The sequence below is a fragment of the Pteropus medius genome, unplaced genomic scaffold, assembly GCF_902729225.1.
Source record: "Pteropus medius unplaced genomic scaffold, Ma_sr-lr_union100, whole genome shotgun sequence".
NCBI classification, from domain to species: Eukaryota; Metazoa; Chordata; class Mammalia; order Chiroptera; family Pteropodidae; genus Pteropus; species Pteropus medius.
The window spans coordinates 7,851,847-7,996,025 of record NW_024342644.1 but is presented as its reverse complement, the minus strand read 5'-3'; the positions used below and the strand labels follow the sequence as shown (position 1 = coordinate 7,996,025).

The 144,179-nt window shown below is 34.9% G+C and overlaps 1 protein-coding gene and 1 pseudogene across 5 annotated transcripts; both read left to right on the top strand.

Annotated features, from left to right (window-relative positions):
- Positions 1 to 50,778: 50,778 nt before the first annotated feature.
- On the top strand, positions 50,779 to 139,677 carry KTN1 (kinectin 1). 5 transcript variants are annotated; one of them, XM_039866528.1, is made up of 44 exons: positions 50,779 to 50,914; positions 75,655 to 76,207; positions 79,775 to 79,912; positions 81,287 to 81,457; positions 82,437 to 82,567; positions 87,877 to 87,993; positions 88,656 to 88,796; positions 91,340 to 91,446; positions 92,230 to 92,362; positions 93,705 to 93,792; positions 97,208 to 97,374; positions 97,768 to 97,836; positions 99,269 to 99,306; positions 99,978 to 100,068; positions 100,423 to 100,491; positions 101,006 to 101,043; positions 101,194 to 101,275; positions 102,069 to 102,137; positions 106,368 to 106,402; positions 106,824 to 106,914; positions 107,648 to 107,716; positions 108,311 to 108,348; positions 109,033 to 109,123; positions 109,273 to 109,341; positions 110,440 to 110,477; positions 111,096 to 111,186; positions 111,263 to 111,331; positions 111,793 to 111,830; positions 113,978 to 114,068; positions 115,884 to 115,952; positions 117,020 to 117,057; positions 118,466 to 118,556; positions 120,566 to 120,652; positions 124,697 to 124,786; positions 126,354 to 126,434; positions 127,215 to 127,304; positions 127,437 to 127,529; positions 128,577 to 128,648; positions 128,893 to 128,976; positions 129,143 to 129,226; positions 131,653 to 131,736; positions 133,283 to 133,375; positions 134,176 to 134,296; positions 139,194 to 139,671. In XM_039866528.1, the coding sequence occupies exons 2-44, from the start codon at positions 75,682 to 75,684 to the stop codon at positions 139,196 to 139,198; spliced, it is 4,077 nt and encodes a 1,358-aa protein (XP_039722462.1). In that variant the 5' UTR covers positions 50,779 to 50,914; positions 75,655 to 75,681; the 3' UTR covers positions 139,199 to 139,671. The 5 variants fall into 5 exon arrangements, with proteins under 5 accessions (XP_039722462.1, XP_039722466.1, XP_039722464.1 ...); XM_039866527.1 differs by lacking the exon at positions 50,779 to 50,914 and adding an exon at positions 51,559 to 51,576 and having other exon boundaries at positions 139,194 to 139,677; XM_039866530.1 differs by lacking the exon at positions 120,566 to 120,652 and having other exon boundaries at positions 50,782 to 50,914; positions 139,194 to 139,677.
- Positions 121,548 to 121,661, top strand: LOC120605664 (uncharacterized; annotated as a pseudogene).
- Positions 139,678 to 144,179: the final 4,502 nt, after the last annotated feature.

The window sequence follows — 144,179 nt, the reverse complement described above, 5'->3', positions numbered from 1 at the left end:
AAATCCAAAAGCAACAAACGAACAGGACAAACATAGACTCATGGACATGGACAATAGTGGTTACTAGAGGGTAGGAGGATGGGGGAAGAGAGGGGAGATAGATGGGGTAAAGGGGGTCAAATATGTGGTGACAAATAAATCTAACTATGGGAGGTGAACACACAATGTAAATATATATATGCCTTACTGTTAAAATGTACAACTGAAACTTACCGGATTTCATTAATAAATGTCACCACAAAAAACAAACAAACAAACAAAATAAATAAATAAACAAAATGGCTAATCCTCTCAAAAAAATTCAAAATATTCAACTATAGCAATGCGTAGAGGGAAACTTACAGTCTTAAATGGTAATTTAGAAAATCTAAAAGATTAAAAATTAGTGCGCTAAGTATCTAATTAAAAAGTTATAAAAGTAACAACAGAATAAACCCAGGAGTAGTAGAAACATAGAAATAATAAAGTAGAAATTAATGAAATAGAAAACAAAGGTAAAAAAATTAAAAAAACAAAAAAGTTTCTTTTAAATAGCTAATAAAATTAACATACCTTTGGAAAATTAGTTAAAGGAAAAAAGAAAAAGCACAAAAACACTATATTGTGAATAACTGAGACATAACACAAAGAGCAGTAGAGATTAGAAAGAAATTAAGAGAAAAATTTCATGACAGTAAATTTTAAAATAAGTAAAAATAAACAAATGCCTAGAAAAACATGTAATTTACCAAAGTTAACTTAAAAAAAAAAAAACAAAAAAGCCCAACCTTGAGTATTCCTTTAAGCACATGGAATTGGTCATTTAAATGGATATGCATAAAGAAAACAACAGGTGCAGATAATTTTGAGGACACATTCTAAGAAACAATGTAAACTCTTCTAGAAAACGGAATAAATAAGAACATTTATTAATTATGTAGATTTATTATATGATTAATCTTGGAAGATTGTACTAACTGAATAAATCAGTAAAACATTTTGTGAACTCTTCTGATAAATATTTAGCCAGTTCAAGGTAACTGTTGGGTTTATTGTATGCTCTACCTGATTCAGCTGACATAAATGAACTTACCTCAAGTAATAAAAGTCCTATAGACTCCTGTTTTATTTTTTTTCATTTATTTTTTATTATTTTTATTTTTTTAAGCGAAGCAAACCTTGGTTGACCTCACAGATTGCAAGGACCTTGTCAGCATACAATCCCTTATATTTTTATTTTTCATGTTTTACGCCTACAGCACCTGGTCTTCCTAGGTGGTCTCTCATCCAAGTACTTAGTAACCAGGCCCGACCCTGCTTAGCTTCCAGGATCAGGCGGGATCAGGTTTGTTCAGGGTGGCATGCCGTAGACCATAATGACCTTTTGTTGTGGTGGTTTAGCACATTTCTGGACCAAAAATTTTAGGTGAAAATTTTTAAAAGACTATTCATTAATGAAAAATAATATTCAAAATTTATGATGAGCATTTCAGATTTGTGAGGGATGATGTTGTATGTAATTTTTGTCACTCCAACGTGATAATGGATAACTTGAGCTGCTGGTCACATTGGTTTCTTTTCTTAGTATGTATTTCTACTCAATTAGAAATCCCAAACTCACAATGATAAGTTGCTGAGGATAGCAGCAGGTGTTAGTTTTCTTTCAGATAATTCTAGTTATTATTTGCATTGATGTGGACCCCATATTTTCAAATGACAACATCCGGCATCCCACAGGCACTGCAATAAGCCTTTGCTATGCCTCTCATCAGGAGCCAAAGTCGATTCCATCCTGTCTCCTATGTACTAGTTTTCTCTTGCTGTGTAACAAATAACCACAAACTGCAGCTTAAAACAACACACAGGTGTTACCTCACAGTCTCTTTGTGTCAATAGTCCAGCATATTTTAGCTAGGTTCTCTGCTCAGGGTTTCACAAGGTGAAAATCAAGACATCAGCCAGCTGTGTCCTTACCTAGAGGTTCTTCAGGGAAAGATCCATTTCAAAGCTCCCTCGGGTTGTTGGCAGAATTCATGTCCTTTTGGTTGTAGAACTGAGGGTCCCATTGTCTTGCTAGATATTGTCCAGGGACCACTGTTAGCTCCTAGAGGTCACACTCAGATTCTTGCCATGTGTCTCCCCATTTCAGCATTTGAGAATATCCCTCTCATTGAATATCTCTTATACTTCAGTCTCTCTGACTTTTCCTTCTGCTATCAGCCAGAGAAAACTCTCTGTTTTTAAAGGGTTCGTGTAATTAGGTCAGGCCAACCTGGATAATATCTTTATCTTTAGGTCAGTTGATCAGTAATGTGAATTATTTGCAATCTTAATTAGTAAATCTTAATCAGTAATCTTAACCTATAAATCACTTTGCCATGTAATGAATTCTTTACCATGTAACCTCATTGCAGGAACAATCCCGGAGGCAGAGATCACGAACAGCATCTTGTAATCCTGCCTACCACACTCAGCCTGGTCTGGACAATCACTGGCTTTGTACAGAATAATGTGACCCTAGGCCTCAAGGAACCTTGCAGCTTCAGTTTTGCTCCCTTCGAAATGCTCCTTCTTTGGAATCCAGCCATCACGCTCTGAGAAAGTTCAAGCTGGCCATGTGGAGGAGAACCAAGATGTCCCAAGGACAGTCCCAGCTGTGTACCCAGCCAATAGCCAAAACCTACTGCCAGCCATGTGAATCAGGCCATTCTCAGATAGCCCAGCCCCTAGGTGAGCCATCCTAGCCAATGCCAGTGGCTCAGAGACAAGCTGTCTGAGCCGGGCCCTGTCCAAATTGCAGAATTGTAAATAAATAAATGATTGTTGTTGTTTTAAGCCGCTAAGTTTTGGGGCAGTCTGTTATGCAGGAATAGAAAACTATTTTTAGGGCTCTATCAAATGCCAAGACTGTAGCATATCACACTCTAACACTGAAGTGTGAACATTTTGGGTTAGGAGAGAGGGTAAATGGAATCTTAATTCATTCTTTGGTCACAGTAGAATCTGGAAGTAATTGGTTTTACTGTTGCAGCTTTTGAATATGGTATAAAATATGCTGAATAATATATTATTGATTTATCTTCCAGATGTCTGAAGAATCATTAAGAGTTAGTGAAAATTTAAGGTCTTAGTGATTGAGTTAATTGTACACAATTTAATCTGAGGAAATTCTGATATTTTTACATTAAAAATCTAGATAATTAATGCCTGAAGTTAGATTCAGGTTAGTTTCAGACACACCTTTTGCTCCTCTCGAGATTTCCTTGGATACCACATCCTCAACCCTTAGCTACTTATACTACCTTAGTCATAGCCAAAGCCACCGAACTCCACTGCAGCCCACATAGTCCAGCTCTCGGGGTCTGACTAGCCTCTCACTGGGAGTGCTGGGTCATTCCCCTTGCTGCCATCCTGCATCCAGACCAAGTACCCATGTGCCTGGGGATTTTAGCTCCTCCTGTCACTTTTGGACCTAGCAAATGCCAAACCATAGGGCATGGGATCTTCCTTAGCAGAGGTCTACCAAAGGAGCTTGCACTAGTCCGGGTTCTCCACAGAATCAGAACCAACAGGTGTGTGTGTATGTGTGTGTGTGTATACTGCCTACCGTTCTCTTCGAACAAAGAGATTGGCATTGGCATTTTGGTGCAGCTTCTTTAATTTGAATATCTTTTTTGTTATATACCTGTCTGGTGTTTTGTCAGTGCTGATCTCAGGACACTTTTTCCTATTAAGATTATGACTCACAGAATTGTGGGTAACTAAGTGAGTGATTAGCATGGATTTTCAGGCATAACGAAAACAAAAAGTCACCAGAACTTCTCATTCACATATTATATCACAATATGCCAAGAGCTGATTTGTGCCCTGATACTCATCAGTGATTTCCTCCTACTGCGAAGTACTAGTATGCACAACTGATAGTCACTGCTCTTCCACCTAGATTGCCATTATTATTAGGTTAAACAATAGAGTCATTCATTCAAGAACTTTGCCAATATCTTTTTATGTCTTTTATAAGAATAAACGATAGTCATTGTTTTGGTCTAACAGCAGGTTTAATCGCTTTCATATTGCAGAGCATTATTTTCTGTTTATTTGGGAAAAGAACAGATGATTGGTTCATCTATATGGTCATGATGTCTTGTTTGAATGTTACACAAAGGATTCATGCTACTATTTGACAACATTCTGAAGTAAATGACATGCTGAGAAATAGAGGATAGATTGCTGAATGAATAATATTTAATTTCAAAGATTCATCATAATTCCTGTTCATACTTTTCATCTTCGGTTACTTGTGGAAAATTAGTTTACTCATAGATTCACTTATTCCAGCATGAAGAGTTTCACATTCTACACTTGTTCTGGATTCCTGCTCACTTTTTACATTTGTGTTGTTCTCAATTATATTTACATTATTATTTTCTTTACTATATTTGTACTTCAGTGAACCACCTTTAAGTAACTATTTAATTTTTGTGAATTGGACATAAAATATAACAAAGAGTAATTTCAAAAAATGCAAACTCAACAAATATAAGCACCATTAAATGATATGAAAATATGCTCTCTGAGACAAATTATACCACATTAATTGAATGTAAGCTGAAGCAAACTGTCAGTTCTTGTAAAATACTTAAAACTTTAAGAATGTAATGTTTATTATGCATAAAATGAAATTAATGGAAAAATAATAGTAACATTAATACATCTCACATTTTTAAATGTATGGGTAATGGTTTATAAGATTTTGCTTGAGGCTTTAAGTTATAACAAGTTTCAGATACCAAAAGTTCTGAGAGAGACCACCATACAGAAACTTTAAAGTAGGTGTTCAAGGATCAATAGAACCTTCTACAATGATGGAAATGTTCTGTTTTTTGCTTTCCAATATGCTAGCCACTAAGCTACATGTGCTATTGAGCATTTGATATGTGGCTAGTATGATGGAATTTTAAATTTTACTTAATTTTGATTAAATTGACATAGTGCAGCACAGCACATTGTTAAATGGCTCTTAAACCCTTCACCCACACCAAGATCATAGACAGCTTAAGAGAGAAAGACCTGGAGAGAGCTATGATGAGGATTCCCCAACTGCCATCAAAGATTAGAGTTAGCGGGTGGATGCACCTTTTCCAAGCCTAGTGAAACAGGCTCTGTTCCAGAAATCTAAAGTATAAGAGTGGGGCTGGCCTGCTGCAAATAAAGTTTAGCAGGGACGAGACCGTTTAAATGTTTTTCCAGTGGGTACCTATCCCATATGCTGTCTGACAGGGCGTTCTGGAGGGGTGGTGAGCACCTAGCAGAGACTCTGAAGAAATCACCAGGTTTCCAGGGGCTGTAGAAGGAATGAGGGACCAGACAGATTAGAGATATGATTGCTCAGGTGAAGGAAGTTGAAAATAAAAGATATCTAATTTGGAAGTCTCTGAAGAAACCAGGTAAATGACTGATTCATGCTCTTCCTCTTGTTTTCAGAATCCCAATTTTGTCAGATATCTAGTAGCCAGGGGCTTCGGGTTAAATTAGGTTCCTCTGCTGTAGCAGGGGGTGAATGTTGATTAGTATAAGCCAACTATGTAATTACAACACTGCTGCCAATGATTTGTTTAGGAGTGAGCCTTGACTTAAGTTTCATCCTATTAGATACAATGCAAGAGTTCTGGGAATGGTGTTTCTTACTCTTAAAAAGAGAGATACATGAAGAAACAGTATTCTTTAGGGTAGTATCCAGGTTGTAGGGCTTGAAGCTTATACAATTTTGGAGTCCTCTTTAAGTAAAAGGGTATAAAATTGTCTTGCGTTTTCAGTTTACAAAAATATATGACCAGGTAAATGCATTGCTAGAGTTCTGTCTAGGGCCTTGGAAGGAGACTGTGAAATTAAAAGGTTCTAAAATTTAAGCTTCTCCAGTTTTAAGATAAACCACTATTGACATCTTTTCTTTTTTGAACATCATTGTCTTCATGGGACAAGTGGACTTGTGGCAGTCATCTTGGGACTGCAAGGAGGGCCAGCTTAAGGGATAAGCAAAAACACTTAGGAGGATACAGTGCGAAGATGAAAGGAATCTTGTTAGAATCACAGCACCTGAATTTCTCCACCTTGGAACCCTTTTATGTACTGGCTTCTTGTATGAAAAAATGATAAATATCTTTATTGTTTAAGCCACTCTTCAATAATTTGTAGACATATGTATCCAAACAAAAACAACTACCGCCTATTCTCTCAATGGTTTCTCTCTATCTCTCTCTCACACACACTCCCCTAAAAGTATAGAAAAGAGATAATCTCAGAATATAGGACGGCCTTTACATCAAATTAAATTAGCTTGATGGAAAGCTCAATTCATGATCCTAGAATTTCCCTCATTGGTTGTATACTCAATGGAGACTTCAACATGGTACTTGTGAAGAACTCATCTAGACCACTGCCACTCAAAGTGTGGTGTGTGGCTGGTGCCCATCCATGAATTGTTCCTTACCAGTCTGTAATGAGGTAAAGATGAAAATTGAGAGTAAGAATTTAGAAAAAATATTATAGCTTTCGGAGATTTTATAATTTTATGTCTGTTGAATATACTAATTTTAAATTTGGGGGCTTGTACTTTCTATATCTTTGATTTTTAAAAAATTGAAATACATCTTATATTTTAGAACAGATTTACAAAAAAATTATGGAGTAGTACAGAGTGTTCCCATATGCCCTATACCAGTTTTCTCTATTATTAACATTTTACATTAGTATGGCACATTTGTTACAATTAATGAACCCATATCGATAGTAATTATTGATAAAGTCCATACTTTATTCAGATTTCCTTAGTTTTTTCCTGATGTCCTTTTTCTATTTCAGAATCCTGTCTAGGACACAATATTACATTTAGTTTTTGTCTCCTTAGCTGCTACTGGCTGTGACAATTTTTCAGACTTTGCTCATTTTTCATAAGCACTGGTCAGATATTTCACAGAATATGCTTCAATTGAGAATTGTCTACTGTTTATCTCATGATTAGTATGTCTTTGATTTCATTTTTCTAGTACAGTAATTCATTTTTATTGCATTTTACATAAGTATCGGTCTGCAACAGAATAAAAAAAAACCACCTGGTCCCTTAGCACAGATAGTTTGAGAAGTCCTAGTCTAAACACCTAAGGTTCCAGCCTTAGCATTGAAAATTCTCAAGCAGTTTTTTCTAATGAAACCATTGGTTTACCTTTGGATTCTGTTCCGTTTTCTGAATCAAAGTATTAGGAATCAGGCTTCTAAGTCCAAATCTTAAGAAAAGGTAAACTACCTTTGCAAAAGATTATCTTTTTGGCAATCTAAGGTGTGTCAGTGAATGCCTGATGGCTTACAAAGCATTTAAAAGAATACATATAATCTCTCAACTATGAACTAAATGTCATGTTTCTGAAGTAGCTCTTTATTCAAGGGGGTTTCATAAAATTTAAGGCAGAAGCACTAGAGGTATCATACAAACCAGAATATAGCCATGATATCTATTCATCTACATTCTGCTTTTTTGCCTTGTCCCCAGCTGTTTTGTTTTTGTTTTTCTTTCTCTTTTCTCAGTTTCATAATATCAAGTACCTTGAACACTGAGAGCCAAACTTTTCCCACTACATCACCTTTCCCAGTAGATTATCTTCTGTCATCTTCATCTTCCTCCCATCCCCCACGTCTTCTCTGATATATTTATTTTGATGATATAAGGAGTCCCCTACACTTTGCTTCTTTGGGGATTCTCTCATTGATCCTCCTGTTTAGAAACCTTGCCAAATGAGCCTGCTTTGGGCTTTGATGATAAAAGCTTCACTTGGTATGAGTTTCCTCTCTGAAGTTGATCCTTCCAGTTGCAAAATGTGTGTTAAAACCATTGTATACCACTTCCTTTTGTTTATTTTTGAAACTCATGAAAGTATAGTCTTTTTTTTTCCTTTGTTTAATGTCACAGCTTTTAATTTTTGCTTTAGATCACCTTTTTGGTTTTGAAGCTTTTGACTTCATTTTGAAAAGCTAGTTCTCATTTCTCGCCTCATTAATTATGATAAATACAGATACGAACTTGAATTCATTTTTGTCGGTTGTCCAATAAGTCAATTGAGTGGCTAGGGAGGCTTTTCAACAAAAGTTTGCCTTAAGGCTTTTCAATCTCATTTTTAAATTGTGATAAGACTGTCCTTGCTCACCTTGATCTTTACAGAGCAATTGCCAATGCAGAAGGATGAAGAAAAGCACACATAAGACTATCTTTTCATTCACTCAGTGACGTTTGTGTGCAAGATACTACTGCTGCCCCAGCATTGTTGGGCTTGCTTGAAAGGTAAATTGTTCTTGTTTATTGTGGGAAATGCTGGTATATTTTTGTTTTACTTTTTAAATAATTTTTAAAGTAATTTTTAAATTTTTCAATTATAGTCAACATACAATATTATATTAGTTTCAGGTGCACAACATAGTGATTAGTCATTTATATAACTTACAAAGTGGCCACCCTGATAAGTCTAGTACCCACCTGACACAGTACATAGTTACTATATTATTGACAATTGTTATATTTTTTAGCGTTCTGCCAGAGCCAGGTTTTCTCAAGTATTTATTTTTCTTTACAATGATTTTATTTCCCTGCTACAACTTTGTCTGTATCTGCCTGTGATCTGGAACTCTGAATTTTAGATGTCTGCCATCATTGGTTTATTTCCTTTCTTATCTCATTTAAATAACTCAAGGTAGGACAAATTGTATACTCTCCTGTAGGTCTGTCTAGCAAAATGTGATTTTGTCACAGGATCATTGTCTTGTTAATGTGTTCATTCACTTATTCATTTACTCTCATGTTCAGCAAATGTTTATAGAGAACTTTCTATGGGGTAATGCTAGTGCTAGGTATTAGAGATACAGTGGTGAAGACAGACACAGCCCTTGATGAGAATCTTTTGATTTATTGGGAAAGGTATACATTGAATACATATATATAATTAAAGATGAAATTCTGATCGAGGCTGTGAAGAATAAGTACAACTACAATTACCCTAGTTCTGTGATTGGAGATTGGAGAAGGCAAAGGATTTTTTAGGAAAATGACATTTAAACTGAGATTTGAGATAAGGGGTTTGGCCGGGCGAGATGGAGAGAAAACTTTCCACAGTGAATCCACGTGCTAGGAGAATTTGGTTCTCTTCGCTTTTTTTCTTTAGCCTGGAAGAATTTGCTCATTCAAATAATATTGAGACTCTCCTATGTGCCAGGCAGAAATAAAAACTCATACGTGGAAAGAGTGCTGTATTAAATACTCTAATGATATAGGGAAATAGTTTTATTTAGGATTCTGAGATTATTTTGCCTCTAGTATTCATTTCTCTTCTTCTTTATTTCAGTAATTGATTAAGAAAATACTTAAATAAAACCACTAAGGATAGAGGGAGGAATTATAAGAGTAGGCAAAAAAATTAACAATAATCTTGAACTCATTAATCATCCTCTCTGAGTTTCAATTTCTTCATCTTTAATCTGATGAGCTGGACTAGATATTGTGCAAGACTTCTCCCAGCTTCAAGTTTTGGTTAAGAGCCACTAACTTTCAGTATTTGCCTAAGAGAAATAATTCTGGCAGCATTATTACTTGGAGTGTTTTGCATGAAATATACAAAAGAATTACTTCTGTGAATATAGTTTTGAATTATACGAACATGTTTGCAAATTCTTAATTTAGCTGTCAGTAAATTTCTTATCATTATTTATTCCTATTTCAATTTACCAAATGTACGATTGCTTAGAAACTTGTACTCAAGGAACACTATCTAATCAAGTGCATATTCAGGCAAGTGTAATCAGTTATGTAGTTAATTATGTATATAAATTTCTTTTTGAATCTGTTGCTGTTTAAGTCCTAAGATTTAAAACTTATTTGGAATTGGAAAGCAAAATTTAGTGCCAGGCATTAGGCTTTTTTCCTGTCCTGCTCAGTTGCAGAAAATTATAAGATACTAAATCTTGTCCTAGTAGTACAGTTATAAAATGTTATGTTTTCCATATAATCTTTTGTGTGCATACACATATATACACATATATTATTTGAAGAAATATACAAATACTGTTAAATATATTACAATTTCGGCCAGAAACAAAGCCCTTGCAAAAGACTGAGAAAGTGCTGCAGCATTTTGCCAATTTTAAATCTGCTTCTCTTCCTCTTCTTATTTCTAGCTGAAGCACAAGTCACTTTTATCATTCTACATAGATAGCATCAGTCCAGCTGTTCTCATCAAATTAATTAATAAAGATTCCAAATGGGTCATAATTTCATCTCAGGGGTAATTTTGGCAAGAGGATGACTTGGCTGAACTCTCTTGCTTCTCTTTCTCTAAAGAGAAAATTAGTCTTAGAGTCTGGGCCACATTTCTGTAATGCATCGCTATGGACCACAACTTGCCATTAGATAGAGCGGGAGGTTTTGCTACCCACTCTAAAGATGACGACACAGAGAATAAATCCTCTGCTATTCTCACAGTAGAAAAATAAACCTATTAAATGTTTAGGTGCAAAATGGACTTGGGGTCTGATAAGTCAAGATTGCAATACTGTTTTCTCAGTTATTTGCTGTATAACTTTAGTATCCCTGTCTAAAAATGGAGTAATAATTCTGTAATTCACATGCAAGTATTCCTTATTGATTGTTCCATGCTTTTTAAAGATCCAGTTTAATATGTTGACATTTCAAAGGAAAAATAAGCCAAAATGCACATTGAAAAGTAATGAAGACCTTAACTGTAGGTTACTGAGGAGGGAAATAAGGGGATTATACTGTACAACACACAGCAAGGCTCTCTAAAACTCCTTTTAAATATTTTCAGTTTCTCCTAAATTTCAGCACCTACATCAATTTTCATATGCATTAGAGAGAGTAACGTCAAGATACTACAACAAATGCAGTGGTCTAAAGAAAAAAGTTCTTCCTCTCTGTTTCTCTCTTAACAGCTATGACGTAAGTAATGCTGGTCAGCCGGACAGCTCTTCTTTGTTATTCAGGAACCCAGGTTCTTTGTTGCTCTGCATTGACATAATCAGCATAATAAAATCCAATGGATTCCAGATGCTGGGAAGGGAGAAGAGAGTGTGGAGGAGGCACAGCTCTGTGTCTGAAGATCCAAGCTCATAAATGCACACTTCACTTCTGCTAACATTTTATCGTTCACTTGTTAACGACTTAATCACTTGACTGCACCTAATGTGGCAGTTTGCAAATTGGCCATCATCCTTCACCCTGCCCTGTATCCAAGCCCTTTGCAATGCGACTTGACAGCTCTTCTGATCAAGAGGTAGAGTTTCTCTTTCTCTTGAATCTGACCTGGTCTTGTGATTTATTTTTGCTAGTAGATTGTGGCAAAAGTAATGTGATAGTTTAGAGTCTAGACTCTAAGGGAGCTTCTACTTTCTCTCTTGGAATCTTTTTCAGCTGCCACATGAGCAAGTGGTCAAGTCCATGTGAACGAGTCCAGCTAGCCTGCTGGAGGATGAGGGACCATATGAAGCAGAGGTGAGCCACCCCAGCTGAGCCCAGCCCAAATTGATGACCCATAGATTAATGAACTAAATAAATGGTTGTTTGGTGCAAGTTGGGTTCTTTGGGAAGCAGATGCTGAAGTGGACTCAGGAGTACAAAAACCTGTGAAAGGAAAAAGGAAGGAAATCGAAGCATGATGTTCCTGACAAATCTCTGTCAGCCCAGCAGGAGTTCCAAAGACTTCTCATTAGAGGAGAACTGCATTGAGCAAAAATGGCTAAGCTTTTGTACCACAGCCTTTTCCAGTTATTGACTAGGTAGACCCTGGGGTGAGAATGACTTCAGTTTGAAAGTTATCAGTTAACTCTACTTCTTCTTTTTATGTTTACATTTTACTTTATTTATTTATTTATATTTTAATTAATTAATTTTTTTTATGGTGACATTGGTTAACGAAATCCAATACATTTCAGCCATATACTTTAACAGTAAGGCATATATATATTTACACTGTGTGTTCACTTCTCATAGTTAGGTTTATTTTTGTCACCACATATTTGACTCCTTTTACTCCATCTACCTCCTCCCTCCCCCCACCCCCTACTCTCTGGTAACCACTAGTCTATTGTCCATGTTCATGAGTCTCTGTTTGTCCTGTTTGTTTGTTGCTTTTAGGTTTCTATCTCACATATAAGTGATATCATGTGGTTTTCAACTTTTTCTCTCTGGATTATTTCACTTAGCGTGATTATCTTGAGGTCCATCCATGTTGTTGCAAATGGCAGTATTTCATCTCTTCTTATGGCTGAGAAATATTCCATTGTATATATGTACCACAGCTTCTTTATCCAATCACCTATCATAGGACACTTCGGTTGCTTCCATGTCCTGGCCACTGTGAATAATGCTGCTATGAACATCAGTGTGCAAATATCTTTTTGAATATGAGTTTTCAAGTTTTGGAGGTAAATACCCAGTAGAGGGATTGCTGGATATGGTAGATCAATTCTTAGTTTTTTGAGGAAACTCCTTACTGTTTTCTATAGTGGCTAGACCAATGTGCGGTCCCACCAGCAGTGTATGAGGGTTCCTTTTTCTCCACATCCTCTCTGACATTTGTTATTACTTGTTCTATTGGTTATAGCTATTCTAACAGGTATGAGATTAAATCTCATTGTAGTTTTGATTTGCATTTCCCTAATAGCTGGTGATGTTGAGAATCTTTTCAAATATTTGTTGGCCATTTGTATGTCCTCTAGGGAGAAGTGTCTGTTCAGGTACTCTGCCCAGTTTTTGATTGGATCGTTTGTTTTTGTTGTTGTTGTAATTGCATTGTACGAGTTCTCTGTATCTTTTGGATATTAGGCCTTTATCAGAGGCGTTGCTTGCAAATATATTTTCCCATTTGGATGGTTGTCTTTTTACCTTGTCGACGATTTCTTTTGCTGAGCAGAAGCTTTTTAGTTTGATGTAGTCCCATTCATTTATTTTAACTTTTACTTCCCTTGCTTTTGTGGTCAAATTCATAAAATACTCTTTAAGTCCAAGATCCTTGAGTTTAGTTCCTACGTTTTCTTCTATGCATTTTATTGTTTCAGGTCTTATATTCAGGTCCTTAATTCATTTTGTAACTCTACTTCTTGCTGTCAAGCAGTGAGTCCTCACTTGAAGAAAATTCTGAGTGGTGCATCTCCATGTATGCCGCACTGTTTTAAGCCTCCCAGTTTTGGGGGTCATTTGTTATACAGCAAAAGCTAACTAATTCACATAACTGCAAGGAAGAGTGGGAAATATAATTGAGGTAGGCAATCTCACCAAACAAAGGAACTATCCTTTTTAAACAGGGGTATAGGCATGTGTGCAGGTGGTCACAAATGCTCATGAATTGTATGTCCTTTATTAGCCACCTTGCATAGATGTAAAAAGTAGAGCTGATGCATACAGAATACTCAGTTGAGTGCTCAGAGTTGGAGCCAGGTTTTGTCAGTCCAGAAGCTTATAGAATTTCCAGGTCCCTTTTAAAGAAAAAGACTACAAAATTACAAAAACAAAATTAATAGAAGACCTTGAAATTAATACAAGCTTGGAAAAAGAGAGCTTATGCTTCTTTATTTTGTAGTAAACCTGTTTCTGATGATGCCTGACAGATGGTAGACGTTTAAAAAATTATATGTTATTATTTGTCCAGTGAAAATGAAATCACATAGCTATTGATTTATTATCTAGTCACCATTTGCACAAACAAGGTGTCAGCAGGTCCACTTAAGTGCAAAATCAATACCAACTTTCAATAACGACTTCCTTCTGAGAGAAGTGAAAAGTCCTCATCAGAGACAAAGGACATTGATTCTTTTTGTCTTTCCACCCTATGAACCTCCTGTGACAGGGGATTCTGCAACCTTATGAGGCAGAGTCAGGCTTTCACTCTTGAAGCTGAAAATACCAGAAATGCACTTTCTGAGCCTCTCTTGTATCCAGGGTGGAGGTACTGCACCAATCAATCAAATCACACACCTCAGACTTTGAAATGAAAATAATGGTATGAAGAAGGAGCACAGCAGAATGCTGCCTGGCAGTTGTTTGGAGGCACAGGGTCAGTGTCTCTGACTACAATGCTCAATGTCCAGTATCAGTGGGGCAGGGGTGTATGCTGCGGTGGCTGCGCCCAGGGACAGTACCAGCGCTGATGTCCTTGCACCTGGCCTGGTTTATGGCCTCCCATGATTCCATGATGCCCAATATCTTTCAATAAAGTTCCTTTCTTGCTTAAATCAGTTAATGCTTGTGACTAAAACCCTGACCGAGATACAATACATGGGTTTTTCATTTCAGCCCACACAACTGGGGAGCAGAATACGTTCCCTTCCACTTTGGATGAATTCTTACATCTGGAGATGCTGTGGAAAGAATAATGTACTTACATGAGAATCTGATGAAAAGCATTTTTGCTCCTTTGAGTCAGATGACTAGAGTTTGATGTTTTTTGTCATTTACTTGCCATATGACCTTCATCAACTCAGTTTCTAAAAGTCTCTCAAATGTTACTTATAATACATGCATCTGGGGTTAGCATGAGGTTTAAATGTGATAGTATATGTGAAAGTGATCTTTAAATTGTTAAGTACTTAATAAGTATAAGTTATTTTTAAATATATAAAATCTACCAAGCTCTTGCTCCAAACCTGATACACTAATTCCCCCATTTGGATAGTTTGGATGGTAATTAAAGTCAGTTTACAAGCTTATACACATTCTTAACATAAATCGAGCTTGTTCCAACTTGTTCGTATAATTAATTGGTGGCATGTACTATGCCAAATGTACCTTGGTAATTTTCTTGCTATATAAGTAGTAGGAGTCACCCATCTCAACACCTCTTATGTACTTTTTTAAATTTGTGAAGAAATAAAATTTAACATTTGAGTTCTTAAAAGAAGATAAATTTAATGCGGGCAAAATAATAATTTCATGATCATTTATGCAACCCACAGATTGATCTTAGCTCTTTTCCATTCTTAATTTGGAATTTCAGTTTCTCTTTGGGGTTTCTTTTTGGAGAATATTAGAAAATTTCCTGTGATTCAGAGGAAGTTGGGGTGAGAGACCGAAGAAAAGAGGCTGATAACTCCAGAATTAAACAGAATGTATTAAGGGAACTTATGGGTAGAGTCTTGAGTGGCAGCAAGATGGTGGATCTCCATGCTCGAAAGAGGATAGGGAATTGATATATACCACCTGGAGAAACACTTGGCTTGTAGCCAAGTGGCCCATGCTTGTTAAGAGCTGTATATTCCAAAACAGTGAACAAGTTAATGGGCTGCTTATCTATTCCATTCAGGTGATATAGGTGAACTGACAGTCACTGAGAGCAGCTTGCTTCTGAAGATGGCCAAGGTCATGTCAATCACCAGAAACCATTTGCCTAACAAAGAGTCTCTCAGAGAATTTAGATAAGGAGCTGGAAATCGATCCTGAGGGGGTAGGCCTAACAGAATTTTTGTAGTTTTTCTTGAAATTCTTTGCAAAACATTGTTTGGCCTGTATAATATATATCTATTACAGTGAAATTTTAAATATAAATAAGTAAAAATTTCTATCCCGTTATTACTACTTTGGCATTAGTTACCTATTGTTTAGTTGTTTATTTTGTGTATAATTATTCATTGTTGCATAACACACCACCCTAAACTTAGTGACATAAAACATTTTATGATGTGTGCAGGCTCTGTGTGTCAGGAATTCAGATGGGTCTGTGGAGTGGCTTGTCTCTGCTCCGTGATGTCAGAGCCTCGGCTGGGAAGAGAACTGCTGGTGACTCACTAGCTCTGACTGGAATCATCTGTTGGCTTCTTCACTTACATATCTGCTGATCTGAAGGCTGGACTTGGCTGGGATTCTTGAATGGAGTCTGCAGTATCTAAAATTGGCCTCTGTGTGTGTAGGGGGGGGGTAGGGGGTGTAGGCTTCTCACAGCATGGTGGCTAGGTTCTGAAAAGAATTGTCTCTAAAGCAAAGTTCCAGAGTGTGAGCTTTCCAAGAGAATCAGAGAAAAGCTCCATGACTTTTTATGAATTAACTTCAGAATCCACAGTGTCACTTCCGCCACACTCTATTGGTTGAAAGCTTGCCCAGATTCAAGGGGAAAGAGACAAAGACTCCACAATTCAATGAGAGAAATATAAAACACACATCTTGTAAGACTTCTTCATAGCTTACACACTATACCCACATACAAACATACATATACGTTCAAATACATTTTAAAAACAAAAGAAGGACCACATCATGCATTCTGTATTAAACATGATTTTATGTTACAGGGAAATAAAAATTTCATTGAGATGACTATTGAATTTCAAGAACCTTTAAGTTCTGAGAAATTCTATACAGTGATCTAGAAATGATCACCAATGAAAGTACGCTTTAGAGTTTCTTAAACTTTAATTTGATCAGAAAAACAAAATTTTGGAAAGATGACCTCAATTGAGAGTTAAAAATATATAGGTCTAATCAGTGATAACGTTCTAATTTCAAAGCTATTACTTGAGTTCAACATTTTATTTGAAGACAAATATAGGACTCTAAATCCAGTCTTCGTGTTAAAAAAAGAGAGAGAACTAAATAAGGTATTATTTCATCTGAAATTATTTTTAAGATAATGTGAATTCCATCAAGTAAAATTATAGTTTGACTTTTTTGTGGTCATAGGGCTGTAGAGAGGGCTCCACAAACATAGCTGTGCATCAAATCACCTGGGACCTATTCACAGGTAGACACTGATTAGAAGGTCTGGGCTGGGTCCTAAATTTTACATTTCTAATAAGCTTTCAGGAAAAGTTGTGGCTCCCCCAGAGATCACTTTTTGAGCATCAAGGGTTAGAACAGTGGGAAGAGACATAGAAAAACACTCTGCATAGCCCTTATTTTTTAACTTTTTAAAAAATTGTATATATATGGTCACAGTTATAAAACTTCTATATTGCATAAAAATATAAAAATTTATCTGTTTGCTTATTTATGTGTTTGTTTATTGAGCTCTAAGTGACTTACAGATAGAGGAGTTCACTTGCTCATGATCACAGTTAGAAGATGACAGAGCGGGGGTTCAAATCAGCCACTCTTATTTCAGAGCCTTCAATCTGAGCCACAGGGTAAGACTATCTAGTCTGTACATTTCTTCTCTCTATCTACATGTTGCTATTAATGAATTACAATCACAATTTTAAAACAAACATGGACTTATCTCGTGCACTTTATTTATTTATTTATTTATTTATTTATTTATTTATTTATTTAGTTAGTTAGTTAGTTAGTTAGTTAGTTAGTTAGTAAGCAAGAGTTTATCGGGGGGAAGAATTCCAAGAAACTTGAGTTGGAAGAACTGCGAAGAGTGAAACAGGGAAGGAGGCAAAACCAACACAATGGTGAGTAATTGAGCTGGTTCCACTCTGGGCAACTGGAACTCAATCCTACTGGAGACCCTCTAAGGAACTACATAGAATATGCCTCAGAAATGTCCATTTGAGACACAGATTATCCACTGGCTCCCATCACTCATTTACCTAAGGAGGTGTTAATTCCCTCACTCTTCCAAAATTAAGCATGCCAACATGGCTCTGAGAGGACTCTACAGGCAGCCTAGGGAGTGTGCCCCAGAGAGGCTCCAGGAAACAAAAATGATATACTCAGTGCAACCAGGGGGAGATGCTATCAGGCTGCACCTACTGTGTACTGGTGGTACACAGTAATGCATGCACATGATTAAAAATTTTAATTGAAATTAGTCTATGGATCGAAAAGTAAGTTTCTGACCACCGACCTCTAGTCACCCAGTCCTCATCCCCAAGGGCCATTTTTGTGTGTACTTTCCTGTATATCCTTTCAGAGGTATCCCTGTTTATGTGCAAACAAATACTTAGTATTTCTTTTTTCTTTAAGCTCTTGGTAACATACTACACATTGTCTACGTGACCATGCTTTTAAAAATTTCTATCTCTGCATCTTGGTGATAATTATTTATGTATATGTTTAGAACTCCCTCTTCTTCAGAAAGACCACTGTATTTTATTTATGGCTGTACCATAATTTATTTAACCCCTCCCTGATGATATTGATATTTCCAGTGCTTTTTTAAAAGTCAAATTGACTGAGGTATACTTGCAGTAAAGTTCACCCTTTTATGTGTTCAACTCTATGAATTTTGGTAAATGTGTATAGTCACTTAACTATAACCAAGATGAGAACAGTTTCATCACTCCAAAAACTCCCTGGTACACCTTTGTCAATGGTCCCCTGCACTCTTCCCCAGCCCCTGGCAACCACGGGATCTGTTTTCTGTCCCTATATTTTTCCTTTTCCAAAACGTCATATAAATGGGATCATACAGGGTATAGCCTTTTGAGTCTGGTTTCTTTCACTGACTACAATGCAATTGAGATTTATCCATGGTGTTATGTGTGTCAGTCATTGATTCCTTCTATTATCAAGTTATATTGCAGTGTATGGATAGACCACAGTTTATTTGTCCATTCACCAGCCATAAGTTTCATTTCTCTTGGGTAAATACCTAAGAGCGAGATTACTGTGTTATAGGGTAAATTTATGTTCAACTTAATAAACAATGGCCAACCTGTTTTCAAAAGTGACTTTGATTTTCCACCGGTAATATATGCACACTTGCCAGCATTTGATATTGCCAGTTGTTTTTATCTTAGTCTTTTCGATAGGTGAGTATAATTTTTATCTACTATAAATAGTGCTGCAATAAGTATTTTTATACATATAGCCTTTGTAATTGTCAATATATCTGAAAGACACATTCTTAGAACTAGAATTGATGGGCCAAAGGATGTGAAAGACTCATTAGATAGTGTCAAACAGCCTTTTAGGTATGGCAGTGCCTGTTTCCCCCATCTTCATCACAGTGTGTTACTCAATCCCAGTACATGTTTTTAAATAAAATTTTACTTTGTTGCTGTGTGAATATCTACCTCATAGAGTTGTTGGTGAGGACTTAATGTGGGGCTTTTAGAGAAGTGCCTGCTGCACAGAGTGGCAAAGGAAGTAATTATTGTATGATCGTCACTACTAATCAATCAAACACGTTATTTGCCTCTCTCTCTGATTTCCTCGTCAGTATATTCAGGAGCGCTTTTCTATGAAGAGCTAAAACGTTCTACTTATGTTGGCCAGGAATTCAGGCACTGTGTTGTTGTTATTATTTGATTAATAAGTTTTATTCTTTAGAGCAGTTTTAGGTTCACAGCAAAATTGAGCAGAAGGTACAGAAAGTTCTCATATACCCTGTGTTCACACACACACACACACACACCCCTGCTCTGGTGGGGGATATTGATAGATGTTGATAGAGGAGGCATACGACCTCCCCCTCTATCAACATCCCCCACCAGAGCGGTGTGTTTGTTATCATTAATGAACCTACGCTGACACATCATTATCACCAAGTTCATAGTTTACATTAAGGTTCACTCTTGGTGTTGCACATTCTCTGGGTCTGGTTATGTCCACCATTGTATTATAATGTGGAGTGGTTTCATTTCCTTAAAAGTCTTCTATGCTCTGTTTGCTCATCCTTCCCTTCCCTTCTAACCCCTGGCAATCACTAATCTTTTTACTGTCTCCATCGTTTTGCCTTTTCCAAAATGTCATATAGTTGGAATCATACAGTATGTAGCCTTTTCAGATTGGCTTCTTTCACTTAGTAATATGCTTTTACATTCCCTCCATGCTTTTTCATGGCATAGTAGCCCTTCTTTTTTTTTTTTTTTTAGCATTCAATGATATTCTATTGTCTGAAATGAATGTACCAGTTTATTCATCTACTTACCTATTAGAGAACATCTTGGTTGCTTCCAAGTTTTGGCAATTATGAATAAAATTGCTATAAACATCTATGTGCAAGTTTTTGTGTGGACATGTTTCAATTTATTTGGGTAAATACTAAGGAACATGACTGCTGAATCTTTTGGTAATTTTGTGAGAAACTGCCAAATTGTCTTCCAAAGTGGCTGTACCATTTTTTTCATTCCCACTAACTTTCTGTTTCTGTTGCTCCACATCCTTGCTAGCATTTGGTTTTATCAGTGTTTTTGGATATTGACCATCCTAATAGGTACTTAGTTGTGAGATAATAGGGGGAAAAAATATATGTACTATTATATATATAATAGAATATATATATATATATAAGTAAATATTGGTCTCTGCCCCCAGTTCCTGACACAGAGCTCCAAAATTCCTTATAATTTGCTAAGTGATAGAGCATAGGGAGCATCTTTTGTTCTAATATTTGGTTTTGATCCCAGTTCCTGACACATAGCTCTGAAAGTCCTTAGTTTCCTGGGTGATAGCAGTGTCTTTCATTCTAATGAAGTGAGTTTTGGTGGGCTCCTGAATAGGGGCTGGTCACCAGAAAGACCAAGCCATGATTTGAAGCTTGGAATTTTCAGCCCCACCTGCTCTTATCCAGAGAGGAGAGAAGGTCTGAAAATGGAGTTAATGATCAATCATGTCTCCATGAAAAATCTCAAAAGAATGTAGTTCAAATAGCTTCCAGGTTGGTGAACACAAGGGGGTGCGGGAAGAGCTGTTCCGCAAGAGAGGCCATAGATGTTCTACTACCCTTCCCATAGACCTTACCCTAACAAATAACTCCCATCTGGATGTTCGTCTGTATCTTTTATCATATCCTTTTGTAATAAACTGATAAGCAGTAAGTAAACTGTTTTTCTGAGTTCTGTGAGCCCCTCTAACAAATGGAGAGGGGGTGGAAGAAACTTCCAATTTATAGTTGATGGGTCAGAAGCACAGGTGACAACTTGGACTTGTGATTGGTACCTAAAGTGCGGTGGGGGTGGTGCTGTGAAGGCCTACTTGCCATGTGTATATCTTGTTTAGTGAGGTGTCTGTTAAGGTCTTTGGCTTATTTTTTTAATCAGGCTGTTTGTTTCCTTATTATCGAGTTTTCAGGGTTCTTTGTATATTTTGGATAACAGTCTTTTATCGGATGTATCTTTAGCAAATATTTTCTCCCAGTCTGTGACTCGTCCTCTCAATATCTTGACTTTTATATTTTCAACATGTTCCATTTTCATTTAGTGCATTTTCTCCTTGATTATTTTTCAGATCAGGCTCCATTCCGAGAGGGTTGCTTACTTGGAGAACAGACTCTGGGCATAGGCTGGCATTCTTGGGCTTAGATTACTCTCTTTAATAACACATCTACATTCTTAGGGTTTTGAAAGACAAGAGGAAGATTAGCCAAGATAATTGACTCCGTGATATAGAATAAACTATGTACAGATATAGCTTAGGTATAACTAAACACTATGTATGGTTATAATAATTTACAGGTATATTTAAATGACACTTTAATATTCTATTTTCCACACAGTACTTATCTCAAGCTCAAACATTATGTTTTTGATTATTTATTTTGTACCTTTTCCAATAACACATAAGTGCTAAAGTCACAGGGGCTTGTTTTGTTCACTTCGGTGTGCTTAAACCAGCATCTGGCACACAGTAGGCTGGGTGTTTATAGTCGATAAAGAAATTTATGAATTAGTAACTCTGGGATCCTGTATCCTTCAGATATTGGTGAGACCTTAAGGCAGCTACAGCTAAGAGAAATGGGACTGCCTTGGTTCTGGTTCTGGGCCTTTCCCTTGTTTGCTTGTCTTCTGCCTGTACCAAGTGATGACTGCATCACTGAGAGCAGAAACCCTCATTGCAAGGAATCCTTTGTTTCCCTGTCTGAAATTGCTCAGAGTGCAAATTTAAAGTAAGTGTATCCAAGAACTGTATTTTTATGGCTCTTGTTATTATATATGTGGCTCTAATTCTGCAAAATCCTTGTTACAGCTGCCAGAAAATGCCTCTGAATATTGACCATCAATAGCCTCCTGTAAGTGCTGTGGCAGCTGGAAGAGTTTCAGGCAAGAGACAACAACTTTCAATCTCGGGCTGCCTGGAAGATTCCCGTCCTACTCCCTCCACTCGAGAAACTTCCTTTCCATTGTCACCTCTGCTATCTTAACTAAACACATTACCTTACTAGAGTTGCTATGTATCTATGCCAGGCATACCTATGGTATATTAGGTGTAGGAGAAGATACTCATTACATGCTACTAGATTAAATCTCGTTATTAATATTTAGGGTTAATAATTAGAAAATGTGTACCTAAAAATTAACTTACACCAGAGAAGATATACAAGTGGCCAATAAGCACATGAAAAGATGCTCAACATCACTAATCATTAGGGAAATGCAAATCAAAACTACAATGAGGTATACTCATTAGGATGGCTGCTCTAAAATTTTTTTAAAAGAAGAAAATAGCAAATGGTAGTGAGAACGTGGAGAAATTGAACCCTAATGCGTTGCTGGTGGGAATGTAAAATTGTATGACACCTGTGGAAAACAGAATGACAGTTCTTCAAAAAATTAAACATAGAATTACCATATGATTCAGGAACTCCACTTTTGGGTCTATATCTCAAAAAATTGAAAGCAGGGAGTCCAGCAGATATTTGCACACCCATGTTCATAGCAGCATTATTCACAATAGCCCAAAGGTGGAATCAACTCAAAAGTCCATCAAAAGATGAATGGATAAACAAAATATGGTGCCTATATACAGTGAAATATTATTCAGCCTTAATGAGAAATGAAATTCTGACACATGCTACAACATGGATGACATTATGCTAAGTGTAATAAGCCAGTCACAAAAGGACAGATTCCACTTAGAGGAGGTACCTAGAGTAGTCATTTCCTAAAGGCAAAAAGTAGAATAATGGTTTCCAGGGGCTGGGGGCAGGGAAGAATGAGGAGTAATTGTTTATCAGGTACAGAATTTCAGTTTAGGTTGATATAAAAAGTTTTGGAGACAAATGGTGGCGATGGCGGCACAACAATGTGAATGTACTTAATGACACTGCCCTGTATGCTTAAAAATGATTAAGACAGTCAATTTTATGTTACGTATGGTTTACCACAAACCCCGCCTCAAATATGACATTATATGCAGCTAGATCTGCCTATCTCCATATTAAAAAATGTAAATGAAAAAGAAGAATAGCAGTAAACACTTATAATATGCTTACTGTTTGTCAAGTACTTTTCTAAGTGCTTTGTATGTATTCATTTAAACCTGCCAACAGCCAATAATGAGATCAGTTCCATGATCATTTCCAACTTATAGCTAAAGAACGAGAGCCAGAGAAAGTCAAATAACTTGCAAAGGGTCACACAGCTAGTAAGTGGTGAAGCCAAATCAAACCCAGGCCCACCAGAGAGAAATTTCTGTTAATCACTGTATCACACAGCACTAACATGAGCGTTGTGTTAACATACAAGGCCCTAACCAGAAAACATACCCCTGCACCATGATGCAAATGAAATATGATACCAGCTGAATGTGATCTGCTGCTGCTGCAGCTCTTCATTTCCTAATTTGACAAGCTCTGACCTTCAAGAAGCCTTGAGGCCTTTGATCAGCGAGGAACAGATTATTCTAAACTGTTCCTGTGATTGGACTCACAGATTGTTTGTTTCACACTGATGTGTGCCCTGCATGGGGAGCCTCTGGAACATGCTTAATTTTTAAATTACGACATGAGCATTTCATTTTGTATTGGCTGGTACACAGTAAATGGAACAAGTGGAAGCCGGCTGATTTCCAGAGAGGCAGAAAGCTCAACAATCGCAATGGAGGGCTATTTAGTCCTCACATGGCATTTTCTCACAGAAGTACATAAAATCAGCACTGACAGGCCATTCCGGCGCTTCCATCTCTGGAGGATATGCACTCTGGAAAAAAGAAGCAGTGTAGATGCTGGGATAAGCGCTGGAAATCAGCCACAAGGATTGTGGTCCTTGCTGTGCTTGGCTATGATTTTAGAGTCTCTCCACTAAGAGTAGTGGAATTGAGCCCAAGTATCATATTCAGAATTACTTTATCTTCTAGAAGCCATCATCTGTGAATCTTGTCAACTTTTTGTTGTGATACTAGCAAGAGCCAGCATTAATTGAGAGCTTACTAAGTGTCTATATTCTACCAAGCACTTTAAGTATCTTAGCTCATTTCCATTTTACAACAACACTCTGAGAGAGGTTCTCTTGCCTGCATTTTATAAGTGAGGAGGCCCAGGAAGGTTAAGAAACTACCCACGTCCAAACATTCACAAAGAGAGAGCGAGGTTTTATCTGTTGCTTGCATTCTTAACTGCTTAGTTATGCTTTTTTGTTTTAAAAAAAATACATTTACATTAATTCTTTGATAGGCGATGAAAAAAGGAGGTAGAATTTTATTAGGTTGAATGATGTGGAAGGGCTGTTTTTGTAGGTCAAAACAGGCAATTTCATAGAATTCAATCTAATAATTCATAACTGAGCAACTGATGAGTTTTCTTTTTCATATCTGGAACATGCTGATGGGCTAATATGCACAGAATTATGAATTGCCGGTCAGTTCTGGCATCACCCTGAAAACTCAACTTTATGAAAAAAGAAGTCCCTAGGGAGAACTTGAGTCTACAATAGACCTCTATTAATTGTTGGCCATATACAGGCAGAGAAATCTTGCCTTTTGGGGGATGTTATTGGACCGGTATGGGATGGGGTGCTTCAGATTTTTAGTGTCTCTCTTCTCTAAATGGTAAATTCTTGCATTATTTGAAGTATGAAAGGTTACCTCTGAAAACCACTTTACTTCATTAACCTATGTGTCGAAAATAAGCAGGTCAGAAAGTCAAATGCAATGAAGAAAAAGAACTCAAGTTTACTCTATGTAATTAAGAAGCTTCGAGATCAAAGAATCTAAATAAGGTCTTAAGAGCCTTCAAAGTACATTCCTTGGGCAGGAACTATAGAATACATTCTCTGTTCTGCATTATTCTGTATTTAATATCATGTATTTAATACAAGTACTAAATATTTATTATGGAGATATTTCTCTAAAGGTAAGGAAACTATTGGAGAGAAATCATGAGGCAAATTTTGCATTTGAAAATTTTTTATCTGTCTTGTTCTATCTTTCTGTAAATCATATTTCACAGAGTTATGACCTTATCATTTTATTACTTCGTTTTATTACTAATTGATAGCCATGAGTGATTATAACTATCTTTTCAATTCATTAGTTTTATATAATGCCTCATCAATGACTACTCATTATTGAGTTAGCTCAGAAATCATTTCTGGTTGTGATCAGCTGCCAGTAATAGAAAGTCTTATTAGAGGAGTCAAACAAATAGGGGTTAATTTTTCTCGTTATAAGAATTCCAGAGATTTCTGGCTGCTAACATCAGTTGAGTAGCTTAAATTGTCAGGACCATTGGCTGGGTCAGTGGACCTCAGACTTTTGGGCTCAGAACCTCTTTACATTCTTAAAAATTACTGAGGATTTCCAAAGAGCTTTTGTTTACGTGGGTTTTAATATTTGCCATGTTAGAGACATTATAAATTAAAAATTATTTATTAATTCATTTGAAAATAAGAAGGCCATTGTATATTAACATATTTTTGTGAAAAATAACTATACTTTCAAAACGAAAAGAAAATCCGTGAGAAATTGGCATTGTTTTGCAAATCTCTTCAATCTCTGGCTTAATAAAGAACAACTAGATTCTCATATCTCTTTCTGCACTCAATCTGTTCAGCCACAGTCATTTGGTTGAAGTACACAAAGGAGATTTGACCTCACATGGAAAAGAAATGACCTTGAGGAACCCTCGAAAGAGCATGAGGAACCCCCAGGGGTCCTTGGACCAGACTTTGAGAACTACTGGACTGGACGTTTCTTTTTCCTCATGTTTGCTGCCTCCTAGTGAAAAGATGACTGTTACAGCTCTGGTTTTTGTTTTTAAAGCAGAAAGATCGTTGAGCATAAGGCTTTCTCATAAGGCTTTTCTTTTGAGTAGATTTCCCCTTCATCTCAAGAATCATAACTGGGTAATAAACCATTATCAGACCCATCATTAGCCAAGGAGAATAAGAAGATCAAGACTGATTTAGAACTTGGGCAACCCTGGGGCTAGGGTAGATTTACCACCCCTGAAATTAAGAGATCTCTTTCTGTTCAGGATTACTGGGTCTGGCAAACAAAAACACAGAATGTCCAATTAAATTTGAATTTCAGAAGTCAGAGTGGAAATTTGCATCAGGAGAGAAGTCTCTATGGTGCAGAAAAGGTGCTGGGGGTGCGAATGGGGGAGCAGAGAGCAGAAACCAGCTTGAGGAAGGCAGCTAGCTGGAATTGCTGGGCTTCTACCACCCTGGGGATTCAGAGAGGGACCCTGTACCGCCGGAAGACAGCAGCATGGCCAGGACAGGGCAACTGAACAGACACTAAGGGGAGAAACCGGTCTGGGTGGCGGCACGGAATGTTCGAGGAGCCCTGCAGGACCCTGTCCTGCAGTTTTATCCCTGGTTTCCAAGGCGGAGGAAAGAGGGCTAAAAGAACGGCATCTCCCTGTCCCCATCCCTCATTTCCTATCACTCCCCCTCCTTTCCAAGGCAGAAGCATTTTTATTGGCAATTTCTACTGGTGAATCTACATTCATAGATCTTCAGATTTCAGAAATGATCCCCGCCTTTTTGTTGAAATTCTCAGTACTAACTTACGCCTCCATAAGATTCTGAGTAAGCAAGAAAAACAAATGAACCACTATGCTTTTGGTTTTTGTTAAGTAAAACTATTTCCTTAGTTAACAACCAAGTGGCAAAATAAATTCTTTTAATACTGTTTACTGATCAGGTTGCATAAATCATTACCAACCTGAAGAAATGAGGCAAGAAGCTATAGTAAGAAAGCCCTGCTAGTAAAGAGGAACAAAAATTACATCATCGGAATTTGCATTTTTCTGTGGAAATATAATAGCATCTATGACAAAGTATTAAATCTTTTTTTTTTTTTTTTAAACTAGCAGCTCTGGGAGCCCACAAACCACTTAGTTATTCAGTCAACATTATGTGCCTTTTCTATGCCAGGCTCTTTGTTGGTGATATAAAGGCGAATTAGATATAGTCTCAGACTGTTAGTAGAGTGAGGGAAATATATCAAAAAATAATTAACAGCAACAAAGAGTCATAATTCTAATAAAATACTTTAGTAGATAAATGAAGCAGAGCTAACATTTATTCACAAGCACTGTATGACATGCTCTGTATCAAAGATCAAATGTAATAATCGAAGTCAATATCGATAACCGAATTTAACCCTCATGATAAGCATTATTATCATCTTCATTTTTTAGATGAGAACACTGAGCTCAGAGATGCTTCAAATTTGCCCAGGTTGGTAAGTAGTGGAGCTGGGATTTAAACTGGTGATATCTGGTAGGTGAGAAACAGTGAGAATAGGTGACCCTAGAAAAACAATGAGGTGTTTCCTAGTAGGAAGGATGGAGGGGATGGGGTAAGAGTAGGGCAGTCCTACTCAAGAAGGTGGGAGACAGGATGATGTACCCAGCCTGTGGGGAAGCAAGGAGCAATTCTGAGAATGTAGAGCATGGGTGGGGTTTGGTGTGGAGAGTGGGAGAGAAGGCTGGCGAAGGAGGAGGGGCCAGAACAGAGGGGCCTTGAATGCCTTATTGAGGAATGGCAGGTTTGTTCCATCAAAGGGACTTAATCAGGGGAGTCACAGGATCAGATGTGCATTTTAGAAAAATTACTCTGGCAGCAGTGTAGATTAGAGAAAGGGAGGCAGGAAACTATTTGTCTCCCTGGCTCAGGAGACCAGGAAAGTAATGCCACTCCTGAGAATATAGCCTAGAGAAACTTTCAAACATCTGCTCAAAGAGAGCAATGCTGCACTGTTTGCATTAGCAAAAACCCTAAGCATCCTTCAACAATGACCAAATAAATAATTTGTGTGCAGTCGCATAACAGAATACCATATGGTATAAAAATGAATGAATTAGGACAACATGTGACAACAGGAAGAAAAATAAAATTGAGTGAAGAAAGCAAGTTGCTGAGGGTATACACAGTATGATGTTATTTTAGTAAAGTTTAAACACCTACCAAACAATACTTTGTTTAATCAATTCATAAATATCTAGAGAAAGCATAAAACATACATGGGCTTGATGATAGCAAATTCATAAGAGTGTACTGGGGATGGGGGACAGGCTAGTCAAGGTGGGCTTAAGTATCTACATATCTTCGTATCTTTAAATAAAATGGCAAATATGACAATGTTAAGATTTTGATAAAACTGGTACTCAGAACACAGTTGTTTGTTATATTATTCTCTTTATGCAGCTGTACATTTGACATACAATGTTTTTTAAAAAGTTAAGTTTGGCTCCAAAAGTATACACTTTCCCCAACAATAAGAAAAGAAGGCAGCTCCCTGGCAGCTGTGTAGCCCAGAGATAGGGAACTGGGAGACCACTGCAATGTCCAGCCAAGAGGTGATGGGGACCCGCGGTGATTCAGTGGCAGTGGGAATGGGGAGCCATGAAAGATGGGAAGTGATGACTGCTGGGTGGTGGGAAGTGGCGGAGAGAGTAGAGTCCAAATGACTCTACTCCCAGCATCTGGCTTGTGTTACTGAGTGGGTGGTGGGGCCAATTGCCAAGAAAGGGAATGTAGGAGAAGCAACAGGTTTGGTTGGGGCGTGGTGTGTGGAGCTCAGTTTCAGACATGTTCAATCAGAGGCTTTTCCAGGAAGAAACGTCCCATATGCCATTTGATATTCAGTCCAGGAGTTCAAGGTCTGGATTAGAAATATAAATTTGGTTATTACCAGCATTTGAAAGAAACCATGAAACTAACAAGATTATAAATCTTATCAAAGGAATAAATATAAGTGTATAACGTGAATAACAAAATAAAGTTTAATAAACAGTGAACTCAGGTATGAGAAATATATGTAAATAAAATACAAATCCTTTTACTCAATGCATTTCAATTTTTTTTAGAAGAAATAGAAACCTGCCTCTGACAAATTACATGTCTAAGATCTAGTCTATGTTTTGTCTTAACCTCTTATCACCACGAGGAGGAACTTAATATTGATCTCTGGAAAATCTATGATCTCTCTTCAGGGTGGTTTGAAACCAGAAGAAAAGGCAATGCCAAATCGTCAATGGAAGCCAGCCTGGTGTTGGAAAGCCAGCCTGGTGTTGGAAACCCAGCTAATGCTCAGAATCACCTGTGCAACCTACAAAACCAATGCAGGTTCCAGATCAACTGAACCAGGACCCTGGGGCTGGGGCCTGAAGATTATAATTCTGAAAAGCTGCACAGGTCAGGCTGGTCATCAGCTAGGCTTAGGAGCCACAGTAACAGCTCTTGGACAGCAGCTGTCATCTGATGTAGAGGAGTCTGTCTGCCTCTACTTGACTACTGATCCTCCGCTAAGAACTTGGGCAAGTTACTCAACCTCTTTGTGTCTCAGTTTCCTCCTCTATAAAATGATGACAAAAATAAGACCTACTCTTGGGGTAGCTGTAGTACTAAATGAGTTCATTTATCTCGAGTACTTACAATAGTGTAGCATAATAATGTAAACATGCAACAAAAGATAGTTCTACAATTATTTTTATTAACATATGTCACAAGCATACTGGAACACTATTTCTACCACTATTCTTGCTAACTAAAATCCTTTAATGATTTTTTACAGAGAATAAAATTTGACACCTGAGTCCTTTGTACTAAGATCTTCATTTCTCCTGTCTTACAAGCCTCCTAAAGTAGTTGCCTTTTCTCTTTGGCACAAGAAATTTATCTTGAAGCTATTGGAAGCGTGAAGGCATATTTTATGCGTGAACTAGTCTCCGAGAGTTTTCACATTCGATAGAAGACGAATTCATATTCAAATGGCTCTTATTACTATCCAGGTATCTCGGCAGACCCTGATGATTTCAGAGTTCTTGGCAGTTTCAGGAAGTATTTCTATGGTTAAGAAACTTGTCTCTAAACAAATTCAGTTTGTTAAACTTCATGTCCATGCATGCTCTGAAGCCCTAATTATATGGAATTTCTGAGGTAGATGTATCATACTACACCCACATTTTCGAAGGGAACACTCCTCGAATTATTACAGTGCATACAGAGTCTTAATCCAAATAAGATTTGGATTAAGATGAAAAAGAACACATGTGTAGTAAAGACATACTCTTTACCAATTTTACTAATTAGCTCATACTAACCATGAAACTTCAGTATATTTTATGAATATTGTGTTGATTTATTTTGATAGTCAGAATTCTACCACATTGAATGTTACTCAGTAGTTTTAATTTCATGAGAAGTTAATTCTAAAATTCTGCCTATTAAGTGATTATTTCTAAATCATTACTAAAGCATATTTAGAGAGCTTAGTAAAAATGTAGCCAACTGAGAGGGCATAAAATGATGTAACATTAAAATTTCAACACATGATAAAAATGCTCATCGCCATCATCATTAGGGAAATACAAATTAAAATCACAAGGAAATGCCACTAAACACCTACGAGAATGGCTAAAATCAGAAAAACTGAAAATACCAGGTGTTAACAAGGATGTGGAAGAATTGGAACTCTCGTACACTGCTGATGGGAACGCAAAATGGTACAAACACTTTGGAAACAGTTTGACAGTTTCTGATAAAGCTGAACGTAGATTACCGTTCAACCCAACCATTGTCACTCTTAGGTATTTAACCAAGAGATATGAAATCTTTTGTTCCTGCAAAAGCCTTCCTGCAAATATTTATAGCAGCTTTATTCGTAATTGCCCCAAGGTGGAAACGACCCAAATGTCCTTCATTGAGGGATTGGATAAGTATTCTGTGGCATACCCATGCGTTGAAGGCTGAATAATGGCACTCTGAAGGATATCCATGTCCTAAAACCTGTAACCTATGAATGTTACTGTATATGGTGGGGGAGGAGGGGAAGGCTGCAGATGTGATTAAGGATCTTGAGATGGGAAGATTCATGTGCATCTTTACAAGAGGAAGGCAAAGGGAGATTTGACTCCAGACAGACAAAAGGAGGTACTACGACCACAGAGGCAGAGATTGGAGTGATGTGGCATAAGGCAAGGATTGCCAGCAGCTACCCGAAGCTGAACAGGCAAGGAAAGAGTTCTCCCCTAAATCCTCCGGAGGCCCTGCCAACACCTTGATTTTGGCCCAGTGATACTGATTTCAGACTTCTGGCCTCCAGAACTGTGAAAAATTACATTTCTGTTGCTTTAAGCAACCAAGTCTGTGTTAATTTGTTATAACAGCCATAGGAAACGAATACCCCATGCAATGGAATGAAAGTACTGAACTACACAGCAACTGAATAACTCTCAAATGTGTTATGCTTAGTGAAAGAAATCAGACTCAAAAGGCTATTTGCCGTATGATTTCATTCATGTAACATTCTTGAAAAGGTAAAATTATATGGACAGAGAACAGATTAGTGGTTGCCAGGGGTTGGGAGGAGTTGATTACAAAGGGACAGCCTAAAGGAGTCTTTTGGGATGATGGAACTGTTCTGAATCTTGATTGTGATAGTGATTCTACACTGTTAATTGTCAAAAATTGTAGAACTGTACACCAAAAAGGGCAAATTTATTGTGTATAAATTTAAAAATAAAATTTTAAAAAGAATTTAAGCTTTAACAGCCAGGAAAAATATCAAAGTGTTAAATTTTTAAGATCACATAACACAAATCCCTGCCCTAAGAGGCACTGGTTTTCAGGTCAGGCCTTCATTAGAAAATTTCTCTTCCCACCAAAGGAGAAGTTAATCCTTTGGTGGCTGGCAACCTAAGAACACAGAAGAGCAGAACTGAGAGCATATTCTTCAGGTGACTGGAGAAAGAACACAAAGAACTCATACTAGAGGGAAGAGATAGCTCCTGGGCCAGGAGAATAGAGAAAAGCATCATTTCTAGGGCACGTGGTACTAGGTCTGCATGTGTAGGGTGTATCGAAGGGAACAAACATCATGAACAGTCCTTAAGGTGAATTTTAAACAACCACATATAACAATACCTGAGTTTCTGCAAAAGGCCAAGGATACAAGAAAGTGACATCCTATTATAGACCTGAGGTGAACAAGACTGAAGGGCACAGTAGAATCTGGATAAAACAAAATGAAAAGCCAGAGCAGAGCATAAAATGTTTTCAGTTATATCGACCTCGCTAAGGGTTTTTCACTCAGAAGGGAATTAGGTATTTGTAGCAGAACTCTTCCTTGCAACATTGATAATATGTAGGGTACAATTATACTTGAAGATAGTGTTCTCATTCCAAGTGCTAGCCCCATCATTGCCCACCATTCCTTTGTTGCTTTCATAAAGTTCAAAGTTGAAGTTCCCTTTTAGGGTTGTTAATGAGAAGTAAGAAAATGTTGGAGGATATTTATCAAAAATGATAATTTGAGGTTTGAAACACTGTAAATACCCCCTCTCTGACTTCTAAGGTCCAAAAACTTAAGCTGTATAAAATGCAGAGTCTTGTTATTGTGTGGTTAATGAAATACTGAAGGCAAGCAATGCAGAAAGGGAGCTGGGTCCTGTGACTGGCTGAGTTTTCTGGAACAACAGCAAAGCTTCCAGGAATCTCTCGGTTAGTTGGCAATTATCTTAATAGCCTAATCCAGAAAGATTGGGCCAAGAATATACTGTACGTTCAGGAACTCACTTTCAACCTCTGCACTTCTTAATTTTTTTTAACCTCAGCACTTCTTAAGAGTGAAATTATCTGCTATTTCCCTGTCTCACTTCCATTTTCTCTACAGAAGATAGGAATTTTAACTTGCCCCCCATTTGAAAAACAGGATTGGAAGGATAATGGAAGCCAATTGACAACTGCATTGTATTTCAATTAATCTCACTGCAGGGTGCTGGCCAATTATCTGTTTAGCCAGTGCTAGTTTAAGAAGAAAAGGTATTGTAATCTTAAAGTGTGGTGATCCTAAACCTGCTTGTTCCATCTATTCCTCAGTCTGCTCTGTAGGCCTGTTTTCTAGGCCCTTGAATCAATTCCACAATTAGATTCTAGCAAAGTTTGGCCAATGAGAGGCAGAATAATGGTTCTGCAAAGATGCTCGTGCCCTAATTGCCAGAGCCTGTGAAAATGTTAAATATTACATGGCAAAAGGGCATTTGTAGATGTGATTAAGGTTACAGACTTGAGATGGGGAGACTGTCCTGGATAATCCAAGTAGACTCATTCCAATCACATAAGCCCTTAAAAACAGGAACTTTTCTTACTGAGAACAGGAGAAGTGAGTCCGAAGGGGAGGTCTGAGAGACTTGAAGCATGAGAAAAACTTGATTAGCCATTGTTGGCTCTAAAGATGGAAGAAGAGGGCCATGAGACAAGGAATACAGGCAGTCTCTAGAAAGGGTTGAGAATCACCCCTCTTTGATATCCAGTGAGGAACCAGGAGCCTCAGTCCTATACTGGAACTGAGATCTGCCAACAACCTGAATGAGCATAGAAGCAGATTCAGCTCCAGGATCTCCACAAATTAATGAAGCCCTGCTAACTTCTTGATTTCAGCCTTGTGAGAATTTAAACAGAGGACCCGGCTGAGCCATACTGTGCTTGGACTTCTTGCCTACAGAAATGAGGCCCTAGATTCTTTAATATCAGTTCTTCTTATTGTCTCTTCAACCTGGGGGTCCTAAGAGCTTTCTGCTGTTGCTAATATCTGGGATACCTTCCATTCCCTGGTAGTCTTCTCAGCCTCTTCCATATTCTGTGTTACCAATTTACTGTAGTAAATTCCTTCTGCTTTAAATACTTTAAGTGGTTTCAGTTTTCTGATTTGACTCTGTGTGATAAATACAGGATAATTCAGTTTTTTTTTTTGGTGGTGACTGGAAGGGGATTACAATCAATCATTCATTCATTCATTCATTCATTCAACAAACATTCATTGACAGTCTATACTATGTATCAGTGATGAACAGGGCAGACAAGGTTCTTGACCTCAATAAGCTTTATAGTTCAGTCTGGCAGACAGAATTTTAATTAGTAATCAAAGTAAAACATTAGTATGCTAAGAATAGGGATCTATAAGAACATAAAGCAAGAGTTTCTTAAGCTGATCTAGTGGCTAAGGAAGGATTCTATAAAGAGATATTTAATGAGGCTTGAAGATTGAGTAGGGTTATCCAGATGATCCAAAAATATAGTTAATAAGGTTGGGAGGTGGGTATGCTGGAGGATTGGAGTAAAACGATCCTGCTTTATTCTGCTGGAAATTTTAATCAACAAAAAGCTCCTGGAACTAATAAGCAATTACAGCAAAGTGGTAGATACAAGGTTAACATAAAAGTCAATTGCTTTCCTATATATAAGCAAAGAGCAAATGTGATTTGAAAGTTAAAACACATCATCATTTACATAAGTACCCCCAAAGTGAAATACTTTGGTATAAATCTAACAAAATATGTACAAGATTTTTATGAAGAAAATTCCAAAACTGATAAAAAATATCAAAGAAGAACCTAATAGAAGTATTTCATATTCATAGATAGGAAGATTTAATATTGTCAAGAGGTCAGTTCTTCCCAAATTGATCAATATATCCAATGCAACGCCAATCAAAAACCCCAGCAAGTTATTTGTGGATATAGACAAGCTGATTCTTAAGTTTATCTGGAGAGAGAAAAGATACAATAGCCAATACCATACTGAAAGAAAAGAACAAAGTCGGAGGAATGACACTACTCAACTTCGAGATTTATGATAAAGCTATAGTAACCAAGATACTATGTGTTGGTAAAAGAACAGACAAACTGATCAGTGGAACAGAATAAAGAGCCCAGAAATAGACCCACATAGTCAACTGATCTTTAACAGGAGCAAAGGCAATACAATGGAGCAAAGGTAGTCTTTTCAACAAGTGGTGCTAAAACAACTAGACATCTACATGCAAAAAAAAAAAAAAAAAAAATTAATCTAGGCACAGACCTTACAGCATTACACCTTCTCCTTCATCTACCCCTGTCCTCCCACCAATCTCCTCCCCTGCCTGCCTGAGAATATGTCAAAGTTCCAGGGCAAATGGGGAGTTGGAGGAAAGAGGTGAGCAACTGGTCCAGTTGATGCTGTGTCGTGTCCTGTCCTCTGTCTGCCTCTGACCTTTCTAGCTGTTTTCAAAGCATGGAAATCATGAGAGGCTGTCTAAGGATCTGCCTTCCTAGGCACACTAGTCAGTGCTTTCTTCTCTGAGGTCTTATTGCTTTCATTGTAGCACCGCTGTAAGTGCAAAAGGGTTTACAGATGACCATGCCAAGGCTTATAGTAAAGGAAATGGATCACTGTCCACAGTGCCTGGAACATAATAGACACTCAGTAAATATTGATTAAAGGAATAAATAAATGATCTAAAGTGGTCAACCCAAGCATATTAAGCCGAGTGAGCAGAAAATGGCAATAGCAAACACTTATGGGGCTCTTGATGTGGCGGGTATTGTTGTAAATGCTTTACATAAATGAACACATTCAGTTCTCTCAATGACCCTAGGAGGTATGTAACTGAGCTGAACTAAAGTAACTTCTCAAGTTTGTGCAGACCCCTGTAGAATGACTGAAAAGCCTATATACTTAAGCACTAGTCCATACTGCAGCCCAAGCATGGAATCAAAGATTCTTTTTAACTTTGTAGTAAAAGAGGCAGACCTTTGATATCCTAAGGTATTGCATTTAGCTTCAGCACAGGTTTCACTAGTGGCATTTATGTGTGATACGTAAGATCATTAATGAATTCTAGGCAACATCATCCTGGCTTGCGGCCAGCCCACTGGCATTCCCGTCTGGCACACTTTGCAGGATTGGTCATGTGAGAAAGACAGCTAACAGCAACAATTGCTGGGTGATGAATGGCTAAAAGTAGGGCAGCTTGAAGCATGACGAGGACAAGGAATGCAATCAGAAAATGCTGACTTGGAACTTGAAATGGAGTAAGTTGGGCTGTGATGGATGGAAGGCAGCAGCTGCACGTACAGCATGCTGGCACACACAGTCTGAGAAAGCACTACTTAATCTGAATTGAAATGGGCAGCTTGAGAGGCAGACAGGCAAGCAGTGACCAAAGCCACAAACCAAGTACAAACCTTTCATTAATCTTTCCAACCATACACTCTTGGGCAGTATCATTGTTGTTCAGCATCATTCTTCAATATGATAAAGAATCATGATACAGGGCTGTGGGCCCAGGGCCATGTATTATGAGACTTCTGAGGGAGGAAAAGGCAGAAGAGGTTTCAAGCCGAGATCTAATGGGCACCTCTGGGCCAATCATCAAACAAAGGTTTCCATTTAATTTTTGGAATGGCAATTCTGGAATGCATGTAGGTGCTTGTGGGCAGGAGTAGAGTATTGTTGATTCCACATTAATTTCACACCTCAAAGTCAAGGGCTCCCTCTGCTATTTTTCTCCTTTCTAATTACCGTTTATATCTCTTGTTTCTCAGCCCGGGTCAGAGTTCTGGTCCCCGTGGGTGCCAGGAGACTTGACCCAAGCAGGAACACAATCCCAAGCATTGTGATGTTGGGTCCATGCTCTGTGGGCTCCATGTTGTCCTGGATGCTCTTTCACAACTTTCAGGGGAAAGGCGCTTTATGGGTCTGTGGCTTTTTATTGCAGGCCTCAAATGAGACTTAAAATGAATGTTTAAGGATTAACCCCTTATCAGATATATAGTTTGCAAATATTTTCTCCCATTCAGCAGGTCACTTCCTCAGTCTGTTGATTGTTTCCTTTGCTATGTGGAAACTTTTTAGTTTGATGTAACCCACTTGCCTATTTTTGCTTTTGTTGCCTGTGTTTTTGCTGTCATATTCAAGAAATCAATGCCCAGAACCATGCCAAGGAGTTTTTCTATGATTTTTTTCCCCTAGGACTTTACAGTTTCAAGTCTTATTCTGAGTTGATTTTTGTGCAAGGTTAGGGGTCTGATTTCATTTCATTTTTTTTTTTTGCATATGGATATTTCATTTTCCTGGCACCATTTATTAAAAAGATTATCTTTTCCTCATTGTGTATTCTTGGCACTCTTGTCAAAGATCCATTGACCATATGTGCCTGGGTTTGTTTCTGGACAGAACGCATGACATTTAAACTATGGACATTATGTGAGGAAAGAAAGGTGGTATTCCAACATGAGGAAATGGAAGGCATTGCCACAAGGAATAATATATTTAGGAATCAGTAAGTAGGATTGTTTGAGGTGGATATTGAAATTTAACATTTATAAGTATTACCTATTAAAAAATGTTGATTCCTGGATATGCCTCCCTCAGCCCCTTTTCCCTCTCCAAATTCAGACCAAGAAGCCTGATGTGGATCACAAGTAATTTGTGAACTACACTCTGAGAAATGCTGGTAAAAATCACATCATGCTGATGTAATTATTTAAAAAACTTGGTGGACTTCCTCAGTGTTAATTTATAATCCATTCATTTAGATAAAAGCCAGGCCCAAAAATCTCTTTGAAATAAGTTTTTATCTACCGTTGGATGCCCTGGGAAGCTGCTGTGGGACAACGGCCTTACATTCTTAGAAGTACTGCTGTTTGAAAAAGAGAAAGTCTGCAAATATGCTCAAAATCCTTGAAAGGTCTTCTGTTTGTGAGGATCTACAAGACACCATCTTAAATCTCTCTGACTTCGTAATAAGGATCTTATACCTCTATCCTAGATTTGATTTCTGCTCTGCAGCAATTTGAGAATTGTATGCCATCTACAGTAGATTCCTACAACTGATGGGACAAGATTAACCACAAGATTTATGAAAAGAAACTGGAAAAAATGTTTAGGGATCATTCAAACCTGAAGCTTTGTGTAATGTTTCAGCTATTGATTCAAACTCAAAACATTTTTTTCTCTTTCAGAGATATCTGTTATTTCTTTTTTTTGACACTAAATCACTTTTGACAAAGAGTATTTATAGAACTTGTCCATGAAGCCTGAATGCTTGGATCTGGGCTTTTTGCTAACCTTGACATCATATCCTCCATTGTCAGGCTAAGAGCTGAATGGAGTTTGTTGCTTTGATCTTTGTGCTCCTGTAATCTCGGTTGCTTTTCAATCTCCTGGGAATAGATGGGAATTCAGATCTCCCACAATAGACTCAATGCACTCAGTAGAAGTAAATAAAGTTATAAAAGAATAAATTTTACAGTCAACGAAGGAAAAAAGTGATAAAAAAAAGTCTTCCTTTGGCCTTCAGCCGATAGCTGAAATCTCCTCTCTTTCCTGGTAATTTCACAGGAGTTGGAAGCCCACAAACCCTGGCATGATGAATATTTCTTGGTTAGTATTTAAAACACAGGTCATTGCTTCTGCAAATTCTGGTCTTCTTTATTGTTGTCTGTGAGAAATTAGAAGAATTGATTCATAAGAACATAACACAAGACTAGTGATCTTCTTACTCCATTATTTGGTTGAAAGTAGTACCAATGGGGGTTTTGTGGAAGGGTATTGTTTTACCTCAGTTGTTTCTGACTTGAAATGAAATAAACTTAATCTTGAGTTCTACTCTGTGATTGGTGCTATAAGCCAAGTCCAGCTGCAAACAGATCTTTTGACAATTGCTGATGTTATTTTTCAGACAATAGAAAATGAGACTGATGTTCAATACTTAGAAGACCAGGGTCCCTCATCAACAAGCCCTCACTGAATAGTGATTTTTGATGAGATGCTAAAGAACATTGGGCTTTTTTTAGGTTTTGAAAGTTGGAACTCACAACCATTAGGCAAGCAAAAAAGTAATCTACTCACTAGATTAAATATGTGAGTATAATTTTTGGTCAGTTAAGGAGATGAATGATTGGTAAACATCACAAATTATAAACTAAAATGAAAAAAGTGAAGTTTAAATAATAGAGCATTGCAAATAAACATGAAATATTTAGGTTTGGAGTAAGTGATTTCTATGATCTCTTCCAGATAAAACATAAATTTTCCAGTGCTGGAAAAATTCGATTAATGAAAATTCACAAGAAAATATAAAGATCAAAGTACTACATCCATGACCTGGAAAATATGGAAAAATAAAAGCAAAGAGTATAAGTGAGCTGAAGCATGTGACATCCAGGCCTTTCCCTTCAACTTGCCAAGGAAGCATAACTCTGTCTTAAAAGGCATGTAAGCCACTGAAGATGATGTTTTGAGGAGGGGTGAGTGAATGAAGGGGCAAGCCAATGTTATTGTAAAACATTTCTCCTAGGGGTGCAAAATAAGTTTAGATGTCATCGAGGAAATATTTTGGGAGGATAACGATGGATTTAGCCTGACATAAACAATATCCACTCTAAAGCAAATTTATTGAATGTGTTCAGTGTCTTAAGGAAGTTAGTTAGGTGACCAACTGTTCCAGTATGCCTGGAACTGAAATGTTTCCTGGGATGTGAGACTTTGAGTGATAAAACTGGAAAAATTTCAGGCAAGTTGATCACCTGAGTTATGAGAGAACTAAAGAGAAGTCAGATCTCCTTGGTAGTATAGATCCATTGCCCCAATCCTGTTCAGTGGCTTGAGAAAACACAAAATGGCCATATGGAAGCCTCATCTTTCGGTTCAAGTAGAACCATGTTGTGTCTCCTGGTAGAAGCCTTCTTCCCTTGGGAAGTAAAACCTGTCAATCTGCAGAGATCAGAAGCAAAAATTTTATAAGCAGATGGAGGTATAAAAATGAGAAGAGCCGCTCTCACTTTCTCCCCTTGGTCCCTGGGGTAAAAAAAAGATTTACATATTGGTAGCTGATTCAGAGTATATATTGCATCTCACAGAAGAGCACCCCAATGCTGCAAGGCATTGCCACTGTTTCTCATTTGTTACCCCAAACTGGGTCTTTGATTGCCATTCCAACCATTCTATAATTTCAGCTACTTCTAGTGAATCCTTTGGGCCTTAGCCCATTGCCTCAATCTTTCTGCTGTGAAATGAGTTCCTTTTGTCAGGACAATGTGTGGGATTCTGTGACAGTGAATAGGCATTCAGTAAGTTCACAGATGGTGGTGATGGCAGAAGCTTTGCACGCAGAGAAGGCAAATTCATATCTAGAATGAGTGTCTATTCTAGTGAGGACCAATCACTGCTCACATCATGATTGAAAGTGTTTAATAAGATCAACCAGCCATCTGATGGCTGCTGTTTCCCTTAGGGAATGGTGTGTACCAGGGTTCAGTGTAGGTTTCTGCTGTCAGTAGGCTGGGCACTTGGCAGTGGTAGTAGCTAGATTAGTCTTGGTAAGAAGAGTCCACGTGCTTGAATTTCTGCATAACTTTCATTTCTGCTACTATGGCAACTTTGTGCATGAGCTCATTGAACAAATTGCAGGTTGGCCAAGGAAAGAGGTTGGTATATCCATAGTGGCTCATCTGGCCCACCTGATTATAGAGAACTGCAATCTTATGCCCCAGATGAGCATTCACATGGGAAAGAAATTTCCTCACATGCTATGTCTGTCATTATTCCTAATCATCTGCTTATAAAATTTTTGCTTTAGGCTAGAAGGAAAAGACTAGAGAGGGGGCAAAAGAGCCCTATGGTTGTACTCACTGAAGTTAAAGAAAAAGAAGCATTTCAAGAAGAAAGCAGTGTCATATGACAGAGAGATTCTGATAGATAGCTGAGCAGCTCTACTGCAGTTAGCAGCAGGGCGATCATTGTGACTTCGATGAGTAATGTTTCAGAATTCAGTTGTGGGTGCAGAAGCGAGTTACAGTAGTATGAGGAGTGAGTGAATGGGTAGTGTGAATAAACAGTTGCTGAGTGCCTTTTACCTAACTGATCAACCAAGCAATCAAAAACGTGGCTTGGCAGGGGATTGGGTAGATGGGGTAGTCTGGAGTTTGAAGGAACTTTTTTTCCTTCTGATTTATATGGAAAGAGCCCTGAATGCACTAGTGGTTGATAGGCAGGAAAAGGCTGAAGGTACAGACAGAAAGGGCATTGCTGATGGAGTGAGGTCCCCGAGGAGGCCAAGAGGGTTGACATCCAGAGCTCTGTCATGAGAGCTGACGTCCAGAGGAATTATTTTACAGCCTTTACCGAATAATGATTTGTAATGGAGCTTGCAATCTGTTTATCCTTTCTCATAAATATTAAATTTCAAAAACAATATATGGAAGTACCAAAAGATGGCTTTTAAAAATTGTTGACCTGGATCAAAGGAAATTGGCGAATTGGAGATATGGTCAGAAATAAATGGAACAAAGCCTGGGAAAGGTTAATTACCAGGTTGTCATACTGCGAGGAGGAAAAACACTGGGCAAGGACTGGCTGGGACCTAGGAATTGTCATTAGCTGCTGAATATTGGCCAGCAAATAAAAGTGGGATTTAAAAAATAAGCACCAATCTGGAAGACAAAATTTTTTAAATGCACATTTTATGTTCAAATACCTCACATAATGCCACGCATGTTACAAATACTGCTGTCTTGGTTTGATTTGTTGCTACTGATCTGCCCTCACCAGGTCATACTCTTAAGAATTATTTGGGCAGCAGTGACAATGGTTTATGCCGAAATATGTAGGTTCTCTTGCCTAATTCCTCAAGCTATGGTTCATCCCTGCAACATGGCTGGTTAAGGTGAAGCTCGTGTAGGTTGTAGTGGTGAAAGAGTATTTTTTCTTTCCTTATGTGACACTTAGGCAGTCTGCATGTTGACATTTTTAATTTAGACATCAATGAATAACAAATACTAATCAACTGATCTAACCTACTATACAAATAAAACTTGTCATATGAGGACTAAAGAACGATGAATTAATCTTTTATCCTGTATATTATTTAAGTCTCTTATTAGTAAAAATGTATCATCAACTATTAAAGAGTGCTATAAAAAATGTTAAGAGAGGACCCAAAAGATGAGGAGAGAACTGGAAAATAAGACCTCGGTATAATTGGATTAGAGAAAGGAAAAGACTGCAAGGTTGATTTTAGTAAACTCTTCAAGTATTTACTAAGAAATGTGACCATCACGAAAGATGTAAGAAAAGATTTAAAACTGCTTATTTTTGTCCGTACATTTTTATGTGTTCTGTAAAAGTTTTACAATAACCATATGTTTCTTTTAGATTTTTTTCCTTAGCATTTTATTATGAAAAATTTCAAACACACAGACAAGTTGAAAAAACAATGCAATGTACACCTGTACACCTATTTCTTAGACTCAACAGTTGTTGGCATTTTTCTATATTACTTTTATCCATCTATATTCTTGCTGAATAGTTTAAAAGCATGTTATAGATATGATTTTTACTTCTAAATACTTCAATGGTGTTTCTAAAAATAAAGGTATCCTACATATTGCAACCCATATATTATTACACCAAAGAAAATTAACAATAGTCCTCTAATATTATCCAATACTCAGTCTATATTCAAATAATCCCAATTCGTACCCAAAATATCTTTTCAAACATTTTTACATGAGGATCTAATCAAGAATAACTTATTGCTTTCTTTGTTCTGTCCCTATAAATATGTAATACTCTTGCTAACTTCATGAGTTAATCTTAAAGCCAGAAAAAACAGATGTGAAAAAAACAGGACTTTATCTAAAATTTTTGCATGTTACTTCATTTGACATATGAAATCATAACTACAATAAAATGCATAAATTTTATTAAAATGGAAAAAAATGAACAAATGTAACCTGTATTTATCTCTAAATGTGAATCAATAGTTGATATGTATATATATAATTTTTTCAGTTCCTTCTATTTATTTATTTTTATTTGCCAAATGTTTTTAACCATGAGCATGCAATTAAAAAAGTGTCCAAGACAGAGGTTAGAACATAGAAGAATTATACACAACAGTGAGGAGCAATAAACATTTAAACACTGATATAGATGTCTGAGGAAGGATGTTGAATTGTATGTAAGGTTTTTAGAGATAAGAACAATTTCCATCTACCTGAATGGGGGTAAGAGTGGTTTGGCCTGAGGTGAGAACAAAGATGTCAACTCTCTTTTTATGCTATACAAGCAGGTTATAAACTAGCCTGTTGGTATGTGGGGAGGGGGGCAGTCTGGTAGAGTGAAAGAAGCTTGGATTTTGGAGTTCTGACTCAGCTCTGTCACTAGCCATTTGGCTTAGGCAAGTTACTTGATAGTCTGCCCCCGATTTCTCAGCTGTAAATGGGCATAATTACATCTCACTTGATTGTTGTTAGAATTAGCAGTTATGTACAGTAAATAAAAGTAGCTAATATAGTAGATATTATTCAGATATGTTGGTTTAATAATGCCTTATTTAATATTTATATTAAGAACTGGTAATAAGATGGTTATTCTGTAATAATATAGTTATATACTAAATACAGTTTAAAAATATTTAAAAATACATGATCTCATTTAATTCTCACACTAACCCTTAGAGTTAAGTACTCTAATCCTCAGTTAATCAGAAGGGAAACAAAAGTTCTGAGAAGTGAAATGACCTGCCCAAAGCCACCAAGCCAGAAAGGAGCAGAGCTGGGGAGCAAAACCAGGATCTATGATTGTAAATTCAGTATTTTACAAAATCCTTGTAAGAAGTGTACAAAATCATGGAATCAAAAATCAAAGAGGCTTTAAAGTTTGTTTCTTCTGATTGCCAGGTGTATGTGGACAAAATGTACAAATTCTAATACGAAATTCTTTGTTAGCAGAGTTTACTGGATGCTGGCTGGCAGCCAATTTAATATTGTGATTTAATTTAGTGTTATATATATCTGCTCATTATTTATGCTAATGATAAAAAAAATCACGAGTAAGTGAAATCTTTATAATAATTGAAAACTCAGATTTTAATAGTATATCTAAAGATCTATACTTTGATAGTCAACCTAGTGTAGTGGCACATGCATGGGAATTGGAGTCAAACAGATCTGGGTTCAGGTGCTGGTTTTTGAGCTCTGTGTCCTTGAACTAGTGAGTTATTCAGCATGAGAACTATACTATGGGGTTAATGATTGTGTGAGCTAATATATGTTAAACACCCACACAGTGCATATGCACAATAAATATTCACAATAAATAGTAGCTCCTCTTTCCTCAATCAATCCATCAGTTTTCATTCATTGGACAGCCTTAGGAGATGGAGACATGAAGGTGGTTTCAATAATATTAAATTATGCTAAAAGTAGTTTTACCTCCCCACCCATTCCTGCCTAAATTTTCCTTGAAAGGCTCTTGGGATTGTATGGCCAAAGTGGAAACTCCTTTTGGCTTAAATGACTAAGATTTCTTGAAGCAATTTAGAAGTGGAAGAAAGATGTTCAGCTTATCTTTTACTGCATAACAAACGATCCAAAAATCACAATAATGATATAGAGTCAGAAATTCAAGCAAGACTTGGCTGGTGATTCTTCCACTCCACATGGTACTGACTGGGGTTACTTAGTGGTATTTAGCTTGTGTGTGTAATCTCAAACCTTTCCACATGGTCTCTTTAGTAAGGTAGTTGGATTTTTCACATGGCAGCTCAGGGCTCTAAGATTGACAGTTTCAAGCTTGGGCCCAGAACTCGATAGTGTTACTTGTGGCATATTCTATTGGTCACGGCAGTCACAGAGCCCTCCTAGAATCAAAAGGAGGGGACACAGATCCTATTATTTCATACAAAGAGTGGCAAATAATTTGTGGTCACCTTTAGTCTGTCATGAAAGCACTTGAATGTCATATGCTTAAAGAGACTGCATATCAAAGTGGCACAATGCGGACCTCTAATAAGCACAGTTACATGCCAGATACTTTGTTAGAATAGCTGATTCTTTCTGATCTAAGGCTGCAGATGTTACTATGAACTTACCCACTCCATTGTTTGGGTGGGGAATCTTCTCTTTACTTTGAGCTCTGTGAATTGCTTCTTTTATACTTTCATTTCTGCCATCCCTGGTCTGGTGATATAGGAAATGTAATATGTCACTCACATATTACTCAAATTTCTATATAACTCACAACTTCTGGGAAGTCTTCCCCAGACAGAACAGGAATAGCAAGTTTTCTTTCTATCCGCTGGAGAGATGTGTACTGTATGTTTCTAAACACTTCCAAACTTCAGAAAAAAAGAGAACCGTTACATGCTAAAAGTCAGAAGGGAGTCTCCAGTAAATTGCGCTTTGTTCAATTAAAAAAAAAATAAGAAAGGAGGGCTAAGATGGTGGTGTAGGAGGATGCTGAACTTGCCCTCTCTCACAAACAAATTCAAATGAATATGTATATTGAGAGCAATTACTCCTGTGAGACAACGGAGGGCTGAATGAACAGCTTCTGAATAACAAACAAGAGAAAAAGATCAAATAGAGAAGGCTGGGTGGCTACCAGGAGCTCTGTGGGAGCTTCGAGAACTCTCCAGGCCAAAGGAGCCAGTGAACACCATTGTTTACAACCTCTTCCACCTCCATAGGGTAGGTGGGGACTCTATCCAGGTGCTCTGGCATACCTGCAAGGTCATTGTGACATATTCCTGGACACATCACCCAGAGCCTATTTTGGCCCCAAACAAAGGGAACAGGCAGGATCAATGAGGCATCACTACATGTACCTGGTCTCATCACCCAGCACTGCTCTGACTGGGTAGGCCAGTGCACTGGACACATTTGGTGCCTGCTCTGTTCCTACCCACCTGCCAAAAACTACTCAGTACATACAATTTACACAGAAGCTACTTCTACATAGGGCCACTTTTTCAAGACTAGGCGAGACAGCTCTTTTGTCTAGTTCATATAAACAAATGAAGAAAGTCAAACAGAATGAAAAGGCAGAAGAATATCTCTCAAATGAAGGAACGAGAAAAGTCCCCAGGAAAAAACTCTAAAGAAACAGAGATAAGTAATTTGCCTAATAAAGAATTCAGAGAAATGGTCATAAGGATGCTCACCAAACTTAAGAGTGGAAAAGAGGAACTGAGGGAGAACTTCAACAAAGAGTTAGACGTATAATAAAGAACAAAGCAGACCTAAAGAATACAACTGAAGTGAAAAATACATTAGAAGGAATCACGAGCACATTAGCTAACACAGAACAATGGATCAGCAATCTGAAAGACAGACTAGTAGAAATCAACCAATCAGAACAGCTGAAAGGAAAAAGAATTAAAAAAAAAAAAAAAGAAGGATACTTTAAGGGACCTCTGGATAATACCAAGAGAGGAAGGAACAGAAACTTTATTTAAATAAAAAATGGCTGAAAACTTTCCTAAACTGGGAAAGGAAATAAACATCCAGGTCCAGAAATCACAGAGAGTTCCAAACAAGATGAACCCAAAGAGACCCAAACCAAGATATACTGTAATTAAAAAGGCAAAATTTAAAGATAGACAAATGTAAAGGAAGCAAGAGCAAAAACAATGAGTTACATACAAAGAAAACCCTATAAAGCTATTGGCTGATTTCTCAGCAGCAACTTCACTGGCCAGAAAGGAGTGGCAGCAAATATTTAAAGTACTGAAAGAAAGGAACCTAGAACCTAGAATAATTTACCTAGCAAGGTTATTATTCAGAATTGAAGGAGAGATAAACAGTTTTCTGGACAAGCAAAAACTAAAGGAGTTCATCACCATTTAAACAGCTTAACAAGAAATGTTAAAGAGTCTTCTTTAAGTAGAAAAGGAAAAGCCATAACCGAAATAAAAAAAATACATATGAGAAAGGGAAAAAATCTCACAGGTAAAACCAACTATTTAAACAAATACAGAAAATTAGACACTTAAAAAGCTACTACAAGGGTCAAAAGAAAAACATATCAAACTTAACTCAAACTACAATAAGTAGTAAGGAGGTTCACAACACAAAAGATCTAAAATATGACATTAATAACATAAAGCATGGAGGAGGGAGTAAAAATGTAGTTCTTATAGAATATATTCTAACTTAAATGACTGTTAGCTTAAAATAGACGACTAGAGATATATAACGAAATACATAAACCTCATGGTAGCCACAAGCCAAAAACCTACAAAATATAGACAAATAACAACACAAAAAGGAACTCAAACAAAACACTAAAGAAAAACAGCAAACCACAATGAAATAGATCAAAAGAAGAAGGAACAGAGAACTATTAAAAAAGCAAAAGCAATTAACAAAGTGACAATAAGTACATATTTATCAATAAATACTTTATATGTAAATGGACTAAATGTTCCAATAAAAAGATATAGGGTGGTTGAGTGGATTAAAAATCATGAACCATCTACATGCTACTTACAAGAGACTCACTTCATATAGAAAGACATATACAGTCTGAAAGTGAAGGAGTAAAGTATTTCATGCAAACAGAAACTAAAAGAAAGCTGGAGTAGAAATAGTTATATCAGATCAAATCATAGACTTTAAAACAAAAGATGTAAAAAAAGACAAAAAACATTACATAATTATACAGGGTCAATCCAAAAAGAGGCTATAACAATTGTAAATATCTATGCACCCAACATAGGAGCGCCTAAATATGTAAAGCAATTATTAATGGACATAAAGGAAGAAATACAATAATAGTAGAGGATTTTAATTTCCCACTCCATTCCCACATGTCAATGGATAGATCATCCAGACAGAAAATTAATAAAGAAGTAATGGCCTTAAATGTCACATTAGACCAACTAGATTGACTTAATTGACAATTTATAGAATATTTCATCCAAAAACTGCAGAATACACATTTTTTTCAAGTACATATGGAACATTCTCCAGGATAGATCACATATTAGGCCACAAAACAAGCCTCAATAAATTCAAGGAGATTGAAATCATATCAAACACCTTTTCTGACCAAAACGGCATGAAACTAAAAATCAACTACAGGAAGAAAATTGGAAAAAACACAAATACATGGAAACAAAACAATATGCTACTAAACAACCAATGGATCAAAGAGGAAATCAAACAAGAAGTCAAAAACTATCTTGGAACAAATGAAAATAAAAACACAACTATTCATAATTTATGGGATGCAGCAAAAGCAGTTCTAAGAGGGAAGTTTATAGCAATACAGGCCTACCTCAAGAAACAAGAAGAATCCCAAATAAACAATTTAACACTACACCTAAAGGAACTAGAAAAAGAAGTACACATAGAACCCAAAGTAAGCAGAAGGGAGGAAATAGTTAAGATTAGAGTGGAAATAAATGAAATAAAACAATAATAATAAAAACAGTAGGAAAAAAACAGTAAAACTAAGAGCTGTTTCTTTGAAAAGATGTATAAAATCAACAAACCTTTAGTTAAATTCATCAAGAAAAAAAGAGGAACCAAGTAAACAAAATCATAAATGAAAGAGAAGTTAAAACTGATACCATGAAATACAATTGAATGATCTAAAAGAAATGGCTAAATTTTTAGAAGTACATAACCTTCTAAGATAGAACCAGGGAGAAATATAAAGTCCAAACAGACCAATTACTAGCAATGACGTTGAAGCAGTAATAATAATAGAGCTGTCATATGATCCAGGAATTTCATTTCAGGGTACTTATCCAAAGAAAGCAAAAAACTAATTCTAAAAGATATATGCACCCCTATGTTCATTGCAGCATTGTTAGTAATAGACAAGATATGAAAGCAACTTAGATGTCCACTAATAGATGAATGGATAAAGAAGATACGGTACATATATACAATGGAATATTATTCATTAATAAAAAAGAATGAAATCTTGCCATTTACGAAACATGGATGGACCTAGAGGGTATTATGCTAAGTGAAATCAGAGAGAGACAAATAGTGTATGATTTCACTCATATGTGAACTCTATAAAAACAAAACAAATGAATAAACAAAACAAAACAGACCCAGATATAGAAAACAAGCTGATGATTGTCAAAGGTGAGGGCTATGGGAGGACTTGAATAAGAGAGCAGAGAAAAAAAGAGATGAGTACTCTTGGTAACAGAGTTACACTTTATAGTTTCAATAATTCAATTTCTTAGTTGTTACAACTAAAGAGGTACTTCAGATGCTGGGAGTGCTAATCCTTTTTATCAAGTTAGTTGCTGGTTTCAGTAACCATTGGAGGGTAGCAGGCAGCAATCAACTTTAATTATATCTAGGTTACTTATATGTGTTAATTGTAGTCAATGATATTATATTGTACTCTACTTCAAAACTTAGCGGGTAGGTCTTAATTCCTGATAGGGCTTACCATGTATAGCAGTTCTAGTAAATCTTTTTGTTTTGATGTGAATAAATAGATCACTGCCCTTTCAAAAAGTCAGAGTTCGATTATCCAGAAAAGCTGAAATAGCTAACACATTTGTTTCTTTGTTTCACACAATGGAACACAAAATTAAGTGATCCTTGACTATAAGAAGTAGTATATTTAGGGTAAACATGTCCCTAAACTCCACTTATTGTCTTATGTACAAATGTTACTAAATATTACTAAATATTACTATTTATTACTATTTCTAAAATGACACTGGTTTTACTAAAGTTAGGAAAATGATAGAAATTTTTATTCTAACCTAAAACCTTCTATGGTGCTAACTAGAAGAAATTAGGTGTTCATTTGTCAGTTAATCAAGAGTCCTTAAACTCCATTATAGAAATGATACATACATTTCCCCCACTGTATTAAGGACTAATGGCTTCTCTCTTCAATAAAGTGGATCCTCTGGGACGTGCTCAGGAGACAGCCAGTGGTTTAGAGATAAACTGCTTTGAGAGGACTGGAACCACTGAGGGGCTGAGCAACCCCACAGAGAAAAGAAAAAGGAGGATGCTTCTAGAGTTAAAATGAGACAGAATGCATCTTTGGAGAACATCGTGGGTGAGCACTGGCAGAATTCTCATCATCTTAGGCTACCAGAAACTGTTCAGTTTTCATTTGTACTTTGGAGGTGCTCTAGACAGCTTAGATGACAATAACGAGAACGCAAATACATAGCATGCTTTTAGCCAGCCCATATAAAGGAAATTCTCTGTTGATGTAGAAACTGCCCTGCTGTTCATTCCTTAAAGATTGCCCCGGTTGCCCTTTGTCAGGATGTAGGGGGAGGTGTTAGCAGTGAGTCCTAATTTTATGTTTCTTTTAACCACACTCTAAAAGCACCGGCATCATTTTGAACTCTCAAAACTTTTGAGGAGACCCTGGAGTGTTTTGTATATGTTCTGGGCAGTGCCTGGAATTCTGCGAGAATTGATAATAAGTAATATCATTCACACATCTCATTTGCCAGTAGACCGGAAAGATCGCAGCCATCCGTTTTAGCAAAGAGCAAACTAATAAGCAGAGATTCTTGCCAACCTCTGCTTTCCACTGCAGCCTCAAGTTATTTACCCCGACTTAATGAATGCCCACCAGCTGGCAGACACACAGCTTCATAATATTTGCACACAATTTATTTGGGTTTTTAAATTTTCTCTCCATTTGAAGCTAGGGTTGCCTGAAGGTGAATTCAGAGAGAAAGTCTCGAGACGGAGGAACGAAAGATTTCGTTTTCCAGTGATTTCTGGGGAGGAATCTGGGACGAGCAGGGTGAAATCGAGTACCATTTACTTAAGGTTAAAAAAAAAAAAAAAAAAAAAAAATCAGAGCGGAGGGCTCGGCGGTGCTTCGGCGGCAGGGCCAAGCAAGACGAAACCAGCTTTGGGGGAAGGAGAAAGTGAGAGCAGGGCTAATGAATGAAGGGAATTCCGCTGAGCCTCCCCTCTCCACCTAGCCGCGCAACGCTGTCTCGGGAGGAAAGCCCCGGAGTCCCTAGCCAGCCGCGCGCGGGGGCTCAGCGGAGTGCGGGCGGCGGGCGCCTGTACCTTTAAGGGGCTGGTCTCCAGGCTCCGCCGGCCCAGACGCCGGGACGTGCCGGGGCCGCCCCGCCCCGAAGCCGCCCGTTTCCTGCCGGGCGGCGCGACGGCACCTGAGCAACTGCGGCGGCGGCGGCTCCTCGGAGCGGGCGGCCCGGACTGTAGTGCCGGCGCCGCCGCGTCTTCCCGGTCTCCTTCCTCAGCCGCGCAGGGTAAGGGCGAGGTGGCCGCGTCGGGCCCGGGCGCCGGCCTCAGGGGCCGTGGGGGAGGGCGGCGCCGGCCGCGGGGTCCCAGGGCGGGCGGGAGGGCCGCGTCGGGCGGGGGGCGCGGCTGCCGGGCCCGGACGCTCCCGCCGGCTAGGCCCCGGGCGGCGGCTCGTCGCCGCCGGGCTCTGGCCCGGGCCGGGACTCCGCGGCGGGTGGGTTCCGAGGGTCGCTCGGCCTCGCGGGGCCGCCCGGGGCCCGACCCCAGCTCTTTCGCGGTGCCCCCGAGCGCGGCCGACTGCTCCCCTGGGGACGTCTCCCGAGGGCGAGGTCGGCCGGAGAGGGCCCTGGGGTGACCGAGGCGCCTATTTTTAGCCGGGCCCGAGGGCCCCCGGGAGGGAAGGCGGATTACCGCCTCCTCGACCGGTGGACGGAGGGAGCGAGTCTCCGGCGGCGTCCCTGGGCGGGAGCTGGGCCACGCTTACGCCATGCTAGAATTCAGTCCTCGGCGCTCTCTCCGGATACTTGGGGAACCAGCGCTGGCCCTCTTCCCAGTGCCTCCTCCCACTGCCCTGTGCCTGTTCCGGGGGTCATGGTGGGGGCGGTTGGGGATGAGAAGGCTGCGTGAGGGGAGAGTTTGGAAAAAATCTGTGGACCGCCCTCGAGACGGGGTAAGTTATCCCTTCCTCTCCCTGAGGGGTGTGTCTTCCTTACTGATTTCCCCTCCCCCCTTCAGTTTCCAACAATGAGATTTTTGGCATTGGGGACCTCGGCAGAAAACCAAATTGGCAGCCTAGATGTCTTTCGGTAAACAGCCCCGCACGTTGGTCATAAAGGAGCATGTGTGCACCTGAGACCGGTATCCTAAATCTCGTTTGGCCGCACCGGTATCCTAAATCTCGTTAAGTTGAAGAGTGGGCTGTTTAATCTTAGCTTTTTTTTTTTTTTTCTGGAAGTAAGGAGGAGTCTAAATTTGTAGTTGGGCCTATACCAGAAAATGATCCTTAACAGGTATCTGAATAAACATTGCTCGAAAAACTACAGTTGAAGTTAACTGTTCAGAGTTGTGGGTGTTTTCTTTTAAGATGCTTTGAAAAATGTAGACACCCATAGCCTGCTACAGATAAACACCATGGGGTGAACTAAATACTCTGAGTTGTGTAGGAATTGACTTAAAGTTTGAATTCTTGCTAAATTAGGTTGCACTTATTCTCCTTACCTCACCTAGCGGGCGCATGGCAACACTGTCTCCATGTGTTGGCTAAAACAGTTGCTGATGAGACTGGAATGATGCCCCCAAGAATAACACTGGAGCATTCTTGAGTTGATCCGTATTTTGCTTTGACATGCCTCGCTATAGATTTTCATATTTAATGTGTTCTCTGACAAACGAGGCTTCCCCTACCCCAGTTAGTTCAAGGATCTAGCAAGATATAGCTGGGCTTATTGTTTGTAGCTTCTAAGAACAATTTATTTCCCCTCTCTGCTGTAATGTTGAATTAGAAATGTCTCTTCTAATTTTGTAGCATCAGCAGTTATAACAGTACTCCATCAGGTGTGCTTAGAGAATAAGATGTTCTATTTACTTTACTTTTCTGAGACTTATACTGAAACTTAATATAACAAAGATTAATGAAAAATTTTCTTAAATGTGTTAAGCACTTTAAAATTATAAAGGATATTAAATATTATAAAACCCTTTCTCAGTGGCTCAGGGTCAACATTATAAAGCCATTAATACATGATTTTATTTCCAATTTAATTTTTTTCTGTATCCTCCCTTAGTATCAGTAGTCTTTTCTGCTTGATGTATTTTCTTGGGTCTGAACCTAAGCCTCCCAGTTTATAGACTTCAGTCTGCTTTTAGTAGGAAGAACATTTCAATAATTCGGTGGTAAATAACAGTCTCTAGCTTTTTTAAAGGACTTAAGAAGTGAAGGCTTTTTTTGAGGCTTAACTTCTAAAAGACCCTGTTGGGATTGTTACTGTTGGGAAGTTCTTAACTTGAATTTTACTTAAAATATATTTAATATGTATTTTTAATTGCATGCTTATTATATATTTTTTGCAGCAAAGGAAATTTTAATCTAAAAGATCTCACAATACTTAAAAAATTTAAATATTAATAAAAATTAAATATAATGGCTCCAGGAAGGTTTTAGGTTTCCTAGGGATCTGACTTAATATGTAATAAGGAAATGTTGAGAGACCATACTTTACAAAAACATTGAAATATTTGAGGATAACATTTTTAAAACTCATTCTGTGTACCGTTTTTAGTTACTTTGAAGGAAAATGCAGAGTATACTTAGAAGCTAGAAGCAATAACTTTTTTTTAGAAATGGCATTGGTGATTACTTTTATGCATAAATAGTTTTATTTCATCCTCTTTCAGTTTTGTGAACATGACTTTGGGTGTTCTGCTCAAAAATGTAGTTTATGTGCAAATCACAGTGAAAATGTTGGTTTGGATAAGAGCGTAAGCTATGCTATAAACAAAATTAAACAGAAAGGGAAAAAAACTATAAATGCCATGAGCTAAGGAGTTTAATTAACTTAACCTTCTGTATTTGAGCTCTAGAAAAAGTAATGACAATTTATAACTGTTTGCATGCCGGGCTGTTGAATTGGTGTTTAAATGTTTTTTCGGTCTTTGAGAGATATGGTAGTGTAAACCATTTAAGCTTTTTTTCTTTTTTAATGTGATAGCTTATTAATTGGTTTTATGTTAAAAAGATAAAATAGGCAAAATATGCTTTTACTACTAAATATATTTTTAGTAGAGACTCCCGTAGGAATTATAGTATTCCTAGGAAATGTGTAAGAAATGTTCAACTCCTTTTTTAAAAAAGTATAATTTAGTACTTTATGTATCATCTTTACTACAGGCTGATTAAGAATTTTTTATCTTAAATCTAGGTTCAGCAAAGTGATTTGTATACTAAGTGGAACTTAATATTTTACACTCCCCTCCTTCCAGGACATTGCTTTTTGGGTTTCTGTCTTTACTAAATTGCTTTACTCATTCTGTCTTTGAATTGTCTTCTCTTGAAGTTGAAGTGCTTAGTCCTTGGTTCAGTTTTCTTTTTATACTTCTCTGGTGATCTCATCCCGTGTCATGGCTTTAAATACCTATATATACTGATGGCTCTCGTATTTATGTCTTCGGTCCTGTACAGACTTCCCTCCTGTACTCCAGACAACCAGTTCCACATTTCCCACTTGGATGTTAGATAGTCAACTCAAACTAAACTTCCATGTTCCTCTTTAAACCTGCCTCAGGTGCAGTCTCATTTGATGACATCTCATTTGATGTCAGCTCCATCTAACATTCAGGCAGTAAAATATGTTGTAGTATCTTTCACACTTGGCATTCTTGGCTGTCTTATCTTGAAAATATATCAGAATCAAATCACTTCGTGCCATCTCTACTGCTCACTAGGCTGGTCTGAGCCATTCTTACCTCTTGCCTAAATTTCTGCAGTTAGCCTCCTAACTGGTTTCCCTGTTTCTATCCTAGCTCTACAGTATTTTTCAGCATGACAACCAGATCATATCACTCTCTCTTCAAAACCCTGCTGCGACTTCCCATATGCAGAGTAAAAGCCCAAGTCCTTATGGGCCTAGAGGGCCTTCCAGAAGCCAGGTATTCCTACTCTCCCCATTACCTCTCAATTTAACTACCACTCTGTTCCCCTGCTTATTTCTCTCTATCCACACTAGCTTTCTTAGGGTCTTTAAACTGTTTGTTGCCCAGTCCTTTGATCACTTTTTCCCCAAGGTGTTTTCATGGCCGACTCCCGTCTCCTTCTAATATTTGCTCTTCAGATGTTTTCCAAAAGGTCTACCTTACTACTTTACTATTTTATTTAAATCTTCACTTCCTCACTTGTGATCCGTACCCTGATCTGTTTTCTCCATAGCACTTGTCATTTTCTGACAAATTATATAATTTCTTTGTTAATTGTTCATTGTTTCTTCTCTCTGCCCCCAAACACACACTGTACTGTAACCTCTATGAAGTCGTCTTTTTTTTTTTTTTTAATTGATAGATCCTAAGGATTTAGGGCAATGTTTGGCTCATAGCGTGTGCTCAATAAAGATTTATTAAATATTTATAATAAATGAATTAAATCTTTATCCTGTAGTTTCTTACTGTGATGGATACCTCATTCTTGGACACATGTAGTTTTCAGTTTGTTCCTTTCCTAGGAACAGTCAGGGAGGAGGAAAAAAGTGGCGGGGAGTTTTTGGGGACCCCTTGGTGGTAGGAGTGTTACAGTGTGGTGGAGACCTCACTAGCCCCATGTATTAGAACCATTGATTAGGTAATTCAAAAGTTAGTTAAAGCAAGAACTCAAAGTATCTGTATACATCTTAAGTGTTTTATTTTAGCTTAAAACATTTTTATTTGCCTTTTATTTGGATCAATATCTTGTCTTCGAGTAGGGGTTTCCTGATCTTTTTCTAGAAATCATAACCTAAAAGCATTATTGTTGATTTCTAGTATTGGTTTCTTTTAAGTGGAATAAAAATATAGGCATTGGTAAACTTTCCAAGTTCAGAGTCATTCTAGATTTTTCCAGTCCTTCATCAAGGCCTTCCAAAGGATTTAACTTAGTTTTCATAGAAATAACAGCTTTTGTCTTTATATTCTCATATTTAATGGATTTATAGAAATAAACACGGACACAAGATAGTAGGCTGTTAGCCAGAAGCATTTCTTTAGTTCCCAAGAAGTTTTCAGTCTCTGTTCTGTGTATGTGCATTGTGAGTTACTGCCCTGTGATCTTGTAGGCATTGCTTAGTGGTTATTTCAGAAAGGGCCAACGCCATCACCCTAGCTAAAATGCATATTCTCTATTCTTTGTCCTAGCCTTATATTTCTTTATTGCATTCTGAGTTGCTACCTAACATTATTATATATGCCTAATATGTTTGATATCTGTTTCACCTATAAGAATGTAAGTTCTGTGAGGCAGGAACTTTGTCTTGTTCACCACCATGAACTGTGTTTCTGGCACTTAGGTAGTGTTGAATTTGATGAATCAGTGAATTACTTGATATTTGAAAGTGGGACTCATTGAGCCTTCTGCTTTACTTGTCATTTGTGCTATCCTCCTCCATTAGCATGTCTAGTTGATTTACATGGAATGCCATGTAAAGTGAGATTTTAAGAATAGAGTTTACAGGTTTACTCTTGAAAGTGAGATGGAAAACAATTTAATACACGAATTTCAGCAAAAATACTTCTGTGCTTAGTACTAATTAATCTTGTTGATCAGTAATGTAAGTGTTGTGAGTGAAGTATATACATAAATAATTTAGTGATCACATGTGTTTAGATACAGTTATCTTTGAAATAAATTTGAACAAGCCGGGCTGTACATTGAAAGCTCCTCAGTGTTCTGAATACTATGTTGCTGAACATTTAAGATGTTTCCTTCGATCTTTAATATCCACACACAGGTTGAATTCATTTATGTGCTTGTGAACTGTACTTGCTTAGTTTATTGGGAAGTCATGTTCATTTGAAATGTGCTTCATAATTATTTTACATAGTTTTCATAATCTAGTTGTCTGAGATTGGCTGAATGTCATTTCTGTGAAGTGAATTTCTCAAGCTTGTCCTATGTCACACTCTTTTTTCTGGGTACAGTTTTAGGTACTGTGGTATATTAATCTTTGTGTTGGTATACTGTTGCTGATGAATGGGAATAATTTCTTAAATGGCTTCCACTTTGACCTAAAAGTCAATTGTAATTTTAAGTTTAAATTGGATCCTTTGTAAAAGTGGCTTAGTTCTTTTGTTCCTTTTTTTTTTTCCCGGGAGTGGAGATTCGAAAAATTGCGTTTAGTTTTAACATGAAGAAAGTATTTCTGAGCTTGAAATTTTTGGAGCACTTTTCAAGTAAAATACATTTAAGATTAGCCTTGAAATTTTATGTAAACTATAACCCATGCAGTTACCTTGTCTGATGGGAGAAGGGATGAAAAGAAATGCTTTATGATATAAATTTAACTGTAAAATGAAAAAAGGCTGAATTCTTGTCTACTCTTCTAGCGGCATTTACCTGGCATAAATAGATGAGTAATTATATTCTGTATACTTTGTTTTGTGTATAAGCTTCATTTAAGGAAAAAGTCCCAGCAACGTTTAAAATAATATAAACAGTGCTGCTACGAATACCTTGCATAGGTTTATTGGTGCACTTGCATACATACATGTTTCTAGGATGCAGCTATTTAAAACTTTTTTACCACTTACAGTAAGAAATAAATTTTACATTTTGAGACTCAGTATAATATCAGATGTACACATATATAACACATTTTTTTGGAAAATCTGTATGATGCTAGTCTGTTTCACTAAAAATAAGAATGCTAATCAAAACTCATTAAGTTGATTTTTGCTAACCCACTAATGAATTCAAATTTGCAGTTTGAACAAATGGTTTTGGACCTTATATCTAGCTAGGAGTAGAATTGCTGAATTGTAGGAGAGGTACTTTTCAAGTTTACTAGGTATTGCCAAATTATTTTCCGATGCGTTGTACCAGTTTATGCCCCTCAGTAGTGTATACATATGATGGCTCCACATTCTTGCCTATACTTGATATTGGCAAATACTAAAGTTAGCCTATTGGATATTAATTGATATAATGTAGGTTTCGCATTTCTGCTTACTGAGCGGAAACACCTTTTCAAGTGTTGGGTGGCCATTTTTGTTTTCTCTGGAATGGCTGTTTATTTTTCTATTGGTTTTTCTTTTTGACTGAGAGCAGTTCTTTGTATGTTCTAAATAATTTGCTGATTATCACAAATGTGTTCTCCCACTTTGTGGCTTGTCTTTTTACTTTCTTATGGTGTCTTTGTTAATAAAAGTTAAAAATTTTAATTTGGTTGAGTTTATCATTATTTTCCTTTTATGATTTGAACTTTGTGTCCTATTTAAGAAATCTTTCCTTACCTCAAGTTTGTAAAGATATTCTTGCATGTTGTCTTATAAAGTTTTATATGGCCTTTGAGAATTCTTTCCCTGTAATTGAGTTTTGCTTCTTCTTTTTTATGCTAAAATGTGTAAATTTAGTAGCTGCTTGAAATAACTCTGAGTTATTGGTTTTATGCACTGTCTATACCTTGCCTTTAGAGTCATAAGAAAATAATTAGATAGGAATGTAAAATATAGAGTTATTCAGAAAACTTTGAAGTCTCTCCTCTCTCCCAACCCCCATATGACATTTAAAGAGATTTGTAAATATTTCAAAATGATGCCAGTATTTAAATGGGTTTTCTTAAGTTATGGGCATTTGTTGTGAAGCAGTCTGGTTAATTATTTCCTTAAAGTAGTATCTTTTTGTTTGGTATTTTGCAGTTTCACCACAGTGCACTTGTGTGGATAAACTTCTGTGTATATAGCTAGAATTTGGTATACATTTAATTTGAGGAATCATCTTTCTTCAGTTTTGGAAGATTTTCAGCTCTTTAAATATTGCTTCTGTTATCTTCATTTTTGTTCTCTTTCCATAGACTTGTGTTGAAGTTTATCCTCTGTGTATCTTAATTACTGTTTCCTCCTTTTTCCTCTTTATTTTTCTATGCTTCATGCTAGGTGACTTCAGGACTATGTAGCCATTTACCAACATCTACTGTGTTCAATCTAGAGTTATTCTATCTATTGAGTCTATACGCCAGTATCTATAATTTTCATTTCTTAGATTTGGAATTGCTTTTTCATATATGCCTGTCTGTTTCAGTTATGTTTTATAACCTTTTTTGCTACTAATAGACTTTTCTTTTTTCTTTGACATCTTCAATTGTTCAAATTTTAAAACCTTTGTCAGACTGTTTAATAAAACTTACACCATCTGGTGTGAATTTATGTTTTTATTGATTCTGCACCCCCATCAGATTTCCTGTGTTTTGGATTATTGGTTTGTTGGTTCATTTTGAGGGTTTTTTTTTTTTTAAACCTTTTCTCAGTGATCATCTCCTCCCCGCTCCCTGGATTATTTATTTATTTTTTCGACTGTTTTTACCTGGCCCACTGAGCCTTGAATCACAAACTAGGTCTGTTCTGGAACAATTTAAAAAAGCAGAGTGGAGAAAGTGTTTATAGTAATATGTAATCATGTACTAAGAAAGAGGGAGATGAGAATGTATATTTATATTTTGCTGATATTCAAAGTAGAAGAGTATTGAATGTAATCTAAAAAATGATGATAACTTATGGAGAGAAGCATAGTGTAGAAGAACACAGGTACATTCTATGCTTTGACTTTTTCTACAGAAATCTGAAAATCCCTAAAAAATCAAAAATGAAATGAAATGAATCTTAAATGTATTCATTTGGTGAACACCAGAGTGAAACTATGCTGAGTGACTTTAAAACATGGTAATTTGACCGTCCATCTCCATTGGAAGAGTGTGGAGGAATGACGGCAAAAAAGGAAAATAAATTTTGAACTATTATAATTTTGGTGGTAATGTGGATGTTGTTGTTGTTCCATTCCTGTGTAATGTGTGTATTGTGATTTAAATAAAATGGGTGATTATGTTGCTATTGTTGAAAACTCAGATTTTTGGCATTGTTTAAAACAGATGTAGTTTTAAGGTCACTGAAATTAAGTAAAAACCCCATAGTGCTAAACTTGAGTATAGACATCTGTATGTACTCATGCAGTAATTTAGCTTATTTAAAATATATTTATTTTCTGTCCCTGTTGACTAAAAAAGCCTAGAAACAACGATCAGTCCAGTAGCAGAAGCACTGCTGGTGCCCACATTGTGGTCTTTAAATACCTTTTCATAATGAAACTAAAGTTGTGCCCAGAATGGGCATTTTTCAAGTCTAAAGCAGCAAATGTTTGAGATGAGCCTGCATATTATCTATTTCTATGTCTAACAATATTACAAGTTTAGTAGCTTAAAACAACGCACATTATATCATTGTTTCTGTGAGTTAGGAGTCTGGGCACTGCTTAACTAGGTCCTCTGCTGCAGGGTTTCTCAGAGCTGCTACTATGGTTTTGACCAGGGCTGGGGTCTTAGCTCAGGCTAACCTGAGGAAAGATCTGCTTCTAAGTTCACGTGGCTATTAGCATTTAGTTCCTGTCAGCCCAGCTGAAAGTCTCAGTTTCTTGAGGGCTGTTCTTAACTCCTTGCCACATGACCTCCATAGGGAGCTTACAACATGGCAGTTTTGCTTCTTCAAATCTAGTAAATTGGAAAAGGAGTGTCCTAGTAACTTGGATTATGGTCTTATGTACACATAATCATTTGCGTCTTGTCACCTTTGTCATATTTTATTGATTAGAATCAAGTCACAGTTTTCACTCACACTTAATGGGAGGAGATTCCACAAGAGTAAGGATACCAGGAAGCAAGGACCATGGGGGCCACTCTAGAATCACAGCCTAGAACATCTTATCAGAAAGCAGTAGACTAAGCAAAAACTGTGAAGGTAGAGTATCAAAACAACCCAGGAGCCATTCTGAATAAAATCCCATTGGCTATAAAGGAGACAATTTGAATATCAATAAAGATAATAGCTAATGAATTGAAACAAATCAAACGTTTAATCTGTGAATTCATAATGATACTAAAACATTAAAAAAAAAACCTTAACTAGTTATTGCTGGACCAATTCATTATTTCGACAACTGGCACATCAATTAAAATAAGCATGTATCCTACTTACATGATTTGTATCTCAGGATAACCAAATAGGTCATGAGAGAAGTTTCTTTTTTAGATGTATTCTACCTAATAAAAAATGGTAGACTTAGAATATTATCATTTGCATTTCCTAATGTTTAATGTTCAGGCAAAGGTCATCATCATCATCTGCTAATACCACAAAGAAATATCCAAACATTAGATACATCCTTTTGGAAGTATGTCACACAAATCTGTCTTAGTCTTGCACTCAAGTCATAATCCTATATCTGATTTAGCCTTTAAATTTAACTACCAGTTTATAGGAAATAGAAAAGACAGAAGAACTTATTAAACACTATGAGGATGTTATCAGCAGAGTTCATATTGGAAATCTGCATGACCAACTACTTGGTTTTTCCAACACAAAATTCTAGGAATTGCAAGAAACTGAATAATAAGAGATATAAGATAAATGAAAGGAGACAGTTACATCAATCACAGCATAACCGAAAAAAAATTTACAAAGCAGTTGGGGAAATGTGCATACTGGCTTGATATTTGATACTAAGGAATTACCGTTAGTTTTAAATTTGCTGTTAGCATGGATATTTTTTCCTTATTCCTTTCCAGGCTCAGAGCATCTATAAAGCTATACAGCTCTAGGTAACAGGTTTGCAGCTTGTTTATTTTTTGTACATTTTCCCTCTCTTGCTCTCCCTTCCTCCTTCCCACTTTCTCCTCCTATTCCCTGTCCCCTGCTTCCCCCACCAACCTTGTGCAAATTCTATTTCCATCTTCACTCCTTGGTGTCAAAAGCAGCAAACCTGGTTCTTTTCTGTTGCTGTTACCTGTAGGAGCTGAACTTCTGACCTTTGCTTACTCTAGTGCCATTATCCAGCCATTGTATCTTACCTACTCTTCCTTTCCTACATTCTATTTTAGGTATGGGTTACTGTTTTGAATTTTTATTATTTCTGACTCAGGGAGATGTTTATCTTAGTTTTGAATTTAGCCATATCTTTTTGGTACTCTTTCATGTTTCATCCATCATTTAATGTGTTTGGAAAAGAAGCATCCTCTTCGGAAGTCTTCATCCACTTCTACCTGTTATATTCTTATTTGTTTTATTGAAGCTCATCTCAGTGTATCTTGAGTACTTTAGTGATGTGTTTCTTTCCTTTGTTGAAATCTGCCTTTTTAATTTTGTTGGGTATTCAGTTTTAGAACAAATCTGATTTTAGTATCAGACTAATTTGTTATGATTACAGTCAATTAAATCTTTAAGCCTTGGAACATTCTTATTCCTGCTAGTTGATCTCATTCATCCTATGTTTCTTTAGTCTGTTTTGGAGTATAGATATCACTTGGAGTCCAGTTAAGGCTGAATAATTTTTTTTCTTTTTCTAGGTAGGACTGGTATCCCTTGCTCTCCGAACTCTTGTTGCTTGTTTTCTCAGACTTGGGAATCTAATATACCTATCCTTTGTTTAATGACTCAAATTCATTCTTGAAAACCATGTTGCTAAGTGAAAAGCCATTACACAAAAAGTATTTCCATTGATGGAAAATTGTACTGGATTCCATTTCAACCATTTCAACCAATGAAGAGTTTATGTAGGTATAGGCAACATTTTGAAAGTAAATAAATATACTTCGAAAATAAAATGTAATGTGATAAAATGAAGTCGTATTGTATTTGCCAAAGGAAGAAGAGAAAACTTAATGTTTGTGAGGTGTAAGTCTTTGTAAAGTCTATTCTTTTTATACCATTTTCTTCACCAGTTTTAGCCTTTTTTTGAGCTCAGGATTATCTTGCATTCAGCCTGCACTTAAAAGTCAAATCTTAGAACAGATAAGCACCTTCAGGGGAATAAAGGCCAAATGCAAGTCTTTTAGGCAATGTGGAAATAGAACATAGGCAGAAAAGACTATACAGAGTTGTAGGAGATGGTAGCTCTGCATCCCTCTTGCTTGGCATGTATACACAAAGCAAAATGTTCTAGGTTTATCAAAACGTGTGCACTGCATTATTACATGTCATGTATTCCACTATGTTGAATAAATCGTTGAGTGTGTCTTTGGCTGAAATCATGTTGAAATTTAATTCTTTGTAGACTTTAGGTGAACAATCACTAATACTAAAAAGGCCATTGTTTGAAAAGTTGTACTTTTCAAGAGCCATTTTGATGAAAACCAATTAACTGAATAATTTCATTAGGTAAGGTATGTCTATAGACTGAAATAACATGGTATCCCTCCTTATCCGAGCTAGATATTGGAATTCCAGCTATTCCAGCGGGGAATGGAAAGAGCTTGGTAGCAAAGGATAAAATAAAAATCTTGTTTTATGAAACATTATTTAATTTGTCTTTTGTTCTCTTTTGAGATATCTTTGTGCTCAACACATTATGAACTGGCAAGCTTGTCTTATTCTTAACCAAGTAATTGATTAAAATGTTAGTAATGTCAAGCAAAAACAGAGTCTTTTGATATGTGACTAAGATATTTTCTAAACCATTAATTGGCAACTTTGGGATATGATCATTTAACCTTTTAAATATTTCCCGATTTCTACTATTATTCATTCATGTTTAGTACTTATCTATCTTGTCTCCAAGGATAGCCTGTCTACTTTATCAGGTGTTCTGCCCAAATCAGACATTCTATAGTGTTTATTGGGTTTTCTTGACTTAATAAACCTTTTATTTACTTATTTAATTTTTAAAAGAGGCATTGCAATAACTTTACAGTGAACGACTTTTGATACTCTTAAATTTTTTAGTTACATTGTCTGGATTTATCCACAATGAATTCATCAATTTTAGTTTGACTACTTTACTACTATTTTTAGTACATGGCGGCTTTTATTTAATTTTAAACTCTTCAAGCATCTCCCAATAGTTGTAAAAGTCTTTCATGGATCTTGAAATGTAGGATCATTGCAACTGTATACTATCTGTTTAAGGCAGTATCTATCTTTGCATAGCTTTTGAGGTTGTTATGTAAACATGGTTTCTAAGCACTGTCTCCAGAGAAGGATGGTCATCGGAAAGGAACCTCTACTCTTGGCTATATTTTGTTATTTTCCCAGCTTTATTGCATTATAATTAACAAGTAACATTGTTTTAGTTCAAGGTATACAATGTGATGATTTGTTGTACGTATGTATTGCAGAATGATTACCAAAATAAGGTTAGTTGCATTCATCACCTCAGGTAGTTACTTTTTGTGTGTGTGTGTGTGTGTGTGTGTGTGTGGTGAGAACTTTTAAGATTACTGTTAGCAAATTTCAAGTACATAATACAGTATTGTTAACTATAGTCACCATGCTTTACATTAGATCTTCAAAACGTATTCAACTTATAATTATAAACTTGTACTCTTTGACCACCTCCACCAATACTCCCACTCCCTATTTCCTCCTGCAACCGCCAGTCTACTCTCTGTATCTATGAGTTTGCATTTTTTTAGATCCTGCCTATAAGTGAGATCATGTGGTGTTTGTCTTTGATTTATTTCACTTAGCATAATACCCTCAGGATCCATCCATGTTGTTGCAAATGGCAGGATTTCCTTTTTATGGTGAAATAATATTTCATTGTGTATGTTTTTGTGTATATATATATATCTGTATATATAGCTGTCACATTTTCTTTATCAGTTCATCCATCAGAAGACAATTTGTTTCCATGTCTTGTCTATAGTAAGTAATGCTGCAGTGAACATGGGAGTGTAGAAATCTTCTTTGAGATTGTGATTTCATTTCCATTGGATATATGTACTCAAAAGTGGGATTGCTGGAATATGTGGTAGTTCTATTTTTATTTTTTTGAGGACCCTCTATACTTAACCGTTTTTCACAGTGGCTGTACCAGTTTACATTCCCATCAACAGTGCTCAGGTGTTCTTTTTTTCTCCAAATTCTAGCCAGCACTTGTTATATCTTGCCTTTTTAATAATAGCCATTCTAATAAGCGTAAAGTGGTTTGGATTTGCATTTTCCTTATCAACGATGTTGACCACCTTTTCATATACCTGGTGGCCATTTGTATATCTTTGGAAAAATGTCCATTCAGGTCCTGTGCCCATTTTTAAATCAAATTTTTTTTTGTTTTTTTGTTTTTGCTATTGAATTATATGTATTTTGAATTCTAACCCCTTGTTTGATACATGGTTTGCAAATATTTTTTTCCCATTTTGTAGGTTGCCTTTTCATTTTGATCTTTTTTTTTTTTCTTGCTGCGAAGAAACTTTTTAGCTTGATGTAGTCCTACTTTTTGATTTTTACTTTTGTTTCTTGTGCTTTTGGTATCATATCCAAAAATCTTTGCCAGGACCAATGTCAGGGAGCTTTTTTCCTGTTCTCCGCCCCCCCAAGGAATTTTATGGTTTTCGATCTTAGATTTAAGTCTTTAATCCATTTTGAGTTAATTTTTGTGTGTATTGTAAAATAGGGTCCAGTTTCATTCTTTTGCATGTGGCCATTCAGTTTTCTCAACATCATTTATTGAAGAGTCTGTCTTTTCTCCATAGAGTATTCTTTCTCCCTTGTCAAATATTAGTTGATGGTATATGCGTGGGTTTATTTCTGGTGTCTCAATTCTGTTCCATTGGTCTGTGCATCTGTTTTTATGACACTGTATTGTTTTGATTACTATAGCTTTGTAGTATAGTTTGAAGTCAGGAAGTATGATGCCTGCAGCTTTGTTCTTTTTTTTTTTTTCCCTCAAGATTGCTTTGGCTAGCCGTTCGGGGTCTTTTGTAGTCCCATACAAATTTTAGGATTTTTTTCTGTTTTTTGTAAAAAATGCCATTGGGATTTTGACAGAGATTGTATTGATTCTATAGCTGTATGGCTTTGGATAGTATGGACATTTTACCAATACATGTGATATCTTTCCATTTGTGTCTTCTTCAATTTGTTTCATCAATGTCTTTAAAGTGTACAGATCTTTCACTTCCTTGGCTACGTTATTGCTAATAATTATTTTATTGTTTCTGGTGCTGTTAAGAATGGAATTGTTTTCTTGTGGCTGTATTTTAGATTTCTGATGATTAATCACTTTTGAACCTTCTAAGTCATTTCTGTTGTCTGGAAGAAGGACTTTGGGATCACAGATTTTGAAGGTTCACTGAATAGTTTCAATTATATCAACTAGGTAATTTATAAACTAACTTTAAGAATGTGGGAATTCAGTTGGTTAAATCCCAGAGACTTGAATTTTTCTTGGAGATTGTTCTTAGTAAGATAATGTCTTTCACTGTTTTTTTTTTGTTTGTTTGTTTGTTTAGGTTGCTTATTGGGAATGATGTCAAAAAAATGTAGTCAACAGTCAAAAAAAAAATAAAAAGAAACCCAAACTTTTAATTTTTCTGTTGTAGGTTTAAACATTTGTTAACTTACAAAAGTTGCACTTATTTTCAATTCATGATAATTTTATCTGGACTTTTTGATTTTTATTTTTCTCATATATTTCTTTTGTAGCTTCAGGAACATTCTAGTAAAATTCATATTGTGATCAAATGCCTTTGATTTGAGTATTGGTGAACACACAGATAGGATTGATGTGTACCGTATTTATGAAGGTTTATTTTGAAAGAAAATTCAAAGGGCTTACTGTATAAAGTTATTTATATTTTGAAGTTATGAAGTAAACCTTTTTTTCTTCCCAGGTTTTTATACTTAGTTGCCTTTTAGTCAATTAAAATTTGACAGTGCTATTCATTGAGCACTGCATTTGGGCTCACAGGTAGTAGGGAGGAGAGAATATAACAGATCAGCAAGATAGTCACTCATTTGGTATGTTAAACTTTCAGTTGTATAAAGTAAGCTTTGTATAATAAGTAAAAATATTTAGTGAATATCTTTTTAAACTATAGTTCTCAAAGTTAATTTTAGAGAAAGGTAACCACGTAAGATTGTGAATATAAAAGCAAATGCTGCTTGATTTCAATAAATGGGAATGTAAAAATTTCTTAATTTATAAAGATTCTTTAACTTTGCTGTGGTTTAATAATTTATTAACATAACTAATGTTCCAGAAAAATATGAAAATGAAAATATATAAGTAGTTTCTTTACCCTTTTTAGATCTTTCATTTGTACATATTTACAGTTTGAATATGTAAGATTTTGCCATTTATTCACAATTTTGTGTTTTGTTTAGAGTCTGTATCTCTTTGGTTTCTCTTAAATAGCAGAGGTAAGAATTTGATTGTAATGGCATTAAATGACATTAAAGTAAAAATTGAAATGTAGACAGTAGAATAGATTGTATGGTCTTAGAAAAGATGACCAGGCTTTTATTATTATTGTAGTGGTGCACTTGATTGTAAAATACTGTGAAATTTTATCCTAATTTCTTATGGCTTTGTACTTAAAAAGCTCTGATCACTGTAATTGAGGGGCCAGAAAGAGAAAATTATTTGCTTGCACTTTTTCCTGTGGCTTCCTGAAAAGTTTATTAGGAAAAAGGTCAGCTGTAATTTCTAATTAAAGAGTTTCGTAATATTGTCAATCATATTCTAGTAGGAAGAAGTTTTGCTTATTTACAAAAACTATGTTCTGGATTATTAAATTTCAAATAAAGTCTTTAAAATCTTTTTTTGCTAACATTGATTAGCTTTGTTACACATACCCGACAGACTTTATTGCTTCTGAAAACTGAATATTCCAGTGTTTAGCTGGATTTGGAATTAATGGCCATTGTTTCTATGGAGATTTTATTCCATTGTCCTTTGGCTTCTATTGCTGAGTAATATGTAAGTCTAATTTTATTTATAGGGAATTTTGTCTATATTGCTTTTAAGAACTGCTTTGCATCTTTTGAGTTATATAGTTTTACTATTCTTATTGTTTAGATGTTTTTTCTTATTCTGTCCAAATTTTGTTGCCCTTCTGAGATTGGAAGATCCCTGTCTCGCAGCAGTTTTTGAAAATTCTTAACCATTTTCTCATCAAATACTACTTTGTTGCTTTTCTCTCCTTGAATTTCTGTTCTCTCCTTCATGTCTATTAGTTTTTCTTACATGTTTTCCCTAAGGTATTCTTTTGTGCTGCGTTGTCAGTTTTTATCAGATTTATCTTTCTGTTTGATAATTCTTCAATTGTGTAAAATAATCAGTTCATTTAGTTTTGAATGTCTGTGAGTCTCTATATGCATATGTGTGTGGATGATCACACAAATTTAGTTTCACTAAATTTATAGTTTAATTCTTTTAGTCTCTGGTCTTTTATCTGAGTATTTTAATTTTCTGTTTGTGTGATTTTTTTTAATGCCTCTAGCAGCTGAGAAAATTATTTTTTATGGTCTCTCAAATTATTCCATTTGGAATTCTTGGGGATATAATTCCTGTTTGTATCTACCTTCTTTTGCTCATTTTTTATTTTAAGTTCATCAGCAGGAGTATATCTGCAAGTACTGTACTGTGCAGGGTAGACTGGGTAGAAAGAATTTTTTGCAGAGGCTTTCATGGCCTTAGTGCCATTTTTTTGTTAATATTTTTGATAGAAGGGGTTAGGGGTTTTCTGGACTGGCAGAAACTATAGATGTACATCTCAGAACCATGGTTATAAAATTTTAATTGAAAACTTTTGGTCTACTTTTTGGGTAGTAGGAAAAGCAAACAAGCTTTTCCTTTTTCTTATGTCATCATGGGGATTTCTTTTCTCTTAGTTTACCCTTAGCTGACTATGGAACACTTGACAAGTCTCAGTTTTATGTACCTGTCTCATTCCCTCTTCCCCAGCTTGCAGTCCAGTTTTCTGCCTTATCTTTAAATGGCCATTAACACTTTCAATTCCTATATAATCTCCCCGCCCGCCCAAGATTTCCCTTAATTTCCAGAAAAGTTGCCTGTTTTAGTGCAAAAACAGTTTCTGTTGTATTTAATTGGAAGAGTTTTTGCTCATGTTTTTAGAAATGGATTCCTTAAATTAGTTTTTAAGTCATTTTTTTAATTTATAATTTTAAAATATAATAGATTAATTTTAAATTATAAAAGTAAGATGTGTGCGTGGTGGGATAAATAAACGTTCTGAAGGATATAAGGTGAAAAGTTACGAAAAGTACCCAAAAGTCACCATAGAGTTAATGGTTTCTGGTATGTTTTTCTAGGACATGCTAAGTATATATGAGCATGACTCAGTCACATAATAGGGAATTTTTCCCTCTGTACCATTCTGCAACTTACTTTTTATGAATGTTTGATTTATTTACATTTTTTTAATGTTTTCCCATATTACACATGAAGCTTTACTATAATCTTAGTCTTTTCCCTAATCCTGGACATGGTTCTTTGTAGTTTTATAAAATTACATTGCCAACAGTGGACATTCTTGATTGTATCTTTGTATTTGTGTAATTATATTTGTAGAATAAACTACCAGAAAAGGGATTTTCTTTTGTCAAAGAGTATGCCCAATTTTCATACTTTGAAATTTTTCCTAATTTCTTTCTCAGGAGCTTGCAGTGGTTACTATTTTTCATACTCCCTGGCCCACGCTTAATTTTTTAGACAACTTTATTGAGGTATAATTGACATATAATCAACTGCATATATTTAAAGTATACAACATAGTACATTTTGACACACGTGTACACGGGTGAAACCATCGTCACAATCAAGATAATAGACATATACATCTCTTCCAAAATTTCCTCATGCCCCTTGTAATCTCATTTCCACATCTTCTTGCCCTGCTATCCTAAGTGGAAAGAGGTAGCATCTTGTTTTAATTTGCATTTCTTGAATGTGACTGAAATTGCATTTAAAGAAATACATTTATTGGATATCTTTTTTGCCTCTGGGAACCTTCTAAACATGTCCTTTAACCATTTTCCTCTTAGGTTCATCTTTTTCTCACATTTTAAGTGATATTTGTAAGTTAAGTCAACCACCTTTGTCATTTTTTTAGCTTAATTGTTTTTCGCCATAAAATAAAAGTTTCTGTCATATTTCTCAGTGTCTTCCTTTATGACTCTGGGTTTTTTACACGAGACAGAAAAACCTTTATAAGGCAAGATTATTTTTAAATGCAAAGAAATACACTTGTGTCTTCCAGTTCTTTCATGGTTTAGCTTTTTATCCTTTAAAAATTTTCATCCTTGTATAAATGAGGCAGAGGCTTAACCTTGTTCTCGTCCCTTCCCCCCACCCCATGGCTATCATTTGTGTCAGTACTACTTCTTAAATAATCTGGTGGTTTTGTTTTTAACTAATTGATTTGAAATAGCCTGTTGATTATATACTAACAGTTTCATAAGTATCTGGGGCTATTTCTACTGTATTTGGCTGCTCTTGGGTAAGTTTTTAAAATTCTTGTTTCATAAGTGAAGCTATTCATTAGTTTCCTTAGAGTCTTTTTGGATAGTATTTGACAGACTCGTCATTTCCATTTCATATTTAGTTTGTGACATGATGTTTTTAATCATTATGTCTTTTCTGAGAATAGGCAAAAATAAATATAATATTTTATTTTAATATTCATTGTTGAGTGACCTAAGGAGATGCACCTAAGAGTTATTTTAGCAGCCTGTTATTTTCAACTTTAACACCCTAACTAAACTTTCCTAAGGGATGATAGGTTTTGAAGTAGGTTTTCTGTTTGGTGGTAAATTTAACTGATACCAGACATCAGTTATTGGGACTACCTTGGAGTGGGATTGGACATACTTGTTAAGATTAGGGCATATGAAGGGCCACAGGGAGAAGTTACAGGGAGATGAGATTTTAGATCAGAACTAGGAAGACTGATGTAACATCTTTTTAAAGATATAAAAGGAGCTTACAGGAGGTGCACATCCCTGGTTTTCAAGCATAGGTTCACTAACCATTCATCTGGGTCCAATCTTTGGGTGGCTAGTTGGATTAGATGGCCCTTTTCAACCCAAAAATCTTGTTAAAAAAGAAAAGACAGGTCAAGATTGTAAATTTTAGAGGGAGAAGGTCTTCTGTGCATGGTATAGTCATTTTACAATGATTATATTATTGCTATGAATTTCGTGTTCTAATTTTTAAATGATTTTAATGAGTTTTGTTCTTCGGAAACTGATTTATGTATTGATTTGAAATACTGAGTATTTAAAATGTGTTATTTTTTTGGTAGTAGATCTTTTAATTAAATTATGTTTGATTTCTTTACAGAATAAACTTTTAACCAGATTATCTCCTGTGTAGGTATTTTTAAATGAGTACTGTCTTTTCCTGAGAATGAACTAGTTTGGGCTTGGTAGGTAAGCAGAAATCTGAAAGATATTGGTTTAACTTTCAGCAGGTACCTGTTCAGTTTCTTGGAGAACCTGTTCAAACTGATATATCTATTGTATTCAAAGGATAAAACAGTAAATTTGGTTAAAAAAATAAAGAAGTTTCATGTGTTGTAACCTGATATCTGATAGAGAAATAAAATTTCATTAGTCATCTTTGGCATTAGTTGGATTTGTTTGAGATTGAGGTAACAGTGCTTTAGAATGGCTGTTGCTGAAATATCTTAAGGGATGTGGTAATAAGATGTGTGTCATAGTAATAAGTATGTGTTGTAGTTTAAAAGGAGAAATTGTACCACTGCTCTGAGATTTCAGTGTAGTCTCTAAAGATAATTTTAGAAAAGCTGTTGTAATGGAGTTCCTATGCCAGGCATCTCTGTGTTTAATTTACTAGATTATCTTGTCTTTTGGTTACTTTGAATTTTTTCCCTCATAAAAGATAACTTTATGATCGTATTGTGGACTCCGGGGCCATTTCCTTTTGTTGTAGCGACTGACTAGAGAATGTAAATTTAAATGAGTTTTTATATATCAGTGGCTGTTTCAGAAAATGATTAATCTTGGTCTGTTTTTTTCATTGGTATCTTTTTCTTACTGATTTTTAGAACCAATTTAATTTTTTTTATTGCAGATATAATACGCTTGTAAACTTTTAAACATATATAACTGTACAAAATATGGCGAATCTATTCATTTTCTTGTATTTTCTTCAAGTGTTTTATGTTTTCTTATGTTTAAAATTTTAGATGTCTTTCTTTGATCTGAATGATTCAGCCTTTCCTCTAGTGATTTGAAATAACAGAATAAACTAAATTTTAAAAATATATTTGGATCTGCTTTAGGTTTTGAGTTCCATATTGTCTTTTCTTTTATCTTTATCACATTGCATATATTGCTCCCTCTAATAATTGTTAGACTGTCTCCTACCTCATAAATGTATATAGAGAGAATAAGTGCTTTAGGATGTTAGAAGGGGACTAGCTGTAGCCCTGGCACTTGAGCATGCAGAATTGAGGCTCAGGTTAGGTTCTTTTTCCCCTCTGGTTTATAGATGCTATATACTTGCCTCCTTAGCTAAATCAAAAGTGTGTTTAAAGTCAGTGAATCTATTTTTAAATTTAAATGGAGAATCAAAATGAACGCAGTTTATAGAGAATAGAAAAATTAACAATGTAATAATTATAAGGTGTTGTATGTGACTTCTAACACCAGCTTTTCCACTCTTACTTAGAACTGTATTTCCCATTTCGTTAAGAAAATAGTAGCATTAGGAAGAGCGTTTTCACAAACTTCTGTACTATATCTACTGCCTGGGTCTCTGCCGCTGCCTTATGTTTCTATGGATATCTGCTTCCATCTAAGGCCAGTCTCTACTTTTACACCAAATTCTATTCCTTCTTGACATTTGCAGACGTTACCCCTCACTCTCTTGCATCATCAATATTTCCCTTTCTACTGGTTCATATTTGTCAGCATATTAACGTGTAATTTCTCCTGTCTTTAAAAACTAGACTTTGAAACTGTCTATTCCCTTTTCTACTCAGAACAACTCCCCCCCGCCCCCGTCTCATTTTTATTCATTATTATTCAGAGTACAAGCCACAGTCCTTCCAGGTCCCTCTAAGGAACAACATGATTTGTTCACTGTCTCCTGCTCCCTTCAGATGATCTCTTTAATCTCATCTTTTACTACTTTTTGTCTTGTTCATTATACTTGAACCATATTGTCCTTATTGTTCTTGCTCAAATATGCCATACATCTTCTTGTCTCATATACTGTATATTAATTATTGGACTGTCTTCCCTTTGGTAGACTGTTAGCCCTATGAGGGTGGGGATTTTGGCCTTTTTTGTTGATATTTCTTTAGAACATCCTAGAAAACAGTGCTGACATACTGATGCTAAATAACTATGAATAAGTGAATAATAAACTTACAGAAGATAGTTGAAAATATATTTTCAGAGGTATGTTTTGAGCTGTGTTTTGAAGGATAAGTGAAGCTTAGATACAAAGGACAAAGCAAAGTTTTTAAGATTTGATAGTAAGGTGGAGGAGAAATAGAATTTGGACTTTTCAGAAACTGGCTCCTTTTGGTTCCCTGCTTTAGAACCTATGGGAGCTTTTTACTGTTGATTTTCTCTCCAGTTGACTGCTGATCTCCAGTTGCTTGTACTTTATCTACTTCAAAATCATGTAAGAAACTCTGAGACATCTCTATCTTCTTGATCTTGACAGGTGGTTTCATCATTTAAAGACTCTTCCAAGTTAGAAATGTAGTTGTCTGAGACTCCTCCCTCACTTTCACTATAATAGTTGCTATGCCCTATTGTTTCGCTCAAGTCTTCTGCGTTGAATTAATTCACTCTCATCAGCTTTGGCTTACTGAAATAGTCATTTTAAATGGTCTCCTTGCCTATCCATTTTTAAAATTTCGGTTATTTTTTATTTGTTGAAGTCCTAATTGATTCTAATCTACGTAGTCACTTTTGATAGTTTCTGTTCTTTGCTCATTTTTCCAATTCCCTCTTATTTTTTGTGTGTATGTTGTAACCTATATCTGTTAATTTCAGTATCTTAAATCTTTAGAGATCTAATTCCTTGGTAAAGCGTTTCTGTTGCCTCTTGCTCACGGTGGCTTATATTTCTGTCACTTTGGGTTGTGGGCTCTTATCTGGATGACAGCCTTTGGAAATCTTGAGAGGCCCAGATTGAGGGGGCATTCCACCAAAGAGGTTGTATATTTGTTTTTGCCACATGCACTTTGGGCACCACCAATTTGAGACCACTTAAATTTTTTGGCTTAGCATTTCCAAGATCATGCAAGTAGTTTGGACCTTAAAGTCATATTAAGAGATGATCCTTGGAGCCGAGGCAGAATCTGTACCAAAAGTCAAGACTCTTAACTTTATTTTAGTGCTTTATTATATTGTTATTCATCAGTTTTAAAATTCATTTTTGCTCAGGATAGATCCAGGTTTAACAGGCTGTGTAACCTATGGATGTTATGTTAAAACAAACAAAAAACAAAAAGAAAACATGGTCTCTGCTTCCTAAAAGCATTCCTGATTGACCAGTAGCAGGCACAGTAAAATATGTCTAATTAATTAAAAACCTAGATAGTTCATGAATTATCAGGTATAATTCTGTATAAAGTTTCTTTTAATATTTTGTTAGCACATGATTCCTTTTCCCTTTCAACTTGTTAAAACCTTGTCTTAAGAAGTCCAGGGTTGTGTTAATATAATTTAAAAAATTGCTTATGGAAGTGCAAAATGTTATCAAGTGCTGTTTTCAATCACAAAGATTAATAGTGTGCCTAATCAACATCTTTTTTTTTTTAGGTTCCATTTATGGCTATTTTCAGACTTGGGCCATTAGTAGAACTTGAATAAAATATATCTGCATTTTAAAACAAGATATAAATTAGTTGAAAAACAAAGTTTAATAAGCTTAAGTTTATTATGTTATCAATATAAGATTTCTAGGTCTGTCTATCTTGGCAATTAACACAGACAACTGTGACTAGCTTAATTTTGTCTTGGAAAGTTCATGAGTCCTTGTAAAATCGTTCTGGTGAAGTGTTATATTGGATAAACTCAGATTTATCCAGCTTTAAAGCAGATGTTTTCTAAAGTCTAAAATAGTTCTTCGAATAATGATTCTTTTGTTTAGGTGGAATTTGGTTTCTTCATCTAATCATTGCCTGTTTTTAGGACTTTGGACCAATAATTTAAAAATTTTTAAAGTTTTTAGATTTATTAGTACATTAAAAGTGCAAAAGTGCAAAAGATTTTAATTAGCTTTACCTTAAGCATGTCCTGGGGTTTAATTTAATCAACATTACACATTGTGCCTTTTTCTGCAATGAATTTGAGATGAGTTATAAGGATACAAAGCACTTTATGTGGCTTTTACATGTTTATAGGAGTATTGGTATCTAGAATCTAAACATCAGAATCATTCTTACTTTGAGGGTTAGCTTTATCTGAGACTGCCCTTCAGATAAGGGATATAATGTCTATATTCAAGGCAGATCTGGGTACTCAGATCACATCTTTATTTTCTCTAGCTATTGGGTTAATCTAAAAGTAGGACTGATGTTCTGTTGAGGAGGCAGAGCCTCTTCACATTGGGGATGGTGAGGGTCAGCTTTGTTGTTGCAATATAACTTATTTGCAGTAAGGGGTACCTTAAAGAAAATTGAAAAAAAAAAAGCATCTAATTTGTAATTTATTTTAATGCCAAATAACATCCTAAAATTTTGATTTTGACTTTATTATATTTTTATATCCTTGAGGTATCCCACCATATCATGAGGCTGTTAGTGACTGGATTAAAGGTGCTAGCAGTTTGTGAAGGGGCTTAAATCTCTAAGTGAGGCAATAAACCACCTCTTTTTTTTTTTTGCCATTAAGAGTGTGGTACTCTTAGTGAATATCTAGTGTGTTGGTAATAGTTAATTCCTCTTTATTTCCATATCTACTAGTATTCATCAATGTACAGTAAAAGAAAAAAGCTAAATACTAATAATGTGTCAAAAATAATGTGAGAAAAAATAATGGCTGTCTTAACTTTTTTTCCTCTTGTTAATATCTTTTCACATGATTTAAAAATAGAAGGATGTGTTACACTTTTTCTAGTTACTACACATTTTTCTTTCATTGTATATTTCAACTGTAGTTTGCAAAGTAATCAAGTATGTGATTTTAAACAATTAATCTCTTTGATTTGTCGATCAGGTTAGATCTGAAATACCACTTGAAACAGCAGTTGTGTGTTTAATTTTTATAAAATGACTCATTTTTTTTTTCCCCCATTTAGGTTTTATAGGATCACATTAACAAAAACATGATGGAGTTTTATGAGTCAACATATTTTATTGTCCTTATTCCTTCAGTAGTGATTACAGTAATTTTCCTCTTCTTCTGGCTTTTCATGAAAGAAACATTATATGATGAGGTTCTTGCAAAACAGAAAAGAGAACAAAAGCTTATTCCTACCAAAACAGATAAAAAGAAGGCAGAAAAGAAAAAGAATAAAAAGAAAGAAATCCAGAATGGTAACCTCCATGAATCTGATTCTGAGAATGTACCCCGGGAATTTAAATTATCTGATGCATTGGCTGTAGAAGATGAGCAAGTTGTACCTGTTCCACTGAATGTGGTTGATACTTCAAGTAGTGTTAGAGAAAGAAAGAAGAAGGAAAAGAAACACAAGCCTGTACTAGAAGAGCAGGTCACCAAAGAAAGTGATGTATCAAAGATTCCAGGCAAAAAAGTAGAACCTGTCCCAGTTACTAAACAGCCTACCCCGCCGTCAGAAGCAGCTGCCTCAAAGAAGAAACCAGGGCAGAAGAAGTCTAAAAATGGAAACGGTATTGTAATCTATTTAACTTTATTTGGGTGATTGTATTTGTTTTAATAATCTCAGATACTTTGTTAGGTATGCACATAAAGTTTTAAACACTGAGTCTGAAACCAAGATCATTATCCTTTTCACTGTGTGTTTGCTTTTATTAACATTAATTACTGTTAGAAATAATTAGTATTGATCATAAAACAGCATTTAAAACTAAACTTTATATTGCAAATATTGGAAAGACTTTAATGGAAATATGTAAAATCTAACTGGTTTACTAATACCACTAAGAATCTGTACCAGCAGTTAGAAACTTTTATATTTATTTCAATCAGTATTTTCTAATCAGTGCGATTGAAATTAAAGATGAAAAGTTAAATCAGATATCCTTTTTCACCCTTGGTTGATTCATTTTGCAAACATTTAGCATATATCTGTTTTATGCTAGACATTGTACTAGGACTACAGAAATGAATAGTGCATTTTCAGGATATTCACATGCTAGCTATAGCTACAAAGATAAATATTGTAATATAAAAAGTTTTGTGTAATTTAGGTATGTCTGAACCAGTGTAGGAGTTCCAGAGTGGGCCACTTAGATCATGTAATGCCTGAAATCTGAAAGGTTGAGTAATAGCTAGTTTTATTGGGGTGGCTGGGAAGGAGTGGAGCTAGGGTATTCCAAAGATAGAGGTTAACAGGTACAATGGAAATGACGTGAGAAATGGTGTGATTTGATGTGCAGAGTATTAAATTAGTTATATTGGTTTTTAAATATTTGTTTGCCAGCTTTGATCAAGGCATAGTACTAGAGGAATAAGAGTAAGCACCCTATGTTCTAGTGGGGGAGAAGGACGCGCAAGCCAATAATAAAATGTGACTTACATGAGATGTTTAATGTATAGAAGAAGCACCCATACAGTTGCTACTTACGGGGACCATGGGCAAAAGCTTTACAGAGGAATGTTTAAGCTAGGTCTTCCAGGATGAGTCACTTCATCAAGCAGGTAGTGGAGTCTCATTCAACACTGGGAGAATATCATCTGTAAAGGCAAAGGTGTAAAATTATAGTGTATTTTTGAACCATTAAATATGAGGTATAGAGTAGTAGAAAAAAAGCTGAAAAGATCTGCAGAAGTCAGATCATGATGGTTCTTGTATATAGTACTAAGCTGGAATGTTATAGTTTAGCCATTGTTGAAGATTTTCAAGCAGGTTAGTTTAAATGGTCAGGTTTATATTTTAGGAAGATTTTTTTTGGCAGAACTTGGGAGTACAAATTTCATGAGACAGTATTTAATGTAGGCAGACTAGTTAAGAAGTTATTGTTTTCCAAAGTTAATTTGAAGGACTGAGCTATGGTAGTGACAGCAGAAATAGAAAATAGATCAGAGAGGTATGCAAAGTAAAAATGATATGACTAACTTTATTGGATAGGAGATGGCAGATAGCAACTTTAACATATACAATAGAGACATTGAAATTGTTAAAGATTGGTTCAGTCATTAATTCAAATGGAGACAACAGCCAAGAAATCAAGAGAAGTCTGAGACTCAGAAGGTCAGCAATGGAAGAATTAGGAAAGATCACCAAGAGCAAAGATGTGACCTTAGACACCAAGGCTGAGATCACCCACATCCTTATATTCCCAGTTACTCTGTATAGTTGTAAAAGTTGGACAGTGAAGAAGGCTGGTAGGAAAAACATTGAGAGCTCTGTGGATACACTGGACTGTCAGAAAGTCGAACAAGTAGGTCCTAGAGCAAATTAAACCTTAAATATTGCTGGAGGTAAAAATAACAATACTGAAGCTGTTTACTCTGGGCACATCAAGAGAAGGTAGGGTTCTTTGGAAAGGACAGTAATACTGAGAAAAATAGAAAGCAGCAGGAAAAGAGGAAGAATAAATTTGAGGTGAATTGACTCATAGAGGAAGCCCTAAGCCTGAATCTACGGGAACTGAGTGGGGCCATTGACAGCAAATTGTGAACATCACTCATTCATAGAGTCACCAGGAGTCAGAGCTGACTCAATAGTATGTAATACACACATGGCAAGTAGAAGAGAAGGTGGTATCAAAGCTGATTTCCCAAGTTCCGAGTTAGGTAAGGGTTAGCAAACTGCAGTCTGTGAGCCAAATATGTCCCCATCCCCCTTTTTGTTAACGGCCCATGAGCCAGGAATAGTTCCACATTTTAAATCATTAAAAAAATCAAAAGAATAATATTTTGTTAAATGTGGAAACTATATGAAATTCAGACCTCCGTGTTCATAAATAAAGTTTTTTGAATGCAGCTACATGCATTTGTTAATGTACACATATGGCTGGCTTTCACATTGCAATAGCAGGTGAAAAGTTGGATAGTGTCTGTGAGAGCAGACGTGTATGCAAAGGAGAATGCTTTTAGTTTGTTTTTGAATGCTTTTTGGGGCCATTCACATAGGGAGCAATTCAGGTTGCAGTAGAATATGTAAGCGCAGAGGCATGAGGCTAGAAATAGATTCAGAAGCCTTAAGCATGAAAGTTGTATTTGAAGTTGTGGGTGTAGGTAAGATCATCCAAAGGGGAAATATTTAAATCTAAGACACAGCCCTGAGGAATACCAGCATACAAGGTGTTTGGTAGCAGTACCTCACAAAGGAATATTCCAGTATAAGAAAAGAATTATTGTAGGAGCTGATTTTAAATTTTATTTATTTTATTGTAGTAAAATATAAAATTTACCATTTTAACCATTTTTGAATGTGTGGTTCTGTGGCATTAAGTACATTCACATTCTTATGCAGTCATCACCACCAGCCATCTCAAGAACTTTTTCATTTTCCTCCAATTGAAACTCTGTATCCATTAAACACTAATTCCCCATTCCTCCCTACTCCCCCACCCCCAACCCTGACAACTGGCATTTTTCCTTTCTGTCTACCTGAATTTGACTACTCTAAGTACTTCATATAAGTGAAATTATATAATATTTGTCCTTTACTGACTGGCTTATTTCACTTAGTGTATTGGAGAGGAGAGGATTTTATGGAGGTAGCGATCATTAGTATGAAATGCTGAATAGAAGTCTAATAAGGATTAAAGGATATTATTGGTAGAGTATGGCATTTGGGAGAGTAGGGATCTTAGTAAATTCTTTTATGGATGTAATGAAGATAAAAATCAGGTTGCAGTTAGTTGAGAAATGATTGGTAGAAAAGGAAGTACAGACTATTCTTTTGTCAATATAAGAAGGAAATGGGTGTGGAAGGCTAGGAATTACAGTGGTGGGGTTTTTTAAGGTGATACGAATTTGACTATGCCTAGAGATTTGACCATTCCTATAGGCTAAGTAGGGCTAGGAGTGGCTGAGAAATGGGATGTAAAAGAATGAGCAAGTACTGGAAGTCCTGATGATGTTAAAGAGCAGGTGTCATAGTAAGAAAGCCGGAATGACATGTTATTAGTAAGGGAGTTATACATCAGTTTAAACTTTTGGTGGTAAAGCATTCTAGGAATTATTTATAATTAAATCTTTTCTGGTGTGGCCATTGTTTTCATTTATTTTGATTTTGATGATTTTTTAATTTATTTTTAATAAAGATGATCAGGATAAAAAGGTGGAAACTCTTATGGCACCTTCAAGAAAGCAAGAATCATTATCCCTCCACCAAGAGACTAAACAAGAAAGTGGATCAGGAAAGAAGAAAGTTTCATCAAAGAAGCAAAAGACAGAAAATGGTGAAATGTGTAGATATGTATTTTATAAATACTAATTCTAGAGACGTACACTATGATAAGAACCCTAGAGACTTCACATGCTCTTTAATTCCCAGGTTAATGTATACTATAACTTTAACACTAATACAAGTCCAGGGTTCTCTTTAGCCTTGTGGTTTTGTATTGCTTTGACAGATGGGCAGGGTATAAGTTTTTGATGAAGAAGCTTTTTGAAATTTAAAAAGGACATAACATAAATATTCTCATTCTTAACTGAGTTTTGAAAATAATGTAAATAGCATACAAACAAGAAAATATTCCTTAAATATTTATACTTTTTACTATCACTCAGAGATTATGCTTGAGGACATTAGCTTGATCTATCATACCCTCCATTCCCAATTATTTTCTGAACATTATCTGCATGTATATATGGGAAGCATCCAATTAAAAGTGATGTTGCAATTTTCGTATGTTCAAAATTGTCCAGGGAAAAATGAGCTATGAAATTTATGTACTTCAAACAGTGATTTTCAAATAATATGGTCTGTGGTATCAACTATTGCTACAAAATAGTAAAATTGGAAAGGGAAAAAATGAACTCAGTAAAATTATTATATCAAGCAATCGGATACAGAAAAAAAATGTTACCCAGAATATTTGATAAGATTAAATATTTATTATGTTTTAAATAAAAGAACTATATAAGTCCAGAAGTTTTTTTTTTAAGGTAGGAATATAGAGAGATGTCCATGTAGATGTGGAAGTTTGTAACCAACAGACATCAGATTTTAATGTTCAAACTCTTGAGTTCTTCCCATTAAAATTAGGAACGAAATAAAGAGACTTCCTTCTTCCACTTTTAATGTTCTGGAAGTTTTGACCAGTGTAGTAAGATTGGCCATGGAAATTAGAGGCATAACTGTTAGAAATGAGAAAATATCTGTAAGGAACGATGACTGATTTTTGTACTTGGCAAGTGAAAGCAACTGAATTTAAAAATTATCACTTGAAATAAGCATTTGGTAATGTACCAACATAATAAAAATTAACTTCCTCTTGAGCACTAATTAAATGCGAATGAATTCTTCTTAAAGCAAGAGAAAAATGAGAACTAACATGTAAAGGATGTATAAGAAGAAATTTTCAGATACTGTTAGAAGAGATATGCTGCAGACTTTTAGATGATTTAAATGATTTACTGTACTGTGAAATACTGAACTAGTGTACTGTTTTGACTTGTTAAATGTTAAAATAGGAATTTTAAGTCAAATTGCGTTGGTATTAAATATTTGAAAATAACTGCATTTATCATTAAATTTAAGTATGCTTGCATTTTATTTAATAACTTAATAAAAACTGACGAATTATAATTTTGTTGAATTTAAATTTCAGTCTTGGTAGACGAACCCCTTATTCATGCAACTACTTACATTCCTTTGATGGATAATGCTGACTCAAATCCCGTGGTGGATAAGAGAGAGGTTATTGATCTAATTAAATCTGACCAAGTAGAAGCAATTCAGAAAACAGGGGCTAAAAAACTGAAGACTGAAACTGACAAAGGTAATATACAGAATGTGACAATGTCTTATGTTGAAAAAACATATTTTTGAGTTCTGATGGAATTAAGTATGTTTTCTCATAAAAACAGTGAATTGCAAAAGACTAAAGAATACTTGTAGTAAAGGATTTATTGGTAATTTTCTAGTTCAGCCTCCTCAGGTTTGTAGAGTTGGACACTGGCTTTGTAGAGTTGGACACTTGTCCAGAATCTCAGCTATTTTGCTGTCTAGTGATCTTTTCCCTTCTACTATTGTCTTCTGGAAGGTTTGTATGCTAATTCACAAAAAATAAATTTTTTAAATTATTTTTTAATAGGCTTTAATTTTTTTAGGGCAGTTTTAGGTTCACAGCAAAGTTGGGTGGAAAGTACAGAGTTCACCTGTACCCTTTGTTCCCACACAGGTACACAATACCTTTTTAATCTTATAATGTAGCCTCAAGTACTGAAAGCCCTGGGTTTTTTTTGGTTCAGTGGATGGTAGTTGCTTTTAAGAAGAGGAAGTTGGTGCCTGATATGAGAGCACTGGAGGAATTGAGGTAGATGAGTCAGATGTTTGATGCGCAGATTTTTTAAATGTCAGGATTGCTTGTCTGTATTTGATTTTCGTAAAATCAGATTTCCTTTTAATAATTATCTTTGAGCTTATTTTCTCATCTGTGAAATTTGGTTTATATATCATGAGTATTAAGATTAGATGAGAGTATTTGTGAACATACTAATACAGATACTAGCATAATCTAGACAGTTGAATGATTTTTTGTTTTTCAAGCGAGGGCATATTGGCACTTTAGTATTTGTAGTTTTAGCACACTTTTAGTTAATGTAATTATTCCATATTAAAGATAAACATTTTCTCTCTCTTGACTAGAATATTTACTGTTGGTTGACCTGAAATATGTCTGTTTTTTCTTGGGTCAAGAATTATTGATGCTTATCTTTGCTGATTCCTTTTTTTTTTTAATTTTTTTTTTTTTAAAGAAAATGCTGAGGTGAAATTTAAAGATTTTCTTCTGTCCTTGAAGACTATGATGTTTTCTGAAGATGAGGCCCTTTGTGTTGTAGACCTGCTAAAAGAGAAGTCTGGTGTGATACAGGATGCTTTAAAGAAGGTAAGCAAGCATATTTTTGGTTATGGGCATGTGTGGGAGTAGTGATTAGAAGTTCACCAAGTAAGACTTCTACTAGAGCAGTAAATTATTACCTACTTCCATCTTTCATGTCCCAGAGCATATAGTTACATTTAAAAGTTTTAGAATGCCCTCGAAGTTATTTCATATACTCGTACTAATCAATATACTTAGTTTAGTCAGGTATCTGAGTCATCTGATGTTTTGACAAAAGTAAATTGCTTATAAGTAAGATGATTTATATGACCTTAAAGTCATTTGGCTCTTGGCTAAGTTGTACCTTGCAGTACTGATTGGAAGTGTTGAAGGCAAGGTCAGGTGATTTCTGGGTAGCATATATAGAATGTTTTTTTGACTGAAGATAGCACCATTCAAAGAACCTGGGAATCTGTTGTCGTTGTTGTTGTTGTGTGTGTGTGTGTATAATATAATATTACCTTTCTAAAATAAATGATTTGGATGGTAGAATCACTGCTGTGACTGACTAAACCATGTTAAAAAAAACAAAATGCATGGAGTAATATTTAATTTCTCATGGTTCATGCTCACTGTATTATCACGTGTACTGTCATACTGGGAAAAGTGACAAGTTTTCAAGTGTTACTTATATAAAATAAGATGGCATGGTGTCTGTTATTCTATATTAGATGGTAGATTTAACTGTTCTACACACACGCTCGCTCACACACACCCACTCACACACATTCAACCATTACTTGCTTTAAAATTGTGAGTGGCTTCCATTTTTTCTTAAAGACCACCCTAGTCTAGCCATCACTTTTTATCTTATTACCTTCAGTAGTCTCCTAGTTGATGTTTCTACTTTCCTACTTAAACCTCATACAACTTCAAAGTGACCTTTAAGAGGTCAGTGAGGTTATATTACTCATTGCTTTAAAAACCCTTCTCTTGGGCCTTATAATCTAAATTCCTTAGCAGGCCTGTGCTTCTTTCTATATATAACCTTATCTCATGGCATTTCCCCCACCCCCTCACTGCATTTCACCCATACTATGTCTCTCCTGCTTCCTCTACAGCATACCAAGCTTTTTCTTCTGTTTAGACTGTCCCAATACCCTTCTCCCAATCCTCCAATGTCTTCCCTGGTTAATTCCTCCTTCAAGTCTCCACTTAAATATCCTTTCCTCATATAAGGTTAATCTGAGTTCCCAGTCTGAATTGTCCTTCCTGTTGTTTCTCATAACTATCTGGACTTATTTGTCATAGCATTTATCATGACATTATAAGTCTGTCCATACTTCCAAGCATCTGTCGACAATACGTTTTATAAATCTGTGGCATTTTATAATGTAGTATACATGTTGGACAGTCTTCATGTTGTGCCAGCAATGGCCCAGAGTAAACAAGGTATTCAAGGATAATCAGAGTAAGTGTGATAACTCTGTGTGACTTTAGATATAAAGTCAGATTATTCTGTCTCAAGGAATTTTCTTGAAATTCTTGATTGAAAAATTTGTCATTTGATTTACTTTATTTTAATTGGGTAAGTATATGTCTAAAAAGAGTTCTTAGTTATTTGTGGGGATTGGGGAAAGCTAGCAGGGAAAAGCCTCCAGCTGAAGTTACTATGTTAACTTATTAACTGTTTGAAATGATTGGTTTTTGAAATTAAAAATAATTGCTTTAAGTGTTTCTCTTCTGACTGAAGATGTTGGTGGTGGCTTATAAGGGCCAGAGTAGTCATTTTATTGTCTAAGACAGCTTTGAATTCTAGAGAGTGGGTGGTACATCAAACTCCCCTTTATAAGTATTTTAGGCAAGTCAAAGAGGAAGTTGGGGACTGTTAAAGATAGTGTTTTGAAATAGAGTATTTTACAACTTCACATTTTTTCCCCTTCCTTGGAACGTTGCACTTTCAACTAAAATCTTGTTTTGGGTTTTTCATGGAGTGGTTCTGTTATCTACAGGGACTCAGTGCCCTTGTAGGTTCCCTGTATCTGAGAGACTAGGTAAGTTTAATTTCTACCTTTTTCTGTCATAGAAACTGAGTCTTGGTCGTCAGACCTTTTAATAAATTTCAAGATCCCAGATGTAGATGAATCCCTACACCTCATAAAGACCATTTGAGAGAAAGGGGAAAGATAAATGCAGGAGCACCAGCATAGGCATAGAATAGAGATAGAGGAGTTGGAGGACTTGCTGACCTTTCCATATTGTGGCTAAAGAAGAGTCTTTATGCTTGTTTTTGCTCTTGCATAACGATAGGTTGTGATGACAGTGATATATGTGAACATTGCAGAGGAAGAGAAAAGGGATTGTGCAAAATTTTAGGAAGTTCAGATCATTTAGGTATCTGTTGGATCATTTAAGTGGATGTAATCATTTCTCAATTATATATATTTCTCTGGAGTTGAAAAAAGATTGTAGTGGGAGTGATTTAGGAAAGTTATCCACTATCACCAATGAATATAGTGGATGTATATTAGACCAGAGAGGATGTGAGGAGTGATAAGAAAGTTCATGAATGAACCCTGAGAAACATTAACATTTAAAGTGCAGGGAAAGTCACCAGAAAGCCAAAGGAAGAGAAACACCAAGAGACATTGGAATCACAGACACTTAGGGAGGGTAGAGAGTTCAGGAGTTTGAGGGAAAAGTCAATACTGACATACTTTAGAGAGATCGAGGAGGATAAGGACTGAAAACTAGATTTGATGTCCTTAATTGGGAACAGTTTCATTGGTGTACTAGACTGTAAATAAGTGACGAACAGAAAATGTGACACTAATAAGCTTAGATGGGAGGGGAAAGAGTAAAACCCAAAGGATTTAAGAGTTAGAGATGAGATTGTGTGTGTATGTGTGTGTGTGTGTGCGCGCGCGCGTGTGTGCGTGCGCACATGTCTTGTATTTAAGCTACAGGACACTTGTGTTTTGTATACAGAATGTAAGTTATGATCCTGGGCTCTAGAGTCCGATTTCCTGCATTCATATCTGGGCACTGCCACTTTGAGCTTTGTGGCCTTAGATAAGTTACTTAATTTCAATGCCTCAGTTTCCCCATCACTAAAAAAGGAATGATAATCAGGTTTTGAGAATTAAATGAGATAATCCAGTGTAGGTGCTTAGAGTTCCTAGAACACAGTATTCCTCAAAAATGTTAACTGTTAATGTTATTACTAGCTAGAAAATATTTAAGATTTAATCATTTTATTATTTATTTCTAAGTGTTTGCCTTAAATATACTCATTTCAGTTATGTGATTTTTCAACTTCAAATTATTAACTGTTTTGACCCCATGCTATATAATAGGAGGAAGTCCGCTTACTTAATTTTTTTCCTACCTTCTCTCTTCCTTCTCAACTTTTGTTAATTATAACATTTGTTTATCAGATACTTATAATATTTAATGTTTATTTTATGACTATAACTTTCATGGTTGTTTTAGTCTTAATTCTACAGTTTAATGGTGGGTTCAAAGCTTGATACCAGTTCTTGTGCCATAACCTCTGTATTCATCTCTTGGTTGTGAAGTTGTTTTTCCTGGAATTTCTTCAAGAAAGGCTCGTGGAAACTATATTTCTCAAATTCTGGCAAGTTAAAATGCGTCTTTGTTGTCTTTATACTTGAATGATAATATGGTGGGTTATGTTTCTAGATGTCGCTTCCTTTCCTTGAGAAATTTTTCATGCTTACTTTACTATTCTCGACATTCATGCTAGATAGAGGTCTGAAAACAGCCTGAATTTTGGACTCTTTTCATGTATTTTTGCAAACTACATTCACAAGAAAAACATCCTTTGGGCAATCAACTAAATGTTTATTATTTATTGGACCTTTCCAGTGTCCACCCTACTGTATAAACATCAAGAGTTTCAGCTTCTTTGAACTTCAGCAGGATTTTACTATAATATGGCTGAGCATTGACTCCTTTATCAGTATTACTTAGGATGAGGCATGTCTTTTCAATCATGAGATTCAGTGTCATTTAAAATAATTGAAATAATGGGTATCAGTTAAGCATATGTTGGATCTTCTTTGCCTGTTATAGTTATCTTTCATATCTTAGTCCTAAAAATATTAAGCCTTTTGGCTTATTTCTGCTTCTTTTTATTTTCTTCATCCTGTAATCAGTGTCTTCTTGTATTTTCAGCAGCCTGTCTTTTCCTGTTTGCTGCTTCTATTTAGATTACCTTTCTGAGATGGTGTTACTTTTACTTCTACTTTGGGTTTTGCCAGCTCATATTTCATCTTATTCTCTGGTCTTGTCTTTTCTCTGAGCTCTTTCTCGTGAGCTTTGTTTTTTACTCTTGTTTTTCCAGAAATGACGACTATCTTAGATTTTTAAAAATCATGGTGTTTTTTTTTAATCACAATTTTTGTTTTCTTTTTGACAGTCTTTTTCTGGTGATTTTTCTTCACTTGCCATTCATTTTTTCTTACTATCTTTTTTTTTTTTTCTTTGTATTTTACATAGATCCTGTTTTACTTCTTTTTAATCAGTACTTTTCTTCCAATGACGAATGTTCCTCTTGGATCATCTCTGTGCCTGGGAATTGATAATGAAGGACCAAGGCTAACTGGTGTTCTTCTTGGGCTGTGTGTGCAAATGAGTTATTTTAGCCTTTCCTTCTTACCAGATAAAAGCTTCACTATGAGGAGTTTCACTATAGAGAATCTCCCCTGATTCTGCCTCACTGACTAGATGCTCTCTTTGAGTAAAGTTTGTATGATTTCTTCTTCATATCTACTTACTCTGCTTCTTGAGACCTCCTTCCAAGAAAATTCCGGCCTTCTATCTGCATTTATTCCAGGTGTCAAATGGTAGATTGTTGTCTTTATCTCTCAGGATATGTCTATTAACTGAGAGCTATGAACCCATGGCACCTCTGTAGTTTTAGGTATATTCTGATAAGGTTGTCGAGCACCATTACTTTTGTCAGTCTTTCCTGATATCATGCTTTTGATATTACAGATGACTATTTAATTTTGGTTCATTTTGCATTTTGGTTTCATAATATTCTTTTGATTTTTAAAGAAGAGAAGGGGAGATTGCTATCTTGACTCTGGGCTTAAAACTGGAAGACCTATAATTTATGATTCTTTGTAAAAATCTTTCTTGATATGTATCCTATTATATGCTTTAGAATATATAATATAGTGACTTTTCTGAATAATACTTCACTGATCAGTAGTTGACAGTCATTCTATTTTATATGTAGTAGCAAACTGCACTGTCCTAAGAACGTTTGATACTAGATACTTCATTTTCATAATTTTCATTAGCCCATGTTAACTATTACTAACTTTGTATTGATTTCTCAATTGTAGTCAAGTAAAGGAGAATTGACTGCACTTTTACATCAGCTTCAAGAAAAAGACAAATTACTTGCTGCTCTGAAGGAAGACGGCACTGCTATGAAGGATCGGTGTAAGCAGCTAACCCAGGTGAAGACATTCTTGTATTTAAAATATATACTTTCTGAATTTCTGATTACACCTATAGATAACTTTAAGATTGCTTGCCTTTTTGTATTTTGATAATTAATATTTGTTCTACAAGTTCATAATACTTGCAACAGAAAATGAAATCACCATTTAAAGATTTGACTTCTTACTTTCTCTTATTCCAAACTTCCATTTTGCTGTATACATATATCCTTATCTCTTCCTCTAGGAAAGAGACTTATTTTTTTCTCTTCTAGGCTATTTTATTTTGGACCTTTTCTGTACAAGAGCGGTAGTATCTGCAAATTATGGAGAATTAACTTTTCTTTAAAAATGTTATTTCTTATAGTCAAGTTAGAATGTAGGATTTATTCCAGGTTCTGGTCTAACTCTTAGACAAGAAAGTGCATTTGAAATAAGAGTAAACAGAACAGCAGTGTTTATGAAGGGAACTGGTATAAAGAGAAGGTAAGATGTAGAAGACAGTGGTTTTTTTTTTCAACCTTCGACTTGGTTTTCAAGTAAGTACTTATTTTAGAATTCACGATTGTTTTACTGACATCACTTTTGCTGATGTTAAAAATGTTTTCTTATTATAGCCTTGTACTTATTTTTTTTAATAACAAAGTTATTTATAATTATTTTTCTGATGTATTTTATAGGAAATGATGACAGAGAAAGAAAGAAGCAATGTGGTTATAGCAAGGATGAAAGATCGGATTGGTGCATTAGAAAAGGAACATAATGTATTTCAAAACAAAATTCATGTCAGTTATCAAGAGACTCAACAGATGCAGATGAAGGTATATTTTCATTCTTTGAAAACAAAATGAAATGTTTGCATTCATTTCATTAGCAAAATTTTAAGTGCCTGATATGTGCAAGGCCCTATACTGGGCCATGGTATAATGGCTAGTTAAACTGGCTCCCTCCCTAAGTAAGCAACTTTTGTAGATGGGGATGAGGTGGAGGGGCTGGAAACTGACAAGTAAATACTCGTTTACGATAGAGGTAAACATTGAGTGATTTGGAACAGTGGAGATGGGAGGTAGATGAGATAAGGATTGATAGAAAATACTTAGAAGTGATATGCGGACTGTATTGAATCTTTTGAAACAATTGGGCATTGGCAGTTGAGTGAATGAAGGAGTGGGCACTGGTTATAAGAGGTTATTACTTGGTGTGATTCCTTAGTCTCATTCCTAGAAATGATAGTTCAGTGGGTCTGTTATGGGACCCAAGATTGAGCTTTTTAATGAATGCACTACAGATTGTCTAGTGATAATTAGTGAGAAATACAGTAAGACTTGTGGTATTTGGAAGTCAGGGTTGGACTGTAGAAGAGAAGATCTAGAGAAGTAAGTAGAGGTCCTTGTCTTAAAGGGCTTTGTATAACTGAAGACTGGGGAGCCAGTGGAGTTTAAGCAACCCAGCAATGCGATTATATTAGTATTTAAATTATTACTTTCGCAGCATTGTGAAGAATGGAACACAGGATAGTTGGTAGGTTTTGCAGGAATTCAAGAGAACAAGCACCTGAAATTAGATGTTGCCAATGAGAGGATGAGTTTGAGTGATATCAGAAGAGTTGGTAGATAGGGATTTGGTGGTAGAGTGCAGGTGAGTGGGAGAGAGAAGTGATAATGAAGGAAAACTTTTAAGGTTTTGGCCTAAGTGACCTTCTGTCTCTCGTTTGTACTTTCACCTGTCTTTCAACATTTCAGACGGTTTGGTCTTTTCCATGTATCACCTATTTCCATGATTCCAGTTAGATCTGGCCCAGTGATTTTCGTTTGTCTTTTCTTTTCCTTCTTTCGTTTCTTTTTGAGATTCAGTTATCATCTTTATTACTGATAAATAGATTTTTCGAAGAACATTGTTTGGGTCTACTTGTGAAATGAGCTTGTAATACGCCCCCTAATGGAACATTCTGGACTAGAGTTTTTTTTTAAATTATTTCTGTAGCTGGCCAATGCTTCAGTTTGGAAGCTCTTGTCATCACCTTAGATTTAACATATGTCTGAAATCAAATCCTTGCTTTTGATAGATTGGTTTTTATTTTCCAATATTGAGGCATTATTATCTTTATGCTTGAATCCTTTGACTTTCTCTTGCCCAGTCCATGATTTATTCTGAAATCTTAAAGATACTTTATTTTTAGTTACTTTTGCATTCAGTTCTTAGACATCATCTTAGTTTATTATTTCATAGTAACATAGTTATAGCACCTTCTTAACAGGTCTCTCATTTTCATTCCAACATGTAATTAGTACCAGATTTTTGTTTATAAAATATTACCTTGATCACATTGCTTGTCTGCTGAAAAATGTTAAATTATTCTCCAGCACTATCAAAGTTCATATGCTTCCATGGAAATACACTAACAGCAAAAAAGAAGTGAATGACTTTGTTTCAGCTTCTTACCCTGTCACTGCTTTCATTTGGCCCAGTCTTCTATCTTACCAACCCCTAGCCATTTGAAATATTTTCCCCCATAAATCAAGTTGTTGAAGAATTGATTTTTCTAGCTTCAACTGATATTTTTTTTTCTTAATTACTACTTATTATTCATTTGAAAATTAGCCACGTATTTGTAGCAACATCTTTTATTGAAGGTGAAAGATGTTGAAATGCTTAATCATTTTTTTTACTTGATTGCTTATAGAGGCCAGGATATGGATTCCATATAATAAGTTCTCTGGAAAATAGAAACACATACTTTAATTTCTCTTAATACATTTACTAAAAATTAATTCACATATTGAAGTAAGACATATCCTTATGGGGACATAATATTCAGTGTTATCTTTTGATTTCTGTAATTCTGAAATAAAAAAATTAGAGGCCAGACTATTTTAGCATGCAGATTTTTGTGTAATGAATTTGTTATCTGTTTGGTTATAGCTCAATTTGTAATTTAAAATTAATGTGTCAAACATATTTTTAAACCTTTTATTACCAAAATCTTTCATTAGAAAATATTAACGTAAAATTGACATAGGATCAAGACAGGCTTTATTCTGTATGAGTCTATTGGGTAGGAAAGAAGTCTTCAATCATCTTTCAGTTCTGAAACAGTATCTCTGTGTATTTATTTTGTATTTCAAATATGATAACTGCTAGCATCTACTTACATTCTTGAATGCTGTGGCAGCTTGTATTTAGTTTGCATTCATCATTATCAAAATGTAATTCATCATTTAAATTTGTTTATATTTATTTGAGAAGGATGGTACATACTTCATTGTCTTGTTGCTTTTTACATTGTTTTCATAATAAAATATCTTTTAAAGTTAGCTTTGGCAGTCATTACTTTCTAAATCTTACATTTGTAAAATAATTTTAGTTCCAGCAAGTTCGTGAGCAGATGGAGGCAGAGATAGCTCACTTGAAGCAAGAAAATGGCATACTGAGAGATGCTGTCAGCAACACTACAAACCAACTAGAAAACAAGTATGTTTCCAAATGCTTTATTTTTAATTGAATGGCAGAGTATTTTCTTGAATCATCAAAATGACATTTGATAGTAATTGGGTAGACTTTGTTTTCTTACATTTGTTTCTAACATGAGTTAATTTTCAAAAACATTTCTCTTGCTGTGTGAGGAACCTCTTCAGCTAAACTGTATGATAAATACAGTGCCACCAGTAGACTAGTGTACAAATTATGAGATTTAATTTACAAGGTTTCAACCATCTATCCCCTTTAATAGTAGTTTTCTAATTTCATTATTTGGAAGAGCATCTGGCATGTCAGTTAAAAAAGCACATATTTGAGTCTTACCCCTAAAAGATTATGATTCAGTGGCTCTGAGGTGGATCCCAGTAACCTAAGACACATTCATCTGATAGTTATGTAGTCGGCTCTGGGCTGTACTTTGAGAAACAGTGCCCTAGAGAAAACCAGTAGCGTGCTTATGCAGAATAAACCCTGACTGGTTGATTTTAATAGATTTTCGGAACATCAGTTTGAGGGTAACACCCTTGCTTCTATTTATGTGTGTGGTCATCCATTTTTTTTGATTATATTACAGTGATTTTAGAATTTGTGTTATTGTTATCAGAATGATTTAGAGGTTACACTCAACCAAACTTCATTTTAGTAGTCACAGCTTTTTAAGTTGGCTATCAGTGGAATTACTAACTCAGCAAAAGTAATTTAAAATACGTTTTGTTTATCTATTTTTTATATGGGTTTGTAATAATGGAAGGATCCTAATCCAGTTACTATTTTCAGGCAGTCTGCTGAACTAAATAAACTGCGCCAGGATTATGCCAGATTGGTGAATGAGCTGACTGAGAAAACAGGAAAGCTACAGCAAGAGGAAGTCCAAAAGAAGAATGCTGAGCAAGCAGTTACTCAGTTGAAGGTGATATATTTCTATCTTTATTTATCATTTCATAAATAATGTAGATATTCAATTCAGTGATCTAAATGTGTATATAGATTTGAGAAATGTAGTTTGAGGCTTAATGGGACCTATATAAGTGCTCTGCCTATACAGAAATGTGTCCACTAATAAAAGAATTGAATATAGGCTTGCGTTTGAAGTTAAAGACTGAAGATATGAAAAATGAAATTAGCTGATTTATTGTATATGTAGAGGTTAGAGTCTACCTATATAAGGCAGAAATCATGTAATTAAAATTATCTTCATCATCACTTATCATTCATAACTTGGATTTCTTAGTAAGTTTAGTAAATCCTATTTTTCTTCCAGCATTAGGAGAGGCGGTTTTTCTTTGTATGAGCGTAAAACCAGGTAATGCTCTGGTAGCTTTCACTTGAGCCATAGTCTACAAAAATCACACTTTTTTAGATATCAGAATTTATCTTAGACACTTGGTACCGCAAGATGCTCACACTGCGAAGAGATTCATGGGGTTGCTCAGACTGACAGAGAGGAATAGAATTGTTTCTTTTGAACTTTATAGCATGTGCGCATTGAGTAGAATGATGAGTAGAAATGTCTCTTTCTCCTTTTACTGAGGAGAGGATTTGTTGAATGTATAGTTCAGTTTGTTTAAGTTAAGTGTATTAGACAGATTCCTACCTAGTTATTTGATACAGTCATACCTTGATACTGGTTCCAGAGTTGTAAGGATTAAAGGGGCTTCGGGAATAATTGAATATGGAAAAAAGTGTAATTTATGGTATCTTGAAGTTTTCATGGATCCCTGTGGGAGATTGATATAATTATTCCTTCTTTTAATATTTGTCTTACTGGTGTGTTTACTGCTGGCATTTATAAATATAGAAGTTCTCTGTGGATATGGATAAGTGGATGTGTGACACTAAAGATTAAAATGTGCTATACCTCAAAATATAAATTTTAGGTACCTACAGAGATGTAGCAATACAGATACCATCCTATCTTTTGAAAGCCTATCAGCCGAAGGAAGATTAATGGAAAAATAGATTATAGTTAAGTGGATCAGATATATACATAGTAGTAGCTATACTGATTTCACTGGCACAAATATTGTTTCTGACATAACCTCTAATCTGTAAATCCTGTATATCAGAGGGTAGAATGGCTATGGCTGATAATATCTGTACATGTTCTCAGGCTAGGCATATCTACCTGTCTTATTAAAATGTAGGATACTAGTTGTTGGAATAAGCAGTCTTATGACACAATAGTAAAGGTAGAAGATACTTTAAAAAAAAAAAATTAGATCTGTGTTTGTATTGACTAATCCTTTCTCCAGGTTCAACTACAAGAAGCTGAGAGAAGGTGGGAAGAAGTCCAGAGCTATATCAGGAAGAGGACAGCAGAGCATGAGGCAGCACAGCAAGGTAAGGGGAAGAGGTATTCGTGTAAATTTAGTACATAATTCTGGGTAAAATTTTTTCTTTCTGTATGTGGAGAAAGTATAATTTGGCATTTTGGTTATAGCTCAAAAATAGCTTTTACATTTCACAGTACTTCTATTTCTTTAACATTTCTTAGGGTTTTAAAAATAAGCACTCTACTAGCTTTGTCTAAAGCGTTAATTTGCAGATAAAATTATAGTCCATAATAGGGTAATGGAGCCTAGCTGTGTGTATTTCCTTTCTGTAGTTATATTTATTTATTCCCTTTAGTTTCTTGATCAGCTCTTCATTTTATTTTTTGCTTCTAAGGAGGGACTCACTTCCTATATTGTGAAGAGAAAAAAACATTGAGAGCTGCCTACTACTTAAATACTCTTTCACTACTTATTTTTTCAAAATAATTTTTTAATTTTTCATTTACAGTTGGCATATAATATTATATTGGTTTCAGATGTACAACATAGTGATTAGACATTTATGTAATTTGTGAAGTGATTACCCTGATAAATCTAACCATCTGATACCTTACATAGTTATTACAATATTATTGACTATATTCCTTATGCTATACTTTACATCCCATGACTCTTTTGTAACTACCAATTTGTATTCCTTAATTCCTTACGCCTTTTCATTTATCTCCCCAACCCCCCTTCCATCAGGCAACCCTCAAAATATTCTCTGTGAGTTTTTTTCTGTTTTGTTTATTTTTTTTCCTTAGATTCCACATGTAAATCAAATCATATGCCATTGGTCTCTATCTCTCTTATATCACTCAGTCCAATACCCTCTAGGTCCATCCATGTTGTTGCAGATAGCAAGATTTCATTATTTTTTATGGCTGAGTAATATTCCATTGTATATATGTACCATCTCTTCTTTATCCATTCATCTATTGATGAACACCCAGGTTGCCTCCAAATCTTGGGTATTGTAAATAATGCTGCAGTGAACATATGGATGTACGTGTTCCTTAGAAGTAGTGTTTTGGGTTTTTTTTGGATAAATACCCAGAAGTGGGATTACTGAGTCCTTCTTTGTCTCATGTTGTAGCTTTTGTTTTAAAGTCTGTTTTGTCTGGTATAAACATTACTACCCTAGCTTTTTTTTTTTTTTTCATTTTCATCCCTTTACTTTCCGTCTTTGTGTATCTTTTGATCTGAAATGAGTCTTTTGTAAGCAGCATATGTAAAGATCTTGTTTTCTGACCCATTCAGGCACCCTGTCTTTTGATTAGAGCATTTAATCTATTTACATTCAAAGTAATTGTTGATTGGTATGTAGTTACTGCCATTTTATTATTCATATTTTTAATCCTCTTTCTCCTTTCTTCTTAAATCCTTCTAACATTTCTTATGATACTGGTTTGGCGTTGATGAACTCCTTTAGCTTTTTCTTGTCTGGGAAGCTCTTTATCTGTCCTTTGATTCTAAATGATAGCTTTGCTGGGTAGAGCAATCTTGGTTGTAGGTCTTTGCTTTTTATCACTTTGAATATTTCATGCCAGTCCCTCTGGCCTGCAAAGTTTCTGTTGAGAAATCAGTTGACAGTCTTATGGGAGCCCCCTTGTTGGCGCTTTTCTCTTGCTTTTAAGATTCTCTCCTTGTCTTTAATCTTTGGCATTTTAATGATGATGTGTCTTGGTGTCGGCTTCTTTGGGTTCATCTTGTTTGGGACTCTGTGCTTCCTGGGTTTGTATGCCTATTTCCTTTGCCAGGTTAAGGAAGTTTTCTGTTGGTATTTCTTCAAATAGGTTTTCAATTCCTTGTTCTGTCTCTTCTCCTTCTGGTACTCCTGTGATGAGAATGTTGTTATGCTCGATGTCGTCTCAGAGGCCCTTTACACTATGCTCATTTTGCTGGATTCTTTTTTCTTGTCACTGTTCTGATTGGATCTTTTCTGCTATTTTATCTTCTAAATCACTGTTTCGGTCCTCTGCTTCATCTAATCTACTGTTAATCGACTACCTCTAATGTAGTCTTCATTTCAGTTATTGTATGCATTTTTGACTGGTTCTTTTTTATGTTTTCTACCTCTGTTTTTTATGTTTTCTATCTCTTTGTTAAAGTTCTGAGTTCCTGTACTCTTTCCCTACGTTCATTGAGCATCCCTAGAACAAATGTTTTGAACTTTGCATTTGGTAGATTGCTTGTCTCCATTTTGTTGAATTCTTTGTTCTTTTCTTTCATGTGGGACATGTTTCTTTGTCTCCCCATCTTGGCTGCCTCCCTGTGTGTGTGTGTTTGTTTTTTAATTAGGTAGGGCTCCTGTGTCTTTGGATATAGAGTTCTGGGTTGGAAATAATTTTGCCCACAGAATTTTGAAGGCATTAATTCAGTCAGTGTTTTAGCTTTTACTCTTGCTGGTAAGAAATATCATGCTCATCTGTGTTCTTACTCTGGACATTACCATTTTATATTTAATTTCCAGGAGCTCTTTTGTAAATTGTGTTCCATTCTTATATTAGTGTCTTGTTATGGAAGTAACATTTTACTTTTCTTAAAACTTATGTAACACACACACACACACACACACACACACACACAAATACACATTTCCTCTTTTCTTCTATATTTGCTACTCTATCCTTGATGGTAGTGGTCTGTGTCCTATCCCTGTCATGCGTGTTGTGTCTCCTCTCCAATCCTCCACTCATGCCCTTGACTTTTGGACTTGATTGTGTTATGGGGCCATGAGGCAGCTTTCATAATACCTGGTATCTCTGTTTCCTGAGCCATTCTAGGTTTCTGGAACATTTTCCCTTTCCTCGTCTCTGCCAAATTAGTGATTATCCATCTCTCCATTCATTTTATCTTAATTTCTTGATTTGGAGTTATATTTATTTTCTGATTGTAGCAAAGACTGTTTGTTTCTCATTTTTTATTGTTGTTTTGGGGTTATTGCTATGAAGAGAACCAGACAGAAAAGTTTTACATTTTACACTGAGACATTTGCCAGCCTTTCTCTGTTTTTCAGGTAGAAGAGTACAGAGAATTTATAAGAAATTCACTAAGTAACTTACTAAAATACTAAACAATCTTTGGGGAAATAAAGAATGCTTTTAAAAAATGGTTTAACACTTTTAAACATCCATGTACTATTCATTTAACACATTTATTGAATATGTACTGTTGTACCAAGCCTTAGGCACAGCTCTGGATATAGAGAAAAAGCAATCTGATTTCAGAAAGCTGGGAGAGGTGATGAATTAGTACAGTGTGGTAGGTACAGTGATTAAAGGTAAGCATTGGCTATTCACAGAAGTCATATGCAGGAAGGGAAACAGAGGAGAGATTCAAAGCGGCTTTCCTAGCGAAGGTAATGCCTACAATTAAAGATGGGTGGCAGTCACCAGGCAAAGGAAGAGACCTTTGTAAGATGCAGTATTTTGTTACAGATTTACAGAGTAAATTTGTGGCCAAAGAAAATGAAGTACAGAGTCTGCATAGTAAGCTTACAGATACCTTGGTATCAAAACAACAGTTGGAACAAAGACTAATGCAGTTAATGGAATCGGAGCAAAAAAGGGTGAACAAAGAAGAGTCTCTACAAATGCAACTTCAGGTATCTAATTTTCTCTCTTTTAAAAAATAAAAGTGGGCAGTGTTGGATGTGTCTTTGTAGAAGAGAGGATAGTCTACCTTATCCTATTTCTGGAGTGATGATAAATAATTATAACTTAACCTTTGAGCACATGTCACAGTATGGTTTGTTTGAATATGTACTCGAAGATGTTTTCATAGCCTTACACTTTCTGTATTAGGAATAACGCAACATATTCTTAATTTCTACTTTGTAAATTAACTCTCAATAAAGAATGCCTAATTATTATTTTAAAATGCCTTTTTAAAGATAAAGAGATGTATCTGTAACTCACTTTTTTCATATGCATTGGTATATTTGTTAACAGCAAACTTCCCCCCACCCCCTCTTCTTTTTGGTTACTGTTTATGAAAGGATATTTTGGAGCAGAATGAGGCTTTGAAAGCTCAAATTCAGCAATTCCATTCCCAGATAGCAGCTCAGGTAATGGTGCTTTCTTATTACTTATCATTATTAATAGTTTTCTAGCTGTGTAAATAGTCATCTGTGTGCCTGTTGAGAGCCAAGCACGAGATTGAAAATTGAGAGTCTAGTTAGTCAACATTGATGATCCTGATTGAAAATTGAGAGACTAGTCAGTCAACATTGATGATCCTGAGTGCTAAATATTCTGATAATACAGTTCTATGGGAAAACACTTAAGAAATCCAAATCCAGCTAATGGAGAGGTGAGTTAGAGAGTTTTTACCATAGGAGGAACTAGAGGAATTGGCCAAATGTGTCAAGAAGAGTAATCTATGTCTTAAAAGTGTTTACTAAATATTGACTAGCTGTAAGGGAAAACTTTATATATACTCAAGGTAATAACAGTATGTTAACCATTGCTCTCAGATTATGTCCGCAAAAGGATCAGTTTAAGGTTTAGTGAGTGGGGAAACCTTCCAAAGTTTTGCAAGTAGTATTGTAAGACTTGTTTTTCTCGGGCAGCATTGTTAATGTAACATGATAGATACATAAATGTAGATAGATATAGATATATAGAGTCTTCAGAATATAAAAAGTACAATGTTTAGAAAAAAGAAAAAAACGTATGAGATATTTAACTTGTTTCCATAATGTACATACTGAGAATTTCTATTTCACTTGTTCAACTTTAAAATTTTAGATTTTGTAGAAAAAGTATAATCTTAAAATAGAAGTCACTTTTCTGTATAAAAAGTAGCTTTAATGTTAAAACCTTGTTTTTAAGAATCAGGCAAGTTCAAAGTCCTAAAACTTTGAGATCGCAAACATTTTTTTTTCTAATTATTTTTTTGGTGGAAACTATTGTCTCATATTAATTGGGAAGAATTATTTAATATAGGAAAAGATGTTTGTGTATGGATGTATATGTAAATCACCAATTCAGATTGGATTGAGATCTTATTAGCTGAGAGGTAGCTCTAGAGAATTTATCAGGAATTAAATACTTAAAGAGTAATATAAATATCTTTTAAAAAGTAAAGATGAGCATAGGTATTATCAATCTGTTTAATTGTTGACTAAATCATGAACTCAATCATTTCATTATTGGAAGTTGTTACTAAAGAAAAGAAAGAGGCACAGGGATGAAAAAATGGACTTTGTGGTTGTTTTTCCTATGTTTTGTTGCTTGTTATATAGTTTTAAGGCTCATCAACTTCTTTTATTTAAAATGTCTTATAATATGTAATTCCCTAATACTGGTTGTTGGTGATCAAATTTGCTTTCAGAATAATAGCTACTATTTATTGAACACTCATCACGGGCCAGATACTGCCTTAACAACTTTGTATACATTAATTTCTTTTAATTTTTAAAGCTCTGTTGTGATTATTGTACAACTTTAAAACTTTCTCTTAAATGCTTTTATGTTGACTCTGTTTTTCTTTCTTAGACCTCTGCTTCAGTTCTAGCAGAAGAATTACATAAAGTGTAAGCCTGCTTTTCTACACTTCTCTTATAATTGCTTAGTCACCATTAACTTATACCTGTTAGATTCAACACATGATTAACTCTATATTCTAACTTGTTCAGAAAATACTCTCAACTAGATTTGGAGCAACTTTTGCTCTTTTTCATCTCCTTCAGTGAGTTGGTTTCCTAAAGATTTCATGTTTTGTGTTTATATGTCTTCATCATAAAAAGAGTTGGGGAATTTTTTTTTATTTGAACTTTAGCAGTTATATAGAAAAGATAATTGTGATTTCAAATCAGTGTAAGTAAATTAGTTTTTGTGTCTAATAAGTAGTTGTAGCTGATCTGTATTTAACTGTATCGGTGGTATACTCAAAACAAAGTTCTGAGTTTTTTGTGTATTGTGTGATTGTATAGACGTGGATCACTTGAGTTCAGAAGCCCTGCAGTATGGTTTTGACATTGCCAGGCTTACAAGCTTAAAAAAAAAATTACTACTTTGACTTCAAGTTTTAAAATAAGGGTAGGTGTTTTTAGGAGTTGTAGTAAAATGACAGGGGCTGTAAAATCGGAAGATACTTTTATGTGAGAAACCACTTAAGTAAGGATGATCATATTTAAGGCTTTTAATCCTTTGTGATTTGACTTCTAAATGTTTATTAAATGTACAAATGTATTTCTTGTTAAAGGATTGCAGAAAAGGATAAGCAGATAAAACAGACTGAAGATTCTTTAGCAAATGAACATGATCATTTAACAAGTAAAGAGGAGGAACTTAAGGTACAGTAATTATTAAATGGCTGCAGTATTTTATAGGCATCGAATTACCCTGATTTTATAATCAGTACAAATGTCTATGAAGAATGGAAAATACTCTAGAATTCATTTGAAAGATATCTCTTTTCTAAACTACAAAATACCTTTTTGCTCTCTAAGAAGAAAAGTTAAAAGGATTTTTCTCATAATAATTTGGGAAATGTGCTAAATAACAGGAATTGATGGTTTCTCTTTCTGATTTAAGAAATTGTGATTTGAGACCCTTGGAGACCTTTGCTTAAGTAGAAGAGATGTTTTATAAACTTAAAAATCAGTTGTATTAAATATTTCTAGTTCTGTTTTTCCTTCTTGTTCTAGGATATACAGAATATGAATTTCTTATTAAAAGCTGAAGTGCAAAAATTACAGGCCCTGGCAAATGAACAGGTAGATCTTTATTACTTTCAAGCATTTACCTGAGAATTTTAGTTCATCTACACTTACGTTTTATCAGTACTGCAAGCCCTAATTTTACCCATGTAGATAGTAAATATAGTAGTTATTTGTGTCTGGTTGCATGGTGTGTCGTTGAAAGCCTCTTCTATTTGACTATAACTCTCATGGCCCACCTAGATGTTAATTATTTTCATGTTAGAATTAATGTTTGATCCAATAAATTGATCACTTTTGAGATATTAGAGGAACAATTAAAACATTCTTAATGTGCTGATTTGTTTTAGCCTTCCATTAATTTAAAAAGGATATACATTTTTATTAGGATAAAAGTTGATCAGTGAGAACTACGAAACATTGGACAGCAAAAAGTATTATAGAAATATATTGCTTTACCTTTACTCCAAATATGTGAAAATATAACTCTTTAATATGTAAAAATAATTGAAGGAATAGTTTTGAGTGCTTCCTGAGAAATGATATGATTCTCATCTCATTCTAAACACAGGCTGCTGCTGTACATGAACTGGAGAAGATGCAAAAAAGGTGATTAAAATATTGCTCTACATGGAGCCATTCATACATTTATGCTCAAGTATAATTGCAGAAAGTATTGCTAATAACTGGTAGTTGTATACGTAATTTATGTAAACTTTCTGAATATATGAAGTATTTTAATTGATTTTTTTCTCATAGTATTCATGTTAAGGATGATAAAATAAGATTGCTTGAAGAGCAGCTACAGTGTGAAATTTCAGACAAAATGGAAGAATTTAAGGTGTGTAAGCTCATCAGCTCAGCTGTTTTTGACCAACCTTGTATGGTTCTCAGGTGAAGTGAACCTAGAAATACTACTTTTTATATATGATCACTCTGTAACAGTGTTTCTATAGTTTATTTGAGGGCTTATACAAACAATGAACTTTATCATTGACTTTTTGCCTAGATTATCTTAATTTATTTCTTTTTATAATAGACTTGAAATTCGTTTTGCTCCAACCTTTTCTGTGCAGTTTTTAGTTGGTAGTTTGTGATAGTTTTATCTGACTCCAGTGTTGGTGCAATGCTAGTTTCTGGTCATAGTCAACCAGCTTAAGTATTGTAAGCATTCTGATTGCCAGGGTGCATCTCTGTGTGTAATATGGTATGCTTTCCCCCCGCTTTTATTTAATAGGAATCCTGTAAGCACTCACTTAAATGAGAGCTGAGTTTCTCAGAATCTATTGTCACAAACTGTTAAACTCTTTGAATACACTTTAAACAATTCCAGGCACAGAGTTAACACCATTTTGGGATAAACTACATGACATGAAGTAGGGGGATGTGTTGAAACTATGGTTTTAGAGAGCATTGCACATATACTTTATACTAGTACTGTATATATATACTCTAAAATATATTCATTGAAACTGTGGAAAATGGAGCCATGTGAGATTTGCCTTATTATATCAGTATATAATTCACTTGCCACTTTATTAGTACTTAATTATATGGGTTTGATTTTTTCAAAAACCCATGATTGCTTTGTTACTTTTCTAAATAAAACAATAAATTGAGATTCTTTCTTCCAGATTCTAAATGACCAAAACAAAGCATTACAATTAGAAGTTCAGAAGCTACAGACTCTTATTTCTGAACAGGTAAGGCTTTTCATGAGTTAAAAGGTAGAAATATCCAATACATAACAAGATCTGGGTCTTAAATTGTAACCAGCTCATTTATTTTGAGAAATTTTACTTAAGTATAGGTGTGTCTTTTAATTGCATTTCTGTTCATCTTGTGATTTTCAAATACCTAAAAGAAAGCATATTTTTTCTTCCTGAAAGGAAGCTAATGTTAACTTGTCTATAAACATTTTCCACAACAAAAGAAAGGAAAGAAAAATGTAATAAGATGCATAAACAGAATTTTTAAAGTCATTTTGATATATTTGGCTCTCAGGATGAAAATTCTTAGACTTTTAGAGCCTCTCTTTCTCTAAGGCTGTATGATTTCTTAAGAGAATGAGTTCGAAACCTACTATTAGCACTTAAAATAGGTGATATTGATAACTTTTGCAGAGCTCTCATTCCTAGTTTTTCACATTTTATTTACATCATAAGTTTGGGAGATTTAAAAGGGGAAGTTTATGTATAGTGCTTAGCCTAGTGCTTTGCATAAACAAGGCGTCTTAAGCCTTAATTCCTTTCTCTTAGAATATTTGTTTTCCATCTCATTTCTACCCCCTAGTGCCATAGTTTTTTCTGTATTTATAGTAAGCCATCAAAACTATAGCAGCCTGTATTATACTAAGCAAAGTAAGTCAGACAGAGAAAGATAAATACCATGTGATTTCACATATATTTTGAATCTAAGGAACAAAATAAATGAAGAAACAAAATGAAAACACTCATAGATACAGAGAAAAACTGGCGATTGCCAGATAGGGAGATTGGGGGCTGGGCGAAAAAGGTGAAGGGATTAAGAAGTACAAATTTGTAGTTACCAAATAGTCACTGGGATATAAAGTACAGCATAAGGAATATAGTCAATAATATTGTGATAACTGTGTATAGTGCCAGGTGGTTACTAGATTAATCAAGGGGATCACTTTGTAAATTATATAAATGCCTAACCATTATGCTATACATCCGAAACTAATATAGAATAATATTGAAAGACAACTCTACTTGAAAAATAAAAATAAACACAAAAAACTATAGCAGCCTGACAAAGCATGTCTTCATAAACTAGAGCTCCAGGCAGTGTCCCTTCTATGCCTGTTTCTAAGCATTGCCTTCATACTCTTTCACAGCTCTTCAAATTCCAGTTTTTAAAAATATTCTAGAAAGTCTTGATATTGAATGACACATTAAAACAAGCTTTGCATGTTTCTCTAATACTTTAAAATTTTTGAAACATACTTTTATTAGAAACTGGAATCTAAGTTATTGCAAATGATAGCCACATTTTTGATTTATTTAAAAGAATTATTTGATATAAGTGGAAACTCATTTGGTGGTAACAATTTAAGATTTGCCTTTTGGTCATTCTCAGCATTTTTCTTTTGTTCTGAAAGCTCTTTAAAAAAGACACAAAATAGTATAGAAAGCATATGACTTGTTTTTGATTACAGTTCTGACTTATTTGTCTCACCTTGGCAGACCAAAGAACCGCCATCTCTTTGGCTTTTTTTCTGGTCATTTTTACTGCTATTGCTAATGAAAGAAGAGATGAAAGATTAGTATAATTTTGATTTTTTCGTTTTCACCTTTAACCTCTTTTTACCCAGCAGTCAGAATTCTAAATGACAGTTGAGAGATGAACAGTTTAGTTATGTAAAAAAATGTAGTCTTTTACCCCATGGATTTTTATCCTGGAGGAAAAGATTGAAATTATTGAAGCAGAAACCAAAAATGGTGCCAGGTTGTTGTTTCTTGAGGTGTAGGAAGCAGAAAGACAACAAATGCCAGGTAAGGTGCCTGTTTATACACTAAAAAAGGGAAGGCTCTATTTGGATGTAGGCCTGTGGGTGGATGATGCAAATAAATCAGTTACTAAAAATCTCTATTCAGAATAAAATTTGGTGTGGAGGGGTGGAGGTCCTTATGTGTTTTTGTTTTTGAATATCTTGACTTTTTAGCAGAGGAGCAGCATGAGTTTTTAATTTTTGTTCTAGTAGATTTTTAAGATTTAATGACTGAGATTATTAAGTAAAAACAATAGGAGTAGCAAGTTTTTTCTCTTTGTGTTGCTGCCTGGTTGTAGTTTATTGAAGAATTCATTATTATATAAGATGTAGTTTTGAAAATCATCTAGGGTGGAAAAAATTGAATTAGATAAGAACAATAATGTCTAAAGTAAAACTGTTGGATATATGCTAAGCTGGGTTAATTAAATATTCAATGAGCAATTGACCAAGAATACTTGTTAAACTGTGACCTTGTTAAAGGAAATTCATTTCATTAAATATTTACTAATTGAGTATATGCTACGAACTGTGCTAAATGCTGAGGTTACAGAGATGAATGAGACTTGGTTCCTGTCCTCAAGATTGTGGCTTAGTGTGGAGATAGATGTGTAACACAGAACAGTCTGATGAGTAAAATTCTTGAATTGTGTGTACAGGTTAGGATGAAGAGATAATGAATTCTATTAGGAGAGTGATGGTGAAGAGGCACCAGAGAGAAAAAGGGAACAGCTAAACCTGATTTTGAAAAATGGCTATGAATTTGCCAGACAACTAAAGGGCAATCCAGGCTGAAGGAGATAAGTGTTGAAAGTAATAGCAGTATGTCGCAAAATTGTCATATTCAGAGTATATTGTAGAAGTGCAAAGTATGAGGTGTAAGGAATAGAGATTCACTAGAGCCTAATCATGAAGGACTTTGTGTGTTGTGTAAGGACCGTGAACTTGAGTTAGCACGCGGGTAAGCCATTGAAGGGTGTTGTAAGAATTAGTATTTTGTCTAGCATTTTATGAGTATCACTTGGACTTAATAGTGTTGTCTTTTTTTATTGAGCTATAATTGACATATTAGTTTTAGGTGTATAACACAGTGATATGATATTTGTGAATATTGTGAAATGTGGTGATGTACTTGAATATTTAATTGTACAAAACTAACCCAGCTTAGCATCCAACATTTTTACTTTATACATAGTTAAAAATTTTAAGTCTTTATGTGAGATGGTATATATAAAGATGGACAAAAACCATCTTGATGATTTATAAACTTACTGCATGATTTATTTTTCACAAGTTTATAAACCTGATTTAATGTACTTTTGACAGCTCCTATCTTCTTTCTGATAGTAGGAAAATTTTTTTCCTATTTGGAAGTTCTTCCTATATTCACAGACTAATCATATGGACTAGAGGCAGGGAGATGAATTAAGGTATAATGGTATTTGAGATGAGTAAAGCTGAGTGCCTAACCTAGGGCATTGAAGAAAAGAGGGTTAATTTAGAAATATGTAAGAAGTGGAATCTTGGGATTTGGATTTGACAATGGGAAAATTAATAGTGTTTTTGAAAAATGGTTGTTAGTTTAATTGTTTTACCAACATTATTACAATCGAAATTAGGAGAGAGCAGCTTGGGATGGGTGGAAGAGAATGTTCAAGGGAGAAGACCCCAACCCTGTTTTGTCAGGGTACTTAGCAGCTTGAAGGCCTGAGAACGTTGAGGGGAAGCCCCGCTTCTGGACACACAGGAAATTATGACGGGGGAATTTTGCGTGTATAGGGAGATGGAAGGAGGGGTCAAAGGTAGGGTCCAACTTACATATCATGTTTAAATGCTTTGCAAGGAGAATGTGTTCATGTATTGTTTCTACAATTTACACTCAATTTTAAAATATTCACTGTTCGTCTGGGTGGTGGTTATATAATATTTACATGTTAAAAATTCATTGAGTTGTAGACGTGAGTTGACTATTATAAATGTTACACCTTAGTTTTAAAAGTTAAAAAAAAATTTGTAAAAAGAAAGAACAAAGCCTCCTTCCTGGCCTGCGAGGCCTTAGGACCTTGGATTTTTTAATATTTAAACAATCGAATTAATGTAAGGGAAGTAAGGCAAATTCTCTTCTTATCCTCAATAAGATTTTCTTTTATAGCAGTTAAAAAATTATTCATAATATACTAATTTATTTTGCCAGCCTATTTTGTATTTTATCTTTTTCTGTCTTTTGTATAGCTGCTTTTCTTCTGTCTTGCGTTTTGTAAATTAGATTCTTTAATTATTAGCACTTTAAATATGGATCATCTTCCTAAATTTTGCATCTAACTAAAACTAAACAATTTTCATAGAATTCCATTTGTAAACTAGTTTTACCTCATGCAAACTAGGTCAAATTAAACTTTTTTTTTGGTGATTTTTATTTTAGCCTAATAAAGATGTTGTGGAACAAATGGAAAAATGGTAAGAGGTTAAAATTTTCTTTTTACATTTCAGTGACTCACTATCTCAAAATTTGAGATAACAGTTATTAACTGCATTAATGTAGATTCTTAAAAAAAATTTTGTACTTCATAATGGAAGAGAATGGTGTATGCTATTGATTGATTTGGTTTGGGATTGCATGAGGTTTGTGGGTGTCATGTGGCAGCAATGATTTGTTTAGGCTAACATGTAAGCATGCATTACTTGAACACATTTTACTTATTGGTAAAGAGGAAGTACCCTTAGCCCAGAATCAGAGATCCTCAGAAATGTTTCTAGAATTAAAAGTTTATAAAAAACAATGGACACAAGAATTGATCCATATAAAATATTTGGGAATGCTGTCATTTGTTTACCTTGAAAAATAGTTCATATATATGTTTTAAATTTATAATTTCAGCATTCAAGAAAAAGATGAGAAGTTGAAGACTGTGGAAGAATTGCTTGAAACTGGGCTTATTCAGGTGGCCACTAAAGAAGAAGAACTGAATGTAAAGCATTTTGTAGATTTGTTTTCCTTGTGGTTGGTTATTCAGTGAACACGAAGGGGTTTCACTGTAATTTGTGTAAGATTTTCCTCCTACCTTTAAACTTCATGTTAGTTACCCACATTTTATAACTTTATACTATTTTTTTCATTAAATATAAGATTTTGTTAGAAATACGAAAATACATAGTTGATTGTAGCTTTCACTGCCTTAATGAAGTACATACTATTGTTATGGTTTGTAATACATGCTTCCCCATCTCCACTCATGCCCAAATTATAACCAAATGATAACTAGGAGACTTCATAAGTTCTTGAAATAGTATTGGAGGACAGAGAAAAGAGAGACTGCAATTCTGTTTTAGGATTATCATTAACTGACTTGATTAGGTTAGATAAGGTTGCTCAGAGAAGTTAGATAAGGTTGCTCAGAGAACTAACTTAAAAGATGTAGTTGAGTTTAGGGTAACAAGTGGTATGCTATATGGTCATGAGGTTGTGGAAACATAACCAGAAATACTTGTGCTAATAATTGAATTAAAAATCTATTTGGCTAGCTCTAGAAGTTACAGAAGTGTAGACATGTGAAGGAAGTAAGATTTCTGGGCCTTCCAGAAAGAAAAAGCAGCAGCTAAAGAAAAATTACAAGCTAATGTATTTTGAAGCTAGCTGTTTTCTTTTCAGTAATAAATAAAAAGTAAGTAAAAGTATATTGTGTTTTTGTGTCTTTGAAAAAGGCAATAAGAACAGAAAATTCATCTCTGATGAAAGAAGTTCAAGACTTAAAGGCTAAGCAGAATGATCAGGTAATGTATTTAGTAGATCCTGCAACCATTTTCACAAACAAACCTGTTACATTCAAGCATAGCTAGTCTCTTTGTCTGTTCTTCCCTTCTCAACATGGAATTTGTTAATTATAGTTTTAATCTGTAAGTGTTTAGTGACTTGATTATCATTAATAGAGGCTGCAATTTATCGGATGCTGACTGCATCCTAAGCACTAGGTAGAGTACTCTACCACTGTTTCCTGTGACAGTGATAAAAGGTTTTGAGCATACAAATATAAAGTAAGACTAAATAATGGAAGGGGCTACCTGAAATTAGGTAATTTTTTAGTTGTATATTCTTTTTATCTGGTTAGAAATATTAATAAGTTTAACATCTATTGATTTTTCTTTTGTCTTACACGTACTATGAGTAGCTTTTAAAGCTGCTTACTTTCAAAGCACTTTTCATTTTCATAATTAAGACATTTTAAAAAAGCTAGAAAGACTTAATTCCTGGGTTTAATTTTCCCATTTGGATTTTGGTGTAGTGGAAAATTTAAGAATAACATACTTTATTTCTGACCCATTTATATTTTGAGCAAATGACTAAGTAGGATTCCTTCCTGTTTCCAGGTTTCTTTTGCATCTCTAGTTGAAGAACTTAAGAAAGTGTAAGTGATGACATTATTAAAGTGGTCTTTCTCTTTTGGTCCATTTTCTTAGGGCTGATAAATGTTTTATTGTGCAATTGAGATAGCCGATGTTAGATTAACCTTCACTCTGTATTTTTTTATTGCTAGAATGAGCTGTGCTTTTCCAGTGATTGTTCAAAAAATTATTTTGGTAATTAATTCCATTTATTTTCCTAACATCACATTGACTCATTAATATTCTGTTTCTGCAACAGAAACTATTACAGAACAGGTTATATTGGAGAGAGAGGTCAATTCTTTCCTTGCATCCTCTTTCTGAGGTGTCTTTAAAGTATGATGCCATAATTGTGTATAAGTTCTGCTACAGCTTTCCGTGCCCTAGAAGCCAATATTGTTGAGAGGAACTTGATTTTCTCTAGTGTTTTCAGGGTACAAATCTTGTATTTCCTGTGTACTTTTGAAGCATGTCACCAGCTTCTCCTTGTATGCATAGGCTTCAGCTGTCTGGTAGTTACTGATTAATTCTCACTTAGGAAGAGCTTTAAGTATTTTTCCCCTTCTGTCTGCAAGATATGTTGCTATTTTACTTAAAAAGGGGAGAGTTCATTTGGTGAGCTTACTCATGATTTGGTGCTATTTTTATATCTTAGTTGGTGGATCTTGATTTTTCTGTTCAAGTTTAATGCTGTTTCTTTATCTCAGGATCCATGAAAAAGATGGAAAGATCAAGTCTGTGGAAGAGCTTCTGGAAGCTGAACTTCTCAAAGTTGCTAATAAGGAGAAGACTATTCAGGTATTGGGAGACAGAAAACTATGTGTCTGTTTTTTTGTTTATCAACTTCAGTGAATACCATTTAATTTCATGTGTTTGTTTGTACATTGCATTTTATGTCAATTTCTGTGTTTCCATTGTCCAATCTTGTCTGTTTTGTCATTGTCAAGGATTTGAAACAGGAAATAGAGGCTCTAAAAGAAGAAATAGGAAATATCCAGCTTGAAAAGGCTCAACAGGTAAAAATCCCAGAGCCATAGCATGACAGATTTGTTAGTGTATGTGTATTTATGAGCTACTTAGTTTTTTCGTTACCCAGAAAAAACTTTTAGTAGTGTGCTGTAAGTATATTGGGTTATGTGCTTTTTATTTTTTTTGCCTGAATTGAGAAAGTGCTCTTGATATTTTAATCACTATATCTTTTTAACTGTTAAAGACTCTTTCCTAGAAAGTTTTCTGTATTAATGTTTCATTTTAGTTTGCCAACTTAAAAAAACACAAAACACTTTGGTAAATCTTTTTAACTTTTTTTTCTTTTTAACTGCATGGACCATAATATTTTGTTACAGAATATGTATTGCCCAACCTTTGCCTGTAGAACATAGATAACATTGGGGGATTTCAGAGGTAGAAATGATTACTGGAAATAGTTGGGTTTTGGTGAATTTAATCTGATAAGGCTTTATTGAAAAAATTGTGAGATTGCATGGAAGAGATGATTCATTCATTCAAAAGAGATTCATTCAACAATATTTATTGAGTTCCTCCTACTTGTCAAAGCACTATGTTAGTGATTAGAGATAATGTGTTGAATGAAATGGTATGATGAAAAGATCAGACTCCTGTAATATAGATTGAGAGGTCATGAAAGTCTTCTGAGGAATATCTAAGCCAAGATGTGAAGGGACTATGAGAAGATGGTGAGGATAAAAGGTATTATTGAACTGTGTGAGATTAAAGAAGGACAATCTAGAGTACTGTTGAGTAGCTAGCCTTGAAGACTGGAAAGGAGAAGAGCTCCATATGGTAGGGAGATATGTGAACAGTTTAATATTCTTATTTTCATGATTTTAGAAGTAGCACATTATGTAGACTTATTCATAACTATATTCCTTGCCACCACCTTCCCTCCTACCTTACATTTTTAATTTTTTACTCTTACTGTCATTAGAATCAAGAGAAGGCAGAATCAAAATATATCTTATTTTGGCATGAATAATTCAGCTAAGATATTTGTAATTTGAAGTGTACACATTTTAAAGTTTATTATAAAGCTGAATAAAGTAAATTGAAAAGATTATGACTTGCCTTTTTTCTGTTTTTTCTTTGTATTTCAGTTATCTATCACTTCTCAAGTTCAGGAGCTTCAGAACTTGTAAGTACTATTTTTCTCATTTCCCTTTAATATCTCTCTTCCATATATTAAATGCAATTATAATGAAAATCATAGCTGCTTCTTACTTGATTTCAAGTAATATTTTAGGGAATATCAAATTATACCCCAAGAAGACCTCAAGATCTTAGGTTTTTCATTAAGATTTAACCTACAGATTTTTTTGATGGGAATGATTTTTCATGATTTATAATCTGAATATGACCTTAAATTGAGATGTTGTTCTTTGCCCATTTTAATAGTCATTGTAAAACTGGCTATATATTTTATACTGAAACCAGTTGTAATAAGCTGTCTAAACTTGATGGTATTGACTTAATAAACAGGATGATAATGGCGTGAAAGTAGGGCTACCCTAATTTATTCAATGTCTGGATCTTCAGTGATAGATGGAACTGTTTTCTTTAATCATCTAGTGCTTCTTAATTTGATATCTCCAAAATCTTGTATGCCTTTATATTTAAAATATTAATTTTTTAGTTTATTTTAATCAGTTTGGGCCATGAATGCAACCTAAAATATACTTTTCCAGTCTCCATTATTTTTGCTTCATATAGTCGTAACATTTTTCATTGATAGTTCTTATTAACTTATTGTCAGGTTAAAAGGAAAGGAGGAACAGATAAATACCATGAAGACTGCTTTAGAAGAGAAGGAGAAAGATCTAACTAATAGAGGGAAATGGTTACAGGTAAGAAGTTAAAAGCAAAAGTAAACACCATTTTTATATTTGAATATCATTTCAGTTCACATCTATTCTTTTTTAGGATCTTCAAGAAGAAAATGAATCTTTAAAAGATCATGTTCAGGAGATAGCACAACATAACTTGAAAGAGGTATAGTATAAACAGATTAACTATATATTACATTAAAAAAGATATCTTTATTTTACTATACTAGAAAGCAAAGAAATAAATATTTTCTTGAGTTTCTTTACCATAAAAATTGTCATACCATAATTTTGTTGTTGTTGATAAAATAAGTTAACTTTTATCTCTGTCAAGTCTGTTACTGCCTCTTTGTCAACCTAAGCCTAAAAGAATTTTCAATCTTTACATATTTATATGGACTCTTAAGCTCGTTCCTAAGTGTCTATGTTTAATTGGTGTGTTAATCTGTAATTCTTTAAGAAATGGGTATTAAAAATGAAGTTAAAGGAAATTTAGTGTTTTATAAATTGCCTAATCTTATATTTACTACATATAATTATGTTTTTATTTTATTGGTGAGTGGTTATGTGTGTTATAGTACCCGATGTTTTTGATATTAGAATTGAAAATGTAAATCTGTTTCTTAGGCATGTTCTGCATCACGATTTGAAGAACTTGAGACTGTGTAAGTATATTTTTAGCCAGAATTTTAAAGAGGAAGTTCTCATTTTCCAGAATGTACTTGAATATTATGATGAGTTTCTTCTAAGTCATTAACTTTCTTGTTAAGTAGAATTATAGACCAGAGGCACATAAGCGTAAGTCTTTGTTTGGTATAATAAAACAGAGGCTCTTTAAGTGCTTATAGATACCTGAAGACTTTATCCTTGTTTTTGTTTGTTTGTTTGTTTGTTTGTTTTTAACAATCATTGTAAAGAGAGGTTAGGTTTGTTTAAAATTAAAATTATTTTAGTACTTGAAAGAATACCTTTGAATTAACCAGAAGATAATCTTTAGCCATAATCTTGATAATGAATATTGAATCGGTCTATAAAGGTAACTTGCTTATTAGGAAAGTGCTTTCTGTTTTCATATTATTTATGCTGTGCTGAATAGTAAAAATATTGAATCTGATCAGCATAGGACATATCAGTCTTTGTAGATGGTCATCCTAGAAAATTTTTTATCCTGTAAAGTCTGTTCTCTTAAAATTTTCATCCTAGAAAATTTTTTATCCTGTAAAGTCTGTTCTCTTAAACTAAATCAGTTTATAGTTGTGAGAAGGGTATCTGGGACTTCATCTTTTTGTTATCCTATAGAATTACGTTTAAGAGATTTTGCTTTGATGTGCGATGCCGTAGTCTTTATTGATGTTTAAGAAGTGGCCCTTTGAATCTGTGTCTTTGAAAGTAAGATATTGAGGATATTTAGTAGGTCATTGTCTTTAAGGAGAGGAAGGAGACGTCTCTCTTCTTGGCACCGGAACTGCTCATTTGTCCAGCTAATTGTTTATCTTGTGGGCATTGTGTAACTGTCAAGGTGCTTTCGTCACATTTGCTAATAGATATTTGTGGCCTATTTGTTATAGGTGTATAGATTTTTAAAGTATGCGAATTTAGATTTATTTCTACCTCACATTTTATTTTTAATTAACAGAATATTTTTTTTTTTTTTGGTCAGGGGGAGCAGTTTTAGGTGGACAGAAAAAATTGAGAGGAAAAATAGAGTTCCTGTGTGTCCCGTCCCCCACATTTCTTATTATTTACATCCTGCATTAGTGTGGTACAATTTTTTAAAATTAATGAACCATTACTAATATATTGTTATTAACAAAACTCCATAGTTTCCATTAGGGTTCACTCTTTGTCTTGTACATTCTATAGGTTTTGATGAATGTATAATGAATGACATGTATCCATCATACAGTACCATAAAAAAAAGTTACACTGTCCTTAAAATCTCCTGTGTTCCACCTGTTTCTCCCTCCCTCCCTCCTTCCTTCTCTCCTTTCCCACCCTCCAATCCCTGACAACTACTGATCTTGTTATTGTCTCTATAGTTTTGCTTATTCCAGAATTCATATAGTTTGAATCACAGTATGTAGCCCTTTCAGATTGGCTTCTTTCACTTAGCAATATGTATTTAAATTTTGCTGTTTTAAAAAAATATTTAATCCCACTCTTCATGTGTGCTATTCTGTCATTTTTCAAGTAGATCTATAAACATCTTGAAATTATTTCTAGATTAAGATAGGATAAAAATAACATTCAGCCTAGCAAATATTTGAGAGCCTATTATGTGCCCTCTGTCACTGAGATTACCGAAATGGCTAAAATGGGCTCCTGCCCTGATGAAGAGATAGTTAAACAGATCATTTTAAGAGTTTTTAAGTGTTATGCTAGATAGGCCTCTGTTTAGGATAACGAGGGCAATTGGGATTCACTTAGGCTATACATAGCAAGACATATCTATGTTGGGTTAGGGAGAACCAAATTAAATTATATGTAGCGTCACTTTACTACAAAGGGTTAAGAGTAAAGTTCTAGGGTATGCTAATTATGACTCGTATTTTAGAGTTTCCTTGTAGGTAAAGCCATACTTGGCCTAAGAAATGTTAAGTAGGAAAATAACTAGCAGTTTTAGGATGTACTTGACTTTGAGTTGGATAATTCTGGAAATAATTGTCTTTTAAAATAAATTTATAAGTTGGTATAATGTGAGGAAAAGAAGGTGATTGACATTGTTCCTGCTATTTTTTTTTTCTTTAAGATGGTATTGGAGTCTGGTTGTCCTTTTTTGTGTATAAATATAAGGTCTTTGTAAAAATTCTAGGTTGAAAGAAAAGGAAAATGAAATGAAGAGAGTAGAAACTATGCTGAAGGAGAGGGAGAGTGATCTTTCTAGCAAAACAAAGCAGTTACAGGTGAATATGTTTACTTAAAATTAATTATTGTTTGAATTATTGTCTTTGCATGTTTTTAAAACAATTTTAACTACTACAAAAGAAAACAATACAGAATGACTCTTCCTTCTACCCAGATACTGGTTCTCATTCCTCAGAGTTGTTACTATCATTTGTTTGTATAGCTTTTGAGAAAGTGTCCATGCATAAAATGTGTGTTTGTATACTTAATTGCTTTTTAAATATATTTAAACATACGTACTTTTGTATTTTGCTCCCCATTCCCCTCCCCCACAACCCACCCACCCAACCCACCCACCCAGTTAATAATGCTTTTGAGGTCTTTTCACGTAAGCACATTTTTACTTTTAACTTTTAATCGCTTTGTGGTATTCTGTTACATGGTTGTATCATTTATATAACCAGTTCTAGTTTATGGATCCCTAGATTATTTAGAGTTGTGTTTCTTGTTACAGCACTTCTACAGTGAACATCCTAGCATATATATTTTCAGTACTTTTGCTAGTATATCTGTACTGTAAATTTTTAGAAGTGACATTTTGGGTCAAAGGTTTATGCAGAGTTCATTTTTTCCTTTTTGAAAGAGTTAAAACAAAATCAGTAACTCCAAACCTTCATGTAATTACTATCGAAAGTACTCACAGAACATTCATTTGAAGTCATAGCAGATTTTAGATGCCTGCATTGTCTCTGACTCCTCTTGCTCATATTTCATTCTCCAAGGGTTTTCTGTCACATTCTCTCTCCCTCTCAAGTAGTTTCATTTTAAATTTTATTAGATAATGCTAACTCACCATCCAAAAATGTGCTTACTAATTTACATTCTCACCAAGTGAGGGCCATTTCCTTTTATCTTCTCCAACACTGACAAAGATGAAAGCATTTAGTTTTATGCTTGATAGATGGTTAGATTATTTTAATTTGCATTTGATTGAGAGAAGTTAAGCCTTCTTCATTTGTATATGAATCGGCTTTTAATTTTTCCACATCTTTTCCTCTGGGTTTGCTTTTTCTTACTAATTTAAAGTTCCTTTTTAACATAATAAAGAAAATTAGCCTTTTGTCACATGGGAGGTAATTTGTTTTTTAAAATTTTTCTTTTGATGTCATTTGTATTTTTTCCCTCTTTTGGAAGTTTAAAAGTTTTACATATTCAAATATAAGTAATTTTTTGAGTTTTAAGGCTTGGCATGCATGAAAGGTATCTTTCACTTTGGTCATAAAAATATTTTCACGTTTTCTTCTAATACGTTTATAATTTTTTGTTTAGTTTTATTTTTATGTAATTGTTATGAGAATAACTTTTAAACTTTAAGAATAAGTCTAGTCACATTATTAAATAATCCATGATTACTGCAGTAGTTCTGTTCCCCAGGGGACATTTAGCAGTATCTGGAGACATTTTTAGTTGTCACAGCTGGTGGAGGAGGGGTGCTGCTGTATCTAGTGGATAGAGACCATGGATACCACTAAACATAGCACAGTACTTGGGACAGCCTCCCACAACAAAGTAGTAGCTAACCCAAAATATCACTAGAACTTGTCTTAATGGTTTGAAATGTCACCCTGTACTAAATTCTTATAGGTAGTTGGTGTGTTTCTGTATCCTTTTTTTTCCATTGAGACATACCCACTTCCAAGCTAGTAGTAAATAATTATTGTAATTTTATAATATGTTTTAATATACGGCTTATTACACCCTTTTAAAATTATTACTATTTTAGAATTTCCTGGCGTGTATCATATATTTCAAAACTTTATGTGGAAAATAAAAATCTCTGTCCAGGCATTGATATTTAATTTTTGTTTAAATAGGAGGTACAAGATGAAAACAGATTGTTTAAATCCCAAATCGAGCAGCTTAAGCAACAGAACTACCAACAGGTAGGTACTACTAGATGGCTTGCATTTTATTTATGTGATGAAAAATTACATAATCCATGACTATCTGTAAGTATTCTTACTGTTTTTGCCTCTTCATTGAGAACAGAGTATGTGTTGTTTTATTTGTTTTTCAGCTTACCTGAAGAACAAAGCAGTTTGCTATGTCATATCCAAAATAAAATAAAAAATTTATAAAGTATACACAAATAATATTACTATCTGTATTCCAGCTCTGTTATGTATCTGTGTGTGTATGTTTTCAGATCCTCTATACGAGTGGTCTCTAACTTTTTTGGGCACCAGAGACTGGTGCTCCTATGAGAATCTAATGCCTGATGATGTGAGGTGGAGCTGAGGCAGTGATGCTAGCGCTGGGGAGCGGCTGGCTGCAAATACTGATGAAGCTTCACCACTCACCTCCTGCTGTGTGGCCTTGTTCCTAACTGGCCATAGACCTGACTTGTCTGCAGCTTAGGGGTTGGGAAACCCTGTTCTAAAATGCTTTTCTTAGCAAGTCACTTAAAATCCTGTAGAAGTCTGTTTTAACATATGCCCTACCACCCCTTACTCCAAACAAAACATCAGTAATTGGAAAGAAACTGAGAAATATGCAATACTATAGGTCATAGCTTGCCACTCTTTAAAATGCTTTTTCGAGGTATAATTCTGTTTGGTAAAAATAAAATAAAAATGTTACATACAAGTTAACTTTTCCTAATTTTTATTTTGAATTCATTTGCGATATTTTTTGACTTTTGGAAGCTTAACGTAGTCAAATATGAAATATACATTATGAAAATTTTAGGGTATTAATTCAGTGCTTTTTCATGTAGTAGGAAATTGATAAATCCTTGATAAATGAAGAGTTTAAATATGTAATGACAACGAAGACTTTATTTAGCACTCAGTACATTTTATAAATTTGTGTATTTTTCATTTGGTGACAGACATATAGAATATATGGTATTTTTTATCTTTGGTGTTGCCTTAATTTATATCTGAGAAGAGTTAAATTTTTGAAGTCTAGAAATGCTTTGTTTTGAAATAACATTTAGCTCTTTTAATAGGCATCTTCTTTTTCCCCTCATGAAGAACTATTGAAAGTGTAAGTAATAATTTTTATTCACAATTTGGGAAATGCTAACTGCTTTTATATGCTAAACAGTTCTCAAACAATTTAATATAACAAATGGTCATGTAATTTTTACAGTTCTATTTTGATTTCTTGAACGACAGTTCAGTAGTGGTTAGCTGTGCCTTTGGCTGAGCTAACGTACCTTTTTATGGCATTTGAATTTCTTTGAACATTTTGTTGAGAGATTTTGATATTTCAGGCATTCAGAAAACATCTAATCAAATTAAACTCTACTTTGAAGGCTTATTTACCTTAAATTATCTCAGTTTTCTGACACAATCATGTAATTAAATGATCCAAATTTTGGTTTAGTGTCTGAATTAAAAATAGAATCTTATAATAATCTTTATGGTTGCTCTCTTTTAGGGAGACTTTTACTGAAACATTTTTTTTTTTATTGTTGGCCTGTATTTTTCTTTAAGAGGCTACAGTTAAGGTCATTTCAGATAAGCTGTATGTTTCAGTTTGTTAAATGTTAACCACATTAAATATATCAGGTGATGTAAGTAATCTAAATGTTATTCCATCATGGCTTATTTACAGAGTTGGTGGTTTACTAGTTTAGAATTATTTACTGTTTTGAGTCGAGTTTAACTATATAGAGCAAGGAAGGTTAGGCAAATGTAGGTCTCCATTTCTTTTTCTTTTTTCTTTTTTTTAAACAATTCTTTAAAACTGTAAAATCAGCTCTTAGCTCGAGGGCCATACAAAAAGACTGTGGGTCAGGCCCAGAGCCCTAGTTTGCCAGCCCCTATTTGTAGTCTGCCTTAGGGAAGAGCTATTTGTAATTTATCCAAGCTGCTCTCAACTATAACAATTGAATTGTGAATCTTTTCCATTGCTTGCTTTGTTTCTGGGAAATAATTAACTCATTAAACGGAAACAGAAAAACATGAACCTCAAGACTGTTATGAAAATGAGAAGAAAATACCTACCTCCCATTAATAGCATACTTTTGTTGTGGGTTAGCCACTTAAAAGACACAACTGATAAATATATGTGTATATGTATATATATAAATATATATATTTAAGAGAGTATTTCTACATCAATTTTCATTCTTCTGGAATTGGCTACTTCACAGCCCCAAATAAAAATAGAAGTTAACTACAACCACAGCAGTTTATGTATTCATGAAGTATTTATTAGAGGATGATTTCTCTAGCACAAATGTCAGCATGTCTGCTTGTAAAAATTTATTTAAAAAATTGTTTCTGAAAATAGGAATTCACGGATAGGCTTTCTATAGTAACAGTAGCTAAGCTTAAAGAGTTTGCATTTTTCAAAGCATTATCTACTTGTTTTTATTTTGTAGTAACAAATATTATATTCACTGTTTACCTAAAGTATTGCTGTATATATTCATGTTCTGGTTTAGAATTTCAGAAAGAGAGAAGGAAATAACTTGTCTCCAGAATGAGTTAGATTCTTTGAAGGATGCGGTTGAACACCAGAGGAAGAAAAATAATGTAAGCAAATCTTTATCAGAATAAAACTTTTCTTTTTATTACTTCACTGAAATATCATCGTTCAGAATTTTTAAAAATTTGCTTTTACTTTAGATTTTTCTTAACTCTTTGTAAGAAAGTATTTTGTGTATAGTGTTTTAGGGGGGTTATTGGAGTAATTCTATTGGAGAACAGTTTTTTTAATGAGAAGACCAATTTGTACACTTCTGAATATTATTTTAAATATGGAAGCTATAATTATAGTTTCAGATTAAAAAAATTAAAATATAATTGCCTTTCTGCTGAACTTTTATTTTGGAAAATTATTCGTTCAGCTCAATATTTTAAAATTAAAGGTATTTCCTATTGTTTTGATTGGGCTAGCCTTTTTGTAAACTAAAAGTAATGCCAATATCCAAACCAAGTATTTTCAATAATTAAACATCTATCAAAGCCTTCTGGAACTTCCCTTTTTTAACTGAGAGGTGGTTCAAATTTTTGTAATTAAGCATGTTAGAGGTCTCAGAACCTGAATACATTTATACTGGAATGGGAAGGGATAGTGCCCTAAGAAATATAAAATCCTAATACTCTAACTGAATAGATAAATAGTGGATTAAGGTGAATTTCTTAAATTCTCTCTGACCAGAAGGTGACACCTGTGAATAGAATCGAAACATTTTTGTGATGAAGGAATTTTTGCACACAAAAGTATGATTGCTAAGACTAGAGCAAGATTAAAAATATTATTGAAACCTAAGGGGATATTGATTGTAAATTGATAGTATTTTCTAATGAAAGTAAAATTTTTCAAAGTTTGCATTAATTTGTTAACAAGTTGTGATGTTCTCCACCCCTGAGTTTGTCAAAATTAGGTATGTGAATTGCCCTTGTATGTTTGTGTAACGTTACTGACAGCTTGGCCACAAAACCTGAGGTAAATTTTCCAGTAGGCCGCTAACATCTTAACTGTTTTATTATCGGGATTCTGAGATAAGGAAGGCATAGTAAATGCCAGTTTAATATAGCAGCAGCGCTAGAGGCATTGATATGTGTGAAAAGAGCCAAGACACTGGCCAGTAGCTGACGGTGTCAGTCCATTTTAGTTCTGCCACTTCATTTATTGTGTACACTTGACCAGATTTCTCAACCTACCTGAGCTGTGGTTTCTCCATCTATAAAATGGGAATAAGTACCTCCTAGGGTTGTCGTGAGGATTAATGAGAATTTATGTGAAGCACCAAGTATAGTATTAGGTACATAAGTAAGCATTCAATAAATGGTGATTTACTTGCTTTTTATTTCTTTTTTGTTTTTAATCTGTTTAGATTTCTAAATCTGAAGAAAGACTGAAATATAACAGAATGTCCTTTTTTGTATTTGTTTATGAAACACTGTTATAATAGATCTTTTAGAGCTCAGTTTCCATTAACCTCTGTTTCTCTTCCAAGAGAATGTGTTCTATAGCCTTCCAGCCTCCTTGTTTGCCTTGATCAGGTAGCTCGTACAATTCATGTCAGGTTGCTTTATGGCATATTTGACCGTGCCAAGAAAGATACAGAAGCACAGTGAGTCACTATGTCATTTCTAGGTAGACTTGAAATGTATTGATTTAATAAAACATATTTAGAGAAAAAATATTAAACGCTGCAGTGGAAAGTCCCACAGTGATACTGGGCCTTGTTTAAAAATCACCTGTAAAGCTTTTTGCAGTACTTGTGTATTTATTTGTAATCTTGGTTTGTGTGTTTACTTTTGAATGCTTTCTTCTTTGTCACATGTGCGCAGTAATTACTTTAAAGCTGCTGGCATATTTGGTGTGTATACTAAAACATGGGAAGTGGGCATCTTTATTTTCTCATTCAGACTTCTAAACATTGCTTTTTATTTTTTTCTAATATACATATTTTCCCATTGAAATAATTTTGCAGTAACCAGCATTTAAATGCAGTGCAAAATATTGATGAAGTAAAAAGCAAAAATCTTTCAGTAATGGATAAACTGAAATCATTCTTTCTAAAAATGATTAGGACCTTCGGGAGAAAAACTGGGAAGCAATGGAAGCATTGGCATCAACTGAAAAAATGCTGCAGGAGAGAGTGAACAAGACTTCCAAGGTTGTAATGCTAACTCCTAGAAACAATTCACTGAACTGAGAAAATCTGCAGCTTGTCTTAAAATCAGACTAAAGCATTTAATTATACTGCAATTTAAATATAAAATCTCCTCATCATCCTCATTTATCATCTCTGTCATCTCTGCTTTTTTCATCTACTTAAAGCTTTAATTTTGAGCATGCTGGTTTGTTGTGATTGCCTGATATTTTGAGCTTTGGTGATTATTGCTTTAAGCTGAAGAGTCTCTGGAGACCTATGCCTCCCCATGTTAGCTCTTGTCAGACAGTTTGTGCCACTTGGATTCCTTAAGAAAACTTTAATGAAAACCTTGGGCCAAAAAAAATCTGAATTAACGAATGCATTTGACTATCTGGGATGTACCTGCACAGTGAACTCTCCTAGGTTATTTGGGACACACCAGGATGACTCAGACAAGGTGCAAAATGATAAAAATCTTAACCCATTTCCTCTTTAGAAAAAAAAAGTGCAGCCTGCTGCCAGCGTTAATTTACTTTAACATAAACACGATCTTTGAGGCTAAAGCAAATCTGACTGGTTTTCAGCGTGAAAATAAAATATAGAAAATGTTCTTGGAGTTATTTCTAAACAGAAATGTCTCTAATCCTAATGTAACAGAAATGTATACATAAATCAGATTCATCAAATGAATCTTCGGCTAACAACTGTTCCCAAAACAGTGTTAACATCGTGCAGGAATGCTACATTTTCTAAGATTTGACACTTTCAGCTATCGCGAATTACTGTGTTTTGTGAATAGAAATACCATTACTAAAAACAATACTATAAGGACGTGGTTTCATAGTGTAGTGGTTAGCATGTCTGCCTTACACACAGAAGTTCCTGGGTTCACGCCCCAGTGGAGCCACGGTCCATGGTCTGCCGCCAGGCCACCCTGAACAAGCCCGATCTGATCTCGGAAGCTAAACAGGGTCAGGCCTGGTTAGTACTTGGATGGGAGACCACCTAGGAAGACCAGGTGCTGTAGGCATAAGTAATAATAATAATAAAAATAAACCAATACTATAAATAGAATTGTCATTTGTTTACAAAGACTACTAATACACTAGAGTGATGCAAAAATAATTTTAAAAAGTGAGATATTTCGTGGCAACTTCAAGGGTTTGGTTAGGACTGTAATCTGCAAGTTATCTTGAGGTAAATGCTACAGCTGCCAGCACTACTGGCGATTATTCTCGGGGCAAATGAGAAATGGGTTAAGAAGTACAGGGAAGGGATCACTTCTGAGTATGTTCTTGAGACTGGTTCCGTAGAAGTGGAATTAAAATAAACTTTAGGTTTTGAAGTGGCTGGACAATAATGATGCATATTTACTATGGAATGTTAAAATAAGGGATAATTCTCTTGACCAGAGTATGTAAAGAATTCCAGAAACATATTTCCCGGCCTTCAATGTGGTAAAGGATATTCTGAGTTCACGTTCCATGGGTTTGAAGATTTCTAGTAATTATAAATAAGTTGTTTTTAAAGATTGAGAGAAACGAATGTGCCAGTTTAGTCAAGCATTTTGAAAATTCCTACCAAGAATAAATGTGGAACAGGAGCATTGAGTTTTACAGATGGGTTAATAAAGTTTATTATTTATGTGATTCATTTCATCATTCTATAAGTACTTTGTTTGCCAAGGTAACCTGTTTAATTTTAAATGCAAGTCTTAGTGACATTTCAAGTACTTTTTTTTAGTAGAGTTTTTAAATTTTTAAATTAAGTATATGTTTGTAGTTACATTTCCTTTAGGGTAATGGAAATTTACTTATATATTTATTCATCTGGCCCTAATTTTCACTAAAACCTAAACTTGAGATAGCTGGCAGATATTGGGACCAGAGAAATCTAGGCCAGATAGGACATTATTGTTTCATTGTGATTGGTTGCAGTCAGTTCTGTCAGCAGTGGATTTCTGGCATAGTTCCTGGTTTTTTTTAAACTTTGTTTTTCACTGTTAAAAGCTACCTTTTAGCTTTTATTTTGTTAAAGAGACTGGTTATCTAGGAAGTACTAATCTCTTAATATGTATGCCATTCCTGCAAGTTGTATGCCACCTGTGATAGGCATTCTTGCATATTATGATTCTAAAAGAGCTAGAATTTATCCATGTTTCATCATGTGCTTGGTTATAAGTATAAGAATTTATCCATATTTCAGAACTCATCACCAAGTGCATGGTGGCTTCTTGCATATCTAATAATCTATAGAGAATAGAATTTAGTCTTTATTTTAATGGAATCTAGGTAGGCCTCAGCATAGGTGTAAAGTGATAACGATTGCTGCAGGACCACAAGTTGTGTTGTAAGGAGTAAATATTCTTGAAAAGCTACTATAAATGACCATGTGCACATGAAAGATACTTTATATATATTACATTTAGAGAAAGTAAGGAAATTATAATAATGCAATTTTCAATATTGGAGCTTTTCCAGGTGTTAAGTGGATAGAAATTGCTATCCACAACCAAGTTACTATGTCAAATGAAAACTTTTTAGCTAAAACTGTAAGTACAGACTAAAAGTAACTTCTCTTTAGAAGTCCCTTTTGGTTAAAAGTTAGGACATTTCTTTCCTTTAGATTCTTTTTTCCTTGGGAAGTTAAAAAAAAACTTCTGTTCCACAATGTCTCTTTTCCTAACAGATTTTCTTTATAGATTGCTCTACCATTTCTGTGGTAAGGTGATAAAAATGAGCTCTTAATTGTCTGAATTGGCAGTTAAACATTTTCCCTTGATGAGTATACCTTATTTTATGCAGTTAGGTGAGTGTATTCCTGGAAAATAGACTTTACTGAATTATTGAAAATACTTCATTAAAACATCTATTTTTAAAATCCACTAATCCTGAATAAAGTCACAGCTGTTTGTGTGTATAGAATGTGCTTAATCTCTAGCTTTTTATTGAGTAACTTTAGCTTTTCATGTTATTAGGTTTTCTTAAATTGAAGTGTGTGCATCTTAAATCTGTAATAGATTTCAAAGAGCACATTTAAATGGTGGGGGAAAGATAGGGCTGAGATCTTGCTACCTTGCTTGCCTTCTCATCACCTGTTGAACTTCACAAGTGTTTTGAGATGATTTTCTTGGCTTGGTTTAGATGTGCATTTTTATAGGTGTCAGTTTTTTATCCTGTAGAGATAGTTTGAATATCAGATTTTTATTTTGCATGTGATGAAGTCATTACCCTAATTTTGACAAACCATGGTTTTGAGTTAATAATTGATATCCATTAGACTTGGATTTAAAATCACTAAATTTAGACATGTATATGTAATACTTAACTTTAAATTTACAGCCGACAGTCCATACACAAGTGCCAGAATTAATCTTCTTGATGCTTAGCATTGGTGAAGTAATATGCCATCAGTTTTCCTCTTTCTCCTTTTCCCATATGTACCACCCATCAAATTTTGTCTTTTTTTGTTTTTGCTTTTTTTTAGCATAAGTAGTTTTACCTAACCTTAAAGCTGGAAATATGAAAGTTACCATTTTAATCCCTTGGCATTATAGTCTATCAGTGATGCATTTTTTGTAGAGAAATTTGCCAACCAATAAGCCTCAATTATGTTGCTTTTTGTATGTAGTTTGTTTCAGCTATAGAAATTGTTTCTTGTTTTTTTGTGCATGTAGTTTAAAGTTTTAACTGCAGGAAGCGTATTTTGTTTTTTTGAGTGTTTCGTTTCATTTGTTCGTTTTTGAATTGTCTCTGGAGGGGCAAATCACTTGATTTCTAATGGATGGCAAAGAAATGTCCATACTGTCACATATTGTTTTGGCTTGATTAATGTAAAACATTATTTGTTATTTAGGATGCTTTAGAGATTTTGCAGATTTTTTCTTTGGAAGCATTTTGACATTTTAAAATGGGAAGTTTTAACATTTGTCAGTATCAAGATGAATTTTTAAAATACTATGACTTTTTCCTCCCTTAGAGCTTAAAAGACCATAGACCTTTTTTTTTTTTTTTTTTTTTAATTCTGTAATCTTGTAAGTTTGATTTGGTTCATCTTCTGCTTTAGGAAAGACAACAACATGTGGAAACTGTTGAGTTGGAAGCTAAGGAAGTTCTCAAAAAATTATTTCCAAAGGTGTCTGTCCCTTCTAATTTGGTAAGATTTATTTATTATTTTTTAAAACATGACATATATTTATCATTATTCAGGGAAGTTGTGAATAAGCAGCATTTGCACTCTGTACTTGGTTTCAGTAGTGCACCAGTTCTTATTCCTTTCTATTTTTAACCTAGAGTGTAAATCACCATAAGACATGGGTGGTGATATTTGGCTTTTGTTCATCCACTTGTTGAAAGTTGAATATTTCTACAAGTAGTCTGTATTTAAGAAACATAATAAACTTCCTGTGTGCTACATAGGTAGGGTCTAGCTGTTTAGGTTTTAAAGATAAGAATGATAGTAAGCTATTTACCTTGAGATAATAAAGTGATAATAATATTATGAAAAGATAATATAAGATATTAAGTCAGTAGATACCAAAGGGCTTTTATACATGAATTAAATTCTGTTTCCTATTGCTTTTTTGCTAAGCAAGTCAGCATAGGAGTGATCTAAATTATATGACCTGGAGGGAGGTTTACAGCAGACTTTAAAAAACTAAATTAGGTTTTCAGCTGACTAATTTATATTGAATCCCAGTATTTAAAGCTAAGTAGGATTTTAATAGTATTCATTTAATCTTGGTTCAGATTTATAATGTGAGAGTGCAATTTTTCGTAAAAGTATTTTTTGACTAATTTTTGCAATGGGGTATATTATACTATGAGATGATTTTGTACTATGAGGTGATTTCAGCACCAGTTTTTTTGTTTTTTATTTTTATTTGATAGAGTATAGAAAATCCTGCTTCAGCCATATAAATAAAGCTTTAAATTAGAACAGTTAATAAAATTTTTGTGTTCTTTTTTCTTGTATGAAACTAAACCAAGGACTTGAAAGAAGAATAAGAGTAAAGTTGATTTAAAGTATATAACAAGTTAATAAACACCCTATCAGAGTTTAAAATTCAGATAAGAAACATTAAAAATGTAGAATAATTTACAATAATGATTTCTGTTTGCATCAGCTAACCTGTCAGGACAAATTCAGTTTTTCTTGGTTTAAACAGTAAATGTTTGCGTGTTCTTATCATTTCCCATTGTGACTTTAAAAGCTCTTCATGATACATATTTATTTTGAAGTATTTTCAGAATTACTGGAGTACCTTCATAGAGTTTGATATCCTCTGAAACTTTTAGTTTATGGGCTCAGAATACTTAGTTCAGGAAATGGTTTACCTGAAAAAAAGTTTTGGAAAATTATTCATTCTAGGTTTTCTGTGTTTTAAAGATCAAATATATTAGTTCTGGCTCTGGTAAGTAGGAGAGGCTGGATTTTAGCCCAGATCTTCTAACTATCAATTCAGAATTCATTTACAAATATCCTTGGTCTGGGTAAATAAGATTTAATTTTGATGGTAGTACATAAGTATATTTTTAGTGTTTTATTTACATGGCTGGGGTATGTACAGTGTATATAACTTATATTTTTCCTTGAAATTTCCATAGGGGTAGCGTTTTTCTATTTATGTCCTTTTTATAACCATATAATTTGGTTATTTAAATTTTTTTCACCTATTTCATTTAGATATTTTTGGAAATTGGTTATTTTTACTTTTTTACAGAGTTACAGCGAATGGTTACGTGGATTTGAAAAGAAGGCAAAAGAATGTGTGACTGAAACTTCAGGTTCAGAGGAGGTTAAGGTTAGTTTAAGAAGTGAAGTATCTATATTTTAACCAGATATGGAAAAAAGATGTGAATCAGACTTTGTCTTTTTGAACCAGGGAAAGATAAAGGATATATTTGAGTAGACTAATGATTGAGAAAATATAAGAAGGTGATTTCATTTTGTGTATATTTTGGTTGAAATGCTATAAGTCTTTGTTGCATTTGATATGTATACAGAGTTAACGTTTGCCATTTCTTTAACCCTGTATATCAGTCATTTCTAAAACAATATATAACTATTTCTTACTCTCTTTTTTGCTTGAGTTTAAAAAGTAAAGGTCAGTTGAGGTAGGGGGAATCTGACTGGTTTGCTAAAATATCCCCAAATACATTAGTAGGAGTGTTCAGAACCTAGCTGTGTTTTTATCATTAACTACTGAAATTTGGGAGATTAACTTTTCTTTGTATATCAAGTGGCATGTTAAAACCCCCTTCCCATGTGTGTAGCATAGGCATTGTGACCTTACTTCACATGTGGATCTGCTTTGATTTTACCATCCTGCTAAAGAGTAACAAGCCTATTTATTATAAAATTGTGTAACATATTTTGTAGTGAGCAGACTCAGAGAGTGTTATTAGCAAGCACCCAATGACCAAAAGGCCATTGAACTTCATTGCCCCTTAAGAAGGTTGAAATGTAGTGTTTCATTATAAAGCAGAAACTGTCATGATATACCAGTAAGTACTGAAACAGATTTGAAGCACAAAACTTACTGGTAAAACTAGAGAATTTTTCTTTATTTCATTCTTCGCAGGTTCTAGAGCACAAATTAAAAGAAGCTGATGAAATGCACACATTGTTACAGCTGGAGTGTGAAAAATATAAGTCCGTCCTTGCAGAAACAGTAGGAAATGATTTTTAATCTACATTTTGGTTTCATTTTTAAATTATTAGCTTATTCCTTTGTGGCTTAAGTAGTTTTTTTTTTGGCATTAGAACATCAATTTTTTAAATACAGCTGTACTTTTGTCCATAGGAAGGAATTTTACAGAAGCTACAGAGAAGTGTGGAACAAGAAGAAAATAAATGGAAAGTTAAGGTCGATGAATCACAAAAGACTATTAAACAGGTATTTAAAAAAGAAGAACTTAGCACAGTGGTTCTCAAAGAGTGGGCACTGGAGCAAGCAGCATCAGCATTACCTGGGCACTTGTTAGAAATGCGTGTTTTTGGGCCTCATGTAAAACTTACTGAATCTGAAACTCAGTGGGGCTAGCAACCTGTGTTTTAAAGCAGGGGTCCCCAACCCCCTGGGTCTCAGACCAGTTTAGGTCCAAGGCCTCTTAGGAACCGGACCGTGCAGCAGGGTGTGAGTGGTGGGTGAGTGAGCGAAGCTTCATCTGTATTTACAGCCTATCCCTAGCACTAGCATCAATACCTCAGCTCCACCTCAGATCATCAGGCATTAGATTCTCATAAGAGCACTGGTTCCTAGTGAAAAAAGGTTGGGGACCACTGTTTTAAAGAGGTCCCCCCAAGTGATTCTGATTCCCACTCAAGATTGAGACTCACTGGTTGAGAGTGTCACTAAAAGGTAATGATAAAAAATGCAAAGTGCTGTGAACATTACGGAAGTACTATGCGATAACATGACATAAAGAATTTTGTGGTTTAGAATGAGTTTTAAAATATTGTATTGTGATCCATGATAGAGTATTCAAGAAAAAGTTAGTGAGTCCTACTCTTCATGGAACCTGAATGTTATTATGCAGTCTTATTTTTTCTCCCATTTACTTGGGCATGGTAAAAAGTGTCATCTGTTGTTCACTTGTTTTCTGGCACCAACCGTGCAGAATTTAGGGTTGCTGATGGTATTCTGTGAAAATGGATTTGGTGATTAAATACAGCCAGTTATCAGTTAATTGTTGAAAATATTAAGTGCTTTTAGCTGGGCCTAATAGAATATCATGCAAATGGGATGGATTTTGGCCACAATTTAAATCAAGTTAAATGTGATGCTCTCATTTTTAAGGTCTTTTAAAATTCAGTATGGCTTTAAATGAGATGCATTTCAAAAACTTTGATGTGTCTAAGTGATTACGGTTCTAGATCATAGGCTTAGAAGCCTCTATATCCTGGATGGTTTACTTGGTTATATAATTGTTTCACATTTCAGATGCAGTTGTCATTCACATCTTCGGAACAAGAGCTAGAGCGATTAAGAAAAGAAAATAAAGATATTGAAAATGTATGTTATTTCATTGTTTGACTTATAAACTATGGACTCATTTTTAGCATTAAGGGTTATCTTAAGATCTGTGTTTTAAGATTTCTTTAATCTACTGATGCAGGTATGCATTTAAGAATATCTTGGGTAGTGTTTGAGAAGAAAATAGTTTTGTAGTCCTATGTGTCATAAACTCTCTTGTGAGGAAGCATCATGCAAGGAAATCTTAAATGTGTTAACTTTTTCTTCTTTGTTGCATTGCTAGTTGAGACGAGAACGAGAGCATTTGGAAATGGAACTAGAGAAGGCAGAAATTGAACGATCTACCTATGTCACAGAAGTCAGAGAGGTACTTACAGTAGAATTTTTTCAACCTTGCTTTTCAATTTAGATTAAATTTATAACAGAATGATACAGTATTTCAGTGTAAGTTGTTTGTGGCAGAGCTTCCAAGTAGCATACATAACATGGGCTATCATAAGGAGATCAATCTTAAACTCTAAACTTCATTGCAGCTGAAAGATCTGTTGACTGAATTGCAGAAAAAACTTGATGATTCATATTCTGAAGCAGTAAGACAGAATGAAGAGCTAAATTTGGTAAGAAGCTCGTTCTCCACTGGTTATCAAGTAGGCTCTGAAAACACTTGTGTTGACATGTGGAGAAACCATCCAAACTTTTTCTCCTTGCTAACAACATCTTTAGCTTGGCGTTTTTGTAAATTTAAGTTACTCTTCATATTCTGATGAGTCCTAAGATGATCTTTCTTTTCTTGACTTCTAAGATGATTCTTCTTTCCTTAGCTCCTAACAGTGGTATGGTGGCTTGCAACTCTTTTTCAAAAAGAATTTTCCATGTTATATAAAACCTAATTTCTTGAACAGCATTATTTTCAGTGAATAAAGAAATGAGACAAATAGGTAAAGATTGGCTGAACTGTGAAAATTCTCTCTTCAGAGTTACCGTAGTTAACTAGATCTCTTATTTTTTAACCCGAAAGGAGATTATTAAAGGTTGAAGATGCACACTCTTCATTCAAGGGCAGTAATCCAATCTAACCTCTTATTTTTTACCTGATCTTTCTATAGATTATAGGTAACAAAAAGCTTGTGAAATTCTTTATCATCAACATATCCCTTAGAGTATAGTAATCATAAAACAGTAGACTTAAAGATAACTAAAGTTAGCTAAATGTCTTATAAAAAATAGAGTACTCTGTATTCTCATTCTTAAAGTTTTTGGAAATTTGCACTGATTGTGACAGACAGTCGTTAAGATAAATATGACTATCTTGTAGTATGTTTCAAAAAACAATCATTATGTCTTTCTGTGACTTAAAAATTGTTATAGCACATGATTAGATTTTTAAGAAGTACCTGGTTAAGCTCTGGGAAGATCATAGTAAGTTTTCTCCTTACTCCAAGTTAACCTTGCCCAGTTTGGAATTTTTGCTATTTGTACCAAAGAAAACGTCTTAATTTGTTTATTTGTGGTTGGTCTTCTGTATTATGGCAGTGATTTATGGGAATCAACTTTCGAAGTAGGGCTCTATGAAATGTGCATATAGAGCCCACCCACATTCCCCTCTTTATTTTTGAAATAAAATTTTTGTTTTATTTATCTTCACTTTTCTTTAATTGAATCATTCTCACTACAGTGTAAGACTTGTGTTCTACCTGTGTTTGTTATACATTGCACAGATAAGGACTGTGCTATGCCACAGCTATAAAACTTACTCCATAATGTGTTTTTTAAAATTTCTAACTATACTTGGGAGATATTACTTTTAACTTTGGTGCTTGGTGGCTAACTCCAACAGTGGCATCAAACCCATAAGATTCTGCTTGAGCCTTTAGCCTGATGCTCTCTTTGTATTTTTTGTCCTTTCTGTCAAGAGGCCATTTTTGAATGTTTTTTATTTGTTTGTTTGTTTCTGTGCATGTGTGTGTGTGTATGCACGTGTGCGTGCCTTGAGTTTGTAATCTTTGAGTTTTTCTGTTTCTTCGTTTGCTCAAGAAAACTGTTGCCATAGTTTAAGATAAAATAGTTTTGTTCACTTGTACATACATTGTTTTTAGGCCAAAGGAATAACCTCTCCGATCTATTATATTAGAGTTAAGTATAGGAGCAAAAACTGAAGCGTTTGGGTATTTAAAGTTCCAAAAATAAAATTTCCAGGTGGAATGTCCTCCAGTAATTCTCCCTCTAGTTCGAAATCTCAGTATCTTATATTACCCTCTTTGAGGCCTCCAGAACTCTTTGGAGTGTCATGCCAGTGGGTGGGAGGCTGAATCAATTAACTTGATGAATTTAATAAGAAAATTATTTTTTGTCAGTGTAGTCCATATCCCTTATTTGTATTTACGTGGAACAGTTATCAAGAGAAGAGGCATTATATATTAGCACTAGAGTTTTATAGAGCTGTATTACTGTTTTGACAAGTTGGTTATTGAGAAGTGTCATCTTAAGACATTTCTTGTTGGTATAATTAGGCCAGTGTGACCTTGCACTGATCTCTTCAGTGACATCTTAAATGAAGATCAGAATTTAAATTTTTGACATTTTCATTTTACCGGATTTGTAACCTTCTGTTCACTGTCTTTTAAAATATTGTATAATTGACTCTTCTTAACTGAATTGTATAGATCAGGACTGCCTTTAAAAACTAGTAAAATTTCTGTCTACTTGCCTTTTAATTTGGAAGAATTTAAATATGAACAAACTACTTTATGAATAGTAAAAGGTGCTTTACAGGAATTTGATGGTTTTGTTTTTATATTCCCAGCTTTCTACTCTAAACTCTGGTTTGATTCTATAGCTTTTCTGATGTTCAGCTTTACAGATGGGAACCTCCACTGCTTATTAGCTTTTCTATACATCTCATGCAGTATATTGGCTAATCCACTGTGCATAATAACTGTTAGAGATCCTATTCTTTCTCATTCATTCTTCAGTCCTAGAGGTTTCAGCATAATCAAAGAAGGTTGCAAATTAAGTTAATTGTGGTGGTCTTTTATTTTTACAGTTAAAAACACAATTAAATGAAACACTCACAAAACTTCGAACTGAACAAAGTGAAAGACAGAAGGTAGCTGGTGACTTGCATAAGGTAAGGTACTGCTTGTGCAGAAGGTGCCATATCATCATGCTATATTATTCTTGAATCTTAAGCAGACATATTGCTAATTCTGGATTTATTCTTTTTCATCATTATATTAATTGTTTATAAATTTAAGCTGTTAGTTTTTGGAACTGAACTTCTGGGTTTTTCCATTCTTAATTTGCGTTATCATTTTATCACATTTGTATAATTAACTGTTTTATAAAGTATAGATTAAACTTTTAATTGAAGTTATTTTTTAAAAATTTGGTGGCATCCATATATATTTTTATTGGGATTTGCATATGTAGTCATTTATCTTTAATGGATCTAAAAGATGTATAGACCTCTGATGTTTCAGAAATGTGTTCCTTTCATTTAGTTCTCTGTAGAAATCATTTTTCTTAATAGGTGATTTTTAGGATTACAGTTTCTATTTTTTGCATTAGGTTGATAAGTTATTTATAATTCTGAAATATATTCAATAGTGTCATTCACATATTCTTTTTGCTACTTTTTAGAGCTATGATTGTGTTTATGAGAGAGATAGTCATTAGACAAACATGTTACTTTTTCAGAAATTGAAAGAAATATTTTGTTGGTTCTATATGATTATAGTTTATAATTGTTATCCAGAAGTCTAGGAATCTAGAATTGCTTCCAGTTAATTTTGGTGTTATTGTACCAGTAGATAAAATAGGAACTTAAGAAGTTCATTTTAGAGCCCAAAAGTAGATATATGATCAAGGTTGAGCAATATAATTTACTTTGATAAGTGATGTTAATTTTTGACCTCTGATCAAAATATATAGTGTGCAATTTTAGCTTCACAATTAGTTTCTCAGAAGGTACTTTAAGAATATTAAACAGGTGCTCAAAGATAATAGATATGCCATGTTATTTATGATAGCTAAAATAGCAACCATAGGTTACAGTGAGCTGCCCCATATCTGTAATAGGAATAGTGTGCAACATCTGATTGGAAATGCACAAAAATATTTATTGACATGAGAAAGGTTAACAAAATACTTTGTAAAACAAGGAAGTATAAAACAGCGTGTATGTTAAAAGACCACTTATATAAAACTTTCTGCCAATTTACTCTTTGCCCATATGCACAGAAGAGAGATCTAAACCAGGGGTCAGCAAAACCACAAACTATTTAGGATTTATGGCCCACATATGGTTTCTCTCACATACTCTTCTTTGTTTGTTTAACATAACCCTTTACAGGAATGTAAAAACCATTCTTGTGAGCTGTTCAAAAACAGGCTGTGGCCAGACTTGGCTGACCCCTCATCTAGACTAATGTGAACCTAAATATCAACTGTGTATTGTTTGAACTTCCCAAAACAGTGAGCCATATGTTTTTGCCATCTGGTGGGAGAGGAAGCTGTGTTCATTTTGGAGCAAAAACTGAATAGGTTAACTTTACATTGTATTTTTAGAGAAGCTTTAATCTTGTACAAAATATGTAAGAAAATCACTCACTTTTTTTCTTTTATATATTTGTCAATTGTAATATTTGGAGGCTACCATGTGTCTTTCCTTACAGGCTCAACAGTCACTGGATCTTATCCAGTCAAAAATAGTAAAAGCTGCTGGAGATACTACTGTTATTGAAAATAGTGATGTTTCGTCAGAAATGGTATGCATTTTCTTTAACCTCAAATCTTTGGGCTAATTGTCTTATAAACTTTGTAAAGAATAAAACATGCAAGATCCATCTCTGACTTAAAAAAATGCCTTTGTAAATTTTTTTCTATCAGTTGTGTTGCATTCATCTTTTTCTTGAGATAGCCTGTCTCTGAAATGTAGTGTTTTTATTAATGTTTATTTTCACTTTAGCTTAGTGAGATAATAACAGTAATTTTAAGATTTGTGTTGGGAAGTGTTGTGGCATACTACTCAAGAGTATATAGACTGTTAGACTGCCTTCCTTAGAATCCTGGCCCTGATACTTAGTAGCTGTGTGACTGGGCAGATTCCTCTTTATGCTTTAGTTGCCCCATTTGTAAATGGCAATGTACTCATCTTGTAAAATTGTTGAAACGAATGAGTTACTATATAAAACAGTTAGAACAGTGCTTAGCACTTAGAAAGAGCTCAGTATATGTTTACTGTTATTTTTACTGTTATGAATGTGCTCTCCTTTGGTGCCCCGCATATTTTTTTCTTAAAGAAATGGATTTATATCTGATATTCATAGATTACAGTTTTTCCCTTTGTGGCCCAGTGACAACATTTATGACACAACTTTGGTGCAAATTAATTTGCACTTACAGGTAGCAAACACCATTTCTCTATGGTTTTTATTATTGATTTTTATGTCATTTTTCAGATTTTTCATGTTTGTATTTAAAACGACAATAAAATATTTTCAGGTTTTGGTTGCAAATGGCCTTTCATTGTGTTTCGAGTTTTTCATTACTTCCATCTTCTTTTTAGGAATCTTCTGAGAAGGAGACAATGTCTGTAAGTCTAAATCAGACTGTAACACAGTTACAGCAGTTGCTTCAGGCAGTAAACCAACAACTCACAAAGGAGAAAGAACACTACCAGGTCTTAGGTAAGAATAACTCAAGTGTTACTGTCTGTGGGTAATTGACATAATGTGTACATGCAAATGTCTGGTAGTGTGTGTTTACCATAAATACAGAAGCTGTCATTGCTCTAGTGGAAATAGTCCTTCTTTATCTCTTTCAGAATCACCAGACGACAGCTTTAGCTTTCTTGGAGTTTTATTTCCATCTTGTACATATTTTGGTCTTGGAGCTTGGAGGGGGAAAAAACCCTTTTTCTCTGCCTTCATTGACCTTTATATAAAACAGTTGCTTAGGTTTTCTTTATTGGCATAATGTCTGCAACTGCTTCTTTAGTTTATCCTGATCTTAGTTCTAATAAAGTATCTGTGTGATTTTTAAAGTGACTTTGTTAAATAAAGTGACTGATGTTTTTACTGAGTTAAGATGCTGAACTGAAAATCAAGTCATCACAGTTTCTTTAAATTGGAAGCTGGGTTTTATTGGTCTGCTTATAAGTAATCAAATGCATTTTTTAACTTCTAAAGTGACAGTCTTAATGGAAGATAAATATACTCATCATTAATCAGCCCATGTCATGAAATTTTATTGCCCATATTACTTGGGAAAGCTTAGATTTGTTGGCATTTAAAAATGACTTTTAGGGATGTAGTGCACAGCATAGAGAATAGAGTCAGTAATATTGTAATAACTATGGTGACAGATGGTTAGTAGATTACTTTGTAAAGTATATAAATGTTGAAACACTGTGTTGTACACCCGAAACTAATATAATAGTGTCAGTTATGATTAAAAAAATAAATTTATAGAATATAAAAATATTTTTAAAATGATTTGTATTTCAGCTGCTGAATACAGATTAATTGGTTGGTTGATTCTTGGGTTTTACTTGTTTTAAGAATGACTTAAATCACACTGTCTTGGATAATTAGGATATTCAATACACACTGAAGCTGTTTTAAAATAACCATGGTATCCTGGAGATCAGTAGAGTGACTTGTTCTTTCAGAACCCAAACTTAAGACTCTTAAGGCTATGCAGAGGCCTCAGAATAGGTGATGTGTCATGGAAAAGTTAGGATGGACCACCATTTTGATCACAGAGGCATTCCATTTCACTTTTACAGAATGATTGTCCTTTTGCCTTCCTGCCTTAGCATATGGTGTCCTTTAAAATGTTCTTTCAGATCAGTTACCTCTAAGAAGACTTTCCAAATAAACCCAGCTCATTTTTTTAACTTGTCAGCAAAAAAGTAATTATACTTTATTCTTTCAGCCTTAATAAGCTGACTTTTCAATTGTCTAGAGTTATACTTCTGCCACATTACCCCCTTCCCCAAATTAGGAAGTAACCGTGCTTCCTGCTTCACACTGAAACTCTCCTTTCCATATCTTTAGCCTAACTCTCTTCTCTCCACATGCTCCTTCTGTTCAGAATTAAAAACATGCTCAGATTTTATTTTTTCAAAGTCTTATTTTAACCATGTACTTCCTTTAGGTTACCACATTATTTTTCTTACTTCACTGTTTAACAAAGGTTCTTAAACTATTCTCACAATATCTACGTCTTACTTGCTATTAACTTCTTCATCTACTCTAGAATGGCTTCTCTACCTGCCATTTCCAGTGAAATATTGATTTACTAATTGCTAAATCAAATACGTGCCCTTCTTTTGCATCTAGGATATTGAAAATAGTTATGAAATAAGCTACATATGCTGGTCAGTCCATAGGCCTTTGTGTTATAAGGGAAAGGCTTCGTTTCTGAGAGCTTAAAAAATTATATGATCTCCTATTACTCTTTGCCTTTAGACCTCGTTAATAGTACCTCTCCAGCATTTCAAAGGTGTTCTTTAATATTTTTTTTCTCCCAAACACATGGGCTGCTGATACTAAGTCTTGTGAACCATCTTTGGCTTGCCTGTTTCCACATTTGCTTTAAGCATATTAAATTTGACGCTTGTACATTCATTAGTAATAACACTTTTATTTCTCAGATTTCCCCCCTAACTTACAAAATTGTAGTAATTTGTTAAATAAAAAAAATACTCTGGCAACACAGCTAAAACTGAACTGTCGTTTGGCAGGTATCTTCCATAAGTGATAACTCCGCATTCTTTGTTAGCTGATGAACAAAAGTCCAAATTTGGCAAGTGAAAGGGTGGTTGAGCATCAGGATAGAATGGATTGTATGAAGGTAGAAGTCTGCTGGTCTCTTAAGAACTCTCCTTCCATAGTTTTTACTCAGCATTGACAATGCTAACCCCTCCTTACAGATAGATCCCTTGGTTCCCATAGCTCTTCATTAAATGTTTGTTACCTTCAGGTTTTTAACTTTAGCTATCATTTTTGCTCAGTATAGTCTTCCTCATGTGAACTCTTCTAAAACTATGACTAGATAATTAAGTTGTAAATATAATTTTTTTAATCATCAGAATATAGGTAATAGGTTAAAATCTGATGTCAAGAAACTTCTTTTTAGTATATACTGTAAAAACATAGGAATTGTTTAAGGTAATGCTATACATATTCGGTAAGGGAAACACTATCTTTAAAAGACAAAAATGAAAGAAGGGATATATAGTAATTTAGTTTTCTAAATCCTAATACATAGTACTCACAGTACTTAGCATTTCTGTGAACTGTTAGGGGCAGGTGTATTTATCTTATATCCTCAGTTTGTAAAACCTTAACCTTTTCTTAACCATCTCCTCTACCTCTCTGCCTGTGCCCCACCCCCCCGCCAAAAAAAAGGCTGTAATTTTCCCCACTTTTTATTTTTAATTAAGATAATTTGTTGTAGCTTTGGACTGGCAGTGCCAGTTTTTATAGTATACTTTTTTTGTTCCTAGATATCTCCTTTTCCTTATGTTTCAAATTTGCCTACTTCTTAGTGTTCTAAGTGTATATCTGACAATGTCAGAAAACTTTCTCATCCCAGCATCTTAGTCTCTTTGGGCCCCCTATCACAAAAATCCCATAGACTGGGTGGCTTAAACAACAATTTATTTCTCACAGTTCTGCAGGCTGGGGAGTATAAGATGAAGACACCAGAAGATTCTGGTGAAACCTGCTTCCTGGTTTAAAGGTGGCCACCTTCTTGCTGTGTTTTCACATGGCAGAAGGAGCAAGGGAGGTGTCTGGGGTCCATTTTGTAAGGGCAGTAATCCCATTCATGACAGTGGAGTCTTCGAAAGGCCCCACTTCCAAGTACCATTACACTGGGGGTTAGAATCTCAGCATATGAATTTTGGGGACACAGACATTGAGACGATAACCAGTTTGTGGAATCCTTTGGAGAGAGGATGACAGTTTTAATAGCTGACACTTCATGATGATGCTTCTAAGCATCAGCACGCTTCTAACATGTAGCCATTATCATTTATTTAATCGTCACAACAACCCAGTACAGTAGGTAGGTGGTATTATTATTAATATTTTAATTCCCATTTTGCAACAGACTGTAAGAGGTTCTATAACTTGCTGAGGTCACACAGCCCTTAACTAGGTGAGCTGAGATTTAAATCGAGGTGGTCTGGGCCCAGGGTCTTTGCTCTTAATCGGCACTTTTCTTTTTCCTAATTCAGGCGCTTTTTTGCCACTGCTTTCTTTTTCACCCATTCTGTCTGATCCTTTGTTGCCAGCCTTTTATAGTTTTTTCAGTCAATTGCGACTTGGTATTTGGTTTATCAGTAGTGAATTGGAGAGGCTCTCGATGTTATCCAAAAAAAATTGAGGTGAAGTTTCGTCTATGTGTTTTGTATGTATGTGTTCTCTCTATTCCCTTTGACAAATAGATTCTTTTATGATGCAGTTCTCTTGTTTCTGAAGAAAGAAGTTCTTTTGTAGTGCTATTGAAGTATTAAGAATTAAAGTTTCAGATAAAAACTAGCTTTTCTTTCTACACTTTACACTTGTCATATAGATCAGGTTTTTATTTTCGGGAATGTGTTTACATAGCACTTCATAGTTTAATGTACCAGTGGGCTATGTAGACTTTCTGATCAGCTGTTAATTTTGTTTTAATTAAAGAACATGATAGCCAGTGATAACTTTGCTTTTTAACTTTCTAATTGCTTCTTTTCCCCTCAACTTTTTATTTTGAAAAATTTCACACGTAAAGAAAAGTTGAAAGAATAGTATATTACATGCCCTTAACCTGCTTCATCTCTCTGTATGTGTGTACATATTTTGTTGATGTCAAACTATTTGAAAATAACTTTCAGGTAGGACATTTTATACCTAAGCACTTTTGTATGCATCTTTAAGAACAAAGACATTCTCTTACAAATCCATAGTACCATTATCACATCAAAAAAAGAAACAGTAGTTCTGTAATATCATCCAGTATTAGTTTCCCCAATTATACCCAAAGTATCTTTTATTTTTCCCAAACCAGGATCCAGTCAAAATTCACATGTTGCATTTGTTAAATCCTTTGGATTTTAAATTCTTTAGTCATTTTATCTGACTTAGAAAGCTTCATTTGACCTCAGAAAATCTCTTTCCGAAACTTAAGCTATTTATTCATGGATGGAGAGTTGTAAATTTCAGTCTCTTTTCAGTGCTACTCATTCACCTTAATAGCTTTACAGTTCTCTTGAGTAGAACTAATAAAAATGGATTCTCAATGTTGTTCTTGTAAATGTTTTAAATAGGATTTTAAAATCCCTATGTTATTCTCAGTTTGGTCTGAGATTTTGGCTCACATGTTTTAAAATCTCCATTAAAAAAAAAACCTTTATGAATTCTGAGATTTTTTTTCTTGATTTTGGTTATCATTAATATTAATTGCTTTGATCCTTGTTGAAAGGGCCATGCTAGATCAAATGAAATATGTACGTTTGGTGTTTGACAAATATCTTCTGATTGCCTTTTGTTTCTTTGTTTTGAAATGAATTTCTTCCTTTCTGATCTTTTACAGAGTGAAGTAATTGGGGAAACCATTCAAGGATAACAGGAGGCATTGTATTATATTTTGCCAAATTAAAGCCTTATTTATGTTTTCACCCTTTCTACTTCGTCAGAAACACTGAACAGAGTTTTGTCTTTTCTAATCCTTGTTAGACTACTGATTTAAAGAGAGAGAAAAAAAGCCAACTCTGTAGACACCTTCAGAGTTTAGTTTTATAATAAAAACTGTTTGAATAATTAGACCTTTACATTCCTGAAGATAAAATAAACATGTACTCTTTTATCTTATTTTGCTCAATAAAATTGTTCAGAAGATCAAAAGTGGTAAAGACAATGTAAAATTTAACATTTTAATACTGATGTTGTACACTGTTTTACTTAACATTTTGGGGAGTAACTGCCTCTGACTTCAACTCAAGAAAACACTTTTTTGTTGCTAATGTAATCAGTTTTTGTAATGGCGTCAGCAAATAAAGGGATGCTTATTATTCAGACTTGTTTTAATTTCGTTGAGTTTGAACAGATTTCATTAGCACTATATATCAACATAATTTAGAACACAATTAGTAATTGTAACCTTTAGACAAATAAGATAGGGTATCGTTATTTATGTAACTTCTCTAATTGGAGTTCTGAGTCTTTGTGATTCTGTGCATTGTAAATTCTGTCCAGAGTGCTGTGGTTTACAGAAAGGATGAGGCAAGTATTTAGAGTTTCAGACTTACCACCCCCACTTCGGGTTGAGGAGTGCTATTTTATTTTTATTACTAATATTTTAAGAAATAAGAATTGACTTAGTTTCCCTGTCAGGTATTGTGTTACACAGTTTACATGTGCTATCTTTTTTGTCATTGAAGTTTTTTTTTTTTTAAATAATTGGCTGAACACTGAGCCCTTAGATGCTAAATAACAACTGACAAATATTTTATGCCATTGAGTATTAAGGTACCTGTTAGGCCATACAGTGGCCTCCTTGCTCTTTCAGTCATGCTACTACAATGAGGCCTTTCCACTGTGTTCTAACTTAAAACTCTTCTCTTAAATATTAGTCTTGGCTTATTCCCTCACCATCTTGAAATCTGTTTAAATGTCACCTGTTTCATCAGGTCTTTCTTGATCATCCAGTGTCCCCCTGCCTCCCTATCCCCCTTCCTATATTCGTCTATAACATTTATAGTCTTCCAAGATATATTTGGTCACTCCCTAGGCTCCTACCGGAGAGTAAGCACCATGAGGGCAGGAATCATCTCTTTTGTTCTTTGCTTTATCCCCAGGCTTGAGAAAGCACCTGACACTTAATCGTGCTCAAATATTTAAAGGAATGAATGGATGAAATTCATTTTTGTAGCTTGAGGGTTAGCTAAAGTTTGCCTCCCAACCCTTTCAACTCACATCACACGCAACAAATAGTATTTCCAAGATAATAAAGTGAAGAGGCTGCTTGCTGATGGCCAGGGATGACTACCTGGGGATTTGGACTTCCCCAGGCCGTAACCTGGATGCTTTCAGCAAACCATTCAAACTATTGGGAAATTGATCTAAAGGCCAGATACTGCATCAACATCCTTTCTCTCTCTTTTCTTTGCCGTTGCCTATATAGATACTTAAGTCTTTGCCATTTGAAAACAAAAAAACAAACAAAAAAACAAAACAAATTCCACCTTTTATTTTACAATATTTTCTTGCTATTCTTCTCTCCCTTCAGAGCTTAGTTCCCCAGAAGAATTGTTATTTTTCAACCCCCTTCTGTTGGAATTAAAAAAATTGCAAGCATCTCTGAGGACTCAGTCCAATCTCATTAATTTGTGTCCCCTTCCTCAAAATCCCAACCAAATAAATACATATTCATCTTCTTGCCTCTGACGTGGCAGGAAGTTTACAACATTACCCGTTCCAATTTGGGACAGTTGTAGTTGTTAATGGTTATTAAATTATTAAAAATTGTGTTCCAGTTACTTGCATCAATTTGTCCTTCCTTACTCCAGAATCAGAGGAAAAGCTTATCACACTGTCATTCAGTTATTCTTCAGGTATGCCAAGATAGCTCCATGCGAGATCTCTCAAGTCCACTTCCCCACTAGTTTAAATATTTCCAGTTTGTTAGTTGCCCTGATTAATGAAAAGCCACATTAGCCTTATCTCATCCGTCCCCAACTGTCCACCCTTCCCCAGTGTATTATAAACAGATAGCTAGTAGAGGAAGGGAGCATCAAAAGTGACAGAGAGTATGTGTTCTCAGTTTCTAGTGGCTCCTCTTGTCACTGTTGCAGCCTATAGAGTCAAGAAGCCCTAAGAAAATTACTCAGATTGGGGAGAGCCTACAGGGAGGGGAGAATGACCAGTGTAGTTGGGAGCAGACTTGTTGATTTCCCAAAACAATAGATGTGGAAGGGAGGAGTGAGGGGATATCTGTGAAACAGGCTATACCCTTCAGTTTGGTGTGGCAAAACTAGTAAGTTTCTTGGAGGTCAGTGACGTTGTGTAAAGCATCCAGGCTTGAGTGCCTTGCAGGTGTTCACCCCAGCAGCAAGAGCTAATGGAGTGTGTACCTGTGGGCAGTAGCCATATTTCCCAGAGTGAATTTGAGCCAGGGCCAGATTTTCCACGTGTCTTGCATCCTAGGACAGACTGTATATGGGTACCTGCCACTCATGGGATCTTCCCTAGATAGCATGTATAAAATAAGCAGTGACCACCAGGAAAGGACTGCACTTATACCCCTCAGTTGTATAAAGAGGTGTTTTCCCTTTAACTCCATTCATTATCTGGGTCCCCAGAGAAGGGAGAGCAAAGGAGGAGTTGGAGAACATACTCCTTGTTGCATCCACTAAGGCTAGTAGTCAAGCCTGAACTGGGGGGACCGGGCTGGGCTGGACACACATTAACCAAAATTACAGGACAGCTATGGGATCTGCTCCCGATGTGCTTAAGAGGGAGGTGCTGCAGAGGATGGTTGAAGACCACGGTTGGGAAAACAAGACCAAGTCCTGGCTGTTCTACCAACTGGTCGATGGAATTTTCTGTTTCTTCTTGACTCAATTTTAGTCATTTATGTTTTCCTCAAAAATTGGGCCATTTCATATTCATTGGTGGAATTCTGTAAGACAGCATCAGTTATACAACTTACCACATGCCAGACATTTTTTAAGCACTTTCCTTAATTGACTCATTTAATCCTCACAAGAATTTATTGGAATGCTTTTATTACCATCTCCATTTTATTGCTAAGGAAATTCAGGCACAAGGAGTGTGATTGTCCAAGGTCTCACAGCTACTAAGGAACCGGGATTCCAATCCTCAACTTAAAGTTTCGAGCTCAGTTCACTTATTCAGATTCATACGTGTGTGTGTGTGTGCGCGCACACACACACGTAATTATGCAGTCTTATAATTTAAAAACTTAATGTATAGGTTTTTTACCTTCATTTGCTCCTGATGTTAATGTGTCTTCTCATTTCCCCTTGATTGTACTTAACAAAGGATTGTCAACTTCAGTGTTTCTCAGAGTGCGGTCCACAGACCCTTGGGCATCCCTAAGACCCTGTACCAGAGTCAGCAAGGTTAAACTACTCTAAGATGTTATTTGCCTTTTTCGCTGACGGTGCTAAAGCAAAATGGATAAAACTGCTTGGTGTTTCAACAAGAATCAAAACAATGGCTCCAAACTGTCAGTAGTTACTGTATTTTCATCACTACTCAGTAAAAACAACATCAGATTCATTTAATGTCTTTTCTGATGACATCAATGATGTTAATGTGATTCGCCCCCCCTTTTTTTGGTATGTATAATGAAATATCAGTGTTTGGAATATCTGGATAACTCAGTGAACCAGTATTTCAATGCGCAATATTACAGAATCGCGCATGGGTTAAAGATCGATTCAAAGAGCAAGGTAAACTAAAGGATTTTAATGTATCAGAGTGCAAAAAGTTCACTGATAGGGTCACAAACTCCACATTGCAATTAATCTCTAAGAAGTTGCCACTTGAGTTTTGTTCTAGTATCAAAAGATATCCACAAGCTGAAATGGCTACTTCTCTGTTTCTAAGACATACCTGTGTGAGGCCAGATTTTTTTTCATCTACTTCAACCAAAACAGCATATCACAACATGGAATGCAGAACCAGCCATCTTCTATTAAGCCAGATATTAAAGAAGTTTGCAAACATGTAAAGCAATACCAGCCTTCTCACTATATCTTTTGGGATCATTTCTTTTTTTTTTTTTGGAAATTGACATATTTCACAAAAATGTGTTCATTGTGTTGGTGCTTTAAAATTGAGAAATGAACATTTAAATTTTTTCTTGGTTTTAATTTCTAGTACATTGAATATCGATAGAGATAACAAAGACAGTAAATTTTAAAAGTATAAAAGATATACAATGAAATATTATTCAGCCATAAAAAAAGAATGAAAGCTTACCGTTTGTGACAACATTGGTGGACCTCGATGGTACCATGCTAATTAATTAAGTTAGACAAAGACAAATACCAAACAATTTAACTTATACTTGTAATCTAAAAAACGAAGCAAGTGAACAAACAAAAGAGAAACGGACTCATAGACACAAAAAACTGGTGGTTGCCAGAGAAGGGGCAAGGGGCAAGGGGGAAATAGGTGAAGGTGATTAAGAAGTACAAACAGTTGTAAAGTAAGTCATGGAATATAGTCAGTAATATTGTAATAACTGCATGGCGACAGATAAGTGCTAGACAGATATGTGCTATCATTTTGTAAGTTATATAAATGTCCAATTCCTATGTTGTACACTTGAAACTAATATAATATTGTTTGTCAGCTATACTTCAATTTAAGAAAAAAAGTGAAAGTTCTGACACCAAAAATTTGAGAGCTACTGGTCTAGTATATTGTTTTTTTCCCAACAATTTTTAATTATATTGGACAACTATCAGCACTTTTTTGTTGCTGTATTTTGTATTTAATTCATTTATGTTTTTATCATTTGCATTCTTTTTACTTTGGATTTATTTTG

Coding starts and splice junctions, on each gene's coding strand:
- KTN1 (XM_039866527.1), top strand. CDS start 75,682: ATGATGGAGTTTTATGAGTCAACATATTTTATTGTCCTTATTCCTTCA. Junction 91,447..92,229: donor ACAAACCAACTAGAAAACAA/GTATGTTTCCAA, acceptor TACTATTTTCAG/GCAGTCTGCTGAACTAAATA. Junction 93,793..97,207: donor GCATGAGGCAGCACAGCAAG/GTAAGGGGAAGA, acceptor ATTTTGTTACAG/ATTTACAGAGTAAATTTGTG.